The 144,179-nt window shown below is 32.8% G+C and overlaps 12 protein-coding genes and 1 long non-coding RNA gene across 22 annotated transcripts in view; 9 read left to right on the top strand and 4 right to left on the bottom strand.

Annotated features, from left to right (window-relative positions):
- The window catches only part of LOC135842897 (uncharacterized), a 26,639-nt gene extending 25,418 nt beyond the window's left edge, over positions 1-1,221 (top strand). Inside the window, exon 2 of the long non-coding RNA XR_010558209.1 lies at positions 1-1,221. This exon is cut by the window's left edge and continues 23,917 nt beyond it. This is a non-coding gene — a long non-coding RNA (uncharacterized LOC135842897).
- Positions 1,222-5,338: 4,117 nt separating this feature from the next.
- On the top strand, positions 5,339-7,482 carry LOC135845211 (damage-control phosphatase ARMT1-like). The gene is made up of 7 exons (XM_065363676.1): positions 5,339-5,403; positions 5,600-5,705; positions 5,810-6,060; positions 6,192-6,354; positions 6,434-6,599; positions 6,716-6,949; positions 7,071-7,482. Exons 1-7 carry the CDS (start codon positions 5,339-5,341, stop codon positions 7,424-7,426), a joined length of 1,341 nt encoding a protein of 446 aa, XP_065219748.1. The 3' UTR covers positions 7,427-7,482.
- A 2,293-nt stretch (positions 7,483-9,775) lies between these two features.
- On the top strand, positions 9,776-12,498 carry LOC135845368 (damage-control phosphatase ARMT1-like). Its single transcript, XM_065363870.1, has 7 exons — positions 9,776-10,096; positions 10,558-10,660; positions 10,742-10,989; positions 11,074-11,236; positions 11,445-11,610; positions 11,701-11,934; positions 12,036-12,498. The coding sequence occupies exons 1-7, from the start codon at positions 9,960-9,962 to the stop codon at positions 12,389-12,391; spliced, it is 1,407 nt and encodes a 468-aa protein (XP_065219942.1). The 5' UTR covers positions 9,776-9,959; the 3' UTR covers positions 12,392-12,498.
- Positions 12,499-12,564: 66 nt separating this feature from the next.
- Positions 12,565-14,729, bottom strand: LOC135845369 (uncharacterized). The gene is made up of 3 exons (XM_065363871.1): positions 14,498-14,729; positions 14,161-14,280; positions 12,565-14,085 (listed from the first exon to the last, which is right to left on the bottom strand). Exons 2-3 carry the CDS (start codon positions 14,198-14,200, stop codon positions 12,938-12,940), a joined length of 1,188 nt encoding a protein of 395 aa, XP_065219943.1. The 5' UTR covers positions 14,201-14,280; positions 14,498-14,729; the 3' UTR covers positions 12,565-12,937.
- Positions 14,730-14,870: 141 nt separating this feature from the next.
- On the top strand, positions 14,871-17,915 carry LOC135845370 (galectin-4-like). Its single transcript, XM_065363872.1, has 6 exons — positions 14,871-15,392; positions 15,472-15,560; positions 15,632-15,860; positions 15,932-16,150; positions 16,223-16,311; positions 16,562-17,915. The coding sequence occupies exons 1-6, from the start codon at positions 15,345-15,347 to the stop codon at positions 16,905-16,907; spliced, it is 1,020 nt and encodes a 339-aa protein (XP_065219944.1). The 5' UTR covers positions 14,871-15,344; the 3' UTR covers positions 16,908-17,915.
- A 13,770-nt stretch (positions 17,916-31,685) lies between these two features.
- GlyP (glycogen phosphorylase) lies at positions 31,686-37,827 on the bottom strand. The gene is made up of 15 exons (XM_065361727.1): positions 37,429-37,827; positions 35,572-35,856; positions 35,363-35,494; positions 35,177-35,288; positions 34,538-34,683; positions 34,282-34,455; positions 34,063-34,209; positions 33,792-33,955; positions 33,602-33,716; positions 33,335-33,517; positions 33,139-33,264; positions 32,836-33,057; positions 32,486-32,748; positions 32,332-32,398; positions 31,686-32,259 (listed from the first exon to the last, which is right to left on the bottom strand). Exons 1-15 carry the CDS (start codon positions 37,660-37,662, stop codon positions 32,101-32,103), a joined length of 2,529 nt encoding a protein of 842 aa, XP_065217799.1. The 5' UTR covers positions 37,663-37,827; the 3' UTR covers positions 31,686-32,100.
- Positions 37,828-40,378: 2,551 nt separating this feature from the next.
- LOC135843749 (reticulon-1-A-like) lies at positions 40,379-86,648 on the bottom strand. 4 transcript variants are annotated; one of them, XM_065361735.1, is made up of 6 exons: positions 85,306-86,644; positions 69,693-69,728; positions 53,572-53,779; positions 45,107-45,315; positions 42,193-42,298; positions 40,379-42,061 (listed from the first exon to the last, which is right to left on the bottom strand). In XM_065361735.1, exons 1-6 carry the CDS (start codon positions 86,291-86,293, stop codon positions 42,004-42,006), a joined length of 1,605 nt encoding a protein of 534 aa, XP_065217807.1. In that variant the 5' UTR covers positions 86,294-86,644; the 3' UTR covers positions 40,379-42,003. The 4 variants fall into 4 exon arrangements, with proteins under 4 accessions (XP_065217807.1, XP_065217808.1, XP_065217809.1 ...); XM_065361736.1 differs by lacking the exon at positions 69,693-69,728 and having other exon boundaries at positions 85,306-86,643; XM_065361737.1 differs by lacking the exon at positions 40,379-42,061 and having other exon boundaries at positions 42,189-42,298; positions 85,306-86,648.
- On the top strand, positions 70,131-91,132 carry LOC135843748 (serine palmitoyltransferase 2-like). Of its 7 annotated transcripts, none has more exons than XM_065361730.1 (13): positions 70,131-70,345; positions 87,372-87,461; positions 87,582-87,629; positions 88,546-88,755; positions 88,844-88,998; positions 89,074-89,219; positions 89,336-89,554; positions 89,640-89,803; positions 89,887-90,048; positions 90,165-90,291; positions 90,361-90,496; positions 90,574-90,703; positions 90,776-91,132. In XM_065361730.1, the coding sequence occupies exons 2-13, from the start codon at positions 87,375-87,377 to the stop codon at positions 90,887-90,889; spliced, it is 1,698 nt and encodes a 565-aa protein (XP_065217802.1). In that variant the 5' UTR covers positions 70,131-70,345; positions 87,372-87,374; the 3' UTR covers positions 90,890-91,132. The 7 variants fall into 7 exon arrangements, 6 of the variants coding, with proteins under 6 accessions (XP_065217802.1, XP_065217803.1, XP_065217800.1 ...); XM_065361731.1 differs by lacking the exon at positions 70,131-70,345 and adding an exon at positions 75,226-75,248; XR_010558379.1 differs by lacking the exon at positions 70,131-70,345 and adding an exon at positions 79,705-79,846 and having other exon boundaries at positions 90,579-90,703.
- Positions 91,133-91,215: 83 nt separating this feature from the next.
- LOC135843750 (ATP synthase subunit g, mitochondrial-like) lies at positions 91,216-92,025 on the bottom strand. The gene is made up of 3 exons (XM_065361739.1): positions 91,865-92,025; positions 91,573-91,733; positions 91,216-91,502 (listed from the first exon to the last, which is right to left on the bottom strand). Exons 1-3 carry the CDS (start codon positions 91,896-91,898, stop codon positions 91,398-91,400), a joined length of 300 nt encoding a protein of 99 aa, XP_065217811.1. The 5' UTR covers positions 91,899-92,025; the 3' UTR covers positions 91,216-91,397.
- A 655-nt stretch (positions 92,026-92,680) lies between these two features.
- LOC135844704 (calponin homology domain-containing protein DDB_G0272472-like) lies at positions 92,681-95,150 on the top strand. The gene is made up of 3 exons (XM_065363019.1): positions 92,681-94,197; positions 94,296-94,450; positions 94,765-95,150. Exons 1-3 carry the CDS (start codon positions 92,767-92,769, stop codon positions 94,910-94,912), a joined length of 1,734 nt encoding a protein of 577 aa, XP_065219091.1. The 5' UTR covers positions 92,681-92,766; the 3' UTR covers positions 94,913-95,150.
- Positions 95,151-96,094: 944 nt separating this feature from the next.
- LOC135845633 (venom carboxylesterase-6-like) lies at positions 96,095-101,014 on the top strand. Its single transcript, XM_065364331.1, has 10 exons — positions 96,095-96,576; positions 96,662-96,805; positions 96,892-97,036; positions 97,101-97,286; positions 97,370-97,566; positions 98,352-98,508; positions 98,599-98,786; positions 99,157-99,301; positions 99,379-99,508; positions 99,579-101,014. Exons 1-10 carry the CDS (start codon positions 96,277-96,279, stop codon positions 99,835-99,837), a joined length of 1,851 nt encoding a protein of 616 aa, XP_065220403.1. The 5' UTR covers positions 96,095-96,276; the 3' UTR covers positions 99,838-101,014.
- A 5,346-nt stretch (positions 101,015-106,360) lies between these two features.
- On the top strand, positions 106,361-117,795 carry LOC135845634 (esterase E4-like). Its single transcript, XM_065364333.1, has 10 exons — positions 106,361-106,734; positions 106,818-106,958; positions 107,370-107,514; positions 107,591-107,776; positions 107,937-108,133; positions 108,275-108,434; positions 116,336-116,523; positions 116,755-116,899; positions 117,033-117,165; positions 117,326-117,795. The coding sequence occupies exons 1-10, from the start codon at positions 106,540-106,542 to the stop codon at positions 117,540-117,542; spliced, it is 1,707 nt and encodes a 568-aa protein (XP_065220405.1). The 5' UTR covers positions 106,361-106,539; the 3' UTR covers positions 117,543-117,795.
- Positions 117,796-122,775: 4,980 nt separating this feature from the next.
- On the top strand, positions 122,776-143,921 carry HisT (Histamine transporter). Its single transcript, XM_065364334.1, has 7 exons — positions 122,776-123,480; positions 132,814-133,038; positions 133,610-133,751; positions 133,860-134,065; positions 142,486-142,589; positions 142,776-142,886; positions 143,131-143,921. The coding sequence occupies exons 1-7, from the start codon at positions 123,184-123,186 to the stop codon at positions 143,396-143,398; spliced, it is 1,353 nt and encodes a 450-aa protein (XP_065220406.1). The 5' UTR covers positions 122,776-123,183; the 3' UTR covers positions 143,399-143,921.
- The last annotated feature ends 258 nt before the right edge of the window (positions 143,922-144,179 follow it).

Raw genomic sequence — 144,179 nt, 5'->3', positions numbered from 1 at the left:
AAAGTTCTATGGAAGAGCCTATCAAGTTTATGGTGATGTCAATTGATACTGAGCCAAAAGTATCCTTTTTCACACAGCTGATGACTGAATTAGTTAATACTTACATTGTTGCTGTTATATATTTAATTTTACTCCTTGAATATTATTTTATTCTGTTATAATTTTCTAAAACCTATTGTGATTGATTTTTTCATCAATTGTATACTTATTTGTAAGTACCTACCTAAATAGTTTTCCTGTAAGTACTTTTTTTCTGCTGCTATTGATTCGCCTATTAGTTCACTCTGTGGTTGTTGAGATAACCGTTATGGTTGCGAATGTGTTGCCTCAAGTCCTTATGAACTTATGCCATTTTATTTTCATTTTTCTATTGGCTGTTGGTGATTGTTCATCAAATTATTTGTCAGGTCTGTGACCCAAACTACTGTTAACTTGGATACATATCCATTTTCAAGGACTTGTAAATTTCGCCTATTCTTGTATGCTGGTGTTTTTAAAGGGCACACATTGAGATTAATTTTTTAATCTTGATTACACTTTTAACTGGTGTTTATCAAATGAGTGAGTAGATTTTGGTGAATGCATTTGCCTAAAATATAGCAGCTTTCCTGATTTCTATTCAGTCTACTTCCTATTCAAAAATAGTCGAGTCCTATTTCAATATCGTACCTAATGTATTGTTTTCAAATTATTCATTGACTCTCATATAATCTGAGTACCTATATTGAATTACTTTTTATGTTGAATTATTATTGCATATTTATGGATATTTTCATCTATTTCAACTGGAATCTTATAATTTTTCAGTAATAATTTTGGTAGAACTGATCTCAAAATGTATTCTTTTAATTTTCTTTCTTAACCTTTTCTAAATATCTTTTTGATTGTTGAAATTTTCTACCTTTTACCTACCTATATTTCACTTATATTTTTTCATCTTTCTTGAAATTTTTTCTATTTGTCACTTTTTTAATGCTTAGAGGATTTTAGTATGGGTTTGAGCCTCTATTCCGTATTATGTTGCTTTGTTTTTTATTCAGTTTTATTTTAATATATTTTTTTTATTAAGTTACTTTGCATTTTTATACTTTTCCTATAAATAATATCTACCTATTGTTGTATTTTTTTTCAACTTGTACGTGTTGTTTTTTTTTAACCTTTTTCTGTGATGTAAATTTTTGCGATGTATTTGGTTCGAATTAAACGATGTTAAAATATTGATTTGGTCCTGGTTTCATTCATGAAGAGAACATGGAGTAATTGGTAACAAGTTGACAAAGGTATGGGTTGATTTAATATTGGTATGGACATTTAAAAAAGGTGTTTCAAATGGGATCTTTGCAATGTACATAAAATATGGCAAATTATTGTAGTTTATATAACAATGGACATGTGTGAAGTTTTTGAATACCTATAACTAATCAAGGTAAATATAAATGAGTATTTTTGGCCATACAAAAATGACGTATCTTTTATGGTTATTTTCAAAGTGATATGTTTAAAACGATGTTGGTTTTTGATCACAAAATTAGGTACTCTCAAATTCTAACTAAATTGGGATTGGTTTATTTATGTTTTTTCATGTCGGGTACAAATTGAATTTATTTCGAGTAGGTTTGGGTTAAATTTTTCTCTACTTGATTTTATTGGTAATTTTTCCAACGAGTTGTTGAATAAAGTCGTATTTTTACGTAATAATGAAAATTGAAAAATGACACCTTCGATGTTTTGTGAGAAGTAATATGGTGTAATTTAAACAAGTACCTAGGTAAGTTCGATCGTATCTTCTTTTCATAGGTTCAAGACTAACCTACAGTTGTAGGAATGTGTAGGTAAGTGTTTTTGGATGTATTATTTTTTCAGAATATTTTTTGAAGCTTGTTTGAAACAAATTTTCAAGAATTAGAATTTTTCCTTCTGTTCAGTAAAAAGAAGAAAACGAAAGCTGCCTTCGATTAAAATATTTTAATTTATTAAAAAATCAGATTACATGATGAAAATATTAAAATAGGTAGGTACAATATGATTAATTGGCTGAAAAAAGATGAAGTAGGGTAAGTAAATTTAGAAAATAAAAAATAAAAACGACGGAAGAAATACTCATCTTTATCGAAACGAATAAATAAATAAAATAAAATTACAATAAGTAAGTTAAAAAATGAACCTAGTCCTACTGAATTTCTACATTTTAGTACATACGATATTTTTCTCAACTTGACCCAAAATCTTATGGTAACTTTACGTTCAATAATATTACTCAGCCACGCGTTTAAAGTTTTAGAGCAATCAATTTAAATCAAACATGGGATAAAATTTTCAACAACGAAGGATAGTCATTTCCTCGAGAATGTAGAACAACGATTAAAACAGCCCAATTTTCAGCAACTTCTGGGTACATGTGGACCGCTTTCATAGAACATCGTAAACTTTCTTCTCCTTTGCCGGCTAAAAGGATGACTCAGACTCATAATGGAGTAAATCTGAAAAAGTAATTTTCAATTAATCGAGAATATAAGCTTTCGAAATAAATGATAAGTAAGTGTACGGTTCTATAATATAGGTACCTACTCCGGAAATGTCGATCACTCCTAGACCCAGTGAGGCCGAAGATACACTCAATCCAATGTTATCTTTTTCGTATCATGTTGTTGACAATCGCCTTAAATTGGAAATAGAAACAAAAGTTTGAAACATAAATTGTGGAGTGTGAAAAATTGAACACTATTTTCACTAATCAGATTTTGAAACCAGTTCATTAATTTGCAGCAAGCCATCGAAAGTTACCTGGTTGCAAATTAATTAGCCATTTTCAAAATCCGATCAGCAAAAATGGTTCAATTTTTCACGCTCTACAACTTTTGTTTCAATTTTTAGGTGATTGTCAAAAACTGCGTGCTAAATGCGAACCAATGAACCGGTTTCAAAATGTGATTGAACAAAATTGTGAAATTTTTCACGCCCTATACAACTTTTGTTTCAAGCTTTTTTCTCGATCTTCAATTTTTAGGTAATTTTTGGAAAATGGTTGCAAATTAATGAACCGGTTTCAAAATCTGATCAGCGAAAATGGTTCAATTTTTCACACTCTACAACTTTTGTCTGAAGTTTTTTTCTCTATCTTTAATTTTTAGGTGATTGTCAAAAACTGGTTGCTAAATGCGAACCAATGAACCGGTGTCAAAATGTGATTGAACAAAATTGTATAATTTTTCACGCCCTACTACTTTTGTTTCAAGCTTTTTTCTCGATCTTCAATTTTTAGGTAATTTTTAGAAACTGGTTGCAAATTAATGAACTGGTTTCAAAATCTGATCAGCGAAAATGGTTCAATTTTTCACACTCTAGACTCTACAACTACTCTGTCTCAAGCTTTTTAGTTTTTTCACTACCTATCTTTAATTTTTAGGTGATTGTCAAAAACTGGTTGCTAAATGCGAACCAATGAACCGGTTTCAAAATGTGATTGAACAAAAATGTGTAATTTTTCACTCCCTACAACTTTTGTTTCAAGCTTTTTTCTCTATCTACAGTTTTTGGGTATTTTTTGTTAACTGGTTGCAAATTAATGAACCGGTTTCAAAAAATTCATATCACGTTTTTGTCGCCTTAGAGTGTAGAATACATTGCGCCAATAAAAACCAGTTTGAATTTTTTGACCAAACCGGTTTTTCAATTTGTGGACACCCTGTGCATGGGCCAGAAATTTTCAAGGTCGCTTTTGAAAGCCCTTCCTGTTTCCTACTCAACGCCGTTTCATTCATCTCGCTAGCTCTTGCCACTTAGAAAATAATAAAAGCCACCGAGCACTACATTTGTGTCATATTTTTCAACTTTTGCTGAATTTTTAAAGAAAATGGAAAAAAATCGAAATCTTAACAAATTGATTTACGAAAATTAAAATCGGAATGTGCCGCATTTTCGACTCCCCTGAATCGATTTAAACCTGTTTCAAACCAATTTGAGTACCTATTTCTGGAGCCTTCAGTTCATTTTTTCAAGTTGAAGTATTTCTACGAAATAAAATTTAAGAAAATGTAGTTGGAAAGCTAAAATTTTCTCTATACCTTAATTTCAACATTTAGAGTTGACTGGAACTGGTTTCAAGTCGTTTTGGAGCCTCCAGCGAGGCAGCGATACCTATTTTAAAAATTCCAGTTTTCCAAAAAGCTCCATGAAATTTGTCCAAATTGACTTTATTCGCAGGTATGATCGTGATTGGTGCTTCTTAGTAATTCTCTTGGTAGATTTCTCATATTGGAAGAGGACGAAATTCATCATTATGAACTTTTCGGATGGTAGCAAAATCATGGAGGGGGGGGGGGGTAATAAAACTACAAAATGTTGGTCAAAACCTAAAATATCATGTGACACATCGTTTCATACGTTTTTGAGAGCGCTGAATTCGAATATAAACTCATTTTTTTAATTCAACCCCTCCAACCCCCCCCTCGACTAAAATTTCCTGAAAATTGAAAAAAAAGTCGTGTTACACACGGTTTATTAGGTTTTCGAGAGGGCTGAATACGAATTTCAGCTTGTTTTTCTGATTCAGTCCTTCCAACATTTCCATAAGCCATCAAAATTACCTGAAAACTAAATATCATACGATTTTTAAAATTTTTAGTCAATTTTCGAGACCAATGAGAACGTTGGGAGAGCCGAATCGAAAAAAATAAATTCATATTCGTGTTCAGTATTCCCCAAAAAAAAACTAATAAATCATAATCTTAGATGATTTTTTCAATTCTCAGGTTTGTAGAGTATGTAAATGCAGGATTTTGGAGGGATCGAATCATTTTGCAAAAATTCCTTCACAATAAGTACATAGGTAGTTGTAAAAATAATAAAAATTTATGCATCCTGATCCTGAATTCATTTTCAAATTACATAGAACTCCAAAATTTGTATTGCAAGAATTCAAAAGGAGCTAATAAGTGCCATTTTCAAAAAAATTGAGTTAAAGGTGCCATGGTATACTTCCATTCTAGGTCTTCACATTTCCAACCTATCAAATTCCCCAATAGCTACTTCTTAATAGTTCAAAATTCCTTCTAAAGATGCGTTGGTGCTAAATCCAAGCATCTAAACTTTTAAAATTAAAATTAATTGACCAGCAAATTTAGACTTCTAAGAAAAAAATTATTTTTGTTTTGATCGTTGAGATTTTTTTAAAATATACGCTGTCCTTGTTTCGAAATTCTTTCAGTAAAAGTTCGGTTTTTCAATTCGAGTTTCAGTTCTTAAATTAATTCAAGATCGAATTTGTTCAGGACATGGCCTATATAGTTCCAAGTTGAACATTATTTTTTTGGTCAATGTCCAACTTTGATGTTTGAAAATGTTTAAACACGTAGTAAATTCATATCCAGAAATTAACACACCGTTATCAGCAAAATACTCAAAGTAAGTTTTATTTACAATAATAATTTTTCAAAGTAATTATGACTTTCTAAATAAGATAGGTACCATACAAAAAATCATTCCAAGTTATTTGTTTTTTCTGCTAACAAATTCGTGTTAAATTTTGTAATCATTTTCCCATTAAAATCAAATTTGTACCTGTAAATTACAAATGAAAAAATATATTTTTTTAAAATAGATGTTCTGCATATCCTACGTTCAAAGAAAGACTGCCTGATATCCTGCTAAGTGTCATAGATGATCTAAAAAATGAAAAACTCATAATTGAATCAAAACATGGAAAAGTGAGTGAAATTTTTCATGCAAATATTCGAAATTTTCCAAAGCATTTTTTCTCCATGTAGGTATATCTACTTTTGAATCACCTACTTAATCGATTCTATTTTAGGAAGCAGTTGAAGAAATCGACACAATCGTTAAGAAACTCGAAACGCTTAGAAATGGAGTATTGAAGGATCTTCCATTTGATGAAATTAACACTAAGGAAACATTTTGCGAAGAAGCAGCCATCACCTATAACAAAGAAATACAGCGAAGACGAGTTGAAAATGCAGGAAATTATCCGTCGTGGTTCCAAACAGAATTTCTTTTCGCCGAATGCTATTGTTATTTTAAATTGAATGAAATTTTCCATCCGAGGTAGGTAATGAATGAATACCTATTATCCGAACTCTTTTCGAATTTCAAATACCAACATTATGAAACTGTTTTTAATTTTTTTACTTAATTTCGTTGTTACCTAATTTGAAATCACTATTCATTATCTACAGCCCATATTTGAACGATTATGATTACTTTTCAAAAGCGAAAAATGAGTCTCTCGTAGTTTCCAAAGCGCATGTATTACAATTGGCTGAATTCATGTGCGAAAATCGTATTAAGGGAGCGAATACTGAAGAAGAGAGGAAACAAACTTTTATTGTTTTATTAAAAGTAGGTACCTGTGTTAAATTTCTGATGTCAAGACCAGAATAAGTCTACTTAAGCAATTACTTTCAATATTTTATTTTAGTGTTGTCTTTGGGGTAATAAAGCTGACTTGTCGTTATCAGGTGGTAAAGCAGTAGCTGCTAATCACTCTGTTGGTTCTGAAATGGAAGCAATGGATCCGAATATAATAGTTGATGATAAAGAAGACGTTTATCAAGTATTAAATCACAATGAAGATCTAATTATTGGTATTTAACTTATAATAAGCCTTTATTTTTACCATCGGTTTTATACTCTCATGTTATTACAGTTGTTACGTATATAAAGTACCCATCTGTTGAACATGTGTATTTTATTTTTACAGATTTCGTCTTGGATAACGCTGGGTTCGAATTAATCAACGATTTGTGTTTCGCTGATTTCTTGGTGCACGCTGGGTTCGTAAAAAAAATAATCTTCCACGCTAAACTGATCCCTTGGTTCGTATCCGACGTCACTCCTCTCGATTTGGATTCAACCTTTGAAATATTACAAAATCAACTGAAATCAGAATGCACCGTCTCGCTTGTGAATAAATGGTCAAATTACCTGAAAAATGGTAATCAATCATTATACTTTTGTGCATCGATACCATTCTATACTTTAATGTACATTTATGTATTTAAGTAGGTAGGTATTTTCAATTTCTTCATTGTCTGATTTTTAAAATATCTTCCAAGGTCAATGGATACTCAAAACAGAAACATTTTGGATTTTGTCATACGATTATAGTAAAATGTCGACCGTAAACCCAGCACTATACGCAGAACTCGCCCAAAACCAATTAACCATTTTCAAAGGTGACCTAAACTATCGAAAATTATGCGGTGATATTTACTGGGAACCTACGACTAGTTTTAAAACTGCGTTAAGAGGGTTCGATCCTACGAACGTACTGGCATTACGTACTGTGAAAGCTGATTGTGTGACCGGATTAAGGGAAGGTCTTTTCGAAGAATTAACTCGAAAAAATCCCAATAAATGGACAACTACTGGGGAATATGCTGTTATTCAACTTTCGAAAAAAAGTTGCTGAAATGTTGTTTATATCGAATCGTTTATACCTATTTATATACATTTTGAATTGTTTAAGTCACCTTTTGTATTCTAATTAAATGTTTTTAGAATTTTTCAGAAATTAGTTATTGTTTTGTACTCAAGGGAATATTCAAGACAATTAAATTAAACCTAAGCACGGATTTGCTGATACGTTGAATAGTTTATTTCGAAAAAATACGGATTGAAAAAATTAGGATTTTTAATGAAAAAATCCAACATTCCTTCAAACTTCAATTCTTTTGATACCTACAGGGGGTGCCCAAAAGTCAGTTTACGCCATCAAAAATCACATATAATTCAAGAACTAAGACTCCTAAAGAAAAACTAATGACATTGATCTGATAGGAAATTTTATCCTCTACAATTTTCTTCAATGTCATTTTTTTCTAGGATGCACCGTTCGCCGGGAAAATCAACTTTTATGTCAAAAAACGTGAATTCAAAAAAAAAATGAAAAAAATTTAAAATTAATTCAGCAGTTAATTTCAGCTATTTTTAACATGATACCCTTAATTTGGTGAAATATAAATGATTTTTTCAAAAAAAACACGTCCAAATTTTTTTTACAAAAACGCCAAACCCTTGGGGGGGGGGGTGCTACCAAAATCAAATTTTGCAAAATGAAAACAAAATTGAGTGATATGTCAAAATGTAGGTTTTTTGGGTCGAGAAACACGAATCTGAGGTCCTTTTTTCCCTTAAACCCCTTGGGGAGGTGCTACCAAAATCAAATTTTGTAAAAATGAAAAAAATCGAGTGATATGTCAGAATATAGATTTTTTGGGCAGAGAAACACGAATCTGAGGTCTTTTTTTCCCTCACACCCCTCGAGGGCTGTTGGGAGGAGGTGCTACCATTCTTGAGATATCTCGTCTCAAACGGGACTACATTTTAACTAAATTAACGCGAAGTAAGTGTAAGTGAATAAGGCATAAGTTCTTTTATTCAACTCGCTACAAAACTGCGCGATTGCGTGAAAACGTGTGTTTGAGTGTGTAGAATTTGGGTGTGGTTAGTTACTTTGCGACTAGGCGCGATTTTTCTAGTTATGATATAAAATAACCGACGATATCGGGTCGAATGATTGAAAAACTGACAAATAACCCCCCCCCCCCAACCAAAAAAACCCTGGATTTTGATACATTACTCGAATTTTTGTGATTTTTTCAAAATTTTATTTCAGTAGCACCTCCCCGCTGAGTGAAAAAAGGACTTCAAATTCGTGTTTCTCGAACCAAAAACCTACATTTTGACGTATCACTCAATTTTTTTATTTTTACAAAATTTGATTTCGGTAGCACCTTCCCAACGGCCCCGAGGGGTCTGAAGGAAAAAAGGACCTCAGATTCGTGTTTCATCTCGACCCCAAAAAACCTACATTTTAACATATCACTCGATTTTTCTTCATTTTTACAAAATTTGATTTTGGTAGCACCTCCTCAATGGCCCCCGAGGGGTCTGAGGGAAAAAAAGACCTCAGATTCGTGTTTTCTCGACCCAAAAAAACCTACATTTTGACATATCACTCAATTTTTTTCATTTTTACAAAATTTGATTTTGGTAGCACCTCCCCAAAGCCCCTCAAGGACCCTCAAGAGTACTGAGGACAGAAAGTACTCAGATTCGTGTTTCTTGATCCAAAAAACCTATATTTCAACATTTCACTCAATTTTGTTTCATTTTTACAATATTTGATTTTGGTAGCACCTCCTCAATAGCCCCCGAGGGTTCTGAGGGAAAAAAGGACCTCAGATTTGTGTTTCTCGACCCAAAAAACCTACATTTTGACATATTACTCGTTTTTTTTTTTCATTTTTATAAAATTTGATTTTGGTAACATCCCCCCCCCCACCCCCAAGGGTCTAGCGTTTTTGTAAAAAAAAAAAAAAATTGACGTGTTTTTTTTGAAAAGATCATTTTATATTTCATCAAATTATGGGAATCGTGTTAAAAATAGCTGAAATAATTTTAGATTTTTTCCCCCGATTTTTTTCATTTTTTTTTTAATTCACGTTTTTTGACATAAAAGTTGATTCTCCCGGCGAATGGTGCATCCTAGAAAAAAATGACCATGAAGAAAATTGTAAAGGATAAAATTTCCTATCAGATCAATGTCATTAGTTTTTCTTTAAGAGGCTTAGTTCTTGAATTAAGTATAGTATAATATGCGACTTTTGATGGCGTAAACTGACTTTTGGGTACTCCTGTATTACCTACCACCTCTTTATTCAACCTCGCCCCGTTCCAACATGCAACGAAATATACACGTGGATTTCGTCATAAGTGACCTTGAAATTTCGCTCACTTTCGTACATGTTGACCGACATTCGGCGAAATTCGTTGTCTATATTTGTACTTGAGCTACTGATAAGACACATAAAAAAGTGAATTTGAAATTTGAATAACCTTTAAAGTCAGCGTTTCCTTGTTTTGAAATTATTTTAGTAAAAGTTGAGCTTTACAAACTCGAGTTTCAATTTTCAAAAATTCAAACTTGATTTTAAAGTCGTATGATCGTTTTATGGCTTCAAGTTGTGTGGTTTATTTTTTTTATCACTAATGTTGAAGTTGAATGTTCCAAGATGTTTGAACACGTTGTGAATTCGTTTCCAGAAATTAATAAACCGCTATCAGCAAAATACTTGCAGTAAGTTTCTATTATCGACCTTCTGTGCTTGTATTTGTAATGTTTATCATAGAATAAGTAAACTCTCTATGAAATAATGAAATTGAACGATGAAAAAAATTCCAATAAAGTGGGATAAAATGTATCTACAAAAATTTATTCCACGGTCGCATTATCACGCGCAATCGCATCGGTATTCGGCATCTGTTAGTACAGTTAACAGGCTCCCCAGTCCCCACCCCACTATCCAACGAATTCCCTAAATAACGATACTCCGCAAGGTAGGTATGGCAAACATGTGTATTGAAAATATGCCAAATGAAAAGTGAAAAGAAAAATGAATGAGAGAAAATCGTGCACGAAAGATCCCCCCGAACGCCGTCGTTACAACGACAAACCTTGGAATTTTATTTATCATTCAGCGCTTAAATTTTGTAAATACCAATACCTATCTTCGAAATTAAATACTTTTATTTTCACAGATGTTCAGCCTATCTTACAATAAAAGAAAGGGTACCTGGTATCCTGCAAGGAGCCATTGACGATCTCAGAAACGATGAAGAAATAAAATCAAAATACGGAGAGGTAAGTGAAAATATTCGAGCAGATATTTTCAAGTTTCGCTGATATAATTATTTTAAAACAACTAAACCATCTACTTTATAGGACGTCGTTAAAGAAATCGAAACAATCGTCAAGCAAGTCGAAACACTAAAAAATGGTATGTCGAACGATCATCCATTCGTTGAATTAACCACCAGCGGTAGTTTATCCGAAGAAGCAGCCATATTCAACAAAGGAATACAGAAAAGACAACTTGAAAATTCTGGAAATCCTGCATCTTGGTTCCAAGCAGAATGGCTTTTCGCAGAATGTTACTGTTATTTTAAATTGAACGAAATTTTCCGCACGAGGTAACAAATACGAGGACCTGTGGTGCACTTTTTCGAGTTCTATTTTTATTATTTGTTTTTAAATTAAGATTATTTTCCATACAGCGAGTATTTGAACGAATACGATTACTTTTCGAAGGTGAAAAATGAGTCACTTTTAGCTTCCAAAGCGCCTATACTCCAACTGGCTAAATTCATCAATGAAAATCGAATCAAGTGGGCGAGTACTGAAGAGGAGAAGAAACAAACTTTCATTTTCTTATTGAAGGTAGGTCTAGGCGTTATTGATTTGAGCATGGAGAGATCTACGTGTAATTTCCGATCACCCTGTGCGTATTAATTCGAAAACACACATTTAAAAATATTTGTTACATGTTATATGAGTAAAAATGACTGACGTTAGAATTAAAATACTCGAGCAAATAGATACTTTGCTTATTAGAAACTTGATATTTAATTGATTGGATATTTTCCAGTGTTCGCTGTGGGGTAATAAAGCTGACCTGTCGTTGTCCGGTGGTAAAACAGTTGCAAGTGATCACACTGTTGGCTCTGAAATGTCCACATTGGATCAGAATATAATAGCTAATGATTTAGAAGAAGTTTACGAGCTGTTAAATAACAACGAGGATCAAATTATTGGTACAAATGTGTTCTTATTAATATTTTATGCTCGATAATATCGTTATAAAGTACTAATTTAATACGCCATTACCTACTTTATTTTCACAGATATTGTTCTGGATAATGCTGGATTCGAATTATTCAATGATTTATGTTTCGCTGATTTCCTAGTTCAGGCGGGGTTCGCCAAAAAAGTCATCTTCCATGGTAAACCGATGCCATGGTTCGTATCTGATGTTACTCCTCTCGATTTCAGTTCTATCTTCGAAATATTACAAAATCAGTTCAAATCAGAACAAATCGACAAGCTTGTAAATGAATGGCTGAATTACTTGAAAAATGGTATAATCATTATTCGTCGATAATATTCTTCATACCTAAATATTTGTTTATTTATATTCAAATCCGTATTTTTTGTTTTTTTTTTTTTTTTCAATTTTTAGCCCAATGGATATTCAAAGCAGAAACATTTTGGATCTTGCCGTACGATTTTAGTAAAATGTCCACCGTAAATCCAAAACTATACGAAGAACTTTCCCAAAACAAATTGATCATTTTTAAAGGTGACCTGAACTACAGAAAATTAGTCGGTGATATTTACTGGGAACCTACGACTAGTTTCAAAACCGCATTAAGAGAGTTTGATCCTACTAACGTGGTAGCATTACGAACTGTGAAAGCTGATTGTGTGGCCGGACTTAGGGAAGGTCTTTTTGAAGAAATGACTCAGAAAAATCCTAACTGGTTGATTAAGCCTACCGGAGAGTACGCTCTTCTACAACTTTCGAAGAAAAAGTGATAAAATTTAGTTCATCTCAAGTGATGTGATTATTATTTCATTGCATTCTGAATGGGTTTATAAGTCACTTTAGTTTCTAATAAAACGTTTTTAGAATTTCTCAGTAATTATTGTAGATTGTTTTTAAACTCGAATTTCGAAGTGATTCCCTACTGATTATAATGAAACGACGATTCTATTTCAATAATTTATTCACCAAACAACAATATTCTCGAGTAAAATACAAATTTACATGCAATATTCGACTTTGGAAACATCTCTTAAAAACAGATATTAATGCCTAGCACTTCGTTTTATATCCATAAAAACAAAACTTTTATCCGTATAGTTGAAATAATTATTCCAAAAAAGAGAAATGTACAATAAACGTACATTTCTAAAATGAAGATTCGATATTTACACGGAGGAAAATAACGAGTTAGGAGAAAAATCGGTAACAACGAACAGATTCGTTAGAAGAAAAAAAAACTATACATTTTGAACAACGCACTTTTGAAATACCTAAGTAATAATCAAGTTTTCAACCTTTAACGAACATAAGAGATTCTATGCATCGTCGATTCTAATATCATCAATTCTATCAGTCTGAAGTTGTTTCATAAATTTATCGAGTGTTTTATCGGAAGGCAAGCAATAATGATCGTTCAATATACTATACTCGGTTGGATTCTTTCTCAGTAAACCCAGAGCAAAAAGTTTATCTCGATCCGACCATCTGAACCGGCTACAGTATTTAACAGAACTTCTCATCTGACTAAGGAAAAAATCCACAGCTTCTTGTTCCAAATATTTCGTTAAAATAGATTCAACTATACCTTCTTCGGTCGATAGATTCGGAACAATACTCGAATCATTTAGAGGGTCTAATTCTCGTATAGCATTCGCGCGATAACGAAACGATTCATCGTCTAAGTCATTTTCGAGCTTTTGTCTTTTCACTGCCTGGAGTGCTTGTTTCGTATTCGATTTCCTTTTACCTTCATCTTTTACGAGTTTAACGGCGATCAGTTTCGAGTTTTTTTCTTGCTCTTCGGCGGCACGAATTTTACACAAATACGGTAACAGGTATTCGGAAGTTACCACGTACACCGAGTTCATCGACGAATCCCAATTCTTAACGCGGACGTATTTGATTAAAAATATAGCCGGACTGTCGCATATGATCTCGATATCATCTACTTCTCTATAAACACAGGTTTTAATCATGTGTATGATTTCTTTGACTAAACTAACAATGTCTACCGATTTCATCGAACTTATTTTACGCGATTGGTCATCCAAGTCTCGATTCGTAGCGATTATATAAAAATTCGGTACAACTGTGCCGTTCTTTTCAACTTTTAATTTACGTCGTAAGTTGACCGATTTCACAACGTTCAACAGCTGTAAAGTTAAGTCTTTTTTGGCCGGATCCACTAACGAAAATCTATCGATGATATCGTGATCGGTGAAAGAAAACAGTCGCACTGGTCTAGCCGGTTTACGAACGATTTTTCTTAACGGCTTATAATCCGTTAATTTCTGTATGTCGATTGACGTACATGAATCTGAGTACGACATAGATTTCTCTTCTACTTTTATTTCTTCGTCTCTGGGTTTCGAAGATGACGAACATCTCGCTGCGTTGGCAGGCTCGTCGTCATCTATATCAGATAATATGACTTCTTCGCATTCGATTACGTCGAAATCGTCATCTATACAACACATAATCTATTATTAGTTCACGAATACATTTAAAATTTGATATGATGCAGCTTGAGCTGAATTACCTTCTTCGATGATGATATCGCTTTTCTTCGAGTTGCTCATTTTGTCTGGGATAATTCACCATCCAATGATAATTAAGATCACAGGTACTCTAAATAGGTCATGGAACGCTTTACGTCCCCCTACGAAAACATGAATAAATGATCATATAAATAATCGTGAAATCGTAATGTCGAATGGAATTAGAATTCAAAAGAGAAGTGATTTGGTCAAGAAAATTGGAAACCATGGATTTTGATATGGAAATGATCAGTTGGTTAGGGAATAGATTTTGGAAAATGTTGGAGTATTTGAATCACTGTGAGGCAACTGGTAAGTAAGTTGGACATCACTACGTACCTTCTCAATATGAATTATTCTTACACAAAATCTCGACTTCGTCTTTTCTCCAAAATTTCAAATTTTCAATATTTTTTGACTGAAAAATTCAAAATAAACAAAATTTTTTTATTCCGTAATCACCAAAATTGCAACGTTGTCACGAAATTTCAAAAGAACTGTGCAAATCCAACGTTGCCAGATGTTCATTTTTTAATGTTCACTTTGAAACACGTTATTTTAAAAAATTGATTTTTAACAACATTTTTGAATCCTACGCAAAATTTTTTCAATTTCTGAATTATTTTAGACGTTTTTTTAAAATAAAATTCCTTATTGAAAGTTAAAATGCTCAAACAGATACAATTTTCAACTCTTTCAATTTCTTCGGCCAAATCTCGTTTTGAAGCATGTCGTTTCTAGAAAAAAATCTTATCTCAGTTTTTTTTATCTTATCACTTCCTCCCTTTAACCCTTTCTTTCCATAAACTTTCCATCAAGTAAAACCATTAACGTAAACAGATTTCAATACTAATTAAAAACGTAGTAACTCGACAGTCGACACCTTCTACGTATTTTACTTCAATTAGTTCCTTCGTACATCCATTCATATTCAATGATGTGTGCCATGTTTTTGTTTTTTTATTCTCGTCTCGAGTCGCTAACTGCATTCCTATGATCTCACCTCTCATATTCATATCCTTGTTTACCTCCAAATACACTTTCTCTCTGCATTTATTATTCGTAATTCAACGTTAATGTTGTTCTTAATTAGCGAACATTTAAATAATTTGTAACGTCGTAGAAACATTTATTAATTTGCAACGAAGGAAAATGAGATAATTTTGACGATATTTCATTCAATGAAATGGAAGAAGAAGAAGCACTTTTGGGAGCTGAATCTGTCGATTCGACTGTAAGTACTGAGAAAAATTTTCTCTTCCAATTTGCTCTCCGTATATTTATTCTTATCGAATATTTTCAATTATTTTTAGGCCTTACCTTTTTATATGAGTCTACGCGATCCTCTAACCGTTGGAAATGCTATCATAGTGAAAGGCCAAGTATTGGAAAATGCTACTACGTAAGTAGAACTATTTAATTATCTGTTCACTTCCTGCGATTCGAATTCATTTGCAATATATTTATTCGCAGATTTGCCGTCAATTTTTGCTCCACAATCTCTTGTTGCTTATTCCGCTACAATAGTGGTAAAGATATTGCATTTAGCCTACGTCCCTATTTCGATAGACGATGCGTAGTCAGAAACTCGACCCATAAATTAAAATGGCAAACCGAAGAAGTGGCCGGAAATCGAGATTTTCCTCTATCTCGTAAAGACGATTTCTGTATCGAAATATTCATCGCTGCTAAGGAATTTTTTGTAAGTATTATATCACGTAGAAGATCTACGAAATTCATTTCCAGCAAAATTGAGAGATTTATTTTTTTCAGGTGGCCATTAATGGGCTTCATTTTTGTACGTTTTTATTGAGGACTGCTTTGAGCTCGATTAATTCTATCGAAGTTCAAGGAGACATAAAAATAGACGGGGTATCTATCAATTCTAGTCAAGAAGTTTATCCTTCACAGTCAATCACCCAAGTACAGACTGCTCCGAATGCTTTTCATGTTGTTAATTTTGATAGCAATTCTTTCAACTGTCGTGATTCAGTGAGTATCTTGTTTTGATATCGAAACAGGAATAATAATTTGACCTAATTAACGTACGAAATATTATTGCAGAAATTACCGTTGATATTCGCTCTATCGAAAACACTTCAGAGTGGTAATATCATCAAGATCGAAGGCAGAGTTAAAATGTTACCTTATTCGTAAGTAAACCCAAAAAATTATTGTTTATTTTACTTTTTAAAACTACTCATTTACGAATACGATTGGCAGCAGAATTATGAGCGATAAAATTATTTTTCCCAATATTAGTTACGTAATAAATTCTTCGCTACTAAGATGACCTCCAAGTTTATTTGTTTTTTCCTACGATTAACGTCGCATTTCCGACTCGTCGAACTCGTATTGAATACAAAAACGAAATTTTTCTCACATACATCGTGTTTGTTTCAGGTTTCTAATTAATTTACAAAATAGCGAATCGAGATTACCACATCCGAACATCCAACTTCATGTAAACGGTCGTTACAATTATTCTCAGAAAAAATCGACCAAAAATTTATTAGTATTGAATAGTTGGATAAACGAAGCATGGGGTACTGAAAAAACATTGACCAGCGGTTCCCTTCCGATGCCTGGAAATGATTTTGTAATCACTATAAACTGTAAAGAAGATCATTTTAAAGTACATACGCACGAGTATATGGCTTTAGATTTTCCATATCGTTCTCCTTTGCAGGATGTTAAATTTATTCATATTCAAGGCGATATTTTTGTACATTCTGTGACGTTTTCGTAGTGTTTTACGAATAGTTTTTTTTCCCCCTTCAAAAACGCTTCAAATGCTAGAAGTATTTTGCGCTTTTAAACTATGCTTTTATTTCTCATTCATTAGGCTTAGATATCTACCTTCGCTAGGTTGTGCATTTTTGTTCGAGTCGTTTTTCCAAAAGTCAAAAGATCGGGAACAATGATACAATTTCAACTGCCTGTAATATTAAATCGTGATACCTTATATTCTTAAATGGATTCGCTTAATGTATCTGATATCGATTTGCATTTTTTTTATACCGGTGAATTTTCTCTATATTTACTTCGCGTATCGTATTGACGAAAAGTTTACCTTTTGATTTTTTACAATTTTTTAATATGGATTTTTTTGTCGTTATAAATCTGTTTGTGTCTTGAAGAAACTCAGGTATATGTGTCACTGAAATAGTTAAACGAACCGTATTACTTTACGTTCGAGTTTTACGGTTTTATTATTTCTTTTCTTGTTACGAATTTTAGCTTGTTACCATGTTTACTATGTTCCTAAGTAATTAAGAAACTTTTTTAATGCATCGTAATTATTTATTCTTCTACATCACATTCTTCAATTTTATTGTTTTTCATTCTATCGTAAAATTCCGTCCTAAAGATGGGTATTTTTGAGTAATATATTATTGTACGAATGTTTGGACCTTTTTACGGATAAATTGACTTGTCGTTTTCGTTCATTTTTTTCTGTCTGCTTTTCTTGTATTGTAAAATAGTATGTTTGAATACATTTTGTTTGTAATTTATGTTTATTTATATATGCGTCAGATCTGCAGAATTCCATTAATTATTTAGGATAATTTTAGTATCTGTTCGTTTATTCGTTGTTATTATATTGTATTATGTACGAACACCTCTGAACTCTGTGATGTCATTGCAGTAATACGAGTATATCTATTGCACAACGACATAATATTTGATACGTAGTTCATAAATTTTCACGTTATACTTTATCATCATCGAAATAAAATTATAAATATTTTGTTAATTTTTTGCATAAACTACGATGATTTTTATATTAATTATTGATAGTGATTTACGAGTAGTAGTACATCAGAAGTGCTATTTTGGTTTAAGTAATATCAAATTTTGGAGGTGTTTGACACTTGATTAATACGATTATTAATATTGAGAAATCTAAAATGATCTTTATATCAAAAAATTGAAACGAATTTATATAAATAATTCAAGTTTTTTTGGGGGCTAGATAAATCTCAAAAGTTGAGCTAACACTAACCTGGTCATCTGTAACTGCAAAACTCTGGTACATTTCATCAATTTAAAAAATTGATATTCAAGTAACACAATTTTTAAAGTTGAAAAGGAACGAAATCAAAATCTTGATGTTGAAAACCCGATAATACGTACACCTAAGATATACCTGCGAACAACAAAGAACAAACTTACTTACTCAGATCTCGCTCTCAGAAATTCATAAAAAATTCATAAGTGTCATAAGCACGTCTCTCGCATGATTATTTAAGGGTGCACGTATCTGACTTTACATATTGGTTCTTCTTTTATTTCGTTTCTCTACTCGTCTATTTTATTTTATTTTCTATAATTTTTCGCTAATGATGGAAATTAAAAATACTTGACACTTATGAACTTTTTTCTAAAATTAAAAAATTTAATGTTGAAGAAATGAGCGACGAAAACCACTGTTTTGATGCATCCAAAATTTCCTACTTTTGGCAGCAATATCTTGAGATCTTGATGATATGGGCTCCGCCTTGTGAAGAAATTAGTGATGAAAATCACTATTTTGAGGGGAAATGGGGATTGTGAAGAAATCATTTAGTGGTGAAAACCACTGTTTTAATAGAACCGGAATTTCTTCATCTCAATGGCAACAATATCTTGAGATCTTGATGATATGGGCTCCGCCTTGTGAAGAAATTAGTGATGAAAATCACTATTTTAAGGGGAAATGGGGATTGTGAAGAAATCATTTAGTGGTGAAAACCACTGTTTTAATAGAACCGGAATTTCTTCATCTCGATGGCAGCAATATCTTGAGATCTTGATGATATGGGCTCCGCCTTGTGAAGAAATTAGTGATGAAAATCACTATTTCAAGGGGGAATGGGGATTGTGAAGAAATCATTTAGTGGTGAAAACCACTGTTTTAATAGAACCGAAATTTCTTCATCTCGATGGTAGCTTTCTTATGATCTTGATGATACGGTTTTCTTTTCTTCGTGAACAAAGTATAGTGATGAGATGTACGATTTCAATGGTGAATTGTGAAGAAACTATTAGTGGCTGTTTAATGCACATTATCTATTGTTGAAGAAATTGTTAGTAGTGAGAACTACTATTTTGATACCATGAAAACTTCAATTTCTGGCAGCTTTCGTTCTCGACGATATGTATTCTCCGATGCTGAAGTTGAAAAACCAACGATATCTACTCACTCCGAAATGACTACCTGAAAATAATATCAAAACACGCATAAAATTAAACAAAAATGTCGCTCTCAGAATCCATGAGTGTCACAAACACACTTATTCATGATTTTCATCATCAGCGAATAAAGAAAGGAAAGAAGAGAAAAGAGAGAAGAAGAAGAGAAAATAGAAAAGAAAATAGAAAATATAGAAGATGAAAAATCAAACAATTACATACACATAACCATAAACCAAAAGCGAGAGACATGTATAAGACGCAGTCTAAACATAAAAACAAACACACACACACACACACACACACACACACACACACACACACACCAAAAACAAGCAAAAAAATATTATAATACATGCGAATAACTACAGTTTTGGCACATCCAAAACTTTCACCTAGTAAAGTGATTAAAATCACTGTTTTGAGCATGCGTGTGAAGAAATAGGGGAGCGTTGGCAAATTCGCGCATATTTGCACGTGCCAACACTATATTATTATAGCGGTGAAAACCGCTGTTTCGACGAATCAACGTTTCTTCATCTTGATGGTAGATTTCTTGTGCTCTTGATGATATGGTCTTCTTTTCTTCATACACAAATGGCAATGGGCAGCAATATCTTGAGATCTTGATAAGGTAGGTATGGACTTCTCTTTGAGAAGTAAAGTGATAAAAATCACTGTTTGAGGGGAAATAGGGGAAATGTGAAGAAACATAAAGGGGAGCGTTGGCAAAATTCGCGCATATTTGCACGTGCCAACGCTATATTATAGCGGTGAAAACCGCTGTTTCGAAGAACCAACATTTCTTCATCTTGATGGCAGATTTCTTGTGGTCTTGATGATATACGGTATTCTTTTCTTCATACACAAAATGACAATGGGCAGCAATATCTTGAGATCTTGATAAGCTATGGACTTCTCTTTGAGAAGTAAAGTGATTAAAATCACTGTTTGAGGGGAAATAGGGGAAATGAGAAGAAACATAAAGGGGAGCGTTGGCAAAATTCGCGCATATTTGCACGTGCCAACACTATATTATAGCGGTGAAAACCGCTGTTTCGACGAACCATGAACTAACATTTCTTCATCTTGATGGCAGCTTTCTCGTGCTCTTGATGATATGATCTTCCCTCTTCGCGATGAATCAGTGGTTCTGGACGTTCTCGTAGAAACCAGTTGGAAAATTTCTGGCAGTTTTCTTTCTCGACGATGGCATTCTCCTCTTCGTGTCTTCATCAAAGATATGAGTAAGTGCCGCAACTACGTTCTTCCAGTTCCATATATCTCGGATGGATATCATAAAAAACATAGTTTAGATACATATTATAGTTTACATAAATCCCTATTCCCTGTTAAAACGTTGTTTCCTCCAATGAACCCTGCAATTTTTGCTAGTTTCCTAGTTTTTGACCTTCAGCACTCTTTACAAACTTGATCTTACAATTCCGAGCAAAAGTACAACTATTTCTCACTGATATAATAATATACAAATCTACGTATAGGTATAGGTACATCCTTTCTCAAACTTCATTCCCATTTTTCTGAAAGTTCATCAGTTCATCAATTTCGTGAATCTGATTCAAATTAGAACATTTTTAAGAAGACAGCAAACGAAAAAGCCTAGACACCTTGTATGGAATCAGCCGATGGCCCGCCTTACATATACCGAACTGTGCCGAAACCAGCGAAGAGGCAATTCCAGCTACCTTCCAAAATTGTCGCCAATTTTTCACAGACTCACTTGATCGAAAAACTACAAACTTCTACCAATTTTGAATGGATAATTCAATTTTCACCCTTTCAATTTTTACGAATTTCAAACGGAAAATTTGATTCCCTCTGTCCCCGTTAAAAATAGCTTCTGAATTTTGCTATAAAATTGCTCGATAAGCATTATGTCCCAGGAACATGCAATCGTCGACCTCAAAACTCCGAAATTGTGCCCAAATAACAGAATTAGGAACTTGCTAGGTACCTACTATTTTCTAATCACGTAATTAAATTTCAATAATAATAATAATCGCTTTGTCGTGTCTGATGGATATCAATATAGGTAGCTCTGAATTTCGATTTAAACAAAGGTATTGATATAATCAAGAAAAAATAAACAGGGGCGGTTGAACGAACAAAATAGAAGAAACAGACCGTTTTTGTTTTTTATTTTTGATGAACAAATACCAAAAGAGAACGAATCATTTCAAATTTAATAGTTCTAAAATAAAACAGAACAGAACAGATCCAATAAATAAATTCAGAAATTCAGAACAGAACATACCTAATGATAAAATTAATTTTTCAAATTGTTTATTATTCTGTTCGCAGTTTTGAAAAAATGTACATGATTTGGACTTTTCTTAGGAGAGGATGAGACTTTAAGCATTTCCTTTTACGTCTACGTCGCCTAGTCCGGTGTTCCAAGGCACGCAAGTCAGTCGGACGAACCATACCTTCGGCAAGCAGAGGACACCGAGCTGACGAACAGAGCAGCCGAACCTATTCGGCGGACCCGACAAGGCCATGAAAGTAAAAACCGCCATGGACAACTGCCGGTCCCACAGATGGAATCTGATCGCAAAACTTAGGAGGAAAAAAGTCTGCCCACTTGAATGAGGCGAATTTGACTTTTTCCTCGCCTAAATTCTGCTCAGTTCCCACTGCAGGGCCGACAGACAGCCCGCTCAAACGGACCTAACTTCCGGAACAGACCAGCCGGAGCATGACGAGCCGAGTATATGGCATGGTCGTACAGGTCGCAGTACGTGGAGGACCATCACAGAGGGTATCCGGTAGACGGGAGAGACAAACAGAGACAGAGGAAGAAAGTGACATTGACTTTTGAGGAGGTACTGGGGAAAAAATATGAATTAGGTACCTATCTATTAAAATTGTATCAAAAGACTTTCAGATTATTCATCGTACTTTTTTAAAATTTGAAGAGGGTTCATCAAAATCAAATCGTATTCTACTTAAACTAGGCGTGAGTGTGCTATTGGTAAAAAATAACCGAAATATATTGACAATGACTATACTCGTAGTTTTTTTTCTCGAAAGAATTACTAACTAGTTACATGTTTGTAGGTAAAATTGAGCTGCCTGCATGGCATTAATTTTAACCAGCAAATTGTCAAATAAAAAATATCCCTCACATTGTTTTGACGAAAAATAAATATAATAGATAATGCACAGAACACAACATAATCAAATTTCTGTTCAACCACCCCTAAAATACATAAATGTAGTTCAGCTGATTTTCCACAAAAAAAAAAAAAAAAAAAAAAAAACGAACGAACTTTGTCATCGATTACCAAACATTTCCACCGATAAATCAAAAATAATAAATGGAGAGAAATCATAGCTACCATTCGCGATCAAAATAAGAATAATGCTATTAGGTACTATTTACTCACACGTCTTTGAAGCATACTCGATCCATAGGTAAGAGGTAGGTAGGTACGTTTATCGGAAAACACGAAAACACGATCCTCATAATAACAACAATGAACTTTGGAATATCCACAGCGACCAGGTAATACACAATGTACTCGTAGCATCGGCACCTAAAAACAGTACCCGAATTAGAATAATTTGAAAAATGACATATGTATTACGTAAAATTACTTTACACGAAAATTCCAAGATTATCACGTTAAAATGAATATAAGTATGTAGGTCTAAATTAAGCCGAAATGCAGGCTAGATAAATTCGATCAATTACCCATTTAAAATACTAAAGAATAATTCGTTTCATAAACGTAGATAGGTACCTCAGAAAAATATATTCATGGCGCATAGACCGGAGTACGTCCAATTTATATTCATTTAGATAGATATTCACTTCTGCATTTCGGTTAAGCGAACATCAGGTAGTAGTGGTCGAAATTGCTTGAACAATCTGTGAAATGTACCAAACGCAAACATAAATAAATAGGCAACAAATATGTATCAAAATGAAAATTGTACGACTATGAATAAAAGCATTAGGTAAGTAACAGGTATCCATCGTTCCAGCGAACATTAAAAATACCTACACAAAATTTATAGTTTCACTTTTCAATAAATTAACCATCAAAAAATTAACAAAACCAAAAGTTATGAAAGCCACAAAAAGTCCAGACCCTGAAAGAACCCGCGGGCCTTAGCCAAGGAAGCTGTAAGTACCTGAACTTAGTGAAAAGAGTGTACTTCGACCATAACGAACATACTTATACGATCAAAGCTTCTCAGACTTTGCCATGAAATTGCTTGTTAAATGTATTATGTCCAAAGTAATATAATATACCTATTCGATCGTCATAACCTCAAAACTCCGAAATTTTTCCCAAGTAACAGAATTAGGTTAGGTAACACTTCTTTTAGATTACACAATTTTTTTAAAAATAGGCAGCCCTGAATTTAAATTTAAAGATGAAATACATTGACAAAAAATTGATAATTAGGAATTTGTTTTGAACCGATCGATCGCCAAAATTCACTGACAAATTATCGTAATAAAAGTATAAGCTGAATAATAATATGTAAATTAACAACTGAGGAAAGTTGAGCTACCTGTACGAAGTTCAATCGTGATTGTGGATTTGTGGACTGGAACCATATGATTTGATCTTCGTTCATAACCGAGCGTCGGTAGCCGAAATCCGTTGAAATCAATCAAATTCAAAAGCGTCGAGTCTAAAAACAAAATAATCATTAATCACCACGAATAGCAAGATGAAAATATGCGCACGTAGCCTAATGGTCATCACAGAAAATAAATTCGAAATTCGAATAGGTATATACAGTATGTAGTCAAAATCACTAGTCAGAACAAAGAAATCTGTCGAACGAACGATATCCAGATGAAATTAAAATCACAAACAATGAGAAAATTTGAGCTATACCTACAGTGATGAAGTTATTTATTCATATCCAATCCAATACGAGTAAGAATAATTCAGTTCAGTCGCTGAGAATACCTTGTCGATTTCGAATAGATACAAAATTATACCATTGTTAATAAAACTACAACATACCTCCGTAAAATATGTATCTGCTACTGCTTTCAGTCGTACGCAAGCGATCAGTTGATCTTCATTTTCCAACTTGATTCTTCTGCATCGGTTAAGGAAACATCTTCATATACCAACGTTGGTAGCCAAAAACCGTTAAAAGATCAATCAGCGGCACCGATTCTAAACACAAACAGAACAATAATTACCACACGAGTCGCGAATGAAAATCCCTATGCTTACAAGTTACGAACATCGATGAAATCTACCTAGCTTAGAAAAAATAACTATAGCCTAAGTCGAGTAAGTCATCGAAACATTCACATTAAATTCACTCGTTAAACCGAAAAAAGAAAATCTCCCCATCAAAATGTGCGAACAGGAAAACAAACCATTGAAAAATTACGAAAATTAAATATTTCAACAGATGGCTGCCGGAAATGAAAACTCGACATCTTGTCCAGACTGCTTGACGCCAGAACTAGACAATTCATACGTACAATAATGTAACTGTGTTGGTCAGTAGTACTTACATCAGGAAAATGCATAAAAAAAACGGATAGAGAAACATTTATGACCTTCAACAAATACGTTAATTCACCAGTCACGAAGTATAACGGTTTTTTTCACAGTTGCACCCCAAACACTGACTAACCTACTAAACTATGTTAGCAGAGAAAAAGCAAATAACGTTTTTACATCTTTATTGGTCAACTGACTTTATAAAACTAAACCATCATCTCGTCACTAACCTCTAACCTATACCTATTACCTACCTAGACTATATTCTTAGAAACTAAAATGGCAACCAACTGCCGGATGTTATACTGATACGATAATAATATCTATCATGCTATGATTGCTGACTCAACAACACCTCCCCAATCATAGCATAGTAGCCTAATTAAAAATAAAATAAAACTTGAGTATTAAAATACCCATAGAAAACTTTATACCTATCGTTTACAAAAACGGATAGGTACCTACTTCATATTTATTCTAAACCTAATCCATTACAATGCATTTTGAAAAATACACTACACAAGGGTTTCGTAAAAATATCTGCTATCTGTTTCTTAGTATCAATATGTTCAATACATACAGTTCCATCTAAGATAAACTGTTTAACAAAATGATATTTTACATCAATGTGCTTACATCGTTTACTACTAGCATTTTTACTCATGTAGATAGCACCCATGTTATCTTCAAACAAAACGATCTTTTTATCCATCTCTATTCCCATCTCTGTCAGCAAATTTTTCAGATAGATTAAATCACTCATAGCCATTGCCATAGCCACATACTCCGCTTCTGTCGTTGATAATGTGACTAACGCCTGTTTCCTAGTAGCCCATAAAACTGTGTTGTTAAAAACTCTCATACAGTAACCTGAAGTTGATTTACGATCTGATACATCGCGAGCAAAATCGGCATCTACATAGCCAGATAAAATTCTTTCTGTCTCGTCACTTCTTTTATATACCAACGACACATCTTTAGTGCCCTTCAAATACCTCAAAACACTCGTCAAATATTTCCAATGATTATCAGTAGGCATTTCCTGCACTCTGCTTAATAAATTTAGAGCTACACTCAAATCAGGCCTAGAAAACAACATAGCATACATAAGAGCACCTAACAACTCGCGAAAAGGATGTTTTGTTCTCAAACTCTCATCAAAATTTGGCACAATAATCGCACCCTTATCCATTGGCACCTCCTTAGGTGTAGCCTGAGTCATTCCAAAACGTTTCAAAACTCTATCAATATAAGCTGTCTGATTGATTTTAAGTACACCTTTTTCCCTATCATAATCAATGCTCATACCTAAAAACTGACCTAAAGAGCTACAATTCGACATCTCAAATTTTTCTCTCAACAAGGAAGTAACCTCTTTTAAAGCACTCACCTTATTAGAAACGACAATAATATCATCTACGTATATCAAAACGTAAATAATCACACCTCCGCACCTCTTCACATACACGCACCTATCACTCTCCAACCTAGTAAATCCAAGCTTTTTCATCTCCTCATGAAACCTTTCATTCCAGCATTTTGAAGACTCTTTTAACCCATAAATCGATTTTATCAACTTACACACCCTATTAGTACCATCACTCATCCCCTCTGGTTGCTCCATATAAATAGGCTTTTCCAAATAACCATGCAAGAAAGCACTTTTCACATCCATCTGTACAGCATGATATTTCTTATGATTTGCAACACTCAACATAGTTCTAATCGTTGATCCTCTCGCCACTGGAGAAAAAGTCTCAGTAAAATCCACCTCACCTTGAGCACAACCTTTTGCCACCAAACGAGCTTTATACCTTTTAACATTTCCTTTTACATCAAGTTTCTTGTCAAATACCCACTTATTTGGAATCACTTTTACATCCTTAGGCCTATCTACAAGTTCCCATGTACCATTCTTTTCTAAACTTTTCAATTCTTCATTCATTGCCTCTTTCCATTTTTCACAATCATCGTCTGTTTCAACTTCCTTCACATTATTAGGTATCTCGTCAGCACAAGTCAATGCCGCATACACTTGGTAATCTTTAAAACGAGCAGGCATGCTGGTATTTCTCTTAGGTTTCGTTTCAGCTAGAGTCGGCTCTCTTTCTTCTTCAACATGCTTATTTTCATTATCGATTACATCATCAATTTCTAGCTCTTCGTCACTGCTATCGTTTTCCAATACATAAGGTATATTTTTAGATTCGTTTTTATCAGCTGCTACATCCTTGATATTTTCTGACTCATTAAACATCACATGCCTACCTAATATAACCTTCTTGTCACGAATGCTCCATAACCTATAAGCATTTTCCGAGTAGCCTATAAAAATACACTTTTTACTGGTATCATCGAATTTTTCTCTCTCATGCTTGTTAATAAAATTATAAGCCACACAACCAAACATCTTAATTCTTTCAAAATCTGGTTTGTATCCAAACATCAACTCTATAGGCGTTTTTCCATGTATTGTTGGGCTCCTGTTCATAATATACACACCACTCCTCACAGCTTCTCCCCAAAATGATTTTGACAATTTTGATTCACACAGCAAAGCCCTACCTCTCTCAATTATCAACCTATTATAACGTTCTGCCTTTCCATTTTGCTGAGGACAAAAACCTGCAGTAAATTGCTGCCTAATACCATTCTCGAAACAATACTTTTTAAATTTATTTGACATAAACTCGCCTCCCCTATCTGATCTCAAAATTGCTATTTTTACACCACTAAACAGAGCAGTCATTCGTTTATGGAATCCTATAAAAATATCACACGCCTCACTCTTCTCTTTCAACAAATAAACTTCAGTATAATTAGTATAATCATCAATTAAAGTCATAAAATAATTGTACCCATCATAGGTAGCTGGTGTTATTTTACCACACAAATCAGTATGAATAATTTGAAGGGGGCGAGTGGCCTTCGGAGATGTACCTACAAAAGGGTTTTTCGTTTGCTTACTCAAAACACAATTTTCACAAAAATCTCTACAAAAAATCTCCGATTTAATTTTTCCAGTATTCTTCAACATACCTTTTTCAAATAATTCCTTCAAGGAATCAAAATTCAAATGAGCAAATTTCTTATGAATATCAATAGCAACAGCATCAGTAACATTAGCCTGAATAATATCTGGTAAATAAGTTTCAAAAATAAGTTCATACATACGACCCTTCCTTTCAGCAGTACAATAAATTTTATCAAATTTTTTAATAAGAGCCCTTTTGTTTGCAAACACAATAGTAAACCCATTATCCTCCAATCTTGACACAGATAATAAATTAATACGTAAACCAGGCACATATAAAACCTCATTAATATTACATGGTATATCATTATGCAATTTTATTCTAACTGTACCATACTTTGAAGCTGATAGCTGTTGTTTATCTTTTGCAACGTTGATATTAATCGGACTTTGAAGAACTGTCATTGACGAAAAATACTTGTCATCATTCACCATGTGCTCGGAACATCCAGAATCAAGATAGAATTTTATTTTGTTGCTTGATGACGAACTTGTTAAAGCCATAGGTTCCTCCACCTCCGTATTTGAATAAAACAAGACTTCCTCTCTTTTATTTTGGCTTTGATTTTGACTGGAACCACCTGCATTTGAATTTCTGTCCAGGAAATAACACTCTGATTTCAGGTGACCAAATTTTTTACAATTGAAACACTGCTTATCTGATTTGCATTCAGCTTTGAAATGGCCAAATTTCCCACACTTATGGCACTGGACACTTTGATTCTGACCTCTTCCACGAAAATTTGATCTTCCTCTCGAATTGAAATTATTCTGATTTCTGGGAAAATTATTCGAATTTTCAGCACCATTGGGAAAATTTGAATTTTCTGCACCATTGGAAAAATTACGATTTTGAAAATTATTTGATCCACGAACACCATGAAAAGAACGACCTCGACCTCGATTCTGACCTCGACCTTGATTGGACTGAGAATTGGTTAGAAAAACTGCACTATTTTCTCCGTTTTCTTCCTTTCCAGCATTTTTCTTCTCATTAAAATTTTTCAATTTACGAACGACATAATCATAAGTCATTTTACCAGTTTCACTTGCTCCTTCCAACGACTCAATGTAGTTTTCATATTTATCAGGCAACGACATAAATAGGTAGCAGATTTTATCATCTTCTTTAATTTCTTCTGAACCGGTTTGCATTGTTCGAATTAAATTTTCAAATTTCACCAAATGAGTTTTTAAATTTTCATCTGGTTTCATTTTCATATTCAGCACTTGTTTCTTCAAGTAATATTTTCCAAACATACCCTTTTCTAGATACATTCCATCCAATTTTTCTATGATTTCTTTTGACGTTTTGGTACCTTGTATGATGCTCAACTGGTCATTACTCAACAACTGGATTATTATTGCTCTGGCTGTCTTTTCACATTTATCCCATGCTTTTTTCTTTTCTTCATCAGTTGGACATTTTTCCGTTAAAACATGTTCTACACTTTTGGCCTCCAAAATCGAATTCAATCTGAATTTCCAGGCATGGTAGTCCTTTCCTCTGAACACGACTTCATTATTTAAATTGAAAAAATTATCTTCTTTCGTCATTTTTCAAAAATTTACTTTTCAAAAAAAACGAACTAAAACACGAACTTTTCAATACTCAACTTTTTACAAATTACTATTTTTTTTTACTTTACTTCGCGACACGTCTGCCTGGGCCCATAACCCTGTTAGCAGAGAAAAAGCAAATAACGTTTTTACATCTTTATTGGTCAACTGACTTTATAAAACTAAACCATCATCTCGTCACTAACCTCTAACCTATACCTATTACCTACCTAGACTATATTCTTAGAAACTAAAATGGCAACCAACTGCCGGATGTTATACTGATACGATAATAATATCTATCATGCTATGATTGCTGACTCAACAAACTAGACAATTCCTACGCACAATATATTACCGTAGGTCGGAAAATGCATAAACACAAAACCGGAAATACAACCATTCATTCATAACCTTGAAGTTTCAACGGTCGTTGACACACGACACACGATTCACTAAATAATGAAAAAATACGTAAGAATTTACAAAGAACACCACTCGGCAGATGAATTTACACTTACCGGCATAATTTCAAAGAAAAAACAAGCACAAATTAATTAAAAAAATACGCAAATTCACCATTCGCGAAATATAACGGTTTTCAACTAGTTGCACCCCAAACACTGACTAACGGACTACCACACTACCACACGCATACGCTTACACGTCGCGAACTTACAAACAAAATGGCTGCGCCACAGGGTGATGCATAAGGATCAGCAATTTTAACGTACGCGAGATCGTTTTAAAACCAAAACGAAGAATACGAAATGAAATTTTATTTTTAAAATACGTGATCTTAGATGGTAGTTTAAATTCAATTAATAAAAATACGAAATAGCGTTAAATTAGTTGTCTACTTACGTGTAAAACGAAGGAACTATGTTTTCAGTTGAAAACGCAACCGGTACCAGGACGAAAATAAGAACAATGGTTCGATCTATTTCACCAATTACTCAACTTTATCGCGAAAGAAAAACGAAAATGGGTTTATGGAAATAAAACGAAAAATAATTTCACGAATAATCATAAAGAAATCATTAAACTAAGTATTTTTCTTCAAGCACAGTTCTGTTCGTTACGAGGGAAAAATTAAAACTCTCCAACTTTCGCCTCGACTGGAAGTTGGATGAGTTCATTCAACGTTCAACGTTGCGCTTTTTCGGAAAACTCAAAGCAATGTTGCCAAGGATTGAAATGTGATAGTGACATTATTCTTGAATGAAACTGAATTTAGGCATATTTATGAGAATTTCTGAATTAGAATAATTATGAATATGTACTCTATAATTTCGTTTTAAAAAAATTTAAAATTATATTTAAGGAACACTTTAGATCTAAATAAATGAAATTAATATCACGGTAGATAGATTTAGATACATCATACGTAACTGAATGTGAAATTGAAAGATCAATGAGTTCGTAATTGAGGTAATCTTAAAAATGAGAACAAATTCGTACCGGTCGTCCTCATCGTTTCTTTTCTAACATTTACCTATCAATAAAGTACCTATGAAAATATCAGAAGATTTTCGATGTGAATGATTAATTTGTAACTTTCGGCATTTTTGATTTTGAACAAGACTGCATCTTAAGCGTAAAGAATTCCATCTTTCATTCTTTCCTAGTAGTGTATTTGCAAAGGATGATAGACGAACACATTTGCTCAACAAGCATTCGCAAGTCGTGTATTTTAATTAAATGAGGTTCACTATAGCGTTACTCAGCGAATAGAATTTGCAAAAAATAAAATACAGTAGGTAATCTTACGAACGACTAATGTCCACTGAGCTAATCAACTCGATCGAATATAATCTCAACATACTTACGTGACAACAAAATACGAATATATTTAAAAGATTTTATCAAAGAAAAGATACCTATATCTACATTTGACATCAGCACGGTGTCGGTACATATGGGAACTCCAAGACCAAGACCATTGCATGAAACTAAGTGTTGGAAGAATAAATGCTTTCATACCTATCTGCTTCCATATATTTACATGTTTCAAAGCAGATAAACATACTGTAGAAGCTGATGATAAAAAGCTCAAACTCAGCTAACCCAATCCAACATTCGAATTCCAATTTCCGAATGTTCTGTCGAAATTTATCATTATTTGATTTTGATTCTGGGGCAAATTAAAATGTACGAAAATGAAAACATCGTCTTCACGTATAGCCAACAAAAATATCCGGGGAGATGAATAGTATACAGGTAACAGCTAGTAAAAAGAATAAATTTCAGATTCAAAACCATACAGCGATGAATTTATTACGTTTAACAACACTGATTTTTCTATAAATTAAAATTCTACATTCAGTACAAATTATTTTTATTAAAATTGTAAACAAATCTGGTAACTGTTTGTGGCAGAATAATGGCGAATATTTTCGATAATAAAAATTAGTGCTTACATTTTAACATTACAAGATACAAAATGGAATAAATTACACTAAAATCAATATCGATCGATTAATATAACGATGAGTGAAGAATTGATACAAAAGACGTGTGATGCATAAAATGTATAGTGTTGATAAAATCGACGCGAAATTATTCGAAAATGTTAAAACGACATTATATAAATTATAAAAATATGGCACGTTAGTACGTTAAGCCTAAGCATAATTTGAAAGTATTTTGAGCAAATTAAATACACGTTAATTTTTATTAGAAGTTTCATGAGGAGCTGGTAATTTCTCCCAAGTTGGTTCAACGCCCCAAATTTCTCGAGCGTATTCGGCGATAGTACGATCTGATGAGAATTTACCGGACGATGCGATGTTCATGATGGCCATTTCGGTCCATTTTTCTTGATTCTATAAAATTATACACGAATTATTTGAATTGAATACCTATACGCGATTCGAAAGCAATAATGTTTCACTTACGAGATATGTTGCATTAACTTCATCTTGCTTTTTGATATAATCGTCATAATCAGCCAAGGTATAGAACCTGAAAAAGAACATAGGTATTTGTGTTAAATATGATAGTATTAGTACCTAACAACTGAATTTCGCTGCAGTGAAAATAAATACGTACCTATCCCATTTCATTAATACATCGGCAATGTCTTTAAATTCATCAGGATTAGCTCGGCTGAAAAATCCATTTTGAATTTGATCAATACACAGTTGCAATTCGGGATTGGCTTTGTAATATTTTCTCGCATCGTAACCGTCTTTCTTGAGCTGTTCGACTTCGTCGACGGTCATACCGAAAATGAAGATATTCTCACGACCCATTTCTTCGGCCATTTCAACATTAGCACCGTCCAATGTACCGATAGTTAAAGCACCGTTCAACTTTAACATATTACATATTATATTTCATTATGACGAGTAATCTTTACGAAGATATAGAATACAATTTAGTAATAATTTGATAATTACCATGAACTTCATATTACCAGTACCAGAAGCTTCGGTACCAGCAGTAGAGATTTGCTCGCTGAGATCAGCTGCGGGTATTATTTTTTCAGCCAATGTTACGCGATAATTTTCCAAAAATATTAGTTTCAATTTATCGCCAACATCGGGATCGTTGTTGACAATGTTGCCGACATAGTTGATCAATTTTATGATCTTCTTAGCCATGTAATACCCTGGTGCAGCCTAGTAAAATACGAATAAATCAGCATAATACCCCAAATCACAACATATAAATTAGAAGCAATCAAGTAGGTTTTTTTTTACCTTTCCTCCAATTAATACTGTTCTAGGAACGAACTTTCCTTTAGGATTAGATTTAATTCTGTTGTACAGAGTTATAACATGTAAACAATTGAGCAACTGACGTTTATATTCGTGAATTCTTTTTACCTAAAATAAAAATTAAATTAAGTAGGTCTGAATATGAATGAGTACTTGGATGAAACACTAAAATACTAACTTGGATATCAAACAGAGACGTCGGATTTACTTTGATACCGTAGTCCTCTTCTAATAATTTAGTAAGCTTGTATTTATTTTCTTGTTTAACTTTCTGAATTTCTCGTTGGAACATCGGATCTTTAGCGAATGGTTTCAATTGTTGCAATTCGTCTAAATGAGTGATCCAGCCTTCGCCGATTTTCTAATTTAAAAAAAAATACAACCGATAAGAATTCGTGAAGGAGAATGCTTCTAATAATCGATGTACCTAGGTAATGAAACTTACATCAGCTACAACATCGGATAAAGCTGGATTACACAACAGTAACCATCTTCTAGGGGTGATTCCATTCGTCTTGTTTTGGAATTTTTCCGGTGTCATTTCGTAGAAATCTTTGAATCTGAAATCGAAATAATCATTACGGGTAAAATGATAAGAATTGGAAATTTTTCAATACGAATTTCACGTTTCGTACATATCATTTTTGATGATCTCAGAGTGTATGAAAGCGACTCCGTTAACAGCATGAGAACCAACAATCGATAGATGAGCCATGTTTATTCGTTTCTCTCCATCTTCTTCGATCAATGACATTCGTCCCATACGAGCCAAATCATCGGGGTATTTCTTCAATACATTCTATCAAAACCAAATCGATGAAAATTGGCGTTTATTAATTTCGAATAGATCATTTTTCATCGAGATGGCGACTAATTTTTGCTCAACAGAGTTTTTATGATACGTACTTGCAAATGATTATGATTAATTTGATAAATAATCTCCAAGTGTCTCGGTAAAATATGTTCGAACATCGACACTGGCCATCTTTCCAAAGCCTCCGGTAAAACAGTGTGATTGGTATAGGCACAAATTTTGGTGGTAATGTCCCATGCCTGAAATTAATCGCAAAATTCAAGTTTCGAACGCATACAGCGAAATTTCAAAGCACACCGGTGGATTTTTACCTTATCCCAATCTAATCCTTCTTCATCAACCAACAGCCTCATTAATTCAGGTATGGCTAACGCAGGATGAGTATCGTTCAACTGCATAGAAACTTTATCCGGAAGCATATCCAATGATTTCCTTTGTTCGGGAGCATTAGGAGCAGCAGATGCTTTATAACGACGAATAATATCCTATATAAATTAAATATAAGTCGTATTGAAACCTATAACCAGGCATACAGTCACGTTTTTCAGAGATTATAATTCAAATTACTTGTAACGTGGCCGAGCACATGAAGTATTCTTGTTTCAATCTGAGTTCTTTGCCCCCGAAATTGTTATCATTCGGGTACAATACACGAGAAATATTCTCAGCTAGATTCCGATCCAGTACAGCTTGAATGTAGTCGCCATCGTTGACTGTAAAAATAAATTCGAATGTAGTTCAAATAAATTGAATTAAAAATAGGTACATCTGTACAAGGGTTTATTATAACCATTTACTCACAATCAAAAAATCATTCCTGTACGAAGCATGTAAAAATAAATTGCCCATTTTTAATCATTTATCGTAAATACGACAATGTTTAATTATACTTAATCATTTCTGAATTCCTTTTTATCGTAAAGTTATAATAAAATTCGGATCAAATGATACATCTAATTATTTATGTACCTCTACCTATCTATTCAAATTTATAAATTTAAAAATAACGCGCGATTCAACGAAAGATTGATTTTTTTGGGAACCAATGTCAATTTTTGTATATATTTTTTTTTAACTGGGAAAATTGAATGAATCAAGTTTTTAGAATTTGATAAAACTTCCCCACGTGTTCCTGCTGCAACTGAATAAAACTCCAATTTGCGATAAGTATAAATTAATTCAATCGTCAACTCTAAAAATACTTACAAAATTTCAAGTTGAATTCAACAGGTGATTTCGCAGACCACAATCTCAATGTATTAACTACATTGTTACCATATCCAGGAATAGGACTATCGTAAGGCATAGCGTAAACGACCTAGTAAATCAAATTGCAATGAGAATTATTCATTTTATCTTTTAACAAGTAGCTAAGTACTCTTCATTACGTACCTGAGTATCGACCCATTTACGACCTTTAGAGATTTCAACGACACGACCAAAGAAATGTACAGGTATCATATACTCTGGTCTAGCTTTCTCCCAAGGATTACCAAACCTTAACCAATCATCTGGTTCTTCGGTCTGCAGAAAAAAAGAGGAGAAATTAGAACCTCAAAGTTCCAGTCTGACAGGTTGGTGTACCCAATATGCAAATATACCTGTTCTCCATTTCGTATTTTTTGGGCGAATATGCCATATTCGTAGCGTATACCGTACCCATAAGCAGCCAGACCCAACGTAGCCATAGAATCTAAAAAGCATGCAGCCAATCTACCCAAACCACCGTTACCTAGGCCGGCATCTTCTTCGATTTCTTGTAAATCTTCAATATCCAAACCCAACTGGTACATGGCTTCGTCGCAGGAATTTTGGATACCCAAATTGATCATGGTGTTTTGTAATGTTCGGCCCATGTAGTATTCCAATGATAGATAGTATACTCTCTGTAATTAGAATGAAAAAATTCGGTTATGTAACAGCCCGAATTAACCTTTATCTTCGATTTTTTTTTTCGCTGATAAATTGCTAAATTTAATTCGTCTTGGATTTTAATCATTGCTATAAGGTTACGGATGTTTAAACAATAAGTGTATCGGCATTAATCGTTGAAACACGATTAGATAAACGATTTTTATTATTCAATCGATTAAATAATTATGTAAGGTGTATGGCAACGTGATTTTCAGGTAGACGTTGAATTAGGTAACGTGATGTGGAATATACTTTTGGGAAAATTTTTCTGTTTAATTTTCTACTGTGAGGTAAACAACGTGATTAAATTTATGTACGAATAGCTTGAAAAATTTTGAAGGTTTGTTAGGAAATGCCACTCAAAAAATTTCAATTTTTTCCAATGAATTTCTTAGGTAACTAACCAGTCAATCAACAGTATCAATTATGTGATGTAGGAGTAGGATATTGTGGGGAAAATTTTTTCGTTTGTTTTTCTCAAGTAAAGTACATAATTAAAAAAAGGTACCAAGTGTGCAAATAGCTTGGAAAATTTGAAGATTTTTTTATGGAAATATACCACTCGAAAAATTCAATTTTTTTTCAATATAATTAAATATGTAGTTCTTGGGTAAATCGATCGAAGTAGATCGAAGACATTTTTTTCAATAAACGACTTCTTATCAGGCAATTATTGGATAAGTATACCTATTTGTCTATTTACATTTTATTTTTCGTAAGAGATTCAGAAATATACTCAAATCATTTAAATACAAATCATCGAAGCACATAATTTTCAAGTGTGAATATGTATTTGCTGAGGAGAGATCCAAAAAAGGAATTAAATTGATCCAACGTTGCATAGAATAGCATTGAACACCTCACAAGTAAGTCTATTTTTCAAGTTCTTACTTTAATTTTCGATACAAAATAACAATATGATCATGATCAGAAATGGAAAAATTTCCATTCCTCATGTCTTGTCTGAAGTTCTGAGAACAAGATGGTTTCGATTTTCAGTTTTATTTTCCACTTCAGAAATTAAAATTGATCGTGATTTCGTTCCTCAAAATGATTTTGACCTCTCGTTTGAGCTTCGATCAGCTTCGAATATTTTGACGATCATTCAGTTCAAATCAAAACTACAACCAAACGTACGATCAAAAAGTCAGTCCAAAAACACTCCCATCCTTCACCGTAACCGTAACACTTGATCACTGGCAACTATCCAGAAAAACACAATAACAAGTAACAAGTACACGAACATCAAACAATAGTTTGTAATTTCAACAATCATCTTTATAATCTGCTTCATCGTGAAAATAATCCCAGCGAATATTTTCATCCTAAAATCCATCTGTTAGCAGTTTCATCGAAACAGACGTAATTTACGATTAAGCCGGCTTTTTCATAAAGGAAGGTCAAACACGAGATAAATTATACTATACTGGCAATGGCACAATCGTTTCAAAACATATGACACTGTATTTTCAAATTTTCAACTCGTAAAATGTATAGTTCAGGTGCTTTGTTCGTGTATCTACGTAGAAAAATAGTAAACTCACCTTTGGGTCTTTTTCGTAGTAATATTGCTGTGTTCGAATCCATCTCGACACCAGATTATCCCTGACAGCGTAAGCCAAAGCGAAGTAATAATCCCTAGGTGTAGCGATATTTCTATCTTTTACCAAAGTAAAATGCAAATGTCGATTGAAATACTTCTTCAGAGTGGATACATTTTCAACATCAGCTATACCACGAACACTGATCTGTTTCCTTTTTTCTGCATCGCTACTCATTTTGAAAAAAATATCACGTTACACAGACACGAATAAGTACAACTCGCACTCGAGTAATTCGACGAACGAATGGAATATTCAAAGCATATTTTACAATACCGCGTTAAATAGTAGGTAAATTAAGATAACGCTGCGGAGAGTAGATAAAAATAAAATGTTCGGTTATCAAGATGTTTTCATTTTTGAAGGGCGAATATTCTCATTGGTAAAGGTCAATAACTTGAAACCGAGAGAGGTGAGGTAAGAGGAAGTGAGACTGGTACTTGTTTTCATCTGTACCACTAGGATCTCTTGTTAAAATGCAAACTGCATCTTCCATCTCGTTATTTTTCGAGATAAATGTTTCGAGAAATATCAAGAAGAAAGGAAGAATAAAATGAGCTTCGATTGCTACTTTCTGGAACTTTTCTTTACCTGTTCTAACTTGCTGAATATTACACGTGTAAAACAGATCGAAGTTCATACTTTATGTATTTCTAATTCTAATAATCTTGCCTGCTATGCTAGTGCTAGCATGAATCATTAGGTTATGGTTCAAGTGTAATTTCTCACATCTGATTATAGAATTTTTTTCCCTATAGCTATGGCAAATAATGAAGAAATTAAGGAGTCACATCTTCGTTGTAATATTTCGAATAAACTTCACGAATCACATACACGATAAAATTTCTATTCTTGGCAATTGTTTAACGAGCGAATGCAAATATCATTCAAATTTACTGTCTAAATTACTTCAAATAAGCTTCAAGTGTATGTACATTGTACTTCAATTAAATTGATACACCGAGTCGTTTTCGTTGGTCATTGATGCAATTTTCATTTCAAATTTTAACAGCGTTGACAATTTTTTTTAAAGTAGTTGTAGATCGAATTTTGTCACTGTTTTTTTCTAAAAATTGAACGAACAAAACAGATTGAAACAGCTGTTGTCTCAACTTCAACGCGATGGGATGAAAATCCATCGACTGAATTAATTTAATTCTCATCTTTGAGATGAAAATTGAAAGAATTTTCCAAAAAAATTTCATTGAAAAAAAGAAGGGTTTTTACATCACATAAAATGGATCTATTCAGCAACACGTTGATCTTACATTGATTTTTATACTCAGTACTTTTAGGTACCCAGTATAAGGCAGAAAACAAAATTGAAAAAGAAAAATTATTGTATTGGGTAAAATCATCCGTTGATTTCGAATATCGCATTAGTTTTTGTACGTTCATATGTAGAAACCTACAAAAAAAAAGTCAAAAAAACATCCATTTTTGCACCATTTAAAGACCTTTTGATGCAGTAAAACCAATTCAAAAACGCTAAAACGACAACGTTTCGCACGTCAGATGAGTGTTTAGTTGTACACTAGAAGTTAAGACCAGTTAGATTTCTGGCATAAATTTGCTGTTGCCCAGCCCAGAGTTATCTGATAAAATTTTTGAAAATTTTGGTAGAGAGGATTATTTTTTTAAAACTGAATTTATGGATAAAAAAATAGAAAAAAGTTTAGTTTATAAACATATTATTTCAAAAGTACAAATAATGTACTTTGCTATTATACCGTAAAATTTTTCTGCCAAAGAGTACCTCATAAAATTGAAAATATATTAAACGAAAATAACCTAGAAAAATTCGGGAAAACATTTTCTCAAACTTGATCAAATATTTTAGAGCGGAGGAGTCGTCTCTGCCTCTGGATTCTAGAAATTTAGAAGGACTTCTTGAATTAAAAGCTATTGTCAACATTATTATTTCGTGCTCATCTTCATATTGCAAAACAAAATCTCAACCAAAAGCCCAAACTCTTTGATACTTTTGCATCGCTACAGAAATTCCCTTTTTTAAATATTTTTCCAATTTTTTCTGGGTTATTTTCGTTGAAGATATTTTCAAAAGTTATGTACTTTTGGCAGAATTTTTAAAAATAAAATCAATTTTAAAAAACAGTTTGTGACAGGGACTGAAAGCTTCAAAATGTAACTTAACTTTCAGCTTCTAACTTCCGAAAGAAAAAACTGAAACTTTTGGCTTTAGCTTTCAGCTTTAGCAATTGATTCGGCTAGCTTTTGGCTAGCTTTCGGTTTTTCTAAAAATCAGCTAAATTTGAAATTTTGAATGAAAAATAACTAAGCACCGTATTCATAGATGGTAAATTTGTTACTTATGGATCACTTGTCTAAAATGGTGAATTTTGATTCAATTTTTCCCATAGACGAATGAAAACTTCATATTTTCAGAGTGATAAATCGATACTTTGAAGCCAATTCCTCAACTAAAAAAATTTCAAAAAATTCAATCAAAACTATAAAAAAAAGCTTGGTAAAAAGCCGTATGAAATGAAACTTCTAGCTGGCTTTTGACTTTTTCAAAATGAAACTTGGCTAGCTTTCAACTTTCAAAATTCGGTGACAAATATGAAACTTTCGGCTTTTTTCGGCTTTTGGCTTTCAGCTTTTGGCTAGCTTTCAGTCCCTGGTTTGTGAACGTCATGCAATTTTATAAACCCTTCATTTACAATATTTTTTGTGGAGAAATTGTGGTTCTAATTTTCAAATAATTTATCCTTAAAATCCCCTGTGGCTGATTTTCGATTACTCCCCATTTCAGGAGTTCCAAAAATATCACTATTTTACATCAAAATGCAATAAAACACCAGAAAACTTCGAAGGTGATTTTCAGAAGGGAGTAAAAAAAAGAGCACTTCAATTTAATGAAACCACCTCACTGTGTATAATACTTTAATAAATACCAACGTCGAAATAATTATATAAAATGGCGGGTATAATTATGCAATAAAACTGATAAAATATAAAACGAGAATTAAAAGTAACACACAAAGATAAAATAAAACTTGAACGAGTTTAGCACAAAATATAGGTAATATAAATGCTAACACAGGTAAAAGCAAGTATTTCACTGAATTCTAGTCAGTCGCAGTTAAGACGATACCAAAACACTGAACAAAACTGAACGACTTAACTGCATGGTAATTGCATATTTTCCATTCTGGCTCTCTACTGAGAGGCATGCCTCATGGATGTACGTAACAAAGGGCACAGTAACCATACTTTTTACAGTTCAGCGAAAGAAATCACAAAGGTAACAACATAACGTTCATAGATGAAGAGCATATGCAATAATTGATATCGAGTAAAATTTACTTAAAATTCAATCAGTTCTTAGTACGTCTCGTACAGCAATGAGACATACCTCTCAATAGACAGTAGAATAAAAAATTTACCTTGACCATGCAGCAGTCAAATCGTTCACTTTTGTCCAATGTGTTTGGTATCATCTTAACCGGGACAGACTACAGTAACAATTTCAACAACCTACGTATCAATATAAACACGACTCTTACTTCGATATAATTAAAAATCCCACTACGAAGAACAGTTTCTTTTCAAATATATTACATTTCAAGTATCGAAAAGCGAGTAATATCTCGTGTTTTTGCTTCACTCCGCCTCTGGCTCGTGCCCCAAAATGGATATTGCTCGCTTTTCGATACTTATAAACTATTTCTAATCACACGTGCTTCGGCAACTCGCTCCCTGAGCCATAATACTACACTTTCGGCTGACGTGTGATGGAAAAAAATTAGAAATATTACAACCAAAAACATGAAAGTTTACATAAAAGCTGTTCGTTTAAAATCTATAATGAAGAATTAATCCCGCCATATGCAGAGCCAGAAACGTAAAAAGAGAGAGAGGAAGAATTTGTGAGCATTTCTAAACAGATACTCGCGCGCACTCAGAGGAAACAAAATCAAAGGTGAAAAAAAAAATGAAAGTAAATCCTACTCGAGAATATTAAAACCTAAACAAAAAGAAGAAAAAAACTTGCAAATCATACAGAGCTGCGAATGAATAAATTTCTCTCGTACGAAATAAAAACATTAAAAATACAAAAATCACATGCTTTAAAACGGGAGTATTAAAAGCTTTTGCTTAAAAATTATCGTGTAACATAAAAACGAACTCTAACAGGAGACCTTTCTTTCATTTTTTTAAAATTTAAACCAAAGAAAAATAATAAATACCAAGTATAAAATAAATATAAAAATTTAAAAGAGTAACTAATCTGTAACTTTAAAAGTGTAAATTAACTTAGAATCTTAAGACGTAGTAAAATTTTGTAGAATAATCATAAAATGTAAAAAAAAATAATACGCTCACTGGTCCAGATGTGAAGCGTATACAACTTGTTTCGTTTTTTTAAAATAGGTAATTAAAATTAATAAAACAGAGATGTAACACTAAAAGCGAAAATTTTTGAGGAAAGTAAAACAACACGAGGCGACGATTCGATTGTTTTTTTCTCATCCATTCGTATCGTCTCTTGATTTATTCCTTCTTCTCGGGTAATTTTTTACGCAGTAAAGCCGGTAATACGTCTTTAATTCTGAAACAATATAATGCAGCATTGATTAATGGACTAGAACTGATTTAATTTTGAAATCAGCGATAGCATAGGTAACGAATCAAAAAATAAATAAATTAACAAAATGAAATTCCACATTTTATATCACTTACTTGTTGGTTAATTCTTCTAATTTCGCGTGAACTAGAGCGAGATTCTGATCGATTTGTACTTTGTTGTTTTCATATACTTTTGGCAATGTGAACAGCGAAACGAAAGCTGTAAAATAATTCAAGAAAATATTAATAAACAATTCGTTCGTAATGCAAACGAGTCGTAACTTATTATTTATTTGAAAACACATTATCATCAACTGCATCGTACATACACGAGAGCTATATTTGTTTTCAGTACTTCGATATCTCGTATCTTTTCAACTTTATGTGTTTCAGGAAACTGAATACTCGAGTATAGATTTTAGATTAATAGCGGAATAGAAAAATAATTCTCGAACAATTTTTTTCAAGTGTTCACTTCATACGATGAGTTTAGAAAAATGATTTTTAAACTACAGAATTTTTTATCATGTTTAACGTTCAATTTGATTTGATTTTTTAAAAAAATTTATGTTGTTGACCATTATTTTTGTTCATTTTTTTTTTCAATTTCACATTCGAATTCAAAACACACAGACAGTAACAAAAAGAGAAAAATATTAAAAAATTAAAAACGAAGAAAATAAATCGAAAAATCTCCCAAAAATTTGCAAAACATGAGAAAATTATTGCAAATTGAGAAAAACTGTCGAAAAATAATAATTGAAAAATACTGACAAATAAAAGCAAGTTAGCAAAATTGACTCAAAAATTATTTTAAAGATCAAAAATAGGTATAGTGCATTCAAGTTTTTCGAAAAAAAATTTCAAATTCTCACAGTAAAAAAAATGATAAAATAAAATTTTAAAAAATTACAAATTTTGGACAAAAATGATTGAAAATTGAGAGAAAATTTATAAAACGTATCGAAAAGTACACCAAAAAACCAAAAAAATGCCGTAAAATCAGCAAAATAGGCACAAAATGTTTTGATAAATAAGTGAGAAATTTTTGAAGTACATAATATAAAAATTATAAAAACTGCATACAATTTTTGAAAAAAAAAATTCATAAAACGTATCAAAAACAGCTTTAAAAAATCAATAAAAATTTTCAAAAGTGACAAAATACACGGAAAATTATCGAAAACGGCGAAAAAAACATTAAAATACCTAACATAAAAATTGCAAAAACTACACCAAACTTTTTTTTTTTTTTTTTTTTTTTTTTTTTTTTGGGGTGTTTATAATTACAAGATTATTACACCCGTAAGGGGGGGGGGGTGGTTAGATTTGGTTTGTGAGGTTAATGTTTTTTATTAGGGAGATGAATTTTTGTATTTCTGGGGGTTCGTCAGGGATAGTAGGTGGGTTTTCTTTTATCTGTAGTGTAAGTCTGTTTTGTTTTAGTTGGGGACAGTTGACTTGAAAAAATGCATCAAATTATCATAAAATCTGTTCAAAAACATCAACATTTTTTAAAATAATGCGAAAATTTCTTTAAAATGATAAAACAAAGGGAAAATTTGCATTAAATTCACTGAAAACAAAGTAAAAATTCGTTAAAATATTGCAAAATTTGCAAAAAAAAAAAAAATGAAAAAATAACGACATTTTCTAAAAACAACAGCAAATTAATATTTTTCAAAATACTTCAAAAATTGCTTCAAATTTTTCAGAAAATCAATACCTATCTAAAATTGACACAAAAATTGATCAAAATTCAAGAACACCCAAATTTCTGGGATTTTTTCAAGCTTGTGACATTTTTACTAAAAAATTGAACAAAAATTGATTAATTTCAACAAAAATATTGAAAATTTATGCTAAAATTTCAGAAAAATGAACAACATAAGTCCCTAAAATGTCTCAAATACATACGTCTAATAATGCATTTCAGCCCAAATTATAAAAAATAAAAAAATTTGAAGCTTTTTCTATTGAAAAAATTTTGTAGGTTGATCAGATCTTCATCCAAATTGACACAAAAATTATTAAGTGAACATGACAAAAAGATGCTATTTTCTCAACATACCAATATTTCAAAAATTACACAAAATATTAGAAACAAGTGCTTGGGAATTTAATGGAAAATCAGTAAAATTGGCACAAAAATCGTTCAAGATCAAGAAAGACTGATACTCGTAAAGTAATAAAATATTACCATTAAAATTTGCATTTTTTAAAGACCTTGACTTTTTGTTTATGAAAAGATTCAAAAATAAATAGAATTTTGACTATGATTTTGAAAATATGCTGACAGGAAAATGAATGGACACAATATGCATGTACCTAATAAATGCTTCAAATACAGTAAGGTACGTCAACTACTCACTTCGCTTAAATTATAAAAAATTGAAATGTCACTAATTCTATTCAAAAATTTTAAAAAAGTACTTACTTAATTATTTTGAAAGATTTTTTTATTGATTTTTTTTTAAAATTTTGCAGGTCACTTTTTTAAATAAAATAACTCACTATATTGAAGCTAGGAAAATTGTAAAATTGCTATTAAAAAAGTTGAGCCATCCAATAAATTTTACTAATTCATTTTCCATTTTTTTTTTTAATGCAAGAAAAATTAAAGTATGACAAGGAAACATTATTCAGAAAGTTTCAACAGCCAACCTAGCATTTTAGAAAGGAATTTTTTCAGATTTTTTTCATTACTTATGCGTATTGCAAATTTCACAAATTTTACATGTATTTGTAAACATGGAATTTATTATCCCTACAAAAGACTGTAAAATAGATGTAAAATAGAGCAACTGCAATTCGACCATCGTCAGTTCGACGAAAAAAAATCTATTTTGAAAAATAAACCTAATCGAATGCCCACATATTCCACGTACACATATAGCTCTCGTTTTATAGCAGCACATTGTCGCATGCACCGTAGTACATAAACACTTCAATTTAATAAGTTTCTCTTATTGAATACGAGTATAGCCTCTGGTCTGTCAGCCCACAGGCAATCAGTAGTCCAACTTACCAATAATAACCAGCGTTAATCCATTGAACCAAGATCCTACGTAAGTCAATACCCACAACACGACTGCGAATCTAACCGACTCCATCCAATTTTCGATCAAAAACAAACGTCTTAATTCGCTGACATACGCGTTGATATGTATTAACACCGTATCCACCAATTCGTGCACTTTTTCTTGAGGCAGTTTCAGGTCCCATTCTAAGAATACGCTGTAAAAAAAAAAAATAAGTATACAATTAGTGACAATGATACTTTTGAAGGAAAAAAAACACATACATCTAACCGATGAAATAATACGTAGTTAGCATATGGCAGATACCGGCTACTATAGGTAAGTAAGTACTACAAGTAGTAGGTGGATAGGTAACTCTAAGTACAACAAGTCACTTCTCATTATGATCTTATCCCATGTAACGCCCTCGTTTATATGCTGGAGATCTCTCTCGTATGCATTAAATTTAACCTACCTACTCTCTAGTGACCGGCAAATACTAGGTACACACGCCAAAAAGTGCTTCGTTCTATTGTAACCAGTCACATGGATAAATGCCAATTGCTCCGCTAGACGGATTTTTTCACGACTTTCTCTTTCTCTCTCACTCACTCAGCCGCTCGTGAGTATGTTTCACTCGCACTCACCTCAATTAAAAAACGCTCCGCAAAAGAAAATATAAGAAAAAAAATCAAGTCGACAAACTCTTTCATTAATACCTACACATAAATGTCGTCGTACTTTTTGCAACATTGTGTGCAGGTAATTTTCTTCGTCTTGTTCGATCACACCCAAAAAAAATTAAATTACCTTCCGCGAATGGCTATACGTAGAAGACTTTATACCGGAAGAAGACCACCGTCGCTAATTGTTCGCTGAATTGAAATTGAAAAAATACAGGGACGGCTATAAGAAATGTGCTCGAGACGACGTTATGACCCATTTTATTTTAATCTCGCGTCTTCTCTCGTTCTCGACGAATTCGCGAGAAGCATTTTTGGTGGTGACGTTATTGCATACACACAAAATAAGTATATATATAATACACACGTACAGACAGTGTACACTATGAAGTACGAGTACATAGTAGTGTTGGGAATAATCGATTATTTTGAAAATCGATGATTTCGATTACGATTATTTTTCCAATCGATTAATCGACAAAAATTTACAAAAATAATCGATTATTAATCGATTAATCGATTAATTTTTTAAGTAGCGCATAGTAGAGATAAAGGAAAATTTTCCACAAAAAGTATCTGGAAATTTATGAAGGAAATGTCTGGTCTCTTAAAAATGATAAATTTCCATGGGAATTTATGAAAAAAAGGTGTTGTAAATTGTCAATTGTGAGAAAATCATAAAAAAAGTTTGAATTTTTTCGAAGTATTCTAGAAAAACATAAGATTTAACCTCAAAATACATAGGTAGTATGAATCAATTTTTACGTTTTTTTCAATATACTTTTTTTTACAAGTGCCAAAGTATTGAGAATCATTGTAAAATTTTGCAGAAAAACTCGTAAAAATAAGAAAAATCCGATTAATCGATTATTTCTGAAATAATCGATTAATCTGACGATTTTTCAAATAATCGGATAATCGATTATCATCGATTATTTTTGCCGATTAATCGTTCATTTCGATTAATCGATTAATAATCGCGCAACACTAGTACATAGACAAGTGTATAGTGTATCTGTATACGTTGCAATGTGCATGTATTAGTTGACACGACACGATTCCTCATCCTCCCTTTGCCTTTTTTGTTGTTGTATCATTACAAAGACTTTATTCTATGTTCTGTTGCAAAGTCACATCATCACAATGTGCTGCTGCCAGCGTGGTCGTGACATTTCATTATTTCTATTTTTTTTTCTTCTCCTTCAAAGATGATATTGAAGAAACGGATAAATTTTAACCTGCCTTCCTGTTTTCCTTCTTTGAAAGAGCTAAAAAGCATCCTAGCATTGCGTACTCGAGAATGGAATAAACATGATTTTTTGAAATACGAATTTAATTACATATTGGAAAAAAATTTGAAACATTTTGAGTATACAGCAAAATACACAATTTCGATGAACCTTTTACATCCTACGAATACCTACCCGCATAAAGGTGTTATTAGAAATCGCAACAAGCCCCTCCCACACCAGTCCATCTGTTCCTCAATTCTTACTCGTAGAATTAGAATCAAACTGTTGAAGAAGAAAAAAGGGGTTCGAGTGTCATAAGAAAATTAGAGATCGAAATCATGTCAAAAGAAGACAAAATAACACTTTTGGGTATGAAAAAATCGAATTGGAATAAAAAACACGTATCTTTGTAAGTATGTATGTTGATTACTCCCATGAAAGATTTTTAGCAAATTTATTTTTCAAATGTCAACTTTTCCATACCCAAAAGTGTTACTTACAGTGAAAGGCACTTAATGTTATCACGTTTTGCCAGAAAAAGTGCTAAAAATGGGTTGAAACTTCAAAAAATTAGAAAAAAATATTTAAAAATGTGATGTCAATCAGAAAAAACTTCTGAAATTTCAGAAAAATTAAATGAAGTGTGAAAAAATGTTAGAAACATTTTAAAATTACATAAAAACACGAAAAACCCATTAAAATCAGTTAAAAATAACCATTTGTATTTTAATTGGTTGTTATGAAAGGTGGTTTTAAAAGGACTCAAAAATAATAGTTTTTGGTTATGGTTTCTGAATTGGTTTTTCAATCACAGTTTTTCAGGTTCTGGTTTTAAAATGGTAAATGGTTTCAATTTTTTTTTTTTTTAATATGGTGTGGATGTGGTTTTGGTTTTGTAATAATACTTTTTTTTTGTGGTAGTGGTGGTTTTTGACATGAAAAACCATTTCAAATGTTCAAATGGTTCTGGTGGTTAGGTAGGGTGGTTTTGATATCAAAAAAATTTTGAATTTTTAAATAAATTTACCGAAAAACAAATGAAGAGTGATATTCCAAAACTCGCTTTGTCCATTTTTATCAAAGTTGGGTTTTCAGTGGTACCTGGTAGATGAAGTATTAACTCACATTCCTACATCATCAACCTACCAAAATGAGGTGTTCAACTCACCTAAATAGCCAATTCACTAAAAATTAAAAAAAAAAATAATGTTCCAAAACGCGCTTTGTCCATTTTTATTGAAATTTTTTTCAGCAGTATTTAGTGGATGAAATGTATACCTACACTCCTACATCATAAATCCGCCCAAATAAAGTGCTAAACTCGCCTAAAAAGCCAATTTACCCGTTTAAAGGGAAACTGTTTTTCCTCTCTCCTGAAAAGTTGTGAAAATGGACAAAGCGAGTTTTGGAATATCACTCTTCAAATTAAGGTACGAGTAATGTCTGATTTGAGACCAAAAAACAGAAAATTTCCATCACTGTTATGGAAAAATTGAAAAAAATCGCAGAAACCAAAAGAACCATTTCATGAATTGGATGTTATTGGTTATGGTTACATTTGAAATTCTGAAATTGTTCTTGTGGTTTTCTCCAAAGAACACAACTGTTTGGTGGTTTTGGTTTTTTCAATCCAATTTTTTCCAACATATTAGTTTTTTGTTGATGTTGTGTTTGAAATGTACAAAAAGAAGTTGAAATGGATGTGGTAGTGGTTAAAACCAATTGAAAAGCAATGGTTATGGTGGTTTTAAGCGCTGTTTTAAACGTCATTATTTTGGTAACTTTTTTTGTCGAATAATGGTCGGTTTTGTCACAGCGGGTCACATATGTAATTAGATATAAAAGATCGGGACCGAACGATTTTAATATTAATACTATCAAGCGATTGATAACATTAACGGTGATAATAATAAGCAACGTTCGCTGTATTTTGTGGGAGGATAAAGGAATTTCAATCAACAGGGAATGTCCAAGTCTAAGCCACTTACACTTTGCAGAGGATGCGGTGCTTTTTGCAAATAACATGAGAGAATTGGAACAAATGATTAAAATATTGAGCGAAATAGCAAAAAAGACTGGGCAAAAATTAAATTAGGTATTAAAAAAAAAAAGATACCAAAAAAGAAATAAAAATCAAATCATATCGTCTTAGGACCGTACAAAAAAAGAGAACACCAACTTGAAAGCAGGGCTTGCAAACCGGAAAGATATCACTCTTGGTTTTGGTTTCAGTTTTTTAAAAAAGTAAAGGTTTTGGTATCGGTTTTGGTTGCGGTTTTTAAAAATATCGATCTTCACTTTCAGTTTTGAGTTTTGGTTAAGTGTTTTGAATTTCAAAGGAATCAGTTTCCGGTTTTGGTTTCTTCCTTTTTTTCTCAATTTTTTAGAGGGATTAGAGGGAAAAGGCCAAGAAGGTGATCACTTTTTCAAATACTTTGTGTATGTATGTGTCTACACTGAAAGATAAACAGTAATCGTTACATTAAAACACGGTAATTTTGGTATAGGAATGAAACGCATTGATCAGTACATACATATGTATTTAGAGAAGTAACTATTACACAGAAGTGCAGTAACCATTACATCTTTTTTATTCAACAATATTTAAAAAGTGGGGTTAGGGGTATATCAATTTCAAGTTTCTCCGCACATCTCAATAATCCTCACTGCAACAAATTTTTCAAGACCTTATTTACCTACGAAAATTTTCCGACCTAACTGGGATTCGAACCTGCGACCTTTCGTTCCTAACTACCCGCACTTAACAACATGGCCGCAAGTAGAATATTTGATTCAGGCCCTAGAAGTATTTATATATTTTTCACTGTTTGGGAATAAAGGATTTCATTGCAGTATGGCGATGTACTCAGTACATCGTTTACTGTACTGTATTCAGTAAAGCTTCCTTTATAGTGGCCGTGGAATTTTTCTACAGAAAAGACAAATGTGTAGATTCAAATGGAAGCATTTATACTGGCAGTGGGATTTTATCAAATTTCTATGGAAAAGTCAAAATTTTTCAACTTTTCCATAGAAAAGTGATGAATGAGATGAAGATTGAAAACTTTTTATTAAAGAGAATAATCATCAGAATTTATAAGAAATGTTATTATTTTACAAGTTTAGAGGTTCAAAAGTGCTTAAAATTGAGTTTGAAAAAATTCCACGATTTTCTGTAGAAATTTTCTATTGCCAGCTTATCGCCACTATAAAGGAAGCTTAAATCACTACAAGGTTCTCAGTCATGTTTAAGGAATGTAATCATTGCTTACTACATGATGTAATTATTACCCACCAAATGATGTTTTGAATACCATGTCTGCAGGACTGAGTCCCCAAAGAAATGTAATGAGAACATAGAAATGAATTTTAAAAAGTGATGCAATAAATCCATCCTGGCGATGTACTCATTCCATTATTTGATGCATTCTCTGATTTAAACTATGTAATCATTACATCAAAATGAGGTAATTTGAAAATTACTGTACTGTGCAGTAACCATTGCATCAATTTTGGGACTGAATAACGCGTTTGGAAAATAATTTCAGTGTAGAAAGTGGAACTTTGGCAGTGCCAAATTTGTCAACTTTTTTGGTTTTCACCTATAAGTATCAGTTTTTATTTCACTTTTACCAAAAATGCAGTATTAATTAGGCTAAATACCTGGAAAATTCCAAAACCAATTCAGTTTTCAATTGGTTAAGGTTTCAGTTTTGGACTTTGAATTTGAGAAATAATGCTCCCAGTTTTGGTTTCAATTTGCAAGCCCTGCTTGGAAGAAGTACATACAAAGCACTCAAAAATTTGTTAACTGAATTTGAGAAATAATGCTCCCGGTTTTGGTTTCGGTTTTGTTGAGGGAAAACAACACTCCTGGTTTCGGTTTTGGTTTTGAGTAATTTTAATCGGTTTTTTGGGGGTTTCAGTTTCGGTTTTGGTTTGCAAGCAATGCTTGGAAGAAGTACATACTGGGCACTCAAAAATATTTTCAACGGACCTTCAGAAGAACCACCACCAAGTCAGAATTTCCCGCTTTAGCTTATGGATCCCAAATATGGACTGTTAACAAGAAAAATTATGAACAAAATTGAAACAATCCAAAACTCATTAGAAAGGTCCATGTTAAATTTTAGAAAAGCTGACAAAACATGAACTAAAACAATGAAGAAAAAACTGAAAAATAACTTAAACTTGAACATTGGGTCAGAAGAAACAAATGCAAGTGGGCAAAGAATTGTAAGCAGGGTGTCGGACAGCAGGTGGAACACATAAAATGACCTTTTGGTTTCTAGGGCACAAATTAAGAAAAAGAGGAAGGCAGATAGCTAGGTGGATGGACAACCTTGATGAAATTTTTGAATCATCACATTGCAGTGTCAGAAGCAGCATCAGTGCACCACAAATCAAACTTTGGGAGCTGAGAAATGCTCTTTAAAAGAGTTGGAAATCACAAAACTGTAAGAGAGGACCATTTTACAAGTTTGTCGGACCAGACTGAAAAATCCAGACCAATGACTGCGACCAGGCCCGAAAATGCCCACAAGACCAATTGGACCAGACTGGACCTGACCCCTCTGAAACAATTTTACATCAATATTAACCAAACAGATGATCCTCTTCAGAAAAAATACCAGGAAACAGACCCAGACCCAAACCCAAACCCAAACCAAAAACCTTTCTAAAAAATCTGACCAATGACCACGGTTTGGACCCCAGTTACATCCAATTTTTCAAATTTTTAATGCTAGTTTAGATGCCTATTTTGATAAAATTTTCATTATGATTCAATTTCTTTTGAAGTTTTAATAATCTGAAATTAAAAATCCCATTTTTCAACTCATCTAATGTGTTGGAAGTTTTTTTTTTCTTCTGAAAAATGAAGACCGTTTTTCGGACCTGGGCTGACCCAACTATGAACACAAAAAAAAATTGAACCGAATGACCTGACCGGACCGTTTGAAAGCTCCAAACAAAGACCTTGATTTTGGAGCGACTGCAAAACCTGAGTGGTCTTACAAGCCTGCCATTAGACCCAATCAAAAATAGCACGCCTCAGTATGAGAAAAAGATTTTGAAGATGATGAATAAAATATACAGAAACATTGTGAGTTTGTACTAATATCCAAGAAGAAAAACTCACAGAAATTCTCCGAATATAGAAACATCGCATTAATGAGTCATGCACTTAAACTGTTACTAGCAACAGGGTTGTTACCTACCCCAGAAATGATATGGATATCAGTTTCAGGTTCTTGAACAATAATTTCAATTTTAAGTTGAACAGTTTTGGGTCAGCTTCAATGTAAAGTGACATAAAAGTTTCAGTGATTTTAATGCCTTTTTCTGAAAGCTTTCAGTTTCAAGTTTTAGTTTACATCTTTTCAACAAGATTTTAACATCTCTTTTTTTAATGGATTTTTGGAGCTTTTATTGAAAATTTCATCATTTTTTTAGTCAATTTAAATCACGACCTCGTCAATCCTACTCTTTGATTTTTTCGAATTAGATCAGATCAAAAATTCTGATCTAAATTGCATACTGTAAATAATGGAAGGTAATTTGTCAAAGCCAAATCAGCTGATATAAATTTTCAACGTTTGTTACCATCATTTGAACATTTTGATCAAAAAAAATTGCTATCTAGCGATAAAAAATTCAAATCCGATCAATCGGGATCATCATTACACCCTTAGTTTTAGTACGTTTTCAATAGGTACTTTTTCCAAAAGCAAGTATCAATCCTTCAATTCAAAATGAAAGTTTACAAATCAGAGAATAATTCCCTCACCCCCCCCTCGCCATTAATTTTGTTTAAATGTCTTTTGACTCATCCTAAAAATTTTAGAAACTAGTTCAAAACATTTTTCTATCAATTTGCACTTCTTGTGGCAAAAAACAAGACTTCTGTTCGTGGAAACATTTGGGAAATGAGATGCCCGAAAAATTGAAAAGCTCTGTAAGCTGAACGAAAGACTCTTCCACAAAAATATAAAAATGATAAGTATTACTTAAAGGTGTAGGAAATTGAATTTTTAATCGTCTTCTAAGCATTATTTTTTAGCTAGGAGGTTTAATTTTCGAGATATTGATACAAAAATTTGAAATGAGATGTCTGAAGCTTAGAAGTGATGGGAGGCTGAACGACAATATTAGAGCTGAAGTTGTATAGAGAATTAAATATCCAATTGACCACATGTCATTAGTTTTTTCCTGGAGGCATTTCAAAAATGAGATGGCTAAAAAAATTGAAAATTTTACCACTATGTTTAGGAAAACACTAGCTTTTTCGCATTTAAAAAAGCCCATAATAATATAAATCTTCTAAAAAATCTTGAAATGATCATTTCCCTAGCATACCTATTTTGAAAGCAAGGCAATGCCAAAGATGAATAATACTCCAAAAAATTGACTCGAACAAATAAAATACACACTTTGAATGAGTAATCATGTCCAAATATCTCGTATCTCATTCATCAAAGTCTTAGAGTATACCTCACAAAAAAGCGCATTTTTTTGAAAAAGGCTCGAAATAAAATGAATTAGCACTCATCAAATTACCTGTAAGGATGACCTTGATCGGTTTTTTGCACAGCTTGAAGAACATGTTTGTAAATACGGAATCCCATAGCTAATACTAAAATCGTGAGACCGGTATTGGCAACAACGCTGATCAATGAATAATACGCCATTGATAACAACAGCACTAGTCCGGAAACGAATACGATGGCGGACAGCTTTGGATCTCTCCAATAGATAAAAGCCTCCACTGGAAAAAACACCAAAAAAAAAAGTTTAACATTAGTATCAATTAAGCAATTAATGAAAGTTAACGATCATATTAAGCAAACTATGAAACTTTATCGTACACATTACCTAACGTCATGCTTGATATAAAAATTCACTTAATAAAAAATAATAAAAAAGCAGTATTTTTGAAAAATTCTCTAAATCTCGCTACTCAATAGACGATAAGAAATGCGGAAATTTTTTTACCCGCGGCCGCACACGCACAATTAATTTGTAAATGTTACGCGCAAGCGCCATAGTAAAAGAAGAAGCTAAAACACGAGAAAAAATTTGGCCAGAAATCAAAATCCGCTCACTTAAGATGCCGGCTCGACTGTCGCATTCGCCGTCAAGACAAAATACCTATTTCGTGTTGTAATCGGGCAAAATATGAAATTCTGCAGCGTGTCTTGTGCATCAGGGTGGGTGCTGTTGGTAAATATTTCATTCGGGAGTAAATTTTGCAAACCAATGGAAAATATGTAAACCAGAATATGATTCGAGTATAAAATGAAGTGAAAAATTTTTTTCCACGAGTTTTTTTTTTATCAACGATCAAAATTCAGCACCGATCTTCTCCCCCTACCATTCTGAGTTTCAAGACTTGATCTTGAAGTGAAAATTATTACTCGTAAATTACATTTAAAAACCAGCCACAGGTATTTTTTGAAAATCTTCGCAGTATAGATCTAGGTATAACTTTGGGAACCATTGAATAAAGCACTTCGAAATTTTCACGATTGATTCCCCAATTTTTTTCTTAGGTTTTGGTCAAATTAACGTATAACGTTCATTTCCAGTACGATGACTCCACTTTACAGGGATTTGCAAAAATCTCCCCTCCACGGCTTCTACACTTTCAAAGAACTAGAAACGAAATAAGTAGTATGCAAATACCTATTGGCGAGAAGAAGTACATATAATTCACCGATATCTACTCGTATTTTCCCCCAACGAGTTCCCTTTTCACCCAATACCGACACGATATTGAGCTCCAATTACATATACTTTACTTTTTCAATCGATAGTGTCACATTATCAGCTCGTATTTGTAAAATAACGACGACGACGACGTTTACCTACCCACTAATTAATCAACTTCATGTGCATAAGTAAACTCTCAGTCACAGTCGAATAAATTTTATCGCACTTATAATAACCGCGTTTTCAAAGTACACACATGATGACAATGCAAGATATTTCAAAAAAAAAACAACAACACTCAAACAAAGAAACCATTATGCAATTTTTCTCACTCACTTGTACGTACGTATACTTTGAAGGAACAGACCAGACATATTGAAAATTGATACCATCGCGCAATTGATATTTTTCCACCATAATTGCAAATCACAAACGACTGCTATAAAATGAAACGTAGACACACACACAGTAAAATAAGACGAACTCTCATGCAAATTTCGTACGACCTTGTTATATTTGCTCGTTTAAAGTAATCGTACAAATGGGCAGATTTTGAACGTCTATTACAACCTACAGTAATTTGATTACCCGAAACTAGATAAAAAAATTTAATCCATTGAGGAGAGAGGAAAGGAACACGAGAAACCTGCAGATACTAGATAATTTCTTTATATGTATAAATACAGCGGCGAACTGATAAAGACAGATTTTTGAAAAAATGGTGCATAATCGAACAAGTGAAGTGGAATTTCCAAAATACCGCTGGAGGATCCAGAAAGACTGGAAATTCCCTCTAATCAATCTGCGAGAGTGAAAAAAATATACGGTATGCTTACACAAAATTTCAGCTTTTCAACTCAAAATTACAAGAAATATCATTGGTTTTTGATTTTTTTTTTGGCGCGAATTTTATTTTTTTAAATTCTCAAAAATCAAAAAAATGATCTTGAGCAACTGCAATTTTAGCACGAGGAATTTTTTTTGCACGCTCTTAATTTCGATCTACCTTTGTTTGAACCAAAAATCGAAATTGAAAAAATACAGAATCAAGAGAAAACATCAACAAAACAGACACATTATTTTTCATTTTATTTATGTAGTTCAATTTTAGGGAATTTTCAAACTTGAAATGTTTTTTGAGTGAAACATTTGGCGCTATATCTTGACTTTTTTGGACTTTTTGACGTGTTCATTTCTTCAATTTCAAAAAAAAAAAAAAAAAGAAATCGTAAAAAATTGAGAAAAATCTATTTTATTGGATGCTTTTTGCAAAATAAAAATCATCAACAGCGATTCTTCACCCTCGATTTACCTGTGACACTAATTCAAATTTTCTTTTGTTGAAAAACAGGAATATATTTTATCAAGATAGCGATATTTACTTTAAAAAAAAAAAAACAACACTTACAAATTGGAAGCTACACAAAACGGGTGAGGAGGGGGTGTATTTTTGAAATTTGATGGAACATTGCAAAAAATCTTGGCTTTTTCGGCAACAGCTCAAAGTTCAAAACTTAATTCAATTTCAAATTTTGACAGTTTAAAACATTATTAACAATTTCAAAGTTTCACAATTTTTTTGAATTTTTTACATAATTTTAAAGTTTTGTTTTCAGTATTTTTTTTTGGTTTAGTGGTTCCATGATGTCTTTAGTATTTCATACACGCTTGGACTAGGAATCGGAAAAGCACAAAATTAATTTTGGCCAACTTTAGGAGTTCTCAAAATAATGATTCGTTTATTTAAAATACGATAATTTTATAATCACCTCTTCAAAAAAAAAAAAAAAAAAGATGGTGCAATGTTTATTGGAATTGAACAATACGTAGATATCAAAAAAATCACCCAAACTAGAAAAAATAAAAAAAATTTCAACGTTCTTTGTAAGGAGGATGGGGAGGAATTAGCTTCCGCCCCTTTCAAAATATATGAAACCCCCCCTCCACTTTATTACATAATTTAGAGGATTATACAAATGACACCTATTTTTTTTTTCATAATTACACATCTGATGAAAGAGCTCACTTAAAATACATAATATGATTGAAAAACTAAAAATGCATATTTTCCAAGAAGATACGTTTCTTAGAAAATACGCATTTAATTTCCACAAATGATCACTCATTGATTAAGATTAATCACGGTTTAACATACAGGGTGCCCAGAAATGTTGACCCCTAAAAAAATTTTCTGCTAAATGTTTAGGTTGATCACACTGAATGATAATGATAGCACATGATTGGTTGTTAGACTAAGGTGATAACTAGGGCTGAGAAAAATATTTTATATCGTATTTTTTTTTGTATGTAGTATACTATAGATAAGATATATCCAACATATAGTTTTACGTTTCATAAAATTTCGAGTCGATTGAGCCCCATTTGTTAGAGAATATTTTGGTAGGTATATTTTAGGCATAAATGCATATTTTAGCATATTTTGGGTTTTTTAGGGAATGGCAATATTCAGAAATTTTCTCAGTTTTTGGAGAATATTTTTTAAAAAACTCACAAAGCAGGCAAAATTTTAAAACTCAAAAAAAAAATGTAAAACGCAAAAAAAAACATTTTTCAATTAAAAAATTAAAATTTGAAAAATGAAAAATTTGTTTTCTAAAAAATCAAAAATTATGCTAATTTTGATGGAAATGATAGAATTTCTTATTCATTTATCTAAAATATCACATAATATCAACAAAATGAAAGAGGGAATGAAATTCTCTTTCAAATGATACCCATATTGTAAGGGATTTTTTTTGCATATTTCGGGTTTTTAGGGAATATTTTGACATAATATTTTACGTTTTTTTGGAAATATTTATAGGGAATATTTTAGAGTAAGTGGTAGTAAAATGGACCACCTAAGCCTTTTTTGAGATTACTCTTCACCAAATTGACCATTTTTGGTCATCGAGGGCTTAAATGATAGATACATATGTCTAGTTTAATAATATTTAATAAAACTACCACACAATTTATAAAAAGGAGTAGAATTATTACGCGTGACAAGGCGAAATATTGAAAAAAACTATGACACATGTCGATTTTATTCACGCTATATTTTGAATATTATCAATTAACCGTACGTTTCGGCACTCTCGTTGCCTTCTTCAGCGGTAGAAACAAGACTGAAAGTATAACACAATTACGCAAGTACAGAACATAGATGAAACGCAGTACATATAGATAAAATAGATGAATGAGACTAGAAAAGACAGGAAAATTCCACACCACCTTAACCTATAACCAGACGATAAATTTCGTTAAAATTAGACAAATCAGTCCTGAAATTGATCGCATTTTTGGCCTGATTGATAAAAATACATTCGAGAATTCGTCTTTTTAGGGTGTTTTTTTCAAAAGCCAAAATTTTAGTATTGTCAAAATCAAAATTATGCCCTGTCATTTTCGAATGTTCGCACAGAGCAGTAAGAAACGTACGGTTAATTGATAATATTCAAAATATAGCGTGAATAAAATCGACATGTGTCATAGTTTTTTTCAACACAATTTATATACAGGTGGAGCAATTTTCATTTTGGCGAAGGTATCAAAAAAGGGGGTCTGACTTTGTGGGGTAGTAAAATGGACCACAGCAAAAAACACCTTAAAAAACGCATGAAAACACTTAAATGGTAGAACAATAGAGCACCTTAGCTTTTTTTATTTTTGTGATTACTTTTCACCAAATTGACCATTTTTGGTCATCGAGGGCTTAAATGATAGGTAAATATGTCTAGTTTAAGAAGATTGAATCAAATTACTTCGCAATTGCCTAAATCAAATCAAAAAATTGGAATTGTTGTTGTGGTCCATTTTACTACCTCACAAAGTATGACAGATACAAATACATTACAGATGAATTTCATTATGAAAGCTCGAGCCAAAAAAATATGTCTAATAGATGAAAATAAAGCTGAAAGTATTTACTACTCAACTCAAGTTATCGTTCAGCAAGAAATAAATTACAAAAAATACAATCTGCATTCCAATCAAAATGTTTAATTTTTTATTGAAAATGAGAAATTCACACATTTTAAACAAACTGCCTTATCACTTCAAAAGTCGGAAATAATGAGTGATGGTCACCTAAAATGAAGTATCAGGTACAAATAACACCAGTTTCTGTCATTTCTCACCAGGTTGCGCAACTGGATATCACTGAAACTACTGGTGGTCCATTTTACTACCACTTACTCTAGCATTTTTTTGAAAATAAATATCTCGCTCTAGTGATAACATTGCACCAATCATAAATGCATCTATTTCACGTTGCCAACCTATACATATATTTTTAATAAAAAACTTTCTTTGGGATTCACGATATTTCTGGGCACCTTGTACCTGGAAGTTCGAAAAAATTCGGCTAAAACTATTGGAAAACAAAAATTTCCAAAAACATGGAAATCAATTTGGACATCTAAAAATTCAGTTGTGGATTATTCTCGACCTAGGTACTTGACGATTTTTTTCAGCATTTGGCCCGATTTCTAGACTTGACATCTCGAATGAGTTCTTTGACTAGAATATCGAGGAAAACATTCAAAAAAAATCAAAAATTTCCTGATCCCAGCGAGATTTTTGAAATTATTATACAACAGTGTTTTTTGGAAGGGTAAAGGATGAAATAGGAAGCTAAAAATTTCACCACCATGTTTCCAGATCTTGAACGAATCAATTTCTACTTGGTAATTTAAAAATTCGAGGACGTGGACTTTTCAATCCCCTTATCAGGATTACTCTTTCATAACTTTGAACATGAAAAAATGAAGGTCAAGTTGGAAGAAGGGGCAGTACCGAAACTTGAAAGATCTGAAATTGCTCTTAAAGAACTGAATCAGGCAAAATTCAAGTGTTACGAGTTCGATTTTCACCATCTACTCTACTCATCCATCTAGAGCACCTGTTTGCGTGAAGTCTACATTTCCTAGCATTTGACCATTATTCCAACATCCCTATAACCTGCTTTCTTGCGTTGTATACATCCTTCGTCCGTCACCGCAACCCTCCTTTTATCACCAACCACCTTCTTTTGTTTTCTCCCTCCTTCGACGTGCTGTCTGTTTATAATAGAGTATTTCTTCGATGGCATTAGTTCAAATGCACATCTTCCGATCTTCGAGTCTTTGACATTGGCAATGGCAACCACCACTTTGTGAAAAATGTGTTCCCCACATTGCAATAAACACACGAGTTCACGGAAAGAATAAGTCCAAAGCCTGAAAAAATTAAACGTTTCAAGAACACGAAGTTTTTGAACAGTGGATAATTCCTAAATGAACACTTCACTACACATCGAGAAATATTTGATGTTGGCGTTTCTCTCTCCTCGTTTACTTTCAAAATTTCGTAATTAGAGAACAAATTAATCAATTGGGACGTTTTTCGAGAGAAATTCATTCAATTTTTTTTTTTGGTTAAAGAAATCTCATATTTCTAATGGAGACCATCCTCAGCAATATCATCAGAGAACGTGTTCACGATCAATCAATTGTCGTATCCCAAACACAATGTTCAATATTATTCAATACTCGTCATCCCCTCTTCACCCCTCAATTCACCAGTAAACATCGTTAATTAATACCGATAAATGAGTTATTTTAATTTCCTAGTACATACGATACAGTTGGATACATGCGAATGATAAACACGACATGGTTGCGTCTCTCGGTCTCCTTATCACTACTTTCGCACAGAACACGTGCGATAGCAGTTTTTCTCATCACGTCAGCAGTAGATTTCTTCCAACATAAAATTGCACTCAATGCTAAAAACTTTTTTCTTTTCACAACCAGAAACTATTATAGGTAGAGAGCTAGAATTTCAAAGCTTTAATAAATCTACGACACTTCCCAACAACTGCAACGTATAACCCTTTCCAAGTTGGGCATTCATTATTTTAGCAACACCCTATATTGTAGTCGTTCCTCGTTCGTATTGATTCGAGTAAAGTTTACAAAATATTAGAATTTCTGACGCGTACACACACCGCAAACTGTTGCATGAAAGGTTTCATTATCACGTTCCGTGAAAATGCTTCAAAACAAAAACACCAACATAGCTTAGCAATAAAATTATGCTCGACAACAATACCAGCAACAAATCGTACAGCCAGATCAGAGAGGAAACGTATAATTTGAATATTTATTACGAGCTCGTCACCATTTTTTCCTGCAATTTCCCCAAAAAATAAATACTCCATCTTGCCACAACAACGTGTTTCCTATTATAGTACTAAATCTGAACAAATGAATCGCTATTTTCCACTCATCTCTCCGCTTGAGGCGTAGAGCCGGAGGTGAAGTGAGGTTCCCCTACGCCAAACATCTACCAAGTGAACTAGATAATTTGCAGGTGCTTCGTAGATCGTATAGCCCGCCTAGCCGAACGTTTAAATTGCATTCAAATTAAACTAATAATTACACAGTGTTGCTCGCTACCATTAGCTGTACAGAAAGTGCGAAAACGTGGTTCACTTTCACTATTTTGAGAAGGTATAGGTACCATACGTAGGTGTCTTGATTTTGTACGAGAGCCTCATAGTTAGCCAAAATCTCAAACAGATTGATGTATACGAGTACATTTCAGATCTGATACTAATAACTCTTCAAACTTTGACCTTTCAATCAACATTTAGCCTAATCACAGAATCGTTCTTCCTTCCTTATCAGTCACTAAATAAAACTTATCGTCATCGGCCAAACACTTGTAAGTACATATACAGATAACTGTAAGATAGGCGCCAAAATACATACCAGGTCCTCTCTCTGGTAAAGGATAATTGGTCGATGAAGATCTACTGTATGGTTTGGTATTACGACGAGGTGCCATCTTAAATACGTACACTAGTTTATTTATCACAGACGATTACGAAAAATAACGATATTATTAAAAAACCGAAAACAAAGATATCCTAAAACTAATGGAAAAAGATAGAAAGTAAACCATCTAACGTAAGCAACTATAAAATATACACTACGAGTACATTTGTACAACTAACTAAGCCACGAATGAAAGAAATGTGCACTCGCTCTCAACCCGTTCCAACCGAACACATCAGTTCGGTTAACTTGTTCCAGCAAAGCATTACGTTGCGCCGTCGACGCAGGCAAGAGATACACACAATTCGCCGAGTGCTTTCAAATCAATGAAGACGTACACAGTTTACTATTTGAACAATTTTTCATACATTATATGTACAGTACACGTTGGCTCGACACGAAAGCAAGGCAGAAATGATTCAAATTTCAAATTATCGAACGTTTCTCTTTTTTTTTTTTTAGTGGATGATAAATTTCAAGCATATGTACACCCATCAAATTCCAAACACTCGAAAAAAAATGTGTTTTATCGCTGGGTATTTTTTTATTTTGTCAGATTATCAGTTCTAAGTCGAGTATAGGCAAACAGATGTTAGAATTGGGTGATCAAAAACGCACATGAAGTGAAGACAATGAAGAGGTAGAACCAAGGTTTCAAATTTGGTTCATATTGTTTTTTTTAATTATTTTTTTTCAAAGCAATTCGTTTTTTTCTGAGAGAAATTCTAGAATTTTTCTGATGCTATCAAAATGCAAAAAAAAATGATAGAAATACAAGCAGTCTTTGTCAAAAATAAAATGTGTCACTCATTGCTAAAATAGAGTACGATTTTTGAGAACCATTGAATTTTACAAGGCCAAATTGAAAGGTTTCTTCAATTGGCTAAGGAACTGACTGAGTTAAACGATTACAATGAAATTTTGTTCTTCGTTTGTACACGAAGGATGATTTATCCCCTTCCTTACCTTCCTCATTGTTTTTTTTTAGTAGGAGAGGTGAAGAAGCGATGGTAAGGGGGCTAAATTGGTTCGAATATTCATTTTAATTACGAATCTCGATTATTGTCTCTACCTGTAGATTCTTCTATTTTGAATACAGGCCATTTTATTACCAAATTTTTTATGTTCGTCTACAAAAATTATGCCAAAAATTAACGTTGAAAATTCAAAAAAGATAAAAACAGTTCAAAATTTAAAAAATAAATTTTGTCATCGATTTTTTTTCATGATTACTAGTGCCTTCAATTTCTGAGATACTAGATGACTTTAGCAAAGAGCATTTTTCGTTTGTCTTTAAAAATTGTACTCATCAAGTTTCAAATTTGAAGTCTTTTTACGTATTTTGAAATATTAATCGCTTAAATTTCAATTAAGGTAAATTTTAAAAAATCCAACATAGGGTATAGTGGCCTTTTGAGCACAGTTGCCATACAAAAAGGTTCGTTCTGATGGGAGGGGAGGGAGGGGGCCATTCACAAACTCTTCTCTTACTCACCCCTAAATAATTTACCAAAGTAATTTTTTCATTTTTTTTCCAACTGAAAGAGATAACAACACTTACTCCAAAAAAGTTTTTTTTGTACAAAAAAATTCTAAAAAATCGCATTTTTTTACAAAAATTGGCTGAAAATTCAATTTTTTTTACCAAAAATTATCAAATAAAGCTGTTTTTAAAGCTAAAATTGTCAAAATCTCGTTTTTTGACCAAAAGTTAACAAAAGTTGTCTTCTTTATTGTGTTAAATTCTCAAAACTTTAAAAAAAATTGGATTTTTGTAATTTAAAAAAAAGTTAATTTCTATAATTTTTTAAAAAATTCAATTTTTGTAATTTCAAAAAAAATTCAATTTTTTGTAATTTTTAAAAAAAATCAAATTTTGTAATTTTTAAAAAAAATCAAATTTTGTAATTTTTTTAAAAAATTGGATTTTTGTACATTAAAAATTTGATTTTAATATTTTTTTAAAAAAATTGAAAATTATGTAGGTATTAAATTTTTAATTTTTTGTTCTTCGAAAAACAATACATATTTTTACTAATATTTGACGATTTTCTGATTTTTGGGAAGATGAATAAATGGAAGGTGTCAAGAGTGCAAGGGGGAGCTTTAATTTTCAAACAGTAAAGATATTTTTTTCCTTTCAATAAAAGTTAATCTAGGAAAATTAAAATTTTCAGTTTTTTTCGTTTCAACAAAAGTACTGCCAGTGCCCAGAAAAATTTAAAAGCTTCACAAAACATCGAATGCAAGGAAAAATTCCACTCACTGCAAATGCAACGAACCACCACTCTACCTGAACTTTCGACACTAAAACGGAACTTTATCGACAGGCCATGGCACCTATTGCACCGCTACCTTCACCCATAAGTTTTCTATTTTGTAACATGGACAATTATCTAGTCTCCCTCAGTATACATGTAGTAGGTATAACACACGCGAGAAGTCCACCAAAAGTTGAATAAAACGCCTATTGAATGAAACACCCCTTCGAGTTTTAACAATATTACCATAAATTTCACGCAATTCGAATTACATACGAGCTACATTTATAATAGCAATAAAACTTACACGTTACCCCTAATATACCATTTTATACGAGTACATACAGGAGTAATGAATCGACAAGTTTTTCAAATTTTCACTTTTCACGCAATGTGACGAGGTTCGAACTTGGTGGAACTTGAATCAAATTTATTAGAGAGAGAGAGTGGAATAAAAAAATTAAATTCATCAACACTTTGATTGATAAAATCATACAATTTGTTTTCGAGTTCTAGCTACTTGTGTGTTTTTAAAATTTTTTTCATGGATTAGATATCTAAGCTTTCGAAGAACAAACCTACCTACTTGGGAGCAAAATGCAACAGCCAGATCAGGAGCGATAAAGAGACTCAGAGAACCCATACGCGTGTTCAACGAGGGTAAAGTGCATGTACGAAATGCATCAAAGTAAACTTGCTCCATAAATAAAAAAAGTAAAATAAAAACACAAGGTAAAGGTAAACGATGCTATTAATTATTCACGAGAACACTGGCGCCGTATTTTTGCATCTAGCTTAGCTTTGAATACCTTTTTACCTCTTTTCAAAGAACCTACTGCTGTTTTTATTCGTTCTTTGACAATATTTCAGTTTCACCACACAAAGTCCATTATAATGAAACCTTATTTTACTTGTATTAAGGTATTAGCATAGCAGCATCCACCAGAACTATATTATAAAGTCAACTAACACTCGTAGTTTTTCAAAACTCCAACCAAAGTCCAAACTTCAAACTTCAAACTACTTGACGAATTCTACGAAAAATAAATAAAAACAAAAACTCATTCATCGTGATTCACCGATAAGAATATTTTGGATGACGATGGTACAGCAGCGTACAGATTACGATTCGCATACTCTCATCTTTCATTACATTCAATACCAATCATCTGAAGGTTGGTTTTACAAGATTACATTACGTTTGTTTACATCCGCTCCAACGATCCAGTTACTGGTCTAGAGTTGATGCACGTACGTAAATAACCGATCAATAGCATTATTATTGTTTATACTTCATTTTATATAATCAACTTTGTAATTTAATTCCGCACAAATGAAGGTAAATGTATCGATATATCTGAGAAATAATCCCCCAGTAAGACACTGGTACTCGGTAGGATGATACTAACACCTTACGACTAACGTTTCCTCCACACTCCTTAGTCCTTATCGTAACACCGAAGACAAAGACGAGTTCATAACACAACAATGTCGAATCAATTACGTTCTGAGTTATTACAAAGATAACGCTACTCAGATAACATTAATCTGTATAAAAATTAGTCAACACCACCCAGATAACCCTCATGACTCGGTTTTCGATACAAATTAAACGTTACTTTACTTACATTCGGCTCTGGTTAACATGATGATGAGAGTACGAAGTAAATTTTCACACCGAAATATACGTTATCATACACAAATTGCAGCGACCACGATCACTCGAGACGACGAAAAATTCATACACGAAACGCGAACTCGTCCTAGAGAGATATTCTGATAAGCGCGTTATCACTGCAACCACACGGTTCGAGAAAAAACTGCAAACTGTAAGAATGAATATCAATGTAAGAAAACTTTGGCCAATTTCCACCGACCGCGAATGCGAAATTCTAATAATACGGACATGTAATCAGGCCTTGTACCGGCTACACAGCTTAAAATTAAGCTCTATCGCTAAATTTCGCGAGAGTAGTATCCTCTAGACTCGAAGATTTCACACACAAATATACCAACAAAATCCCAAAATAATTTACGCAGTAAAATGCACACAGAGAGACCGAGATAATTTCATCCCCACCAGTTCAACCAGCGCTACAAAACAAACACAATGAACATAACGTTTCGTAGTAGTCGCACTTCCACCAACCAGGAGATCGATACAGCCCTTTGAAAAGGGACACTTCAGTTCGGATGTGTTCGGATGTATTCGTTACTAGAGCAATGGGTTCGGGTGTGAATGTGAGTACATTTCTGACCGATATTTTCCTTTTTCCAACATCGACGAGGAAAATTATTACGTAATTTTTTCTGCTCGTCCCTCGTACTGTACTGTGGAAAACTCATTGTCATTTCAAGTTCCTTGTTGTTGTTGTTGTTGGTTGAAAAACTGTACGCATACGCGATCTATGTACACATGAGAGAAAAAAGTACAATTTTATCGTTTGCTCGAGTATGAAATAGAAGTCGCTAAAAGACCCATTTGTAGTTCTTTCTTATCTACATTCATTATTCTGTTTAATTTTGAACGAATTATTCCCCTTCATTGTATGGTTCTGCTACGGGTTGTAGGACAGCAACGAGCACACATTCAACAGCTTGGAAAAATTATTTGATCGATGAAAAACACACCCTCATTTATAAAACATAATGCTAACTACAAACAAGGCATTGAATGTTGTGTGAAATCAATGGAACAAGCAGTGATACTCGATGAAATTAAATGAAATGGTTAAATAAGCCCTATTTTTCACTCCTCTGGTTTCGAAAAAGTTATGAATTTCTCAATGATTATAATTAGAGAACTAACGAAATGAATAATAAAGAACGAGCAATCTCCCCTCCCATGTCTTTGAAGAAAGCTCAACTTTAATATCAGTCAATTAATTCAAAAGTTGAGAAAATAGTCACATAAATGCTACGTAATTACAACTTTTTTAGCCCACATTTTTCAAAATTTGTCAATTTGTCATCATTTAGGTACCGCCAATTTTTCCTAAATCAAAACTCGAGATACCAAAGTTGATGGACTGTAATGAATGAACTATTGATGAAAATGAGCCCTAACGACTTCAACGAAAAAATAAACTGAAACATGAGGATATTTTGCTCTTCTCTGATACTTTGAAAATAGAAACGATATTATGGTTCCTATTTCAAATTAAAAATAATGAGAACTTTTTGACACACGTGAAGCTCATCTCGTTTTAAAAATTCAACTTCCCAAGGATTTTCTTCATTTCTTGTGAAGGAAAATGCTTTAGAAATCATGAACGTGCATGCTTCTGACCACGGTAAGGGAGGGGGAGAAAATAATCTGTCTGAAAACATTTGAATAGGTATTTTTTTGTGTCGGTGGTGAATTGAAATCAACTTCTAATACTTTTTGAAAAGTAGAAAGGAACTAGGAGGAGGTGTTAAAAAAAACTTTTCGTTAAAATTCTAGGAAAAAAAACTTAATTTTGGCTAAAAAATCGATATTTTTGGTGATTAAAAAACAAACAAAAGATCAAGTCTTCATCATAATTAATTCAAGACGAGACGAGACGAGTTCAGTATAATCAATCTGAACACATTTCTAAAGTAAAAATCCCTCAAAAAATGTGTATTAATTTACAGTTTTCTTTCATTATTTATTTTATTTTATTTTTGTCGAACCTCATGTTTCTGTTACCTAAGAATTGATTTTTTATGATGAAAATATCGAACGAACTTTCAAAAATCGATTCAAGATGAACTTGATAATTTTTATCAAAATACCTAAGTACTTCAAAAATGAATCACATCATCAGGATGAAATTAGGTGCTCTTTAATTTTGTCCATCTCAGATTTTTTTTTCATACTTAGTAAAGTATTCTTAATTTCTGGAGAAAATTATTATTTTTTTAAAAAAAAACATTATACTTAAACACCCTAAAAAACAATTTTTGAAATGAACTCACCAAAAAACACAGTTTTCTAAATAAAAACTAAAGGTCATACGAAAAAAAAATGGAAAAGGAGGAGAGTTGCGATAAGGCCATTTTTTGGCCCCAGCTAGTTATCGACTCAACCACTCTTAAAATGTTGTAATAAATGTTCCAATTCCGAATCCGTGGTTAGTTAACCCCAAATGACCATTTTTTGGGCTCCAGGGATTCCCAAAGTTGTGAATGAAAGAAGAATTTCAGGAACCACTGTGTATAAATTTCAAATGTTTTTTAGCGTAAAATATCTGTTTGATCCTGATAAATGTTATGCGAGGAGGTTTTTTATTTTCGACCCTCGGGGGTAGAAATGGGGGGGGGGGGTCATTTTTTTTAAAAAATTTGGAACCATCCAAAATTTGAGCTATTTTGGGTCAAATTCTGACATTTTTATTATGTTGAAATCGTGAAAACGTGATTTTAATGTCTTTTCGAAGAGTTAAATCTCAGAATTTGACCCAAAATAGCTAAATTTTGAAAGTTACTGGAAAAATCATTCGAAAAATTATCGAGCACTTGCTAGTGTGTTTTAAATGCAAATTCTTCAATTTATTTGAAAAATATCCATAAACGCCTTTATTAGGGGTGCCTAAAATGGGGGGGGGGCTCAAAAAAAAAAGGTTCAAAATTACGAATATACAAGAAGGAGCTTAATTCGACTTTTTCATCTAGAGTATTGAATATATACCTCAAAACGTTACGTTTGGCCCAGATCGCAGGTTTCTAGTTTCCCAGGGGTTCCCAAAATATCGAAATTACAAATAATTGGAAAATTGAATTTTGAGTAACAGGGAAAATTTTTATTGAACTCAAAGGAGGTCTTTGAGATACTAATAAACTGTAAAAAGCTTTTTAGCGAGGTTCGAAGGGGTAGGATCAAAATGATAGTTCCAAAATTTTCAAAAAATTGAACCCCCCCAATTTCTGCCCCCGAGGGTCGAAAATAAAAAAACCTCCTCGCAAAACATTTATCAGGATCAAACAGATATTTTACGCTAAACAAAATTTTGAAATTTATACTCAGTGGTTCCTAAAATTATTCTTTCATTCACAACTTTGGGAACCCCTGGAGCCCAAAAAATGGTCATTTCGGGTTAACTAACCACGGATTCATATTTGGGACATTTATTACAACATTTTAAGAGTGGTTAAGTCGATAACTAGCTGGGGCCAAAAAATGGCCTTATCCCAACTCCTCCTTTATTTTGCAAGATCAATCCTAAAATGGATCGTTGAATTTTTTCAAAAAAAAAAAAAACGAAACTTCCAACTTGAAAAAAAATAAAACAAATGAACAAAAATTATACGATTTTTTTGGAATTTTTCTAAACTTGGAAAATGAATTAGGTAGGTATATACATACATAGAAGTAAATAGATGTAAAAAAATGTAAACTTTTTCAATTTTCAAAAAACAAAAAAAAAAAAAACGTTGAAATCTCAAAAATAATTATAAACCGGCATTATTCCAAAAATGTTTATCCATAAACATTTTGCTTCTTTGGAACTTGTACTAAAAAAAAGCTTTAATTTCAAATCGAAAACCTACGTCATTCATCGAACTAAATTACTCATTTTTTTTTTAAATCTAGAAAAATATGAAACTTTAAAAAAGGATGTTGAGGTATTTCATGGGAATAATCGCATACCTAAGTGTATCATTACCTACGCAAGCAAAAATGATAAAAAAAATCAAACAAAACAACTAATAAGTATGTTGTATACTCAGACTCACACACATATTCTATGAATATTTCTACCAGACCTAAGTACTTGTATATGTAAATCATCAATTTATTTTATGAGTCATGCATCATGCAAAAAATATATGTACTACGAGGGAAGCTAAAGGAAGCCATAGGCTGGGACGTGTACTAGACAATCATGCATTTCTACAGCAAGCCTGCAGATTTAATTTTTACCTGTAGGGTTTAAACGTTCAGGCTTAAACCAAATATCTGAAACAACACAACCATACACAATTAGTAACATGTACGGCGAATAAAAACTATAGGAAGTACCTATACGTAGTATTTCTATCTATCTCATCTCATCATTTATTCCAATAATGTTTTGCACGTGACAAATTGACGTTGACGATGAATCATTTTATCATAAAAATAATACATACATATAAACTATTTACGAAATATGTGAGTATATATTTGTACGAAAGCTCATCATATTATGGTAGGTGGTACTTGAAACTTGAGAACCTTATAGTAAAATTAACAGGAAAAGCTGAATCACCTGTTAAATGATCGTACTATACATAGTGTGGTATGGAGATGTTTGGGATAGGTACGTAACTGCTGGGGAAATTTTTCAATATGCAGTGTGTTACTCAGATATGCACATACCCAGTACTTATATACGTATGTACATCCTCAAGTATTGTGAGTAATATACTAAAATGCCAATTACAGTGAATTTTTTCTGTTTTTTGTCCTTTAAATCGTACAATATGAAACCATTTTTACGTTTCGGTAACATTTATCAACTAAATCACTTGCTTGAAGAATTGATGATCAAAAAAGTTCAATGAAGTAGGAAAAAATTATCGTGAACTTCTGATGTAAGTACCTACCTACCTACCTACCTACCTACCAATACTTAACACATTAATTAGATAGTACCGGTATTTGTATTAGTGTCTGTAGAAAATATGGTGGTAAAATTTGAGATTTTCTCTCAGATTTTCATGACGAATCCCATAATTTTAATTGAATTTCAATTTTCATCACTGAATAGAATAAGATGAACTGTCACGAATCACTTTACACATTCTTACATTTAAATTTTTCCAAATGAAACCTTGCAACGAATTTTTACTACGTAGTTTGTAATATCGCATCATGTACCTATTTAATGGTCAAAGTACCACTTTTGACGAAAAAAATGTTGAATTACACATTAAAATTGCAATAATCTCAACAAAATTCCGGATACAGTTCTCCCCAAAAGTGCATCATTCACATTTTCAAGGCAATTTTTTAAAAAAAAGGAAATATTATAAGTAGGTAACAAACTTACGCGGTGCCACGAGGTCACAAAATTTGCAAATTTTAATCGCATCATTCTTTTCTTCATTTACTTGAACAGACATATTTATGGCAAAGTCGACGAAATTCACGCAATAATGGTATTTATTTACTGTTACTAGTGCACTTCACTTAGGTCACAAAATAAACGCATTCCACAACGCCACAACTCTATACTTCAATCGTTCAAATTAACCCATAAAAGCTATATTGTTTTTATCATTGAAATGTACACCTATGCGTACGAAATGATCGAAGTATGTAATGTACTATATATATAATGAAGCAGATAACATTAGATAAGCGAATTGTACTGTATACAGAATAAGACCCTAGTAGGTAAACGTTGCCAAATATTTATTAAAGCATTATGCACTTGTAGCAATAGATGCAATTCACTATGTTTTAAGTACATAGGTAGACATAAACGTTAACGGTAAATTTTTCACTATCGAATTTGAATCAAAAATTTGTATCCAAATAAATACAGTATGACACAAAAGTAGTGCTCGGTAGCTTTTATTTCCAAGTGGAAAGAGCTAGTGAGATAAATGAAGCGGCGTTGAGGTTGAGTAGGGAAAAATAAAAGAGCTTTCGAAAGCGACCTTGAAAATTTCAGGCCCATGCACAGGGTGTCCACAATTGAAAAACCGGTTTGGTCAAAAAATTCAAACTGGTTTTTATTGGCGCAATGTATTCTACACTTTAAGGCAACAAAAACATGATATGAATTTTATGAAACCGGTTCATTAATTTGCAACCAGTTAACAAAAAATACCCAAAAATTGTAGATAGAGAAAAAAGCTTGAAACAAAAATTGTAGAGCGTGAAAAATTACACAATTCTGTCTAACCACATTTTGAAACCGGTTCATTGGTTCGCATTTAGCAACCAGTTTTCATTAATTCGCAGCAAGCCATCGAAAGTTACCTGGTTGCAAATTAATTAGCCATTTTCAAATCCGATCAACAAAAATGGGTCAATTTTTCACGCTCTACAACTTCTGTTTCTAGTTTTTTTCTCTATCTTCAATTTTTAGGTGATTGTCAAAAACTGGTTGCTAAATGCGAATCAATTAACCGGTTTCGAAATGCGATTGAACAGAATTGTGTAATTTTTCACGCCCCACAACTTTTGTTTCAAGCTTTTTTTTCGATTTCCGATTTTTAGGTGATTTTTGATAACTGGTTGCAAATTAATGAACCGGTTTCATAAAATTCATATCACGTTTTTGTCGCCTTAAAGTGTAGAATACATTGCGCCAATAAAAACCAGTTTGAATTTTTTGACCAAACCGGTTTTTCAATTTGTGGACACCCTGTGCATGAGCCTGAAATTTCCAAGGTCGCTTTTGAAAGCTCTTATTTTTTCCCTACTCAACTCCGCTTCATTTATTTCACTAGCTCTTTCCACTTAGAAATGAAAGCCAACGAGCACTACTTTTGTGTCATACTGTACATACCATACCTACAGGGTGCCCAGAAATATCGAGCACCCCAAGAAAGTTTTTTACAAAAATACTTTGGTTGGTCACAGTGAATGATAATAATAATAGCACATGATTGCTTGTTGGACTGGAGAGATAACATTCCACCAATCATATGCATCTATTTCACGTTGCCAACCTATATTTTTAATGAAAAACTTTCTTAGGGGTGCTCGATATTTCTGGGCACCCTGTACCTAGTACCTACCTTATCGTTTAAATGAAATTTGCAAATTTGGGAAGGGACAGAAATAAGTCACCCATTATACTTAGTCCAAGAGATATACCACTGCGATTGGGCCGAAATAACTGAAAGCTGGGGATGGTCTCAAAAGTTATTATACATACCCCTATTTTGAAAACACTTGGTCTGCCGATCCGCAGCTGCTGCTTTAAAGCTCAGTGAAAGCTCGAAAGTTCAAAATTTTTCTGAACTTTCAGCTGAGAAAACTGATGGCTAAAATTGGTGCCTACTTATAGCATTTTTCGCGCTGAATCCGAATATATCGGTCTGCCGACCCATAAGTGCTGCCAAAGCCCCGCCAGACTGGTTCAAAAGGGGAGCAATTTTGAAAAATGTCATGTTTTTGGGCTAAATTCTCAAAAAGAGCTACAAAATCAAGTTAAAAATTATTTTCAAGCAGTTTAACAGAATGCTCTATTGCTAAGATGATTTTTAGGCACCAAAATTTTTCAAAATTTTTATTTTTGGGGGTGGGGTGTGAGGGGAGTATTAATGAATTCAGCAAATATGGCTTTGTGATACATCAAAATGTATGTTTTTTGACCGTATTGTCCTCCAATGTGAAAAATATTACCACAATTGAATTCTAAGGCCCAAAAAACATATATTTTGATACATCACAAGACCACATTTGCTGAATTCATCAATACTCCCCTCACGCCCCACCCCCCAAAAAATGAAAATTTTGAAAAATTTTGGTGCCTAAAAATCATTTTAGCCATAGCGCATTCCATTAAGCTGCTTGAAAATAATTTTAAACCCAATTTAGTAGATTTTTTTGAGAATTCAGCCCAAAAACATGAAATTTGTCAAAATTGCTCCCCTTTTGAACCAGTCTGGCGGGGTTTTGGCGGCACTTATGGGTCGGCAGACCGATATATTCGGATTAAGCGCGAAAAATGCTATAAGTAGGCACCAATTTTAGCCATCAGTTTTTCTCAGCTGAAAGTTCAGAAAAATTTTGAACTTTCGAGCTTTCACTGAGCTTTAAAGCAGCAGCTGCGGATCGGCAGACCAAGTGTTTTCAAAATAGGGGTATGTATACTAACTTTTGAGACCATCCCCAGCTTTCAGTTATTTCGGCCCAATGACAGTGGTATAGCTCTTGGACTATTAGATTGATTTTTTTTTCACATACAATGCAAGTTTTTTAAAGATGAAATTTGTAACAAATTAAGGTAAATATTTTGAAATGTGTAGAAAACATCAATTCTTAAATACAGGGTGTCCAAAGTTTAAATACAATTTTCCAAAGCAGCTGGAAAAAATTCTAATTTAAATAATGGTCCATTTTTAAAATTTGAATGACTATACTTGTCTGCGAACAAATGATTAATTCACCTTGTGGGGGGAGGGGGGGGGTGTCAGACGTTGATTTTGACGGGGGAAAAAATGCACCACTGATGAGATCTCAAAATGCAGAAATGTTATTCAAACTGAAAAATTTTCTAGATTTGAAGAGTGATCATTTCAATTTTTTTTCATTTTTTATTTATTTATTTTCAGAAAGATATGACCTCAACATTAGGTACCTACGTAAAAAAGTGCAATCCCCTCCGCTTTCAACGAAAATTCGAAAGAGGAGGTTCAAAAATTAGGAATACTTCGATTTTTGGGGCAATGGCTCACTTTCTATAGAACCAATACGGTTTAAATTTTGGATTTGAGATTAAAACGTGATTTAGAAGAGAAAAAAAAATCAAAATTTTGGAATCCTCATTTTTGGCACCTCCTTCCCAAATTTGAATTTCTCAAAAATTATATTTATAGGTGCAAGTATTTACTGAAAGAGTGAAAGCTTCCTATTAAAGGAAAAAAAACTTTTCAACTACAACAGGCTAAAAACGAAAACTGGCGAAATTTTTTTTAGCTAGTAGGTAATAGCTTTGACATAACCCTTACCTAACTCAATTAACCACAATTTTACTGGTAGTGCTTCATTTTACGCAACGTTGTCGTCAGCCCAAACAAACCATAAAAGAAATAGCCATTAAACCACTGCCTCGTAGCATATAAAAGCTATAAAAAAATAAAAAAACCATACGCGACACCTATAAAACAATTATTCCACATTAAAGTCTATTTCTGGATGTGTATAATACTCTCTTCCTTTTTGACATATCAACCTGTACATCTTTCCTACGTTCTTATACCCAAACAACGTATAGGCCTCCAGTATTCCTAAACAACAAACAAACCTACATCCTGCAGCAGATCATATCATATACGAAACACGACCTATGCTCATCTCAGATACATTTGCCATTTCCAATTCCACGCTTAATTAAACCAGCCCGCAGCTTCCCAAAATATTCGCATTAGACAATATGGCAACATCGCCAATACTTACAAAGTATTTCTCTTCCAGACACCTCCACCCCACCACCCGTCGAGCACGTTCTCTTCAAATGGCCGCAGGTTTTTTTTGAATTCTTCTTGAAATCGACCCATTGTATTCGTATTTAATGAGGGTTAAAATTTCAATACATACCTACATATACGTTCAGTATTCCCTCGATGCAGACTTTTCACTTTGAAAACTCAAATACGTATATTCGCACATTAATCGTGTATAATGTGACGAAAAAGCACGTTTTTGACTCTTTTACTATTACTCGTACCTCGAGCTCGTGAAATGTGAAACCGCGTAGGTACTAGGTAGTCGGTGGTGTGAATTTTGTCTTTGATTTCGCATTTTTACTTCGTGGTAAGTACTAAGTAGGTATGCATTTCTTATTGTAGACGAGTGATTGATTAATTGAGTCAAAAGGAGGACAAAATGATAGGTTGTGAAATTTGTAAACAACCCTTATAATAACGGTGCATGTAGATTAACTGAGGGAAGGTCGCGAATAAAAATTTTACTTTTTAATTGTTTCAAAAAAAACGTAGGTATACAAACGTGTTGTTTACAATACCTACCTACGTTTTTATTTTGTTTGCATCACTCTTCGGCTTCTCTATTCTATACATACACGTATTTTTCAATTACGACATCGTCGCAAGGATGTCTTTAACGAGGTAATTTATCACTTTTGTATATTAGGTAGTCGTATTTATTGCGAATCGTTTCCATTTTTGAGTATTGTACTTTTACCGATCGATATCGAGGAAGTACGAGTAGTAACCCCAAGTTAATAGGGCTTTTGAACCAACAATGTACTAGCTAGTTTATACCTACACATTACTTGTTTTTTTTTCCTGGGACATGGTAATTGGAATTATTGACAATTTCATTTGATTTAAAGCAGTATTTTGGAAAAAGGGAGATGAAGATGGATTTGAAACCGAACAAAAATTCCGAGTAAAAAAAAACTGACCAATTCTATGTTATTTTTATATAGGTAGTAGATTGTTCGAAATGCAATACATGTTGAAACTTATGAATAAATCCTTCGAAATCCTAAAAAAATGGCATTAAAATATCAAAAAAGAAAATACAAAATACAAAATACAAAATACAAAATGCTGTAAAAATTGCTGTTTTAAAAAATCCTAAAATAACTGTACCTTAATTTCGGACACCAGTTTTTAAAACAAACTCAATCGATAAAAACAAAACAAAATAGAGACGTGAACACTGAACAAATTATCTACGTAAAACAAAAATGTGTTCCAAGTTGCATTTTTTTCTGATTTCTTTTTTATCAGTCGAAAATACTGCCCAAAATTATAATGCTGCGATACAATCATTAATACTCACCTATTTGACGTTTCAATTTTTTTTTTTCTTAAAAATTTTTGTAAAAATTCATTACCTGCTTTTTCGATGTTTTAAGTAGTTTTAAAGACATTTAAACGAATTTTTGTTCATTTTCAGTTTTTTACGACTTTTTTCGAACTGTCAAGACTGAATTTTTAACGATCTTCGCCGTTTGTTTGAACTTTTTTATTAATGTTTTACTTACACTACTATTTTTTCACAATTTCAATCATTTTTCCTTCATTTTCAACAATTTTATAATTTATTTAAAACAATTTCCACAAATTTCACAACCTAGATAACTGTAATTTTATTCCACTTTTGTTATTTTTTTTACTTTTCAAAGTTTTTAAAATGATTTTCATTTTTAAAAAATAACAATTTTTAATGTGATAAAAAATGTCAAAAATGGCAATTTTGTATAAAAATGGCAATTTTGAATGGAAATGATAATTTCTGATGAAAAATGACGAAAATGTTATTTTTTAATAAAATTTGCAATCTTTGATAGAAATAACAATTTTTGATAAAATTGGCAATTTAACCTAATAAAAAACATCAACCTCACAAACCAAATCTAACCCCCCCCCCCCTTACGGGTGTAATAATCTTGTAATTACAAATACCCAAAAAAAAAAGAAAAGAATTAAAATTACAATTAAATTAACTACATATTATTTATAAAGAATTACTAAAACAGTAAAAATATGTAGTTTGAAACACCCGTTAAAAAAATTCAATTGCTACAAAAATCGTAAAAACTGATGAAAATTTCTTTTTTTTCATTTTTTTATTATATTGTTTAAACAGTTAGGTAATAAATAAAAAATAGCAATTCCTGATGAAAAATGATAAAAATGATAATTTTTGGTGAAAATAGCACCTTTGGATAGAAATGACAGTTTTTGATGAAATAATTACAGGGTGTCCACTCATTTCTGGAAATGATTTTCCCTGACTTTTTCAGGTTTTCCAGGCCAATTTTTCCATTTTTCCAGACCATTTTTTAAATTTTCTATACACTTTAATTAAAGATGAATTTGGGGGGGGGGGGGTGGGGGGAGAATTTTATTTCATAAGCTTCTCTTCGAACTGAATACCACTTCGGATATAAAAAAACCTCAAAACTTCGATTATAAACTTTTTAGGTAAATTAAAAATAGCGAAACGAGGGCTAGAACATTTGAAAATTTTCCATTTCGAGAAGCCTAAAAACGAAGTTTTTTTAATGCAGAGTTTATTTTTTGGTTTCTTAAATTTTAATATTGGAATGATGTTTTTTTGAAAGAAGTTATTTTTGAAAAAGAAAAGAGAACAGGCTCGAGCGAAAGCTTCTAAAAATTTTCATTTCAAGAGGCATAAAAACGAGGTTTTTTCATGTGGAGACAAGTAGTTTTTTTTGGATTTTAAAATTTTAGAATTTGAATGATACTTTTTTCGAAGGAAATTGATTTTGACAAAGAAAACAGAACAGGCCCAAGCGAGGGCGAAAAATCTTGTAAATTTGTATTTTGAGATGCATAAAAACGATTGTTTTTTTGTGAGGAGTTCATTTTTTGGTTTTAAAACTTGATTTTTATTATCTAGAAATGTTCATTTTGCTGTGAAAAAAAAAGAAAACAAGCCTGAGCAATGCGAGGGCAAAAGTTTTAGAAAATTTGTCTTTCGAGAAGTAAAAAATAATATTTTTCTTTCATCGCAGGTCCTTATCCAAAATTTGCAATTGACTGCTTTTTCAAAATTCCAGGGATTTTGCGTGAAAATTACAAAATTCCCTGACTTTTCCAGACTGACCAAATTCTCTGACTTTTCCAGGTTTTCCACGCTTGTGGACACCCTGTTTGGCAATTTTGGATAAAAAGTACAATTTTAGTATTCGTAAAGATTTCTAAACAGTTTAATTGCCTGAAATACTTTTTAAAAAAAACTGTAAGTGTATCAAAAATCATTAAAAACTGATAAATATTTTTCGAAAAAAATCTCAAGAGAGTAGGTACCTAACAAAAATATACCTAGTTTCTGGAATTTTATATAGGAGTTTTTAGAAACTGATAAATTTTTGAGAGAAATTGAGGAGTTCTATAGAAAAGGGGCCTTAGTCCTTTTTTTTGTTTTTTTTTCATTTTTTTACAATTTTGAATGTATTAAAAATTTTTTTTTATTAATTTCACCATATTCAGTGATGTTGAAAATATGTTCTTCTATGAAAATAAAACGAATTGGAAAATGTTAGCTTGTAGAAAAATTTTCCAAGTCCATTTGAACTTGTAAAAATCAGTGAAAAAAATTGACGAATATTCAACACGACTGAAGACGATTGTTTTTTTCAGAATTTAATGAACAAATTACAATTTTTTGATCTATCCTACTTTTTGTTCAAATGATCCATTATTCCGTATCATCACTTGGGACCTTTCTAACGGTCAATACAATTTGAAAAATATTATGCAAATATATTTGAGTAAAGATGCAAATGTCTTTGCCTCATCAATTGGCTTTAGTGATCTCAGATTTCAATTATCTACTCATATGGCTGTACTCCTCAAATCGTAATTTTGAAAAAATATCAATACTGTAGTCTGTAATTCACTTACGCCATTTTTTCCAATCTTTCATCATCTGAATTGACTTCATGGCAACCAAATTTTAAAATATTTCAAGGAGGATTTTTTCCTAACGTTTCCCTGCAAATCATCATAATTAATTATTTACAGTCTGGATCTCTCTAGTCGAAAATTTTCTAACGAAAAATGGCGACGATAATCTGTTTCATTCCATTCCTCGTCCCTCTGCTGGTCTCTCGCGACTCTCGTTTCATCGTTTCATTAAATTATTGACCGCCGTAATAAAAATTAATTAACCCGCATATATTCCACGTCACCGTATCGGTCAAAAAGGTTGCGTGAAATTGAAATCGATAGGAAAATTTTTCACGTTGGTGAACCTTGTTGTTACAACAACGTCTGCCTATTTTGTTCGCTACAATTTTACACCTTCCCAGAAAATTCTCAATTAATCACGAATCACGATTATCCGGTTGCACCGCATCGTATCGATCAAAAAAAAAAAACGAAAGTAAGAGTAAGAGCGGCGCGATGCTATCGTAAAATATATGCACCCGAGTACATTGTACATCTAGAGGTAATTTACATTCGACATGGGCGATAATTAGAACAATACAGGGGTACCAAAGAACACAAACGTACGTCATTCTATTTCGGTAATCGATTTAGTCGTCTATTTGAAGTATAAATCGCCTTTTCGAGTTCATAATTCTCACGATAAAAGAGGAGATAGGGATTCACTCGCGCGACGAACATGTGTCTAAAAAACAAACCTAGTAATCACGTATAGGTAGACGTAGCAGCAGCATATGGATTTTATAAAACACACATATGTACATTGGTAGGTACATTTGAAACCCCCTGGGATTGGTCACTGGTCACAAAAAAATTCGTCGTTTGAATAATTCAGTACCTACGTTGAGGATCTAAGGCCAAGGATAATCCTCTGAGATTTACCTATCGTCTATCACTTACATACAATGTTATGTAAAATGAATCTAGTTTAGAAAACCCCCTCGAAATAGGAGCACGTCGATGGTAAGTAATTTTTTACATTCGTTCATCTTTTGGTTTATCTACATACGTAAGTTTTGGGTTGTTTTTATATGGTTCGGCTTCATTCAATGCGAGTGTAATATAGTAATTTTCGAGACCAGTGAACCTGTATTTTTTTAATAAACAATGGTGTAGTTATTGTGATACCTAACCGATGGGAAATTAATCGTCGATACGAATTCGAATTATAAAATTATCATAATATAGGTAAACCCACGAGAAATCATTATACTGTAATGTCGATTACTACCCAGGTAGTTATTTCAAAACAGTTTTTATTCCATTTTAGGAGAATACTCGTTCGTTTAAATTCCCATTTGCGAGTAGGTTTTGATGGGAAATGCGACGTTATCACGACATTTCTTAAATTATCGATAAAACTTTCATAAAGTTTGTTGCAAAATTTTTTACTTACATGTACTTTAATGCATAGGTAAAGGTATGTAGGTACCTTGGTTGCGTGAGGAAGGTTACTTAATTTTTTACTCCTTCCCTATCTTCACGATTGATTTTAGATTTCAATTAGTATGTACTCGGATTTTTTTTTTTTTTACTTTTTAAGATGTCTACTCGATAACTCATATGGTCATGTTTGACGACCATGACGTCAATCAATGATGCATAAAATATTATTTCGTTCACGCCATTAAACTTCTTATGGCAAACAGATGAGAAATAGTTACTTCGATCGGTCAGTTTATTCTGAAATTCAAAAGTGATCTCATACTTTATGATTAAGCGATCAAAAAATTTCTCGGTTGAGGTTCAATTTCAAAAATTTTTCACTGGAATTTTAGCTGTATCGATACCTATTTCAAAATTCACGAACGGTTTCGAGACATCAAGAACAGTAAAAGGGACACATTTCTAATTTCAATTTTCAAACGTTGCTATTTTTCTTCAAAGTTTTGAATCAGAAAATCAAAAAACAGAGTTCTTTCTGAAAAACGTCTAATCAAGTTTGATATAGTTTTTACAAAAGCCATCTGAGGAAATTTCTCACTTTTGGTCATTTTTATTTTCAAATTTCTTTTAAAAAACCTTGACGAATTTATAGTTGAATAATTAAAATGCAAAAATTTTCCTTGGGTTAAAAAATTAATTGACTTTCACTTATTTTTGATCAGTGCTGGCCCATCTGATATTGAACTTTCATTTGAAATTTTTCGAAGAAACGAAAATTAAATCTTACTTATGACTTGATAAGTAATAATTTTTTAGATTCAATAATTTACAACAAAAAATCAATCTTGAATTTTTCCCAATTTTTATTTTCAAATTTTTTTTTCCATTCAAGTTTCATGATTTTTCTAAAATTTCATCAAATGAATTCCTTAAAATCATAAATTTGGTGGAACTGACGTGTAATTTTTTCCATACCCCCTCCATCGCATTCCAGTACCACCGAGAGTCAATGTGAGCCCAGGGTAAAAAATCAGGCCCTCTGGAAAATTTTTCACACTTTTCTCCCTCTCTGAAGCAAGTAGGTACCTAACCTACATTTTTTTTTCAAAAATTGAAGTCGAAAATGAGTTGTTAACGAAAACAGCATTTTTTCATAAGTTTTCTCCCATGAAGATGTCCCTTTGCCCCTTCCCCTAATTGATAGTTTCGTGTTCAAAAAAAAGTTCATCGGAGAAGTTGCTTCTAGAAAATAAAAAAGAAGTGTTCTCAGTTTTTTTTGAGAAAGTTTTTCACAAGAATCGACTTTTTAAAAAAAAGAATAAAAGCAAAGTTTATTGACTCTTGTTCCATGAAGTTTTAATTTTTTTGAATTCAAAAATAAAAGTTGCATTTTCTTTTTAAAATGAAGTTTGAATTTTCTCTGCGTTTTCTTTTCAAAATGAAGTTTGGATTTTCTCTCCAAATTTATATAGTTTGCATACTCTCTTCAAAAACGAAATAAAAAATTCACTTTTTCTTCTAAAAACCAAGTTCAGAAACTTTTTTTTAAAAAAACGTAGGCCCTCTGGACAACATGGGTCCGTGGCAAACTGCTCCACAATTGCTTCCCTAAATTAATTCCCAAAAAATATTATTAAAAAAAGTTCTCACCGCAATTTTTCAAATTCTACTTGTAAAATGAAAGCTGTCGCATTTTTTAAATTTACTCGTATTATAAAAAATTAAACTTTCACTTTCACTTCAAAAATTCAATTTTGAGTTTTTAAATTTAAATTATTACAAATTTTTGAATTTTCTGAATATTTTCTTTAAAACTTCTTTAAACCAATTTTCTTCAAATTTATAACCCAACTTGAGATATGAATATTTCAACTTTGGGCGTTCCACAGCAAATTACCAATCCGTGAAAATTATTATCCCCTCCTCCTCCTCCTTTGGATTAGAAACGACCCATGGTTATTTTACCAAACAAACGATGAGAATTCGGAAAACAGACTGACTTTTCGCAAAATAAAAATCTTTTACGAACGAATTGATTGATCCACTTTTTTTAAAACACTCATTCGCGAACGAATTGATTCGTATAAGTGACTCGTTCGCAAACGATTCGATTCGTACAAGTGACTCGTTCGCGAACGAATCGATTTATATAAGAGACTCGTTCGCGAACGAATCGATTCGTATAGGTGACTCGTTTGCGAACGAATTGACTCGTATAGGTGACTCGTTCACGAACGAATCGATTCGTATAGGTGACTCGCTCTTGAACGAATCGATTCATATAAGTGATTCGTTCGCGAACGAATCGATTCAGTTACTCAATTTTTGGTGAATCATTCACGAACGAATTGAAATTTAAAATATTTTTTCTGAATCATCCACGAACAAATTGAGATTTGTTTGTGAATCATTCGGGAACGAATTGATTCGTATTAGTGACTCATTCGCGAACGAAATGATTCATAAATTGAAGAATTGATCGATTCGTTGGCGAATGGTTCTTTCAAAAAATCGATCAATCCGTTTATGAATGATTCACCAAAAATTGAGGGTCGTATTAGTACTTTGTAGGAATCGAGCAGGCCTAGTGAGATTTCAAGTTTCATCGAAATCGGTTCAGCCATTTACTAGGTAATGAGTTTTAAGAAATGTTGAAAAAAAATTTTGTCGCTCGATAAATTTGAAAGCTTTGAACTTTTGGAACTTGATGATGATGGCGAAATGTCCACCAAGTAGCGTAGTTGTGAAATTTCAAATTTGATCAAAAACAAAATTGAAGGACGAAACATCATTTTTTGGTTTGATGAAGTGAAGTTGAATAAAATAAGTGACATAACGAATAAGACTCAAAGTTCCAAATGAGTCACTAATTTCAACACTTTTACGACGATGCAGTTCTTTACGCTTGAAGACAGATTTTTTAAATAATAATAGGTATTAATATTTTTTTCAAAAACACTGGATTTGGTTCACATCCCCTCTTCTCCCCCCAAAAAAGTCAATGTTGAATTTTTTAAATCATTAAAATAATTTTCAACTGTCTACGTAGAAAATTATCATTTTTCAGCTAGAAATGGCAGCCTCTTCATTTGCCAATTTTTATTTAGAAGATTCCGGAAAACAAAAATAGGATAGGAGTTGCCCCTTCGAGTATAAGCAGTAGGCAAATTTTCGTTCAGATCGACGACTAGTAGTGTAGCTTGCGAGTACCTCTTCCCTTCCCTTCCCTTCCCTTCCCTTCCCTTCCTTTCCTTTCCATTATCACCAGAATTTCTTCGAAAAACGTAGGATTGTCTCCTTTTTTTTTGTTTTTGTTGAGGCAGTCCGTAATTGGATAAGAGTGGAATTTTGAAAAACTAAAGTTAAAACTACTGTTACTGGAAGATATTCTTCGTTTGGCTATTTTTCCGGACTTTCACACATGAATGCAGTAATTTTAGCATACAGATCATTATAGTTCGATGGAGCCATAATCCATCAAACATATCGTAGTCAAATTTAGACTACCAATATCGTCATAGCAGAGCAGCAATTTATGTTGCATCCTACTCGTACGTACATGTAATATTCTAAACAGTACTTAAGACTTCAAGTACGAGAACATTTTTAATATACGCAGATATTTTTATGAATATTCATAAAGAAAAATGCAAAGAGGAAAAAAACATGTATCTAACGGCGGTAATTCGGCATCTGGTGTTTATAAATACACAGCACGTTAGTACGTAACAATTTTCGTAAATTATTGCATGATTTCAAGAAAATTGTTGAATTATCGACGACGATGTACTACACAATACCTATACACATTCGCATCCGTACGATGATACGAACATAGCGAAATGTAATTTGAACAAGTGCGCATTATCGTACATGTGCAATAATACACTTGGACGATTTACGATAACGTTCCCCTAATAAATGGATTTAACAATTGCATCGCATCTAACGACGAGATAGAAGCGATACTATATAAAACACGTTGAAGACAATGCAACATCAAACCACCAGAAATTCCTTCATTTTCGAAGGAATAAGAGAAAAAAAACCCGAGAGGCGAAATTACATAAAAGGGCAATACACTGTGCGAAGACGTGTTTCGAAATCTGAACGAAAAATCAATACCGCGACGTTGCCAAAATTTTGAATTTTCCTGACCTCTTACTGCGTCTAAATTTTCCAATTTTTTCAATCATTAGTTTCTTCACAACATGGATTCTATTTTTATACGAATATGTTCTCTCATAAATAAGATTCTCTAGCCTAGCTTACGTTATCACGTTTCGACCATTTTCATACCATACGATTAGGTTAACTGTACTTTCGAGATGGGCTACAAAGAGTATAACGAGAGAAAACTCATTCAACTGGAAAGGTTACAGACGTTCGAATGTAGAGAAAAACAACTCGAGGCGTCGTCGGTCTCTCTTTTATAGTTACTATGGCACGGATTACGCTGAAAAAAAAATTTCAGCGTGAAAAATTTGTATGCAATTTGGCAACAATGCTTTAACCTACAATAGCGCAATGACACATCGTTCATAAATGCTTCAGCATCGACGCAAAATTCAAATACAGGTGTCATGTCTCTTCGTACAGGACTGCGTCGGATAGGATTACTCCACTTTGAGTAATAATATCCCCCTGCGCTCCAATTCACCCTGGCTAGATGGAAGCTACCAGACATCCTACTACAATGATGATGCAATGTTGCATGCACATAGCACATAGAGTACCACGATTCTTTGTTCAATTCGTTACAATGATACAGGTTTATTACGATGTGATGTACCGAGGAATATGACTATAGGTCCTAGCTATGTACGTGTACCTGTCGAAGTGTCGATACCCAACAGAAAAATATGGATAGGTAGGTACATAACGAGTACTGTTGCGATTGCTTACGACTTCCTCGTTTTCAAGGACACACTTTATATACGAATCCTCAAGATTAGAATCTTCGTCTACTACTAAAATAAACTATAAAGATACCTATTTTTAGGTACATAAATCAAGTTTTTGATTCTTAAACTCACCCAATCCATATTTGGAAAATAACTCCTTAGGTCCAATTTCCGGCTTATCTTGGAAATATTCGACTTTGGTTTTCTTCGTTTCAACGTTAGTAGGTTTTTCAGGAACTTTTTCAACTGGTTTCGTATCTATTGGTTTTTCTTCCACCGGTTTCGTGATCGTTGGTTTGACATCAATCGGTTTCGAATCAATCGGTTTAACATCTACAGGTTTGACACTATCGGTTTTTACATCAATCGGTTTCAAATCTTCGGCATCTAATTCAAGAAAATCTGGAGAACCACTTCGAGGTGAATCGTCGATAATTTCTTTGAGTTTATCGCCAATTTCTTTATCACTTTTCGAAGGGATCGCACTTTCGGTAGGAAGAGTTTCTTTGAATTCGGTCACAGGTTCGATTATATCGTCTGGTAATTGATACGTGGAACGTGTCAGCGAGCTAGCAAATTCATCGTGATGATCTCGATTAGCAATAATAGGTTCGTTCAAAGGATCAAATTCTAACAACGATGAGGAATCATTTTTAGTACTATTTTCTTTGCCAGCAGGTATCTTGAATACTTCGACGTCGTCGTTCACTACGAAATTAGCCAGATCGTTTAATTTATCTGTACCGCAAAAGGAGGTTTCATTTTTAGGAACACCGTACGACGAGGAGTAATCTGGTAAAAATTCGTGTAATTCCGAACTTTTCGGCGGACTAGGTAGGTTGTTCAGATCATCGTTGGATGACTGCAGCTTACTAGGTTCGTGGAATTCCTTTTCCTTGGTGAAAAATTCCGACTGGTGTTCGTTTTCCGGCGTCATATTTTCGTGATAGGAATCGAGCAGGCCATTGCTGGGCGACTTTTGCAAGTTTAGAAAATCGTCTACGTCGTAACTTTTGGCCATACCGTGGTCTACTTCATTGGCGAGTTTATGTTCGATCGATTCGAGCTTGTCGAAAGCTGGCGGTTTGCTCGTATCTACGGATGTATTAACCGGCTCCATTGTTCGAATAAATAAATTAAATAATTACCGGCGAACTGACACTAATAAACTAACCGAAAACCACGTAACACAAAGCGGACGGTGTAATTCACGATCATGCACCACAAACGAGTATAAATTTGTTTCTGTTTCTTACGGTCGGTGAGTGAGGATGATTCAAACTCCGAGTTTAATCACACTAGCGGTAGGGTTTTTCATGTATCTAACAGCTGATTGTTGTGTCGGCGTATTTACATTGCACTGCACCTTTTTGCCTCGTTACACGACTTCACTAGCACACTTTGCGACCTGCTGTTCGATATTACAATGATGATACCACTTTCAAGTTGATAACTGAACACCGAGCGTTAAGGTGTGCATTTTTCTCCATGTAACATTTTCCTATTCGTTGAATGAGTTCATTTTCTTGGAGAGATTTTGAATTCGCGGGCATGCGTATTTTTTTCGATGCTAGAATAACCACGTTGCCAAGTCGAACGACTGTGACGAAAACGAAATAGGTATTTGTCGTTGGAGAATCATTTTTTTCTATTTATTTCATCATCAATGAGTCATAAATTTATTCATCGGTAGGTTTAGCAATTACTAGTACTAGATGAAATTTTTAATTAGAATTCGCTTCAGAGCGAAAATCACTTCGAAAAATTCCGAAACCGAATTGCATTTTATGACACAAATGTACCTAGACCTGCCTGGCAACGAGGTTCTTTTGTGCATTCACGAGCATGTCAAAACGTGTATTTTTTTATCCCGGGGAATCTCATTAGATATGCTCTCGAGTCTCGATGCTCTCTTTCACTTAGGTATGCATTAATACCGTTCCCAGTTCAAATGTTTTACTATAAAAGGACAATCACTAATCATAAGTTTTGTGGAATAAAATCTCACTAAGTCGAATCATAGTTACCTAGTTGAACTCTACCTGAGCTGTAACGTGTGCCTGTGTTATACTTTTTTCAAGTGATTCGATTGAATAATATTGACTTTAGATGATAAACTGATGAATAGGTATATTTAAGTATAAGTGGACTTTCTATCTTTGACGTGGATTTCATTATAGTTTTGTCTTCATTCGCAGAAAATGATCACAATAAGCAAGAAACCAGTTAAGAATGTATACGAAGAAGATGAGAAGAAAACAAAATCGAGGAATGGTTTTTATTTTTTGGTACGTACCCTACCTATTATTATTATCATCATTTTCAATAAGTTACACCTATTGATAATTGATAAAAATATTGCAACTTTATTGTCATCGATTAAAATTTTACTCAATGTTTTTTTGTAGTACATACGAACCCATAGAAGTTTTGCATTACTACTTACAAAGCTTTATGTAAGTATTGTATTTGTCTACCTCAATGTTTGTAGCTATTATAGGTATTGGTACAAAATTGCACTTTAAATAGTCCAGCATGAGCATAGATATGACGTATGGAGCAGTCCTTTTCCTTCGTCCATTCCCTAAAACTATTTTTTTTTTTAAAAAAGGTGCATTTTAAAGAACTTTTTAAAGCAAATTTGCCAAAAAAAAAAAAAAAATAGGAAGGTATAACGTAGGCAAATTTTTAAAAAATTAAGGGAAAAGTTAATGTTCAATTATTTTTAAAAAAATATTTACAATTTAAAATCAACTCAAAAATGAATACAGTACTCACTTAGGTACCTATTAAAAAGAAAAATACTCGCACCTACCAATTTTAGATGAAGTTTTTGAAAAATTTGAGTATAAGTTGCTCTGGAAAGTTGAATTTTTGTATAAATTTCATGTTTTAAAAATCTGCTGAAGGCTTCTGAACTGCTTGAAAATGTTCGAAACAGTTTTAAATTAATTTGGCAGGTTGAAAACAGGGTAAATCGCAAATTTCAGTTTTCTGTATCGGTTTGGAAAAACTTTGATTTTTTTTCCTTATTTTTGCCCAAATTTGATTTTCAAAAATTTGTTAAAAATAAAAAAAATGCACTTTTGTAATGGGTTTTCGCATGCTAGCTTTTTCGAAAAATTGTTGTGCGAATTATGTGATTTCGGTTGATTTGCCAGTCAAAATGACTGATATTTCGTTAGGTACTAAAGCCAACTTTTTTTCAAACTTTGCTTTAAAATGTTCCTTAACGTCCTCTCTATAAGAAAAAAGTTGTCTCAGAGGATTGGCAGGGGCGTGCAATTGCTCCCTTCGTCATATGCCGGACTATAAGAAATTTGTTTTTAAATTATTTATTTGTTTATTGATTTATTTATTTATTTATTTCAGCGATTCTTTCTGAATGAACCTTCAGTCAAGAACAACAACAACATCAACAACAATATCAACAACAACACATACCAAATAAATGAATCGTTCGAAAAAATTCCATTCTACGTTGCCATTCTGGCTTACATAGGATTTTATGTGCTCCTATTTCTGGGCTACTTGAATCAATTTTTATTCCCTCCAGTGGTAGCCAAAGAAAAGAATCGTGAAGTGAGTAAGGAATTACTAAAAATCATTTCATCGTCAATTTTTAACTATTATACTCAATTAATAAAAATATTGATTGCTGCTCCATTAGGGTTATCCGGCTTTATTCGATAAATTTGAAACTTTTTACTGGAATTATGTATTTAGACGAATAAGAGACGGATGGGAAAGACCCATATGTGGTGTGGCTGGAGCTGAAGTCATGTTGAAAGATCGAGTTACCCATGACAAAGGATGGACCTTTCAGTATGTATAAAAAATTAACAAAATTAAATTTATGAAATACGAATTGAGAAATTGATAGCTTTCGTTCACTTATAGATTTACTGGAACTGAAACGAAATACTTGAATTTAGGTTCCTATAATTACTTGGGATTTGCTCAAGCTGATGGTATTTGTTCGAAACATAGTGTAGAAACAATTGAAAAATATGGCTGTGCCACTGGCAGTACTCGTAAAGAAGTAGGTATGTGTAGATCTACATTCATATATAATTTCATACGAACAATATTCATCTATATTTTTACCGCACCTACTATGGTATTCGTATATTTAATTTGATACAATTTTTTTCTTGTACAGGAACAGTTACCCTTCATCGAGAATTAGAAGAATTGACAGCTCGATTTTTAGGAGTTGAAGATGCAATAATTTTTGGAATGGGTTTCGCGACAAATGCATTAAACCTAGCCAGTATAATGTCGCCCGACTGTTTGGTTATGAGTGATGAGAAAAATCACGCGTCTTTAATTTTAGGCCTGAAATTATCCGGTGCCACTGTTCGAATTTATAAACATAATGGTACGTAAAATTTAGAAGAAAAAAAAATTATAAAAATAACAAAATAAGATCATCTAATTACATACGTAAATAATTTTGTTTCAAGATATGAAAAGTTTAGAAAATAATTTAGTCGATGGTTTAAGAAAAGGCCAACCAGGTACCAAAAAACCGTGGAGAAAATTGTTCATCGTCACAGAAGGAATTTTCAGCATGGAGGGTTCCATCGTAAAATTACCACCACTTTTAGCTATAAAACAAAAATACAAGGTGTTTATCATATTTTGTATTATTATTCGTATAAAAACGTAGGTATTATTTATTCTTTTGCTCACTTCTCCTTTAATTTACAGGCATACGTATATCTCGACGAAGCTCACAGTATCGGTGCATTAGGATCTCGTGGACGAGGAGTAATCGATTACTACGGATGTGATCCCAAACAAGTCGATATACTGATGGGTACATTTACAAAATCTTTCGGATCAGCTGGCGGATATATCGCTGGTTCAAAGGTGAGAGTTTACAGAATCGGATTTTCGATACGTCTTGTTTACGTATTATTTAAATACTCGACTGTCATGTTGCACAGTTTGTTTAACACTAATGGATTGGAATCCGCTGATTGCAGTCGTTGATTGACCATTTAAGAATTCACGGAGATGCTGAATATTATGCTTCTTCGATGCCACCTCCGGTCGGTCAACAAATTTATTCCTCTATGAAAATTATTATGGGAGAAGATGGAACAAACGATGGTAAATTCATTCGAATTTATTGTAAAAGATATTACTACATTGGTAATTTAAACTGTGGTATTTTATCAGGCCAAAAAAGAATTAAACGTTTAGCCAGAAATACGCAATATTTTCGTAGACGTTTACAACAAATGGGATGCATTGTATACGGCAATGATGACTCTCCAGTGGTCCCAATGCTTGTATACATGTACTCAAAAGTAACGTAAGTATCATAACTATTTCTTATATCGAAGTTTTTCGGTGCAAAATCAATACCTGCGAATGTTTTCACTTTCATAGAGCAGTAGTCAGATTATACGCGGACTATAATATTGCCACTGTAGGTGTTGGGTTCCCTGCAACTGCGCTGATGGAATGTAGAATAAGATTTTGCCTTTCAGCTGGACATACTCTGAAGCAACTCAGAAGAGTAGGTTTACTTTTTCATATGGACCGAAAACGTAAGAATTCGAACATGTAATTAATTTTTTTTCGTCCGAAGGTACTGGATATTACCGAAACAATCGCCGATGAAGTTGGATTTCGATATTCGAGAAGAATACCGTTACGTGATATTGGAGTATTTGAATCAGATGATGATGAAGACGCGAGATAATTATATATTTTCAGACATTTGCCAGATGAATTCGAACAATGTATACGATTTGTACCAAAGTAGTATTTGTAATGCACTGATTTTAAAGATCAAAGTTGTAATGGAAATAATAGAATGTAATTTCAATGTAATACCTTCGATATGAATCGTGCCCCTGAATGTTTAAATTTTTAGCCAGTTATTCATTTTTTGAGAATGTTTAATTATTGACTGATTTTTCACGTAATAAATGATCGATTTTTTTGTACCAATTATTACAAAAGATTAGATCTTTCACGAGATAATTTTCATCATGAATTTAAAACAGGAAAATGATCGAAACGGAATTACATTTTAAGCAACGACATTTATTCAAACATATTATTTTAAATTATAAACAACATAATATTCTTACACGGACGTTATCATCGATCTAATGGAAAAAATTCTTGCCGGTACATAGGTGTATATGAATCCCTTACACGTTTACTAAACGAAATAATAAAAAAAGAACCGAACCGTTAACTATTTACAATTTAAGAGGGTATCCGACAAGTTGACGTCTTCCAATTATTTCTCCAACGAAAAACCACCCAGCGATTTCTGCAGCCACTAATGTATTTAACCAAGCTTCCTGAAAGTGTAATAAATATGTAAGTGAAGGCAACTACTCATCTGAATACAGTGAGTGACATAATAATTACCTTTACTGTCAAATTCTTGTATCCTCCTGATTTGAATTGGCAAAGTACATGTTTGATTGCAGGAGCGACTTCCTTCAATTCTGATACCTTGGGTGGTCCCAATTCAGCTTTAGCGTACTTCAATATAGTTGGTATGCTATCTCTCATACGTCCAGCAGTATCTGTAATCAAAGATTGATATAGTTTTACAAACGAAAACGAATAATTATGTATGAACTTGAGAGAAAATGAACGATAGAGGTATTATCTGTTCGCTGGTGTTTTTTGTAACTATAAAGAATGGGTAACTTACCAACTGCGAATTTGATAATATGTGCTTTTGCCATATTGAAAGCGGTTAGTTATAATATACAGGAATAAGAACTTTAATTTATAAACGTCGAACAATTTAACCTTTCAAAGTTCCAAAGTTTTGACTTCAACTTTCAATGCAAAGCTCGAAACTAAATTTTTTTTAGGTGTTTCTTTTCTTGTGCGCTTTGAATCGAATTTTACTCGCTAGTATCAATTTGATAACGTCAAAAGTGTGCATGAACAAAGGTGTCTTATGTGTTACATATTACACTTCACATAAGATACCTTTGTACGTGCCGAGTCACTCTTTTCGAAGCTCTACAACAACGCTTCCTAGCGTTATATAATGTAAACTACTTTCCGATTCAAAAATATTTTTGTTTTTTTTAGAAAGGACAGGACTGAAATGAGAATTGAGATTTTGATTTTGAGAACGTCTGTTTCAAAATTGTGAATATAAAATTCGTTTCGTCAACGGGTTTAGAAACTTTTATAAAAAAGCTGCCACAATGAGGACCCCCAATTAATTTGGAAACTGAAATAATTCGAATATTCATCACAAAAATAACATCTTTTTCTTTCTTTTCTTTTCCATCGAAGAAAAGAATTGGAAAACCAAGAAACTTGATGTCTGAATTGATTTTTTGCTTTCAAATTTTTGAATTAGGTATCAAAAGTTTTATAAAATGATAATTCAGTGATTCTCAAACACTTCGAGAAATTGTTAAGAACTTCAACTGATCGAAATAACGAGTGCAGTGTGCATTTTAGAAATGAAATAACATAACATGTCACAATGTTACCATAGCAACCTAATTCTTCATACACTGCATTTTTATAATCAAATTGCATCTAAATCATTGCAGTTACACTATTCCACGAATATTGACCGCGGATCAAATGAACTCTTTGGAATTTTTAAACAACAAAAAAGTATGGAGACCGCATTTCAGCAGCTCGCCTCCGATCATCGACGTCGTGACTCAATGCCGTCAAAAAGCTCACCCAAAGGAAGAATATTCGTTAAAAGTCAGCAATATCGAAATGCAAGACGAACCTAACTTCGCATACGCCGAAAATTTCTCCAAAATTTCCACCACTTGTGAAAAAACGAACGTTCATTTCATCGAATGGACAAAGCAACAACGCAGCCACGAAAATGGTAAGAATAAAAACGAAGATTACGTGAATATCAGCACTTATAGCCAACACGTCAAAAATGAAATCACTTTCAAACAAAATTTCCCAAAACAAGTCATCACCGTTAAAAAAGAAAAGAAAATCGCACGCAAAGTGTACTTGAAATGGTCCAAATACAGCTCTACTAATCAAACAGACAAAAATGACATAAAACTCGATTTATGCGAATTAAATAGGAAACACTTTTTGCAAAAAAAATATTGGGACTTATGGAGAAAACAGTTGCTTCTCAGAAGAAAAAGCTCCAGCCTCAAAGTACACACGAGCGTAAAAATGAATCCTAAACCTAAAAAAATCATGAATCGAGGAAATTCCGAAGATAACCTAATTTGTTCATCTAAGCCTCAAAAACCAGTCATTTCAAAACGTAACAGCGAGCACGATATATTGAAACAGAACAAAACGAGCAAATCCATCGTCGAAATGCAAAAACAGAAAATTCAAGAACAAGAAAATATCATCAAAGAGTTGCAATTAGCTCGTATAAAACTCGAAACGGAAAAAGTCAATTACGAAAGACAGTCTTTGTTAAACGATACGTACGAAAAGGCCGATCAAAAATTGAAAAGTAAAGCCAAATTCCTATCAATGTGTAATTTACCTACTAAAATTGACTCGAGCAAGTACAAAAATTCGTGGGAATTCGTCACTAAAATGGAACTACGTGCTGAAGAAAGGAAGAAAAGATGGGAAATAATCAAAGAACGAAAACAAAAACTCGAAGAAGAAAGATTGGAAAAGTTGAAAATCGAAGAAGAACGTAGAAAACGAATAGAAGAAGAAGAAAAAAAGAGAAAAATTTTGCAATTAAAATTGGAAAAACAACGACAAGAAGAGATGAGAAAGAAACAGGAAGAGGAACGTTTATATTTTCACGCTTTGAACTTGAAAGCCAAGGAACATTACAATAGTCGACTATGTCAGGCTACTCTCGATGCATTCAAACATATTTTAGAAACAAAAAATTTCATGATGAAGGAAGCCGAACGATATCACAAAGAGAAAATTTTACTGTACTATTTCACCATTTGGAAATTATTCTATAGAATTCGAGTACAAAGGAAGGAAGATAAAGCTCAAATGTGCTTGGAAAATCGTCTTCTTCGAAAAGGTTTCGAATGTTTGAAACTGGTAGGTACCTATTAAATTTGAAAATATTACATTAATTAATTAGCTACTACAATATGGAACTGTAATGAAAATTTAATGAAAAAATTTCCAATTCACAGACTCGCAAGCAATACATAAGTAATCTTCAAGTTGCTATTGATTTCAATGATTTTAATATTCAGAAAGATTATTTCTATCAATGGCGCGTATTTGTACACAAACAAAAGCACGAAACTTTGAAGAAAGAAGAATGGGCTACGAACTTTTACCACGAGTAAGTCTCCAATTATACCTACCAAATATTCAATCTTGATGTAATTTTTTTTTGTAGAATTGTGATGCCAGTTTCTGTGAAATCCTCCCCTCCCCTCCCCTCCCCAGCTAAACTTACCTATTTATTACCGACGATTGAAATAATGACCACAAATGAGTATCATTTGCAGTACTTTTCTGGAATATTTAATTAAATTCATCGTACCTACGCGATTTTTCACTAAAATAAAATATGCAAAGAAAATATTTTATTTCAAGTTTTAAATTAAATTGAGCTGAGTTGGCAAAATAATTTCCACCTATTTCTTCCTGCAGGAAATTGTTACAACGCTGTTTGCAATGCTGGTTGAAATTACCTCAGATTATCTTTCAAGAGAGGAACAAAGAACAAAGAATACGTCAGTGGTATAATAAAGTGCAAGAAATATTACCGGATTTTCAGTCTTCCTCGGAGTGTTTATAAAAACAAATTATGAACTACAAAAAAAAAAAAAAAGTCGTCGTGCATTTATTTAAATTTTTCTATTCTTATTCGTAACGAAAAGACTTGATTTTGTGGACAATCACTTTTTAAATAAAAATTTATTGCTCAAGGAAATGTGAATTTTATGTGAAAATATTATCTTTTTTGTATGAAAAATTATCTCTTTATAAAATATATCAAACTTACTTGCGCTTGAGATGGTTTTTATTTTGAATTAAATCTTTATCAAGGGTGTAGTGAAGCATGATTATAAACTTGACAAAGGAGTTTCTTCTCTTTGAAAAAATAATGTGAAGATTTTGATCAGTAAACCACTCTACTGAAGTCTGCCAAGTAGGTAAGGTATTAATTTGACCTTATTTTCAAAATATACACGGAGGATATGTTTCATTATCACTTTATCAGTAGTGTTTTTCCTTCGACTCTGGAAAAATAGACCTCAAATTCAAAGTGGTGACCCTTGAAGATAGAAAAAACTCAATTTATAAATTCAAAATTGACAATCTTATCAACAAAATAAGAAGAATGTTAAATAATCGAGATATAATTATGAAAAAAAAAACTTCAAGTTTAGAATTGAAATGAAAAAATTCATTAATCCAAAATTAACGAATCTTAGTTGGATAATAATTTCAAAAAAACCGAAAACGAATGAAAAAAATTCAACATTCAAGATTTAACACGAGCTGACAAAAATAAGCTCTGGTTCCGAAAAATACACTTCCAAGTACGTATGTTTGCCTAATCTTCGAAACTCAAGGATCAAAAGTATGTTCAGTTTTTCCTTGATTTCTTGTACACATCAAAATTTAAAATACCTAAGGCTAAGGATGGTATCAAACTCAGGAAAAAAATATTGGATGATTTGGGCATGAAGATCATTCCCTGGTCCAGTTTTAAAAGTACCCATCATTGCTCCTACAATTTTAATTAGCAGCTTCATAAACCAGGTACCTACGTACACTGACGTAGGTACAATTCTGATTGCTGCATTACTAAGCTATTATTACATACAATTCATTAACTTGAACACCGTTTACAAAAGTATATTTAACACATATTCGTATTACACGCTAGTTTGATAAAAAGAAATATAAACTAGCCAAACATTCTAAACATTGTTCATTGTTGTTTGCTTATTTGCAAATTTTGTCAAGAAATTGTTTCCAAAGTATGTTTTTTTTTTTTTTTTTTTTTTTTGGTAATGTAATCAGGAAGAAAGATAAGAACGTGCAAAATAGGCACCTTCATCGTATTACGTTCGTTTGTAGTATCGTTTATAGCACGATAAGTTTGTACGATACGATGAAGGTAAAACTTTGGACGTTTTTTTATAGAGAAAAATGAAGGATAAAACTTTTCGTACGGTATCGTTTTATTTTCTTTGCAAAGTGACCGAGCATATGTACGTACCTACATATGTGAGTTTAATTGTAATAAGAAGCGAAATGCTCGAAGCGAGATGTTCAATTTACACTTTATGGTTACTGCTGTGTCTTTACGTCGTACAAGGTACGACCATTGTTAGCACAGAAAATGGAAAATTATCAGGTGTTAAATTACTATCTCGTAATGGCACACCTTATTTGGCTTATTTTGGAATTCCTTACGCGAAACCACCTACTGGAGACTTGAGATTTCAAGTAATAATGAGATTTTATTTTCCTAAAGTTTCACAAAGTCGTTTGCTCTTACTACTTAGTTCATAATGTTGTTTTTTTTACACAGCCTCCTCAAGATCCCGATTCATGGGATGGTATCAGAAACGAAATATTACCCAAGCAGAAATGCCTGCAGTATGACAGATTCTATATTAGTCAAGGAATTGGTGGGTCAGAAGATTGTTTGTATTTAAATGTTTTCACGCCAATTGTAAAACTTTTCAATTTCCATTCTAGTTGTCGATTAGACGAATTGAAAAATAATTTATAAATTATACAGAAAATATATTTAATTAGGTAAACGTCGATTTGAATTTACCTGTGATGGTGTGTATTCATGGGGGAGCATTTTTTCGTGGAGATAGCGCAGATTGTTTTCCTCATTACTTCATGGACGAAGAAATCGTCGTCGTGACGTTCAATTATCGACTAGGTATTTTAGGTAAGTGCAAATAAAAGTTTCGTTTCGAATTATTTTGTCCTTTACTTAATATACTTCGCCGCAGGCTTCTTGAGCACAGCAGACGAAGTGTTGCCAGGAAACTACGGTATAAAAGATCAGGTGGCCGTTCTACGTTGGGTCAAAAAAAACATCAAAAATTTTGGCGGAGATGCCAATCGAGTAACGATTTTTGGACAAAGTGCCGGTGGCGCAAGCGTACACCTTCATATGTATTCTCCTCTGAGCAAAGGTGAATTTCAAACAAGCTAAAAAAAATTCTGTATACCTATCACACTTCTTTAGAATTGAATCCATAGATATATTTTGTCGTAGGTTTATTTCACAGAGCCATTAGTCAAAGTGGTTCGGCGACCGTTCCGTGGGCAGTTGCACCTGCAGCTATGGCCAGAAACAAAACGTTTACTCTGGCTCAGTTGACCGGATGCCCGTTAACTTGTGTACAAGATTTGGTCCTGTGTTTGAAGAAATTACCAGGCGAGGATTTAGTCCAAATGTTTCCCAAGTTCTTCGTGAGTTCATTTACTAACACATAAAGGGTGTGTGTGTAGAAAGATACAGTTTTACTGATCTTCATTCAGAGGCAATTTAAACAACACTAGTGCGAGTATGTCTGCAGACCTTGAGATCTGAAGGAGATAGAATTATCCAATGTAGAACGTTATGTTTCTCTCGGGTAATGTAATTTGCAATTTTTTCGATATTACGCGAGTGTTGCATGTAAAGTAGGACTTGACATTTCACTCTGTGCTGGTTTTTTTCCCCCTTACACAAGGGGTGCGAAAATACGAAAAGGGTTAATATCTAGGTACTTGTGTGCATCGACTGTAGTTCGCTGTGACGTCACAATTTAGTCGTAAATTTTCTTCATGGGTATGTACTATACGTAGACGTACGGTACTTTGCGAAGCTCCGCACGAATCGTTGTTGCCCACTCGTGTCCCTGTAAAAAGTGTCAAGGTATTTCAAGTTGGTGAAGAGCAGGAGGAGTAAAATGATTTCAAGGTGCTCGGCTTAACGATAAGAAAATTTCAAATTTAGATATCCAACTTACACGATATTCCTCGACGAAAGTTGTCTAGAAACTTTTCAAAGCTTTTTTTTTCTCGTAGATATCTTTATTTTGTTTTGAGATAGGTAGGTATAAAAGTCGAAAACTAAAATCCACGTTGAATTGTGGCGAGTTTTTTCCCCATTTTTAGAGATAAAAAGAGAGCAGATGAATGCACAGCCTGCTATAATGCTGAAAGCGGTGAACTGACAAACTATTAAATTTATTTATTTTTTAAAAATAAAGATGTGGCATTACGTACCCTTGGTGAGCTTTTCTGTCGTCGTTGAACCCGAACTAGAGGGAGCATTTTTAACGAAAAAACCTGAATTTGGTGAAGAATTGCACCAAGTGCCATGGATAACTGGAATCACATCCGGAGAAGGAGCATTCGCTGTAGCTGGTTAAAATTTGATTTAATATCCGTGATTATTTAATATAAAAATTCGTGAAATGTTACTTACCTATGTTCCATTAACGCTTTCATTTGCAGAATTTCTCTCTAATGGCGGAGGTGGAATAAAGGAGTTTAATGTAGATTACGTTAGACTGATGCCATCAATTTTTTTCTTCGATTATAACGTAGAAAAAGATTTTCAACATGATTTATCTCAGATTATTAAAGAAGAGTATTTTCAAAATCTAGAAATCAACAGAGATAATGTGATCAAATTACGTAATGTAAGTAAATTAAAAAAAAAAAAAAAAAAAAAAAAGTAAAAAACTGAAAGTCTCTGGAGTTGAAAAAAATTTAATCATATTTTTGGGAGTTGGGATATGATAAAAATTTCTTCAATTTGTCATCTTCGACATTCTGAACTAAATGAGAGAGCGAGTTCAGGTGCTCTGGGACTGTCGGTGGCTTCTGAATTCATAGTTTTAGAAATTTCCTTTCAAAATGGCTTAAATAAAATCTTGGTCACTCAAATTTTTCTTCAATAATCAAATAAAAAATATAAAAAATTAAAAACGAAAAATATACCCAGATTTGAACAAACAAAAAAGGCAATAGATTAATTAATGAAAGTTTTATTCATAATTTATTTCACAGATGATTACAGATGGTGCATTTGCTCACGATGTCATAAAATCCGCTTTAAAGTACAAAGGGAAGCGTTATTTTTACCTATACGATCATTTGAACGATAGATCTTTTACTGAAATTTGGGGCTTAAGCAGCACGATGAAGTTTTTAGGTATACCTACGTATAAATAAATTGAACTTACTTTATCTATTTTTGCTTCTTTTTTTAACTCTCTGAATGATCACAAGGTGTCTCACATGGTGACGACTTGATTAGTTTTTTCCCGCAATTATGGATGATTCCTCCAACACTAAATGGAAAAGATTTGATGCTATCGATAAAACTGATCAAATACTGGGCTACATTTGCACGTACAGGGTAAGAAGACTCCTCCTATAGGTATCAAATTAGATCCAGGTTATTCATTTTATTAAAGATTTATTTTCAGAAACCCCAACGACGATCGAATACTACAAAGTAATTGGAACGAATTAACCGGGCACAACGTAGAAAATTTAAATCACCTGTACATCGGTGAAAGTGAAAACATAATGAAAAATTCGTTACTACACGAAAAGTATTCATTTTGGGAAAAATTACCTTTAAATAATACCGCAGATAAATACAACACACAGTCATCTTTTGAACAACCCTTGACAGAAGATACAAATTCGGAATTTTCTCAACAGCAGCATAATGAGCTTTAGAATTTTACTCATAAATTGTTATATACTCGCTTTATTATTACTATACAACTACTAAGTAGGTACCTCCCTCTAAGAAGATGGCAACATTAAAATTACGAAGTCGCGTCATATTCTTTATGCGAATTTTTTTCGAGTTTTTGCCTTTTATTATAGTTCGCGAACAAAATATGTATTCTTATCACAGCTTTGTTGTCGCTGAATGTGGAACTTTTTTTTTGTCGAACGAGATGCAAATTTTTATTGTTTATTGAAGTAATATTCGGTAGACAAGATGGCGTGTTTATACTATGAATAAACTACCTAAACGTTAGGCGCATTATATTGTGATGTTCGTGGTACCTATTTTATTTTTTTCATTTTTTACGTGCAACAACATACCAAATAGTTGATGAGACGTGGTGGAGGCAATTTGCGGTGCAATTGATAAAATGGAAAATTTTCTTTGATCATGAAAAATTGAAGTTAAGCTGACGTAAGCAATGCATATTATAATAAAAATAAACGTCAGAGGTACCGGAAAATTTGCTTTTAAATCAAAATACCCGAGTAAATACGAGGGTTGTTCACGAATTCGTGCACGAAACGCTCTATCTCGGAAACTATTATACTTACGGCGATGATTTTTGCTCAAGGAGGTTCTCCGATGTCTTACGTATCTTTTAGTGTATATTTCAATACTGTACCTTGCTGCACATGGTTTTTATAGCGTTCCGCGATGAGCTCTGAAAGTAGTTCGGCTCGGTTTTGGAACAATTCAAACAACGTAGCATCATGCAATGAGCACTCCACTGCAAGACTACTACGTACTATTACGTTGCGTATGTACTCAATTTATAGTAAAAAGCCTCAGGAACACAATGGTGTGCTTAGTTTTTCTGTAGGACACAGGGAAAACACTTTTAGAGGAATTTGAATGGGCGAAGGAAATTTTTCACTTCATGCTGGATGGACTGGTGCACTTCTCGCTCCAGTGGCAAGACTAATTCTTGTATAGAGCCGCGTGCATGCTTATTTTGTAGTCTGAAGTCTCAGAAACACGATGGTGTACTTATTTTTTTTGTACAGCATGTTGTAAAAATGTTGGACAGATGCAAAGTGACTGAGGCGTTTTTTCAGTGAAAATTCAGCCTCATGAAGCTGCACCACGATCACTTTTAGTTCATTAAGAAAATTTTAACGCGTCAAACAAAAGAATTGAATACACCACCGTGTTCCTGGGACTTCAGGCTACAAAATGAGCGCTCACGCAGCTCGATACAAGAATTAGTCTTGCTACTAGACCGCAATATACTGCAACTCTACCCACCCCGAGCCGAACTATTTTCAGAGGTCATCGCGGAACGCTATAAAAACCATGTGCAGCAAGGTACAGTATTGAAATATACACTAAAAGATACATAAGACATCGGAGAACCTCCTCGAGCAAAAATCATCGCCGTAAGTATAATAGTTTCCGAGATAGAGCGTTTCGTGCACGAATTCGTGAACAACCCTCGTAGATACATATACGACGAATATGAATAAGTAATATGAGATGGTAAGTATAATATGGTCGCGTGGAAACAAAAGCCCACATTTTTCACTTTAATTTTACTAATGTACTTTCTTATGTAAGGTATACCTACCTTATTATTTCGTGAACTACGAGTATATTTTACAATGATTTCTTTGTGTTTTTACGAATTTTTCTGGTTTGATTTTATCTTTATTAATACGACCATAAGCGAGACGATTTTTCAAGAGTTCATTTGAAAAAAATAAAAATAAAAGAAAATAGCCAAGCAGTTGATGGTGTAATTTTAGAGTGCCATCAAATTAAGCTAAGTTGGTTGGAAATAATAGAAAAAAGATGAAACCTTCCTTTAGTAGGTACCTTTCCCGTATCTTAACAATTTTTCAGTAACATTTCAGTTTTCACTCATATTTTTTATATATTTGTATTCCTTATGACTTCAGTATTTTTGACTAACGTTGAGCTTAAAGAAAATAGAACACATTAAACAATAGAAAGGACACCAAAAAGTGATGAGATTTCACTACAATTAATCAGAAGTAAAGCAAAAATTACATAAAACATTATTAAAGCTCGTTAAAGTGGCATGAAAATGATTGAAAATTCCTGAAAAAATCGATGAAAGATCAGTACCTCGTAATTTAATAAAAGATAATTAGGTAAACCACTTTTTAAACAGGCAATTTTTCTACCACCTAGAGCTGTTTTTCAAAAAATTCCAAAATACATATATCATTATGCATACCTATTTGAAAACTCGCCTTAAGGTTTATAATTCGCCATAAATCTAACGATGTTTTTATAAATTGCCACACACGAATGCTTGATATTTATTCAAATACATACAAAAATATATCAACCAAACCAAACCACCTTATGAGTTGGGACTTCCCATCTAGCTGACGTTGTTACTTGCTTTTTTAGAAACTTCCTCTAATGAAAATGTATATTCGAGAAACCATCTTAGAGGTCAAGATTCTGCATACAGACAATGTTGTTTTACAATATACACCTGAAAATAAATATATATTTGTATCTAAATAAAACCACCTTATGAGTACATATTTTCCATCCAGCTAACGCTGTTTCTTCAGAACTATCTCGAATGAAAATGTACAAATTCGAATACATTTGAAGAACCACCTTGAAGGTTAAAATTCTGCATATAGGCAACGTTATTTTACATATTTTACAAAAAGCATTTAGAATAAATCTAAGTATTGATAAAAACCACCTTATGAGTTATGATTCTTCCTTTAGGTAACGTTATTTATCAAAACCCCCTTCCGTATGTGCTAAAAAACCATTTTGAGCGTTCTCAATGTTCTCATATATCTCCGAGAAGGAGCCCAATTTGCAAACATTTTTGCACTGAATGGGGGGGGGGGGGCGAATTTCATATTTTTGTACTTGGTGATTTTTTAAAATGCAAATTTAAAATTTGCCTCCTTTTATTCATGAAAAAGTCCTAAACGTGAATAAAAAGACTGCCTAAATGTAAAAATGTCTGAAAATAGCAAAAAAAAAAAAAATTATATCGAAACAAAAACCATAAAAAATTGATAAAATTCCATCGAAACAAAACACAATTTTGCAAAAATTATAAAAAGTATCAAAACGAAAAAACTATACTTACTTGAAAACGCCTTAAGGTGTAGGATTCACCATAAAGCTATCGATGTTTTTATAAATTGCCTCGCATGAATGCTTAGGTAGGCTACTTATTGAAATAAGAAAATATTACAACCAAACCACCTTATGAGTTGGCACTTTCCATCTGGCTAACGTTGTTTTTTAAAAAAGAAATTTCTTCAAATGAAAATGTATGCATACTTGATGAACCACCTTAGAGATCGAGATTCTGCGTATAGCCAATGTTGTTTTACAATACACACCTAAAAATAAATATCTATTTGTACCTAAACAAAACCACCTTATGAGTACTTATTTTCTGACTAGCTAACGTTGTTTCTTCAAAACTTCCTCAAATGAAAATGTACGAATACGAATACATTTTGGAGAACCACCTTAGAAGTTACGATTCTGCACACAGGCAACGCTATTTTACATATTTGATATTTTACAAAAATCATTTAGAATAAATTTAAGTATTGATAAAAACCACCTTATGCGTTATGATTCTCCCTTTAGGTAACGTTATTTAACAAAACCCTTCCGTGTGTGCTAAAAAAAAAAACACGTTGAGCGTTCTGATATCTCCGAGAAAGTAGCCCAATTTGCAACTTTTATTGCACTGAATGGGGAAAAATTGAAAAACCAATCAAAACTGCACCAGCAAGTTGGATTTCAGGGACTGAATTTCATATTTCTGTACTTTGGTGATTTTTTAAAACGCAAATTTAAAATTTGTCTCCTTTTATCCATGAAAAAGTCAAAATGTCAAGAAATTGACGAAGAAAGTGTCATCAAATTAAGTTAAGTAGGTTGGAATGATAGAAAAAAGATAGTACCTTCGTTTTGGTATCTTTCCCATAACTGAATAATTTTTCAGTAATATTTCGTTCGTACGAGACTACGAGTATTTTTTATACATTCCTTATGAGTTCAGTATTTTTGACTAATGTGGAGCTTAAAGAAAATAAAACACATTAAAATAGAAAAAACAAAAAACATCAAAAAATTTTTGAACTGCTGTATGATATCGAATGAAATAAGTTGGTAGGTACATATATGTATTTTGTTGAAATGTTGTAAATAATAGGTACAGTGATGATTTGATGAACAGTTGAAAATCGCTTAAAGTTGATGAAACATCACGAAACTTGAATAAAAAGACTGCCAAAACGCAAAAATGTCTGAAAATAGCGAGAAAAAAAATCATATCGAAACAAAAATCACGAAAAATTGATAAAATTTCATCAAAATAAAATACAATTTTGCGAAAAATTACAAAAAGGCAGGCCACTTATTCAAATAAGAAAATATATCAACCAAACCACTTTATGAGTTGGGACTTTCCATCTGGCTAACGTTGTTCTTTTAGAAACTTCCTCTAATGAAAATGTAAAATGTACTGTATATTCGATAAACCACCTTAGAGGTCAAGATTCTGCGTACAGCCAAAGTTGTTTTACAATAGACATCTAAAAATAGATATCTATTTGTACCTAAACGAAACCACCTTATGAGTACTTATTTTTCATCTAGCTAACGTTGTTTCTTCAAAACATCCTCAAATGAAAATGTACGAATACAAATGTCAAATACATTCAAAAAACCACCTTAGAGGTTACGACGCTGCACACATATGGAACGTTGTTTTACAAAAATCATTCAGAATATAATCAAAAAACCAGTCAAAAATGCACCACTATCCACCAAGTTGGATTTCAGGTGCTGAATTTCATATTTTTGTACTTTGGTGATTTTAAACTACCTATACCTAAAAACGCCTTGAGGTGTACAATTCATCAAAAAGGTAACGATGTTTTTATAAATTGCATTGCATGAATGCTTAGGAAGGCTACTTATTCAAATAGGAAAATATATCAACCAAACCACCTTATAAGTTGGCACTTTCCATCTGGCTAACGTTGGTTTTTTTTAGAAACTTCCTCTGATGAAAATGTATATTTGAGAAACCACCTTAGAGGTCAAGATTTTGCGTACAGCCAAATTGACAACTAAAAAATGTATATTTGAGAAACCACGTTAGAGGTCAAGATTTTGGGTACAGCCAATGTTGTTTTACGATTGACACCTAAAAATAAATATCCGTTTGTACATAAGCAAAACCGCCTTATGAGTAATTATTTTTCATCTAGCTAACGTTGTTTTTTTTTAGGAACTTCCTCTAATGAAAATGTATATTTGAGAAACCACCTTAGAAGTTGAAGGCCAAGCTCAAGATTTTGGGTACAACCAATGTTGTTTTACAATAGACACCTAAAAATAGATATCTATTTTGTACCTAAACAAAACCACCTTATGAGTACTCATTTTCCATCTAGCTAACGTTGATTTTTTTAAGAAACTTCCTCTAATGAAAATGTATATTTGAGAAACCACCTTAGAGGTCAAGATTTTGCGTATAGCCAATGTTGTTTTACAATACACACCTAAAGATGAATATCTATTTGTACCTAAACAAAACAACCTTATGAGTACATATTTTCCATCTAGCTAACGTTGTTTCTTCAAAACATCCTCAAATGAAAATGTACGAATACTAATGTCGAATACATTCGAAAAACCACCTTAGAGGTTACAATTCTGCATACATGCAACGTTGTCTTACAAAAATAATTTAGAATAAATTTAAGTTGAAATAAAATCCACTTTATGCGTTATGATTCTTCCTTTAGGTAACGTTATTTATCAAAACCTCTTCCGCATGCGCTAAAAAACCATTTTGAGGGTTTTGATAACTCTGACAATGAGAAAGTAGCCTAATTTTCAAACATCTTTGCACTGAATGGAGAAAAACCGAAAAACCACTCAAAAATGCACCACCAAGTTGAATTTCAAGGGCTTAATTTCATATTTTGTACTTTGGTGATTTTTTTAAAACGGAAATTCAAAATATTGCCTCTTTTTATCCATGAAAAATTCGAAATATCAAGAAATTGACGAAGAAATCTGAAATTTTTGATCTCTTGATTTGGCAGCATTTTTGAGCGTTTTTTTTTGGAGTCTCCAGCGAATTTTCGGAATTTCCAATTTTTTGAAAAATTTTTACATGAAAATGAGTCAAATTTAAATTTAAAAATTTACCAAAATCGAAAAAAAAGAAATTTTCATTTTTTGCTTTCAATTTTACCAACAAATTCGTGCATTGTGAGTACAAATTTCCTCACGTATTTTTTAGCAGAAAAATAGGTATAAGGTAGTCATATAAACACACGTTTTTATTCAATTTTTTCGTCACTGATGTCATTTTTATTCGACTACCAACGCTTTACCACAGCGGTGTACCTGCCTTGTCTCGAAAAAATGTTCGCCCGATAATGACCACGCGATACACTACTCATATTTTTTTGTTAATTTCACAAATTATATACGAGCTGGTATTTCAACCTCGACGTGATAAGAATAGGAACCTATATTTGCAAGCTGTCGATGTCGATATTTCCACGATTTAAAAGTTTGAAACTTTTTGTAGGTAACTTAGCTCGTAAGGTAGCTTAATTTTTTTTGTGTGTTCGAAAATTATCCTTTTTCATGGTAAAATGATTTCTTCGCGTTTCACAATTCTATTATTTATTAATTTATTAACTTTCGTATCGGCGGTAGAAGAAATTTTACTCAATACTGCTCAAGGAAAAATTCAAGGAGGAAGATATGCAACCAAAAATAATGTGTTTTATTACGCTTTTACGAATATACCTTACGCAAAACCACCAATAGGAGAGCTTCGATTCGAGGTTTGATTCTATTATATGTATTATACCTAAATGAAAATTTTATTCTATCAGATTTACCTACCTATTTTATTGTTTTATTTTAGCCTCCGGAAGAAGCACCCGCTTGGAAAGGTGTGAGAATGTCTACATTTCCTTCAGTTTGTTATCAATCTGCGATTTCTTACGGGGTTTCCCAATATTTTGGAACTGAAGATTGCTTGCATTTGAATGTGTATACTCCTAATGTAAGTAATGTCTGTGCTCAAAGAGTCTCCTAGGGCTTCCTTTCGTCTCCTTATTTTTTTAGTAGAAGAATCTTGTAAGTTGACCTTTATTATTTAGAATAGAATTTTCCTTTGGTCGATCAGACAAATGAAGGTAGACGAAAGCTTTCTAACTGGGCGACGAGTTAAACAAAACATCATTGCAAAACTTTTTCAGACCCTCCTCCCCCTTCTTCTCAAATCTTTTTCAAGTCTATCGACTACAGAATGAATTGTATAGGTACCTATTTTAAAAATTTGGCATGATTATTTCTCCAAGATGGAGCAGCAGCAGAAGGCTTACTGATAATATTTTTGAACGCTTTATTGTACTCCTCTGGTTATTACGTACTTAAATATCCTTGACCTGTAATTTTTTAAAATTTTTTGTAGCCAAATGAAAGAGCTAAATTACCCGTGCTCGTTTGTATTCACGGTGGCGAATTCCAACGAGGTAGTAGTTACGAATGCCCTCCTAATAATTTTGTAGAACAAGAATTAGTATTTGTTTCGTTCAATTACAGATTAGGAGCTTTAGGTAAGCTTCCAACTTGAACTTTATTAACAATAAATTATTTCGTTTAATCTTAGATCTGCTGCGCGATCATTTGCAGGATTTTTAAGCACCGGAGATGAAATCCTTTCGGGTAATAATGGATTAAAAGATCAAGTAATGGCTCTAAAATGGGTTAAAAAATATATTTTATCTTACGGCGGAGATCCGAATAAAATCACCATATTGGGACAAAATTCCGGCGCTGTTTCGGTTCATTTGCACATGTTCTCTGAACAAAGCAAAGGTACGTATTGTGGGCAACTGAGACAGACGCGTTAATATTTTATCAAAACTTTAAGCCTCGCCTATTAGCTAAATAATGAGGGTACCTAGGAAAAGGTACCTATATAAAAGGGTAATTCGATTAGTATCTAAGTGAAATTCGAGTTTGGCGAATTTTTCAGGTCTATTCCAATCAGCCATCAGTCAAAGTGGCACAGCTCTAGTACCATGGGCTATTTTACCGCCAGATGTGGCTAAAAATAGAACGAACACCCTAATCAATTTGATTAAATGTCCGAATTCTTCGAACGTTGAACGTATTCGGTGCCTTAAAACAAAACCAGCGAAAATTTTAGTCGAAAATCAATCAGCGTTTCACGTAAGTTGAATAATTTAAAGGAAAACTACGAGGTAGACTTTAGCGAATAGCGTGGTCAAGTTACATAATTTAAACTGATAAGTGATAACCACCTATATGTAGGTGTTGATAAGACAAAACTTAAACTTGGGAATTTTTCAGGTATGGAATCACGAACCATCCATTGTATTTTTCCCAACTGTGGAATTGAGCGGCGTAAAAAATGCATTTCTAGTCAAAAATCCATGGATAGATGAAGAAGTAAATACGGTACCCTGGATTTTAGGGTATAATTCTGGAGAGGGTATTCTAAAGGCTGCAAGTAAGAACTATTAAGAAGGTCGTTTGGTGTGTTTAAATTATGATCGTATTGTGTAATAGGCTATAAGGTACCTATTGGTTGAAATTCGCCTTTATTTCATTTTCATATCTATTGTATGTGTCTAATCCGAGGTGTAAGTACTAAGTAGGTTTCCAATTTTGAGATTAGAAAAGGGACAATGTTATTCAGAAATTTATGGTAGATATTAAAGGTACATTCCTGCGAGGATAAATGTAGCAGAAGAGATGTATGTAGCTATTCTAGGTACCGATAGACCTACCCTTTTATAAGGTAGGTACCCACCTATGTATGCATTTCGTTCTCGCATAGCGAGATAAAGTTTTACAAAGCGGGTCAAATTCGCGTATGATGCAGATACTTTTACTCGAGTAGGTACCCAGTTACCTATGGAAATTGAAAAATTTTGGAATACATCGAGTGTTCTGATAATGTTTCCTGGTAATTTACCTAGTGTGTGGTGAGAAAGTAACTTGAACTTACATGCGTAAATTAGTTTGCCTTCCACAGAATTAAATTACCTACGTTGCTTTTTGCGACTTTGCGAGTGAAATTTGATTAAACTATTATTCAACAAAATATATCAAAAGTTCTACGAAGAATACGGCGTAATTACCTACGTATTTTGCTCGTCAAGTTGAAAATTGAGTTGAAGGAGTTGCAGCTCTTGAAAAATATTCTATCCATTATCCATTATACCTACTTACCTATACATTATAAAAGAAGACGTGTGTTTTTTGCCAAGTGGATACGCTTTCCTGATGACGAATTGCCCATTGACATATGATGTACCCTTGGCAAGAGCTCAAAGAAATCAAAAAGTTGCTTCCTAAGCTCGGGAAAGTTGTCCAAAGTTTTATTGATTTTGACCAATCAGAACGTGGCATTTCGAAAAATAAAAGAAAGCTGGTTTTGCCAAGCTGATGGGTTTCGTATAATTTCGACCAATCAGAACGCTGAATTTCGGAATTAAAGACAACGTGTTTATTTGCCTAGCCGGAGGCTTCCTAATGATAATGAAGTTGAAAAAAAAGGGACGCGGTAAAAGTTGTCCCAAGTCCAAAGTATCATTGATTTTGACCAATCAAAACTCAGTATTTTGATTTTTGAAATATAAAAGAAAGCTGTTGGAAAGAGGCAGAGCTCAATGAGTACATGATTTGGCGCAACAAGATTCCAAATGCTTGCTTTCTAAGCTCTGGAAAGTCGTTCAACGATTTAATACGAGTATTTAATAATTTCGACCAATCAGGACGCAGCATTTTGTATTATAAAAGAAAGTCCTCGGAAACACTTCAAGAAGTGCATGATTTAACATGAAATAATCGAAAAGTTGCTTTCTAAGCTTGAAAAGGTTGATCACATCGTTTTAATCATTTCGACCAATCGAAACGTTGCATTCTGTAATATATAAAAGAAAGTGTTTTTTGCCAAACTCATAACTTCATAAGACTTTATAAAAGGTGGAGAAGTTGCGTCCTAAGCACTGGAGTGTTGGCCAAGATTTAATTACCTTCGACCAATCAGAACGCGGCATTTTCGAACATGAATAAAGTGTATTTTTTACCAAGGCAATAGACTTTGTAATGTGGTTTAAAAAATAATTCAAACATGTTAGCTCAGAAAAGTTATTCAAAGTTTCAATAATTTCGACCAATCAGAACGCGGCATTTTTAAACATAGAAAAAGTGAGATTCATTAATTTCGACCAATCAAAACGAGGTATTTGAAACATAAAAGAAAGTGTGTCTTTGCCAAGCCTCTATAGACTTGGTAATGTGACTGGAAAAAATTCCAAGTAGTACAAAGTTTTATTAATTTCGACCAATTAGAACGCAGCATTTTGAATTATAAAAGAAAGCCGAAAAACCTCAAGGAGGAAAGGAGTGCATGGTTTGACGTTGAAAAAAAAATCGAAAAATTGCTTTCGAAGCTTGAAAAGGTTGATTATAATTTTAATTATTTCGACCAATTGAAACGCAGTATTTTGTAATTTGAAAGACTGTATTTTTTGCCCAGTAGATAGTATAATAAAGTTGAATAAAAGTTCGAAAAGTAGTTTTTTTTTAAAAAGAAAAATGCTATGTTCTGATTGGTTGAAATTAATTATTGAGACTTTCGAGCTTCCAATTCAACTTTTTGAACGCATTCTATTTAAATTTCAAAATACCGCGTTCTGATTGGTTGAAATTTATTATTGAGGTTTTCAGCTTTTATTCAACCTTCTTTTTCGAAGACGATTCCCTAAAAATTTCAAAATGTGATGCGGTGTTCCGGTTTTTTCGAGATTTATTATTGTGCTTCTTGACAAATAAACGCATCCGGTTAAAATTTCAAAATGCAGTGATCTGATTGGTCAGGTTTGATTATTGAGCTCTTCCAGATTACGAAACAACTTCTTATAAGCATTCAATTCAATGAATACAAATGCATCCTAATAATTGAACATTAAATTTCACATTACTGTGATCTGATTGGCCGAAATTTATTATTGAAGTTTTTCAGCTTTTATTACAATATGTACATATAACTTTTTGAAGGCATTCCCTAAAAATCCGTAAATGCTGTGTTGTGATTGGTCGGAAATTCGGAATTGATAATTGAGTATTTCGAGCTTCAGATACAACCACGTTCTTTTTAATTTCAAAATGCAGTGTTTTGATTGGTCGAAAATGATTATTGCCCTAATGATACAATTTTTGGAACACTCCATCAAATTTTCAAAATGGTTGGTTCTGATTGGTCGAAATTGATTATTGATAACTTTGAGTTTCTGATACAACTTATTTATAAACGCATTCCATAAAAATTTCAAAATGCGATGCTATCATTGGTCGATATTGATAGTGTAGTTATTCCGCGCTTTAGATACAACTTTTTCAATTTTCAATGAACATGCCAACATGCGTCCATCCTACTTCAACTTTGAATTTGAAAATTTCACGTTCTGATTGGTCAATATTTATTATTGAGCTGTTTTAGTTCCTTTCGAAACATTTTGAACACATTTCATCAAAGAATAAAAATGCTGCGTTCCGATTGGTCGAAATTAAGTATTGAGCTTTTTGAGTTTCTGATACAACTTTATAAGTGCATTCCATTAAAATATCAAAATGCCATGTTCTGATGGGTCGTTGTTGATTAGTTTCCTTTTTCAGATTTTCATACAGCTACTTGCAATTTCAATTAACCGATGTCCATTTTTTTCCAACTTTGAATTTGAAAATGTAGTGTTTTGATTGGCCAAAAATAACTATTGAGCTGTTTTAGGTTATTTTACATTTTTTTGAACACTTTTCATCAAAGTTTCAAAATGCAGCGTTCTGGTTGGTCGATATTTATTAGTGTCTTTTTCCAGCTTTTGATACAACCTTTTAAATTTGAAATGAACTTGTTTTTTCAGAATACTGTGTTTTGATTCGTTGAAAATGATTACTGAACTGTTTGAGGCTTTTTTACAACTTAATTGAGCACATTTCGTCAAAGTTTCAAAATGTCGCGTTCTGGTTGGTGGGAAATAATTATGATTGAGCATTAACGCATTCCATAAAAATTTCAGAAATGCCACGTTTTTATTGGTCAATATTTATTGATACAACTTTTAGAATTTTTAATGAACACGCGTCCATCCTACAGTACTTGAATAAATTTAATTTCAAAATGCTGCGTTTAAATTGGTCGAAGTTGATTGTTCAGCATTTCGAGCTATCGATATAATTTTTCGAATGCAGTTTGTCAAAATTTCAAAACGGTGTACTGTGATTGGTCGAAATTGATTATAGAGATTTTCGTGTTTCCAATTTAAGTTAACTATTGAAATTTCAATGAACATGCGACCAACGTATTTGAACTCTAAATTTCAAAATTCTGCATTCGGATTGGTCGATATTGGGTATCAAACCGTTTGGGTGTTTGAGCTTCCGATACAATTCATTTTGAACATACTTCATCGAAATTTCTAAATGCCAAGTTCTGATTGGTCGACACTAATTATTAATTCTGTTTGAGGTTCTTTTACAACTTTTTGAACACATTTCGTTAAAGTTTCAAAATGCCGCGCGCTGATTGGTCTAAATTGATTATTGAGCTTTTTGAATTTTTTCAAAGCGGTTTTCAATCCTGGTAGATGGATTAAGACAAAAAAAACTTGAAAATCAGAACGCACCGGAAAGTTCCCCAAAGTATCATTAATTTCCAGTTTTCACCAGTCAGAACTCAGTAGATATTTTAAAAAATTCTAATACAAACTTGCTTTCTTGACCCATCACAACGCGTGAGAAACTTTTCCCATGTATTAATAATTTCGTCCAATCGGAACGCAGCATTTTTGAAATCTAAAATAAAGATGTAGGAATTACCTTATAGCTATGCGAGTAGATGGTTTAGCGCCAAGCGGGATAAAGAATATCAAATTTCGAAAAGTTGCTTGCCTAGTTGGGGAAGGTTTGTTCAAAGTGTTCTTGATTTTCACCGATCAGATTGCGGCATTTTGAAACATAAAAGAAAGCCATTTTAGCCGTTGGAAATGAGTTCAACGAGTAAGTAGATTGTTTGGAGCGAAAAAAAATTCGTAATTCGAGATAGGTACCTAGTTGATCATTTCGACAAAAAATCAGAACGCAGCATTTCGGAATATGGGACTGAGTATTTTTTGCCTAGCTGAGTAGCCGATAGGCTTCCTAATGAAGTTGAAAAAAGGTGGACGCGAAAAAGTTATCCGAACTTTAAAGCATCATAAATTCTGACCAATCAGAATTAAGTATTTTGATTTTTTAAATAAATAACAGAAATCTGTTGGTACATGGTTTGATGCAAAAAATTCTAACGCTTGCTTCCCAACCTCTGGAAAGTCGTCCAACTCCAAAGATTTAATAATTAATAATTTCAACCAATCTGGACGAAGCATTTTGAATTGTAAAAGAAGTTCTTGAAAAACCCTCAGGAAGTGCATGGTTCAACAAGAAAAAAATCGAAAAGTTGCTTTCTAAGCTTGATAAGGTTGATTAGGTATATATGTAGTTTTAATTATCTCGACCAATCGAAACGCTGCATTTTGTAATATGAAAAGTATATTATATTACTTAATTTAAAAGAGTATTTTTTCGCCAAGCGGTTGGCCTAATAATGAAGTGGAGAAAAACGGTAAGGTAAGTACCTAGTTTCTTTTTAAGAAATGCTGTGTTCTGATTGGTCGAAATTGACTAATGAGCGGTTTGAGCTTTTGATACAATATTTTGAACATTAAATGAGCATGTGTGCACTCGATTTCAACTTTGAAATTAAATTCCTATGTTCTGATAGGTCAAATTGATTATTGAGTTTTTCGAGGTTCAATAAATTCAACTTTCTGAATGCATTCTGTTTAAATATCAAAATACCGCGTTCTGATTGGTCGAAATTTATTATTGAGACGGTTTTCAGCTTCAATTACAACTTTTTGAAGTCATTCCCTAAAAATTTCGAAATGCTGTGTTTTGATTGGTCGAATGTGATTATTAAGCTATTTGACCACCGTTACATAACTCTTATTTAACGCATTCAGTCAAAATTCCAAAAGGCCGTGATCCAATCCAATTGGTCGTAATTGTTTATTATGAGCATTTTGAGATTCCAATACAACATTTTAATACATTCAATGAACAGTTGAACACGTATGTGCATCCTATGTACATTTGAATTTAAATATCAAAATTCTGCGTCTGGATTGGTTAAATTTGATAATTGAGCTTATTGACTATCTGTTACGACGTTTTTGATGCATTCTGTTTAAATGTCAAAATACCGCGTTCTGATTGGTCGAAATTTATTATTGAGGTTTTCAGCTTTTATTTGAAGTTTTTTTTTGACGACATTCCCTAAAAAATTTGAAAATGTGGTGTTCGGGTTTTTTCAAGATTTGCTATTGCGCTTTTTGAGTACATTCGAATCAAATATTGAAATGCGGCGTCCTGATTGGTCGAAATTGATTATTGAAAATTTTGAGCTTCTATTACAACTTTTTGAAGGCATTCCGTGAAAATTCGTAAATGCTGTGTTTTGATTAGTCGAAATTTATTATTATGAGCTTCACCAGCTTCCGATACAAATTCTGTTTAAATTTCAAAATAGGTACCGCGTTCTGATTGGTCAATATTAGTTAGTGTTTTTTGATCAGCTTCTGATACAATTTTTTGAATTTTCAATGAACAGGCGTCCATCCTACTTGGTACTTGAACTTTAAATTTCAAAATGCTGTGTTTTGATTTGATTGGTCAAAAATTATTATTGTCACCAAGTGCACAATTTTCGGAAGCATTCCATTTAATTTTCAAAATGCTTTGTTCTGATTGGTTAAAATTGTCTATTGAGCTTTTTGAATGTCTCATCTAAACGCATGCCATTAATATTTCAAAATGTCACATCCTGATTAGTCATTATTAAATTGCGCTTTTTTCAGCTTTTGACACTTTTTGAGATTTGAATGAGCAGGCGTCCATCGTACTTGAACTTTAAATTTCAATGTTTCGTCGGAAATGATTATAGCACCATGTTTAAGTTTTTTTTTACCACTTTTTGAACACATTTTGTTCAAGTTTCCAAATGCCGCGTTCTGGTTGGTCGAAACAACACCACACCACATTTTGAAACTTCGATCGACGAAATGTGTTCAAAAAGTTTGTAAAAGAATCTCAAACAGCCAAATAATCATTTCCGACCAATCAAAACACAGCATTTTGAAATTTGAAGTTCAAGTAGGATGGACGCTCGTTCATTGAAAATTGAAAAAATTGGATCAGAAGCTGCAAAAAGAATACTAGTTAATATCGACCAATCAGAACGCGGGATTTCGAAATTTAAACAGAACGTGTTCAAGAAGTTGTATCAGACGCTTAATTGAAAGGCTCAATAACCAATTTCGACCAATCAGAACGGGGGATTTTGAAACTTTGATCAAATGTGTTCAAAATAACGAAATGTCTTCAAAAAATTGTAAAAAAAAACCTCAAACAGCTGAATAATAATTTTCGACCAATCAAAACACAGCATTTTGGAATTTAAAGTTCAAGTAGGATGAACGCATGTTTATTTAAAATTCAAGAAATTGTATCAGAAGCTAAAAAAGGACGCTAATTAATATCAACCAATCAGAACGGGATATTTTGACATATAAAAGAAAATGTGTTTTTTGACAGGTTGTGGCTGGTACGCATAGTAATGAGGTTGAAAAAGAAATTTGAAAAGTTATTTCCAAAGTTCCAGAATTTTGTTCAAAGTTTTATTGCTTTTGATCAATCACAACGCGCGAAAATCTTTTCCTATGTAGATAAATTTAATCATTAATTTCATCCAATCAGAACGCAGCATTTTTGACATCTAAAATAAATCTGTAGGAAATAGCTGCAGAGTGAGTTCATAGATGGTTTAGCGCCTAGCGTGGTAAAGAAATTGGAATTTCGAAAAGTTACTTCCCAAGTTGGAGAAGGTTATCCAAAGTTTTATTGATTTTCACCAATCAGAATTCAGATTGCGAACATTTTGAAACGTAATAGAAAGCTGTCGGAAATGAGCTCAATGAATAGATTGTTTAAAGAGAAATTAAATTTGAAATGTTACATTCTAAGCGCAGGATAGTTGATCATTTCGACCAATCAGAACGCAGCATTTTGAAGTAGGTATAAAAGATAGTCCTTTGCCATGTCTAAATTAGTTTTATAAATTTCGATCAATCAGAACGCGGCATTTTGAAATGTTAAAGAAAGATGCTCCTTCAGATTTTAGGGACGACCTCGACAACAAAACTTACACTTAAGCATTTCTCGAAAGTGACGATATTTATAGGTTATGTAATTCATCATCTTAGCAATCAATGAATCTTATGAATTGATAAACCTTTTTTTCAACAGATTTTTTTGAAGCAGACAAATCTTCGACATCTAGTCTAAATGAAAACTTCAATCAAGTTTTACCAATCTCATTGCTGTACGACTTGACAGCGACGAAAGAAGAAATATCCAAGATTACTGCTTCATTAAAAAATAAATACCTCGAAAATCAAGACATTAGTAACGAAAACATACGCCAGTTCATTAATGCAAGTACCTACCTACTATCTTTATCCATACCATTATTTACCAGCAAAAATTCACCCATATTGACTACATACAAGTACATATAGGTATCAACATGACGTAACTTCGGGAAAAAAATTTTAAAAAATGACTATAAATTAAAAATTTTATGTAATGCGTAAAATATGTAATACGTAGTAAGAACCTATGGTGTACCTTTTGAAAATTAATATTCATTGTTCATGTTTATGCAGTTATTGGGAGATGGACTAGTGAAATATGGCACAATAAAAGCTGCCAAGCGTTACAAAGACGATAAATTCTTTTACATATTCGATCATCAAATAAAGGACTCCTTCAGTAAAATTTTTCACGCTGCGAGCGGTCTAAGTGATATAAGTACGTTGACTTCGAGTCTCGAGATTGTAATCGTTTATTATTTCATTGCAACAAATACTTAATAGATAAGTGTAATTACGCATAATTCAGATAACACGTACCGTACCTAACACAATAAAAATCTAATCGACAGAATTACCCTCTCATGGTGACGAATTCATTACATTGTTCACTATATTGTGGTCTGATCCTGCGAAATTGACCGCCAACGACGAATTGGTAGCGAAGAGGATGCTGGGATATTGGATTAATTTTATTAAAACAAGGTACGTGGTACGTGGTTCTATTTCAATAGATATAAGGTAATAATTATATCTTCTCTCCAGTCGTTTAATTAACATGCATGAATAATTTAACGAACAGTTTACGTTTAGAACTTGTCGCGAAATAAAAACTAATTTGTGTAAATGCTTTTAATTTATTCAGAAATCCAAACAAGGAAGGAAATAGTATCATTTGGGAACCGATGACGAAACATGAATTCAAATACCTAAATATAACCAGCGAACGAGATGAAATGAATACAGACGTAGATTTCATAGAAGATACCTACAAGCTATGGGATAATCTGCAACTGAAATCTCGTGAATGGGAAATTGAAGTAATCCAATCGAAGAATAAAGTTCAAATAGATGAGTTATAAGTGCAACTTTGCATATAGGGGGGGAAGGAAAACGTGGCATTGAATTTCAGCCAACGGTAAGTATTTTCCAATAATACTTATCCTACCTATTTGAACTTGACCTTATTTTAAGGGAACATACAAAAACCCAATTGCACCAAATACCTATCCTTCCCTTTTTTTCTAGGAAAAAAAAACGAAAATCGATTGATTTATAAATATAGTTTAACGTTGTAATGTAATATTCGAGTCGTATAACTTTATACCTAGCTACCTACGAAATTGCAAAAAAAAGAATACTGTACGTATAGCTATAATTACCTTTTCCTTATAGCTTTTTTTTTTATTCGTATAAAAATAAAAAGCATGTAATTATATCGGTGCAAAGGTTATACCTTTACCTATCCAACAATGAAATCACCTTGCAATAAGCCGGCAATCGAGAATCGAGGAAAAAATTCCCTAATTTTATTCTTTTTTTCGCCTCGTTTCAGGTACACACTGTAATTGAACTTTCAGGTACCTACTTAGTTTATATTGATAAGGAACATCAATATTGAAATACTCCGGACTACACATAATGTTAGTTGTTGTAGTTCGTAGCGAATTATTTGTACTTTCGTGTGATTTATTTGCGAATAAAATTCGGTAGTTGAAAAAAAAATCGTTCGTTTGTTTCGAAAAAGTTACCTATATTCGAAGGATGATTATTGTTGAAAAATATTATGGAGACAAGAACCGAGTTATCGAACACGAGTAAGTATTGAATTAAAAGCTTTTATTTCGAACCCAAACACAAGGTTTAATTTTTATAATACGAGATAATATGATAGTTCTTAATTGAATCTTTTGTTTAGTAAAATAAACAATGAGATCATAGTTCACATCCCCAAAACAACACGTGAGAAGCTAAAACACACAATAGGTATACCAACGTACCACCAAAATGACATTTTACACTTCGATTTTTTTTTTTTTTTTTTTTTTTTGAAACCACACTGTATTATGAAAGAAATCCCTTATTTCATTAATGTGAAAACCCTTTTAGAAATTACGAAATTAAAAACACCTCTTTTAAAAGTTGCTTTCGAAATGAAAATAATCCATATATTACAAAACATTCACGAGTTTTACGACGATGTTTCACGAATATACCTACTAAAGAAAAGAAAACATTGCTTTCAATCTCCTTCCTGGTTTATTAATCAGTATTCATTTTCACGGTTCGTTTAAGTAAATAAATTTCTAATACGTAATCAAATATAGGTAGCTTCAGTAATTAAAGGACGATAATCTATTTTAATTTACAATATCAAATGTATATCCATCGTTTTCTATTATACGGATTGTAGTATGAGTAGGTAAATTATATTTTCAATAAGCAGATAGGTAATTTGGGAATACCTTCCAAAACTGCATGTTTTCACGAGTGGGTGCGTCTGGGTCTGGGTTCGGGCACCACATTTCGCTGTAGGTATTCCTATTCGCGACAATAAATGAACGAAAAGAGCTGATCAATACTAAATTTCGTATGATTCTGCGTGTACAATACGCAGGCGAAGTTTTATCGCGAACATCCCCAAAATATAACGGTTCCCTTTTATATACCAACACCCACACAAGTTGAAAATGCGAATATCTACTTCTACAACTTCTGCCACTAGGTATAAATATTTTGTCAGGTTATGACTTCTGTGTGAATATTTCACGTCTCTCGCGAATCGTGATAACGAAGTACACGTACATCTCGTTGCACGTTTTTGTACACTTTGAGTAAAGTAAAGCTCTTCAAGCTCGAAAACGTCTCTCGTATAAATATAAAATGAAGTTTTTCTTTTTTATCAATGAAACTGTGAAAAGTGAAAGTAAACATAAAGGTCATCAAGAGTCAAACGCGTGCCAAATCTAGGTGAGTACGTTTCAAAAACTACCAAGATAATACATACGTGTAGGTAGAATGCGTGTTAATGAAAATTTGAGTTGGTTTGTCTTCTTATTGCGTAAAGCGTTTTGTTTCGAAGGGTGTTTTGGTTTTGTTTTGAATTTTTTTGTTGAAATACGTTGCGTTGATAATATTTTGGTATTTAAAAAAAAAAAAAAAAAAAAAAAAACAAGAACAGAACTTTTTTGGAAAAATTTGTTTGTTTTGATAAATTTTGTTTAAAAATAAGATTTATTTTATGTGTTTATTTACTCTTTAACCAATTTAATTTTAAAGATGAGCTAAAGCTGAACCATCAATCAATTAGGTATAAATTTTAAAAGTTTCATGTTGAACAACTGTATTTGAAAGCATGAAAAATTACGCCAGACTAACGCCAGACAAATACTCATTTTTTAAAAATATATATAATTTTCACTTTAGAAATGTAAAGAAAGTCTCTAAGATAATCAAAAAAAGTATAAATTAAGATAGTACAACATATCATTGAATTTTAATATGAGCGTCATCCCGAAATTTCGAAAAAAAATACATAATGTAGTATTATGAACTTTCTTCATGATCATGTTTTGTTTGAAAAGAAGTTGCAACTGTTCAAAAAATTGCTTGGTAACAAGTAATTTGTTTTTATTACTATTATTTTATTTTATTTTATTTTATTTTATTTTTGAGTAATATAGACTTAGGTACCTATCTTCTTACCTGATTCTTGAATCAAATTTTTCTAAGCGAAAAGGCGAAACTAGAAACAAAGTAATTTTTTGTGATTTACTTCTTTTTTGAAATCAACTGGGGGAGTGAAAATTGAATTGAAACTCAAAAATTGTTTTTCGTTAGTCATAAAATATAATTAAATGAAAAAAAAGAACCATGCAGCTAGAATGAAATTTCAGAAAAGTAAGTTGATTTTTAAAAAAAAATTAGGTATACTTTTTTTGGACTCGTCGATATTCAATTCATTGCAAAAATTCTTGAGTTTGGTATATATATTTTTTTGTTGCAAACAAAATCAGTTTTTAAAAATTACCTACTTATTAAAATTCAGAAAAATTGGAAATTTCGATTAATTTTTTGTATTTTTAAGCATAAGGTTTCAAAATGTTCAAACATTTTGAAACCTTATGCTTTAAAATACAAAAAATTTGATTAAGTACTGGAGAACCATCCAAACCTCCTCTCTCCAAGAAAATTTAGCTGTCTTCAGCTGTCTAAATTAAATATTAAATGAAAAATGACTGTTTTTTTTTGTGAATTCTTGAAAACTTTGAAAAAAAAAGTCAATCTTCTAGAATCTAACGATTCCTTGCTAAAATCGACAAAGAACAACTTTCTAACCTTATTTCATCATGCTGATTTTGATCTTGAACTTGATAAGAAGCTTTTCTGAAATCTGTTTTTGCTTGTAATAAAATTTCCTTGTTCTGTGTTTTTTTTTTATTTATTTTTTTTTTAATTTCATCATCAAAATTACATAAAAATTTTAGTATGCCTATCGTTTAAAACAGTTGAAATAAAAACCACCTACCTACTTCTTTCCCCCAAATAAATATCAATAAATTTACGTTTTCAGTACTTACTTTCTTTTTTTCTAAAAATTCACTACTGAACATTTTTTTTGTCATGAGAATATTACCTCTTTTAATGAATCAATTTCAAAATAAATTTCAACTCAAACCTGAACGGAATTTCAAAAATTTTGTCAAGAAATGTCTTAAGAACTTAAAAAAATTAATACCACGCCGGAGCTGAGGTTTCAGAATGATTGAAAATACATAATTAAATATTGCTCTAATAAAGATCGAAATTTTATACAAAAAATCCATTTTTCCAATTTCATAGGAAAAATGAGCTAGGATTTCTGACAATTTTAGGTATATTTTTTTACGCTGTATAAAAGAGTTTTGAATTTTCAAAATTTGCCTGCAAATTGAAAAGTTTACTTGGACACAATGTTGGAAAAAAACTTAAAAAAAAAAAAAAGACAGAACAAACAGTTTTTTTTTGTTTAAGACTTTTAAAAAAAACATGGTTTTAAACTGCTGAATTCTCATGTGTTTTAAACGTGTTTTGAACATGTTTAAACTGTGTTTTAAACACGTTTTTGACACAAATTCATTTGTTTTGGATTCAGTTTTTCAAATATGTGTACGTTATCCTAGAAAATCATAGTTGAAAAAAACTTGATTAAAACAAAAAAAAAACTTGTTTAAAATTTAAAAAAAAAACATTTTAAACACTGTTTGTTTTTTTCTCGACGTTTAAAACAGTGTTTTAAACGTTTTAAACGTTTTAAACATATGGTACCGTTTCAAACTGACAACACTGCTTGGACAGCTGAATCTGATTTTGAGGGAGAGGAAAGACAGGGGCGAGCGATCTTTTAAAAATTTAACTACTGCGCATTTTGAATACGTATGTTTTTGAAGGCCTCCATCTGACAATTTACCTAGTATTTCTCGTGACCTAGCTGGTCCGAAATATCAACTAGATCAGAATTTATGCGTGTATAGTATAGATGATTTTACTTTCTACAAATATTTTGACCTTAAGAGAGAAAGGGGGTAACTTTCAATCTCTCCGAATCCAAAAATCCAAAGTAAATCAATTGAAAGGATTGGTAACATTATTAAATTTTCAAATCAAAGGTCAAAGTTTAGTTTCAGTTTGTATAGGTAGCTTGATTTCTCAACAACAGCAGGACTTTGATTGTATTTTCGAAGAATGTTTCAGTCTTTCCAAATTAGTTTCAAATCCTAATGTTGTGATTTGAATTTCATCCAATGTTCGTAAAATTACGTTCATGTAGGTTGTCCAAAAAATGTAGATAACTTCAAATAGGTACTCAAAACACGATTCTGCTCAGATGATGAAGATGAAAATCATTTCAGAGTTCAGATGATGTTTCAATCAAGGCAAAATTGTACCTACCTCTTATTATGAGCTCATTACAGTTTCAAATTGTAGATTTTTTATGGTTATGAACCAGACACCCATGCTTCCTGGTTCCTAGGTATCTTGAGCTACAGTATAAATTGGTCAATACTCGAATTTTTTATCGAATTTAATCACACATCTCTAAAATTGATCGGTATACACTTCGTCTAATTGAATCGAGAGTGTAACTATAGGACCAAAAAACGATTTGAATCAAAAGCGATTAACTACAATATGACTAATGACTATCGTAATTATTACTAACAATTATGCGACCGCAAACAAGTGGAAACAAGTTGACACGTCATTTTTGTCGCGTGATCATTATTAACGATGTGCGCATGTGCGGCGCCCGGTCTTGCCATCAGTTAACAAATCTTGGAAGGAGATAGGTCGTACATGTGAATGTGATGTACGCCGCGAAACTCGTGTAGAAACCCTGCTTTAACTCGAAAGCGTGTCTGTATAATAATTCTGTACACGGCGAGCTCGACATCGCGGTTTATTATAGTATTAAATTTTATTACTATTGTTTTATCACGTGAAACGTGTCTTTGCAGAATTCTGTGGCCGAAAATTTCCGTCAATTGTGCGTCGTTGGTCGTCGGTGCTCGACTACTGCTGCCGCAGTGAATTCCAATTCATCATATCAACATCAACGTAGCTTTCCGGTGTTTTCGTCTTGAGTCATCCAACGAGATGTAAAAAGTTCAACCCAGACAGATAACTCTTATCTTCGCCTAGTTTCTAACACATATCTACCTGAGCAGCCTACGCAAATTTGTGATGTCCTTACCTGGAAATTACGCTGATTTGGAAAAATCCGAAGAAATCACACCGGCAGACGTAATCGAAAATCAAAAATCAGAATGCAAACTTTACAGAAGAAGATGGTTCCTTTTAATTCTATTCGTCGTGTATTCGATGTCAAATGCTATGCAATGGATTCAGTATTCCATAATTGCAAACGTTGTTACCAAATATTATCACGTCGATTCGTTCGCAGTCGACTGGACATCGATGATTTACATGATAACGTACATTCCGTTGATATTTCCAGCTTCCTGGTTGCTCGATAAACTGGTAATTTCTTCGAAATTATTATTCAAAGTTATTTAGTTAGGTATATTTTAAAGTAATACGAGCTTTTAAAACCGAACTCATCCGGCTAAATTCAAATCTAATCATTATCACGAGTAATACTGGTAATTACCGTTCCATTTACGCTGCGCAGCCAAACGGTTTTTTTATTTTTTTATTTTTTTTATGCTAATTTTTTGCATATTCAGCTCATCACAGAAGCCAGTTACATTTTCGTTTTATCTTTTTCAAATCGTAAATCAAATTTCCCCTTTATTGGCCGTACGTTCACTCTTCGAAGTTCGAACAAAAATCATTCCATTAGGAGGAGTAAACGTATAACATGCAATAGGTACCTACGTGAAAAATGCAAACAGCTGGTATAATATGTATTTACCCTTTGTCCTTTTATGAACAACCCATTCGAAATATTCCACCCTATCTCGAGGGATTACCACGTTGAACTTCTTCGTTATATGATAAAAATACTCGTAATTACATCGAATATAATACCTGACATTTGTTAATTCACGACATATTAAAATGCAAATCTAAATACAAGGTGAGGTTTTTACTTTACTTTACTCGTAACACCTGGCACGCTATACCTGCATATGAAGCTATAGGGTAGGTCTAAGTATATTTAGCTTCCATGACGTAATAATCATATGCGTTCTAAATGTTTCGAGAAAATTGCTTAAATTTATTATCTATTTAATATACAAATACGAAACTCCTTCGGTTACATAATTCAAGCGGACGAATAGCTTTGAAAAAATTGCTAAAAAAAAAAGAGAAGAAAGAATTCCAAATATTTGCATCTCGCCTCTTTCTCTCTCGAGTCAATGACTTTTTGTTGAAATGCATTCCAGCGATGTTTGCGATATTTTACTTTGAGAATCACAACATTGAAATTCGCGCATTCTTTGTTTAGTTGATTTAGAAATATGATCACGGTTTTAGAAAAATTGCGATAAATAAATATTCGATCGTTTCTGGTAACAATAAAATATATTCGCGAATACGAGCAGCTTGTTTAAAAACACAGCGTTGTAATTTATTACTCACCAATTGTACCAATTAATATGGTAAACAATAATTGGACTATTGTCATGTTCGATTTGCTTAAAATTTTTTACACTTGCAATATTGATTATTTGTATTACACATTGGCAAGAGTCTTGGTACCGTTACTCGAATACTATACCTAGTCATTCATAATGCTATAAAAATGAGCATTACTTACTTACTTATTCGTGTTCGTGAAATTTCAAAGTAAACTACCTTGCCGCCTACCTGTGCTCTGTACAGTCATTGATTTTATGGGAAATACCTACCTGCAACCACTCATTTTGAAATTTATATCTGATGAATACGTTTTCAAATAGGTAATAACCTAATAAGTGACGTCAAATGACGTTCTCGATTTCAAGGGAGGTATCTTATAATTATATGGTGAGTTAATTAGATGAATAATCGGTGTAAAAAATTTAGTTCTTTACCAATTCTGTCATTTAGATGGAATATCGAACTTGGCATTGGTTTTTATTCAACTTCAACGTGTAGTTAATTTCAAATAAACAGACTAGACAAATATATGTACAAGCTACAATGTCGAATAATTTCTTCCTTCGCATCAAGGAAAGGAACGATCGATATGAACAAAAAAAGAACAACAAAACACACGATTTGATGTTGGTGTAGGGAGTAAATTTACATTGGTGATATTACGTGTTAACATTTGGAAAAAAATTCTTTCGTTTTCTGATTTCCTATAAGAATTTCGATATTATTGGGTTAATAATAAATTCAATTAAAACGTGCGTAATGGAAATGGAAAGTATTTATTTTTATCTTGGTGTGTAGCTGTGTAGGTACCTACCTATGTTTAAAGAGGGAAGCTTTGAATGGAATGAAAATTTGATAAAGAGTGTTCCTCGTGAGCTGATATTAAATTTATTATGTACTTGGTACATATCGATACGAGAAGTATATATCCATGTGATTAGATAGATATTATAGGTTTACAATATTATAAGTACGAGTGTTTCGTTTGCAAAACTAAAACACTCGAAAGTGAAGTATCATCGACCATCGTAAGAAATCGTTATAATTTGGTTCTATTATAACTCGTTATTGTCATTGTTAGGTAAACGAATTATCAAGTTTTCGTGCATTTAATTAGTAGGGTGAAATTATCCCTTCATTATTTACTGATATAATTACAATAAAAATTTACTCGTGTTTTTTCGAGAGGTGGACTAATGAGCGAATGTCCATAAATCGAGTACTGAGCAGTGCAATTTGTTCCTATTTAGTAATGGATGAGATGATATAAATGAGCTCATTTTTTCGTATTTTTTTCCACTATTCAATGTAATTGGATTTGAAGTTTGAACAACGTCAAAGCAGTGTGAAAAATTATATTTGTACATGTTCTGCAAAAAAAAAATGTAAATGAAGCTCATCTTTTATTTTTTTTCAATTTACCTACCTCCTCGTAATTTTTAAAAATTAAGTATGGAATTATAGATATTTTTTTCATTTCTGATGATACCCAGGTTCCTAGAACTTCAACATGAATTCGAATTAAATTAATTAAATAAAAATTTTAGTAAGTGTATTGAAAAAAAAACTGGACATCGTGATTGGCAAAAACCATGGAGATCTATTCGAGAACTAACGTGTCCAAATTAGTAGGCTCCCACTGGGTTTTTAGATTTCGTTTTTTTCCGTTTTTTTTTTTTTTTTTGAAAAGAGTAAGATGGGGGAGTGGTTTTAGAAAAGATACAGCCATTCGTGCGAATCTCAAAAATGTTTCTGCGAATGTGTTTTGAAAAAAAATGCCCATGTTCTTCCAAATTTTTGAAAACTGAAATTTTGTTTAATTCCAAGTTGAATTCTGTTTTTGGTGAATGGAGGAGTGGAAGCAATGATTTACTGAAATTTTGAAGTACCCCAGAAAATTCATTTGTCCCTTGTGCCTTCAATCTTGAAGATAGGCCACTTTGTTAGAGAGCCTTTTTGCTGGTTTTGAAAATTTCTATTTTTTAGAAATGTTAATCTTTCAATAGAATTCTCGTAATAATACATAATTTAATTTCCCAATGAAGAATGGCCAATGCTCATCTTATGCTCATCTATGTCAATCAATGCTGACAGTATGAAAACAATAGTATATTACACAACGAGGGCCGAAAAAGTGATTTTTGACGAGGGTGAGGTTTGTGACCCGAACGAAGTGAGGGGAACAACTCACACGAGTTCAAAATCAATTTTCTCCGAGTTTAGTGAAGTAATTTTTCCTGAACGAGGGTGGAAAGTACTTATTTTTACATCCGAGCGATCCTCGCGAGGTTGGAAAAGTAGTACGTTTCAGCCCTAGATAGGAAAATTAAATTTGCTAAAAAAAAAAGAAAGTAGAAAATTTTTTTCAAAAATTGAAAACTCCAAATTTTTATTTCTTTGTAAAAAAAAAAAACAAACGCAAGAAGAAAATTAATTTTTAAAATACCTATACAAAATGATTAAATTTTTATTGCTTGAACATGAAAAACAAAACAAAAAACATCAACGAAAAAAATTACATTTTTGCTAAAGCAAGGCTATCGGTAACGGAGGCAATTTAATTTTTAAAAAAAATATAATTTCAGATAAAATAGTCAAATTTTGATTTAAAAAAAAAAAAAACGAGAAATGCGAAAACTGAAAGATGCATTTCTTTTAAATTCAGCACATTGACTTGACAAAGGTCTCAATTAAACGACTGATTTCGATATATTTTATGAAAATTCAGAGCATAGAATGATCAATTTTTCGTCAAGTACTTCAAATAAATTTCTACTGTCGATTTTATGCTCGCGTTATAGGCAAATTCATCGCAGAGGCACTTAATTGGAAATTTTTTAATCCTTATAAATATAAAATGATGTAGGTAGGTACTCAACATTTTACCAAGAAGTACTTACTTGAATAGCTAATAACAGAGGATCGATTTTGAAATGACATTCTAACGTTTAAAAACTTCGAAAATCGATTAGGTACATATCTCGCCAGCAACAATGTTGACAATTTTTGAGAGCATTTCGATCGATTAATTCAGCATTTTTTTTTTGTTAGCATCGATATTAAACTATTCTACAGTTACGAGTGAAAATATGGAAAGTTACATAGGTAAATTTTCACTAGGTAGGTACTCTTATTCATTGTGTTTTTTTTTGAAGTGGTTCTGAAAAAAACTTTAACGATTCCTAATGATTAAAATTCATAAAATTGAAAGAACTGATTTCTTTTTGAAAAAATGATTCATCGTTTTTTTCGAACGTTTTTTGGAAAAACCATACTTACCTAAGTATCTGATTTATTTTCACATAAATGTGACGTTTCATTCAAAGAAGGCTCGTCTTTGAGTTTTGGGAAAAATTGAGATCCCAATGATGCTTTATTCAAACAATTACATTTGTTGGAAAGGTGGAATGTGGATCATCCAAGTTGACAACACAGACAAGAAGAGAGGGTTTCTAAAAAAGACGTACTTAATCAAAAATTCGTACATATTTTAAATGAAATTTTTAAAAATATAAGCACCCTTATTTCGTAGAAATAAATATGATAATTATGACTCGAGGCAAGGAAGCACGAAAATTTATGTAGGATCTACTAAAACCACGTTTGAAATGGAAATTTTTTACTTTAATATCTAGTAATACGTTTTATGTAGATGCTGTAAGGGCCAATTATAATATACCTTGATATAATAAAGCATTCGTTATTTTAATACTTTGATAAGAAAAAATTTTTAAAACGTTGATTTTATTTTAGGAACCCCTTGATCAAGAAAAAAGAACCTTAAGCAATTTTATTTAGTTTTTTATCCTACCCCTTCGAGATACATATACATAGTAACGTAAAATATAAGACTGCTTAATCATTGGTACATACATAATTTAACGACCAAAAAGTTTTCCAATTATGAAAAATTGATGTACTTAGTGGAACTAGAAGAAGGAAAGCAGTTTAATCAACTCATCAAAAATATTGTACTTACTCGTGTCATTATCAGGAGGGCAGTCCTGATAGTCTTTTAAAGGTTTGTTTTAAATTATTCCCTCGCCGCCCTTTGTCCTTGGAATGTTTTTCAAAGAGTTTACTTATTCCCTGTAAAAAATATTTTTGTGATTCATCCCTCTGAAAGGAATTTGATTTTACAATAGGTAGGTAGGTGTACCTGAGCAATTTATTTCATTATCTAAATTTCTTGGAAACAATTTTCTAAGCCAATATATTTTTTTAATGCGAAAAGGAACAGAGCTTAGTAGACAAATTAGAAAATATAATGCGTGGAAAGTTTAGGGCAGATGATTGTATCTCTGCCTACGTACACAACTTTTTGGAATAAAAAAATAACATGTCGTATCGTGAGTTGTTTTTGAAAAATCAGCCTGATTCATATCTGGAAAATGACTCTCTTGATTCAATAAATGTTTTCGAATTCCACCAGTCAGACTTTTCCTGGGCTCAAACGCGGGTTCATAAAAAAATCATGGAATTATTACCTATATACAGTCGTTCGGATCTTTCACGTCATTTTTCCGTCGCGTCAGTTCAACAAAAAGTGATAAATTATTAAAACTTCATCAATCGTTAATTTCTATTTCGAAGTTGTTTTACTTATTTAGCCCATATTGAAAACTCGATATTTTCCTTTATACCCTTTATTAAACACTCTCGAGATAGGTGAAACTAAAATGATGAAGGATAATTTATTTTAATGGTAGAATTTAAAATTAATACAAGAAGATACTTACCTAACTTACAAATGAACCATCTTCCAACTAAAATGTCAGTATTTAATGAATAAAACTAACTATAACTTCTGTAACTACTATAACGGCGAATTGAAAACGAGTTGGGAATAATAAATTGAAAATTATAAACGTCGTTAGCAACAGAACTGGGGAATAGGGAATCTCATTACTTTTTGTTAATGTAGCTGAAATGTAAAAATAAAGAAAAAAAAGATTTAAAATTGGATTTTATTTGTGAAAATCGAAAAAAAACAATATGCTTTTCCCTATAGAATATACTTGCATTGTTTTTTTTTAGATGGAACAATTGACTTTTTAATTTTCTTTCATTTTCAATACGCGTTTGCACGTCTCATTATTTATCAAAAATAAAGAATTGATAAAGTCTGCTCAATGCTCATCGGTGTAGGGCGTGTGGCCATGGATTTTTTGTGGTGGGAGAGGGGGAGGAGGAGGTCGCCAAAATACTCGTAGACTTATAGGTAAAAAAAAAGGCTAAAATCTGAGATCATATTTTGAACATTCTTCATATTAAGCGATTACTTTTTGAAAATGAGGGCGGAAATTGCTCCTCGAGCAACGTTTTTTGTTTTTTTTTCATAGGTATATTTAATGATATACTTTAAATTGTCTTTCCAGAGGGGTGAGGTGTCAAATCCAAAAAAATGATCGGATATTCGAACCTGCCTTCGACAACCTATTTTCAACTTTCATTTTGGATACCTATGCTTAAAGGTTCGTGATAGGGAGAGAGGGAGGAAGGGAGATTTCAGAATTGTGAGTTGAATAAAAAAAACAAGCAGACATTTGAACTTGCCTGGTGTCTTCAAATCAGTAAGCAACAATCAATGTGTGATTTCTTTTTCAATTTTTTTTTTTTTTTTTTAAAATAATTTTTACCAAAATTGAGAATTTTTGCACTCTAGAAAAAAATTGAATACAAATAAGAGTAGTACATAAATTGTGTCTTCTGTGTGATTTTTTACAATTTTCAAATCATTACTTTCAACTTTTGCATGTTTATCACAAAAAAAATGGACTTTCGTACCTATTAAAAGTTTGAGATTGAGCTTTTCCTTTTTTTTTTTTTTTTTTTTTTTTTTTTTTTTTTAAATAAAGTGTACCTAATACGTGGAAGTTTGTTTCAACGATACAATATTGCAACACTTGAAATGAAGAGCTCAATTCCAAAATGTGCTTTGTCCCAGATTTTTGTTTTTGGCAAATCAAAAACAAAATTTGTGAACACACAAAGATGCTTTAATGTCAATTTTCAATATCAGACAGTGTAGTGTAAAGTATTTCGAATATTTTCCCTGCAATTTTTTTTTTTTTAAATGACACCTATTTGTTCAATCTGTGTACGAAGTCGCCAAAAATGGGACTAAGCACGTTTTGGCACTGCATACAGATTATTTTCCAAAATTATCACGATGAAATGTGGTATTTAGCACGTTTTGGACTGGTAAAATGTTTTGTTAGGTAACAGACTACTGCACTCAGTTGGACTTGGCACATTTTGGAGTGGTAGGTTGGTTCAATAGTGTTGAATAAGGCTTTTGACGTATTGCGGGTTGCATATCGGTTTGCCTGAACTTTATCGGTTTGGTGGGCATGCTTATCAGTGAGTATCAAAATTTCATATTTTGAGCAATTTTCACAAGGTGTTTTTGAAATTTATAGTTTTTATTTAGTTTTTTCTTCAATTTTAAACACTGTTGAATCCTGTGATGGAAAAAGATCCGCTCTTTGTCGAGGTTCAAAGACGTTTTGTCAACTTCTTTAAAACTCGACGAAGAGAGGATCTTTTTCCATTACAGGATTTAACAGTGTTTAAAATTGAAGAAAAAACTAAATAAAAGCTATACATTTCAAAAACACCTTGTGAAAATTGCTCAAAATATGAAATTTTGATACTCACTGATAAGAATGCCCACCAAACCGATAAAGTTCAGGCAAACCGATATGCAACCCGCAATACGTCAAAAGCCTTATAAAACGAATTTTACATGAAATTCTGCATTCAATGTACTGGATAGCGCGTTTAAAAACGAATTTTCGGCTATCTGACGTCCTACCTAACTGCGTAACAGTCCCATCTAACGGAATTCACTGAAAACGCATTTTTGAAAAAATTGGACAAAGCACATTTTGGAATTGAGCTCTTCAAATATATAAGATGGGCCTTACTGAAAAAATACAAAATAAATTGTTGACACTAAAACATTGCTTGGAAATTTACAAAATTAAATTGACCTCCACCTCCGCGCACTTGTAAGTTGTAGTTTAAAAACATTTCCATATTTTATCATTACATAAATTCAACGTCCTCATTTAAAATAATTGCTGAACAAATTTGGAACCTTTTTTTCGAAGAACAGACGTGTCTTTTCATTATTTTTATTATTATTATTATTATTATTATTATTGATCTCGAGCCCCCAAAACACATCCATACTATTCTATCTTAATATTAAAAGACATGAAAATGAAAAATGAGCCATAAAAAAGCTACGTAGGTAATATTTTCAAATACGAGTAGGTTGATACGTGTACCTCTCTCTACCTATCCATTCATCTAGTATTGAAGAACACGAGCATTTCACTTTTGAAGAGAAAAAAGAAGCGAAAAAAAACCACCATGTGAAGGTTAAAATTGATGAAGAGCTTTTTTCTCCGACGAGATGATAAAACCCCTTTAGGCTGACATTATGACTTTTTATTTGCGCGCCTTTTTCTTATATTATAGTTACAGTATCTACTGTAACATTACACGTTTAGTAGAAAAATGAATTGACGCTCTTCATTTGAAAGAAGAATGTTCGTATATAGCGAGAATTCCTTTAATTAATGTTCTTTGGCGCGCATTCTCGTTAACTTTTCACAACGCAGAATTCCCATCTTTGTGCGAGTAAAATTTTGCATAAAATTGCTCCGAACCGTGGTACATTTTTTTTTTATTATCGTCGCGCCGTCGTTTTGTTTTACACATTAAAAGGGAATACCCAGCACCAAAGAACTGAATCTGCTGCTTTGTACACTTTATAGTATAAATATATATCGTTCGTGTATCTGTATACCTAACCTAGGCTATAATTATACGTATCTTTGACTCTGGTCGTCGAGAGTGAGTATAGAATTTTTTCATTGAAAAATGAACCAATTTATACTACAGCTGGTAATAAAATTGGTCATTGAGACATTCTACGACTCTATACGGTATATACTATGGTATGATATGAGCCTACTTAGTATATCTATCGAACGTTAAAACACATTCGATTTTTTTTTTCTTCAAAACCGATTAAGAAATCGAATCGGCCGTTACTAGTCGGATGAGTTTGGCCTAGAAGACCTTCAGATTAATTGCAATCATCTGAAAACGATAAGAAGAAGGTCAATGTAATAATGATTGTCGAAGGAACAAGAACCAAAGCATGGCGTTTTTTGTTTCTTTCCGTACGAAGATTTTGTACTTACACGTATTATTGACCTGTGTTTTAATTACCTACCTATACTAATTTCACAGGGGATCAGAATAGCCGTATTACTGGGAGCTATTGGAACCTGTGCCGGTGCTTGGATAAAAGTATTCTCAATCGCTCCCGATAGATTTTGGGTTACGTTTATTGGTCAAACGGTGGTAGCAGTTTCGCAAACTTTCGTGCTTAGTTTACCAGCCAGAGTGGCCGCTGTTTGGTTCGGTCAAAATGAAGTCTCTTCGGCGTGCTCAGTCGGCGTATTTGGTAATCAGGTAAGCTATACAAGCATAGCCAAGCTATACTATGAAACAGCTTTGATGACTTTTTATAAAAAACTTCCGTATTTAATCAATTTCGCTCGATGCGACGGCACGTTTCGAGCGTTCTTTATCTAAATTAGTTTTCCTGTATGTTTCAATCTCTCTCGAATGAATAAAAGCCAATTACCGATGCACTCCACGTTTAATACATATATACGGTACTATATAAGCGCGCCATAGCCATAATATTATACACGAATCACGATAATACATCAACACCAAAAGGACGATTTCATTTAAGCAGGATATACAACTTTTAAAACAAACGAATTTTTATTCGAAATTACACGTGGGACTGTGACAAAAACTTCCTGTGCTTTCTCGTCTCGCGGTATATATCTTCTTAATTGGGTTTTTTTCAAACCGGGGAACGTTATTACACAAGGACGACGATGGTGAAAAATTTACGCATCAGGAAAAATACTCGAATATGAAAATCGCGTATATTATAATCATTGTAGTACCTATCTATCGGCGAATACGTGCATTATGCTAATTGAATTTTCCATCTTGTGTTTTACAGCTCGGTGTAGCCGTTGGTTTTGTTGTGCCACCGATGCTGGTGCCGAATAGCGAAGATGTACGAGATGTTGAGAATGGCCTCAAACTAATGTATTATTCGGTCGCCGTTATAACGACGGTTATTTTATTTTTAGTTATTTTATGTAAGTTTCGCATCCAGCTCATTTTACTAATAATAGGTACAATATCTTCGTTAGTTAAACAAAACGTTTATTTTTATAAAATACCTGTATTCTTACTCGATGTTGCAGTCTTTGAAGATAAACCAGATTTACCTCCTAGTCCTGCACAAGCTGCTCAAAAAAGTGGCTCAGATTCCAACGATTTTATCACCTCAGTCAGGCGTTTGGTAACGAATAAAGGATACGTTCTGTTATTAGTGTCGTATGGAATTAACGTAGGAGTGTTTTATGCCATTTCTACCCTATTGAATCAAGTCATTCTTATTTATTATCCTGTAAGTATATCCTGACAGGAATAGATGTATTTTATTGTACGATCGTGCTCCTATACTAACTACCTATATATACTTAACTACAACTGGTATAAGTTCAGTCTATAGCTTTAAATTGAACTTGACGAAGAGATATGTTGAGCCTACTTCATTTTTAAAAGAAAAGAAGAATCGTTCGTTCGATCTTCTTTTAATTTAAATGGTGGGTGTTTCGAGGTGGGAGTAATTCCTTCCAGCTGATAAGTATGCAACCCTTGTGGAATTTATGTAGATATGTTTACTTACCTGCAGATCGCTGTATTTTAGACACATTTGAGTTGAGAACTTTAAAAATACCTTTTTCGAATTCGATGCCTGTTTTTAAAATTTTTTTTCACTTTTATTGAAAATTTCATCAAAATTCAAAATTCCTATGGAATCTATAGTTGGACCTTCTGATCATTTTCGAAAAGATAGATCTCTGAGATCGAAATCGAATATCGGTAGCTCGAATATATCGATTTTCAAAAGATCTATTTTTGAAGATAAGAACCGAGAACGTAAGTTTGGTTACTTTTTTCAAACAGAACCAAAGAAGAATTAATTAAAGAGATCAATTTTTTCTTATGGTCGAAATCGAAGGTGAAATAATCGATAAATTGGAAAAATCGATTTTCAAATTGATTACTTTTTGTGTAAAAAACTAGAAATTTGTGGTCAATTTTTGAAAAATGAAAAAACATATTATTCAACTTTAATCGATCATGTGAGATCGAAAATCGATTTTTGGGGGATTCGATGTTCGATTTTTGATCGACAGTCTACTTTTGAGGCTAAAATTCATTTTTCAATTCGAACGTGATCAATCACATGGGATTCAAATTGCGAATAATTCGATTTTTTGAGCTCGAATAATCGATTTTAGGATTCGATTTAATCGATTCTTAGTTGATTTGAGAAGTCAATTTCTGAGGTTAAAATTGATTTTATTTTTCATTTCGAACATAATCGATCATGTGAGGTCGAAAATCGCAAATTAATCGATTTTTCTGTTTCGATTAATCGATTTTTGATTGAGACGTTTATTTTTCAAGGTTGAAATTGATTTTTCACTTTAAAAAATGATCAATCATATGAGATTTAAAATCGCGAATAAATCGATTTTTGGGCTCGAATAATCGATTTTAGGGTTCGATTAATCGATTTTTAGTTGATTTGAAAAGTCAATTCCTGAGGTTAAAATTGATTTTATTTTTCATTTCGAACATAATCGATCATGTGAGGTCGAAAATAGCAAATTAATCGATTTTCCTGTTTCGATTATTCGACTTTTGATTGAGACGTTTATTTTTCAAGGTTGAAAGTGATTTTTCACTTTAAAAAATGATCAATCATATGAGATTTAAAATCACGAACAGGTAAATCGATTTTTTTTTGGGCTCGTATAATCGATTTAGGGGTTCGATTAATCGATTCTCAGTTGATTTGAAAAGTAAATTCCTGAGGTTAAAATTGATTTTATTTTTCATTTCGAACATAATCGATCATGTGAGGTCAAAAATCGCAAATAAATCGATTTTCCATTTTAGTCCAGTCATTTTAGATGAAATGAGAGGATTTATTCGGACTAATTCCTACAAAAGGTTTTTTTGCGGGATACTGTAGTGGAAGGGGTCCTATTTCACATACTAAAAGTCCCACCCCGTACCCCGCGTGCGTCGCGTGCTAGAGCGTGAAAAGTGTCCCGCCGCGGCGTTTTTTGCGATTTTCTCGCGAGGGTTTGATTTTACGTCGAAAATGGCTTTATTTTTGTGTTCTACGTCAAATTTCCGATCTATTGATATATCAACTGCCCTTCTACCCCCAAGGGGGATGGGGCCAGAACCATTCAAATGAGAGGGGTTTTCTAATAAAAACAAAAAAGCTATCGGCGCATATGGGGGATGAAATGGTCCCGGAGAGTGTTCGAGTTGATACCAGCATGGAAGGTGGGTACCATCGAGAAACTTCCGCGTGAAAAATTTCAGATCCACGCCCCCTCCCCTTTTTGGGGAGCCCCCCTTTTCTGAAATTTCAATAACACTTTTCTCAGCCCCATTTCAACCGATTTTGAAAATTTTTCAGTATGTTATGTATATCCTTGGTAAGTATCCCCACAAAAATTTTCAACCCCCTCCCCTCATATTTACCCCTCAAAATGGCGTTTTTTTATATTTTTTATGCCTATTACTAACAATATTGCGAGGTAAAATTTTGGAAACACGTTTTTTGGATGTATTTTCGGCCCCCAAACATCATATACTGTTTTAGAAATTTTTGCTTTGGTGCGCCGTGGTGAAAAATTGGATGAATGTGTTTTAGGGGGGTAGGGGGTGAAATGGGAATTTTGAAAAAAATAACTATTAACGAGTAGGGTGTCGTTTTCATATGATTCGATACCGCTGAGAACGAATATGACTTCAGATTTTCTGCTACACTCACCTAGCCCCCTCCAGAGCCCCTCAGCCCCCCTCAATTTTCACTATTTTGGAAATAAAGTTATTTTGATGAAATTGGTGTCGTTTTCATATGATTCGATACCACCGAGCACGAATATGACTTCGAATTTTCTGCTACACTCTCCTAGCCCACTCCAGAGCCCCTCAGCCCCCTCAATTTTCATTATTTTGGAAATAAAGTCATTTTCATATTTTGATTATCTCGCGAAATATCGCGTTTTTCGACAAAGTTGTTATACAAAAAATGTTCTCATATAATTTCCTATAAGAATGGTTCTTATCATGTTTTTGAAAAAAACGCAATTTAATCTCCCAAAAATCGTAATTTTTATATGGCAGTTTCTATCGCGGTGCACATTCATTTTCTTATTCCATGGTACATAGCTGCACTCAACATGATGCATATTTGCGTTTTTATTTCGTCATTTTCATGTCTGGATGACGTTTTTCAAGGTCACACTCAATGGAGGGGATAAACATCACTTTCTAACTTGTATAACGGAGTGCAGGCGGTGTTCAGAAAACTAAAACTCGTCGCCGATGCCTAAAATTTTAAATATTGAGATTAATGTAACTTGGAATTTTTTTGATTTCATTATTATACACACTTATTCTACAGGTTTCATTTAATTGTAACATCCTTCTAGTGAGTGTGACCTTGAAAAACTTCACTCTGATGTAACTATTTTAAAGATAGTGAAAATTGAGGTCGGGCTGAGGGCTGTGGAGAGAGCTAAGTGAGTGCAGCAAAAAATGTGAAGCCATATTCGTGCTCAGATACATCGAATCATATGAAAACGACACCAAAATAACTTTATTTCCAAAATAGTGAAAATTGAGGGGGGCTGAGGGGCTCTGGAGGGGGCTAGGTGAGTGTAGCAGAAAATCTGAAGTCATATTCGTTCTCAGCGGTATCGAATCATATGAAAACGACACCCTACTCGTTAATAGTTATTTTTTTCAAAATTCCCATTTCACCCCCTACCCCCCTAAAACACATTCATCCAATTTTTCACCACGGCGCACCAAAGCAAAAATTTCTAAAACAGTATATGATGTTTGGGGGCCGAAAATACATCCAAAAAACGTGTTTCCAAAATTTTACCTCGCAATATTGATTGTTAATAGGCATAAAAAATATAAAAAAACGCCATTTTGAGGGGTAAATATGAGGGGAGGGGGTTGAAAATTTTTGTGGGGATACTTACCAAGGATATACATAACATACTGAAAAATTTTCAAAATCGGTTGAAATGGGGCTGAGAAAAGTGTTATTGAAATTTCAGAAAAGGGGGGCTCCCCAAAAAGGGGAGGGGGCGTGGATCTGAAATTTTTCACGCGGAAGTTTCTCGATGGTACCCACCTTCCATGCTGGTATCAACTCGAACACTCTCCGGGACCATTTCATCCCCCATATGCGCCGATAGCTTTTTTGTTTTTTTTAGAAAACCCCTCTCATTTGAATGGTTCTGGCCCCACCCCCCTTGGGGGTAGAAGGGCAGTTGATATATCAATAGATCGGAAATTTGACGTAGAACACAAAAATAAAGCCATTTTCGACGTAAAATCAAACCCTCGCGAGAAAATCGCAAAAAAAGCCGCGGCAGGACACTTTTCACGCTCTAGCACGCGACGCACGCGGGGTACGGGGTGGGACTTTTAGTATGTTAAATAGGACCCCTTCCACTACAGTATCCCGCAAAAAAACCTTTTGTAGGATTTAGTCCGAATAAAAAATTTAAAATGACTGTACTATTTCCGGATTTTGATTAATCGATTTTTGATTGATACGTTTATTTTTCAAGGTCGAATAATTGATTGTTCACTTCGAAAAATAATCAATCATGTGGGATCTAAAATCTCGAATGATTCGATTATTTGGGCTCGAATCGATTTTTGGGTTCGATTAATCGATTTTTGATTAAGACTTTTATTCTTCAAGGTTGAAACTGATTTTTCATTTCGAAAATGATTAATCATATGAGATTTAAAATCGTGAATAAATCGATTTTTGGGTTCGATTAATCGATTCATAATCGAGAAGTCCATTTTTGGGGTTGAAATCGATTTTTCATTTCGAAAATGATCGATCAAATGCAATTAAAAATCTGAAACGAATCGATTTTTGATCGAAAGTTCTGGATTCAGTGAAAAATTCTGACGCGGAAATTTGAAGAACTGAGCCCAAATTCCTATTGGATTTTTCGATTTCAACTTTATGTGGATTGCATAGCTTCAGACGGATTTTCCTGCCAGCGAGATAAGAGCTGATAAGAGCAAATTTGAAATGAGACAGAATTTGACTTTGACAGTTTTAAAACGTTTATTCAGTTTAATGATCAATTTTAACACTTTGAACTCATCAATAGACTATTCAAAAACTATCAAATTCTGTTTAATTTTCAAATTTTCTCTTGTCTCGATGACCAAAAATCAATCAATTGAACTCCAAAAAATCATTTTTGATCTCACATGATCGAGCATATTCAAAATATATTTGTTTGGCAAAAATTTTTAATTAAAAAAAAAAAAAAAACTTTTGAAATTCAACTTTATAATTTACTTAACGATTTTTCCCCTTTGATTTCGATCACAAAGAATACATACTCGATTTTTTCAAATTCGTCTTCATGTTTGTCTGAAAAAAAGTAACCAAAATAAAATGTGTGTTTTTTTCAGAAATCGATCTTGTGAAAATTGATATTTTTGATCGATTTTTTTGATTCTAAATTTTCGATCTTAAAGAATAATCGATCTTTTCAAAGATTACCATGAAAGACTACCTAATTTAATAATTATATTTTTTGCATTGGAATATCTGGATATAGATAAAAGTTACTCTTCAACTTTTTGGTTGTTTTTTTAAAAACTTGATGAATTTTCAGCTTATTTGCGTTAAAAATACTGACTTATCTTCACTGAAAAAAAAATTATTTCAAAGATTTTTCCATTGTTTAGAATTATCCTTTTTAAAATGTCTCATGTTTTATTTTTGAAATATTTTTTGGTCTCGATACCTTCCAAATGAAAGTGTAAGATGGACTAAAAATGAAAATAAAATGTTTCTCAATTTTTTGAAGCTTCTTACGGTTTACTTGGGCCCATGCTGTTCTGCGCCAGGAGGAGTATAGGAGGGAGTTGAAAATAGGAGTTTAGTCAAATTTCAAATTTGATAAGTGAAGGCGTTTTTCTACTTTGAAACACTTTGATAAATAAAAATTTACTCACCTGTAATTTTCATTACCTGAAGCTTTGTACTGAATTGATATTAAAATGAGTTCAATAAACTTGCAATTAATGAAACAGCTAAAAAAAGAAACGTTATCAAAGAAGGAGGGTCATTATGGGCATTTTCGTGCCCCTCGCTACTTCGAGACTTGAATGGCCTTTTCTTATAGGGGATGGTCCCTAGTATTAATATTAGGCGATATTTTCCCAGAAAAGCCCATAGGGGGGCTGTGGGGTGGCCCCAAAGTCGAAAATTTCAAAAATTTTTAGAACCACTGCTCGAAAATGTAAAAAATTAAAAGTAGCGAATATATGTTGCTTTAAGGGTAAGCAATGCAGCACGTAACGCTTTTTTCATTTTTGACCTTTTTGGGGGTTGTGGTGGGGGTATTTCTATTTTTGAAAATTTTGAAACCCCCTTTTTTTACCCTTCCCGTCGAGCCCCGCTAATGCCCTTTTCATGGTTTATTGCTACTAGTAGTAAGTTCAATTGATATCAGTTGCAACCCCCCCACTAACTTGGCTCATATCGAAAAATTTAATTTTTGACTTTTTTTTGAGGTCCATATTTTGGGAAACCATGAAAAGCTATCGAGGTCCGGTTTGCGGCAAATATGTTGAATTTTACTTCTTAATCGACTGGCATGCTTGAATTTTTATTTCAAGTCAATTTTTGACCTCATTGTTGCAGATCACTTTTGGGGGTGGCGAACTTTGAGAACCCCTGAAAAAAGTTCTAAAGTGAATTTTTTCAAACTTTGAGCTGAAATGGTCTTAAATACATGTGTTTAACCAAGATAATATGCGAATGCGATATTTTAATACAATTTAGTCATTTTGGGTGATTTTATCAAAAAAAGTAGTGTTTTAACAACAGGCATAGCTTTCCGGCAAAAGTTAAGCTACGTGTATTCGTGGTGTAGTCCAGTCATTAAAGACATTTTTGCAGGAAAAATTAATATTAAACCGATCTTTCGCAGATATTGTTCACAGAGGTCCCCTCAACAACCTACTAAAAATCCTGGCCCCTACGGGGTCCGGAACCCCCTCAAAGGGGGTGGTACCTCCCCCGAAATCAGTTTTTCGCCATTTTCTCCCCCGCAATGCATTTTAGCGAAAAATAAGTGGCTAGATAGCAGAATCTACGTCGAATTTCCGATGTAATGATGTATCAACTTCCCTTGTATGTTCAAGAGGGGCGAAACTGCAACCATTCAAATGAAGGGGTTCTCTGAAAAATACATAAAGGCTATAGGCGCCTAAGAGGGGTGAAATGGTCACCGAAATCGTTCGAGTTGATATTAGCATGGGAGGTAGGTACCATTGAGAAACTTCCGCGTGGAAAGTTTCAGATCCACACCCCCTCCCCTTTTTGGAGAGCCCCCCCTTTTCTGAAACTTCAATATTCAATAACACTTTTCTCAGCCCCATTCCAACCGATTTTGAAAATTTTTCAGTATGTTATGTATATCCTTATTAGGTATCCCCACAAAAAATTTTAACCCCCTCCCCTCATATTTACCATTCAAAATGGTGTAAAAATGTGTCATAGGGAGGGTTGGGGGTAAAATGGGAATTTTAGGGAAAATAACTAAGAATTAATGAGTAGGGTATAGTTTTCTTATGATTAGATACCGTTGAGCACGAATATGACGTCAGATTTTTTGCTACACTCATCTAGCCCTCTACAGAACACTTGGCCGCCTCAATTTTTATTTTTATTATTGTTAAAAAGCATAATATTAGTTGAAATACGCCATTTTGAAGGGTAAATATAAGGGGAGGGAGTTGAAAATTTTTGTGGGGATACCTAATAAGGATATACATAACATACTGAAAAATTTTCAAAATCGGTTGGAATGGGGCTGAGAGAAGTGTTATTGAAGTTTCAGAACTTTTGCCGGAAATGCTATGCCTGTTGTTAAAACACTACTTTTTTTGATAAAATCACCCAAAATGACTAAATTGTATTAAAATATCGCATTCGCATATTATCTTGGTTAAACACATGTATTTAAGACCATTTCAGCTCAAAGTTTGAAAAAATTCACTTTAGAACTTTTTTCAGGGGTTCTCAAAGTTCGCCACCCCCAAAAGTGATCTGCAACAATGAGGTCAAAAATTGACTTGAAATAAAAATTCAAGCATGCCAGTCGATTAAGAAGTAAAATTCAACATATTTGCCGCAAACCGGACCTCGATAGCTTTTCATGGTTTCCCAAAATATGGACCTCAAAAAAAAGTCAAAAATTAAATTTTTCGATATGAGCCAAGTTAGTGGGGGGGTTGCAACTGATATCAATTGAACTTACTACTAGTAGCAATAAACCATGAAAAGGGCATTAGCGGGGCTCGACGGGAAGGGTAAAAAAAGGGGGTTTCAAAATTTTCAAAAATAGAAATACCCCCACCACAACCCCCAAAAAGGTCAAAAATGAAAAAAGCGTTACGTGCTGCATTGCTTACCCTTAAAGCAACATATATTCGCTACTTTTAATTTTTTACATTTTCGAGCAGTGGTTCTAAAAATTTTTGAAATTTTCGACTTTGGGGCCACCCCACAGCCCCCCTATGGGCTTTTCTGGGAAAATATCGCCTAATATTAATACTAGGGACCATCCCCTATAAGAAAAGGCCATTCAAGTCTCGAAGTAGCGAGGGGCACGAAAATGCCCATAATGACCCTCCTTCTTTATAATTAAATTATTATTTTACCAGGGCAAAGAAGAAGATGCCGGACGTATTGGTCTAGTCATAGTTTTAGTGGGCATGCTGGGCTCTGTATTTTGTGGATATATTCTGGACAAAACTAGATTGTTCAAGTAAGTTTTTTCTTTATTAAAATCTAATATAGTAAAGCTTCGACGATAAAATTTCAATGTTTCAATGACAATCATATCGACGAGTTGTTGTTGCAAGCTGCGGAATCTGTCGTGATTTTTCATTTCATCTTATTATCGTCGGTATCGTTTGCGTCTTTTATTCACTATATTCGTTTTATTTTCCAGAGAAACTACTTTAACGGTTTACGCATTTTCTCTACTTGGAATGTTAGCTTATACTTTCACCCTGAACTGTGGCAACATCGTAATTGTTTACTTAACAGCGGCTTTGTTGGGGTAATTATTACGTTTTTATAATACAAATTTATTGAACCGAGTACTTAAATCATATCTATCTCTAGCACATACAATGTATTGCGCAGTATTGTAAAATATTTCGCAATTTAAAATCTAATCATGTTCCGATTCGCCGATATACCGAATGTTAACTTACGTGCAATACAAGTAGTCTGTTCGTTTAATTCTAAGGCAAACTACAACCTTTCTATTTCGAGATAAATGATTTTTCAATTTTTCGCAGCTTCTTTATGACTGGTTATCTGCCTGTTGGATTTGAACTGGCAGCCGAACTTACGTATCCCGAACCGGAGGGTACCTCAGCTGGATTGATCAACGCCGGAGCGCAAGTTTTCGGAATCACATTTACCATGATGTACGGCTGGTTGATATCCAAAGCTGGCGACTTTTGGGCGAATATATGTTTAATATTGATGCTTCTCTGCGGTACTACACTCACGGCGTTTATTCCTTCGGATTTAAGACGACAGTTAGCTAGTCAAAGCACCTGACAGTTATGTTTTGACAATAAGTATTAGACAACTTTCATTCATTTTAGATTTCCATTATTTTATAAAAATACCTATGTAACTACCTAAGCATATCGACAACAGTACCTAAATAAGTAATAATTGTAAAAGCAAGCAAGCAATTTTTAGTACCTAATGTCTCTCGACTCGATGGCTCATGGCTATGCAGTTTTTTTTCCTGTTTGTTTTGTGTGTGTAATACTCATTCCTATATACATGTTTTGTGTGCGTGTACGATGAGACCTCCCCCTATTGTGTGTTTATTCGTATTACATTTTTTGTTGTTGTTAAATTTTTTTATGCATCTTGTTATACATATCATTAATGTATAAGTTAGATTTTTTTTTAATTACATGAGTGAGCGATCAAGTATTTACATATCATACATCATAGACAATAACGAGGTATTCAATTCTATCGTTAAAACATTTAATATTTAAATTATTTGATTGTTGAATATTTATTTTATGAATATACAACTTTTCAAAATGTTATCAGTGTGAAATCTGGTGTTTTTTATTTCACCTACCTATTTGATGTAGCCTATGTGATAAAGAAATGCTGCAGGAATGATTTTTTTTAGTTCACTCAACTAGCTTTTGTACTCGTAGGTATCTCGTTATCAAATTTTTTTCTCGAGCTTGTGGATTGTTCAATTACATTTTATTCTAATTACTAATTATCGATCAATTGTAGGGAATTGTGAAGAAAATTGTAATAAACAGGTTTAAAATTTCATCAAATATTGCAATAATTGTGTGGA

This window comes from Planococcus citri, chromosome 4 (assembly GCF_950023065.1).
Source record: "Planococcus citri chromosome 4, ihPlaCitr1.1, whole genome shotgun sequence".
Classification (NCBI taxonomy): Eukaryota; Metazoa; Arthropoda; class Insecta; order Hemiptera; family Pseudococcidae; genus Planococcus; species Planococcus citri.
Note: the sequence above shows the minus strand (reverse complement) of the source record. Positions and strands in the feature narration are given on the sequence as shown.

Coding starts and splice junctions, on each gene's coding strand:
- LOC135845211 (XM_065363676.1), top strand. CDS start 5,339: ATGTTTAAACACGTAGTAAATTCATATCCAGAAATTAACACACCGTTA. Junction 5,706..5,809: donor TTGAATCAAAACATGGAAAA/GTGAGTGAAATT, acceptor ATTCTATTTTAG/GAAGCAGTTGAAGAAATCGA. Junction 6,600..6,715: donor CAATGAAGATCTAATTATTG/GTATTTAACTTA, acceptor TTATTTTTACAG/ATTTCGTCTTGGATAACGCT.
- LOC135845368 (XM_065363870.1), top strand. CDS start 9,960: ATGATCGTTTTATGGCTTCAAGTTGTGTGGTTTATTTTTTTTATCACT. Junction 10,661..10,741: donor TAAAATCAAAATACGGAGAG/GTAAGTGAAAAT, acceptor TCTACTTTATAG/GACGTCGTTAAAGAAATCGA. Junction 11,611..11,700: donor CAACGAGGATCAAATTATTG/GTACAAATGTGT, acceptor TTATTTTCACAG/ATATTGTTCTGGATAATGCT.
- LOC135845369 (XM_065363871.1), bottom strand. CDS start 14,200: ATGAGCAACTCGAAGAAAAGCGATATCATCATCGAAGAAG. Junction 14,086..14,160: donor CGATATCATCATCGAAGAAG/GTAATTCAGCTC, acceptor TGTGTTGTATAG/ATGACGATTTCGACGTAATC.
- LOC135845370 (XM_065363872.1), top strand. CDS start 15,345: ATGGAAGAAGAAGAAGCACTTTTGGGAGCTGAATCTGTCGATTCGACT. Junction 16,151..16,222: donor CTTTCAACTGTCGTGATTCA/GTGAGTATCTTG, acceptor ATATTATTGCAG/AAATTACCGTTGATATTCGC. Junction 16,312..16,561: donor GTTAAAATGTTACCTTATTC/GTAAGTAAACCC, acceptor TGTTTGTTTCAG/GTTTCTAATTAATTTACAAA.
- GlyP (XM_065361727.1), bottom strand. CDS start 37,662: ATGAGTAGCGATGCAGAAAAAAGGAAACAGATCAGTGTTCGTGGTATA. Junction 34,456..34,537: donor TGTGCTCGGCCACGTTACAA/GTAATTTGAATT, acceptor TAATTTATATAG/GATATTATTCGTCGTTATAA. Junction 32,399..32,485: donor GTATTAATGAAATGGGATAG/GTACGTATTTAT, acceptor GTTCTTTTTCAG/GTTCTATACCTTGGCTGATT.
- LOC135843748 (XM_065361728.1), top strand. Junction 90,049..90,164: donor GATATATCGCTGGTTCAAAG/GTGAGAGTTTAC, acceptor CGCTGATTGCAG/TCGTTGATTGACCATTTAAG. Junction 90,704..90,775: donor CTCTGAAGCAACTCAGAAGA/GTAGGTTTACTT, acceptor TTTCGTCCGAAG/GTACTGGATATTACCGAAAC.
- LOC135843749 (XM_065361735.1), bottom strand. CDS start 86,293: ATGGAGCCGGTTAATACATCCGTAGATACGAGCAAACCGCCAGCTTTC. Junction 45,316..53,571: donor GATCAAGGTCATCCTTACAG/GTAATTTGATGA, acceptor TTTTTTTTACAG/CGTATTCTTAGAATGGGACC. Junction 42,062..42,192: donor TTAGAAGAATTAACCAACAA/GTAAGTGATATA, acceptor ATATTGTTTCAG/AATTAAAGACGTATTACCGG.
- LOC135843750 (XM_065361739.1), bottom strand. CDS start 91,898: ATGGCAAAAGCACATATTATCAAATTCGCAGTTG. Junction 91,734..91,864: donor TATTATCAAATTCGCAGTTG/GTAAGTTACCCA, acceptor CTTTGATTACAG/ATACTGCTGGACGTATGAGA. Junction 91,503..91,572: donor ACAAGAATTTGACAGTAAAG/GTAATTATTATG, acceptor TTACACTTTCAG/GAAGCTTGGTTAAATACATT.
- LOC135844704 (XM_065363019.1), top strand. CDS start 92,767: ATGAACTCTTTGGAATTTTTAAACAACAAAAAAGTATGGAGACCGCAT. Junction 94,198..94,295: donor GTTTCGAATGTTTGAAACTG/GTAGGTACCTAT, acceptor TCCAATTCACAG/ACTCGCAAGCAATACATAAG. Junction 94,451..94,764: donor GCTACGAACTTTTACCACGA/GTAAGTCTCCAA, acceptor TTCTTCCTGCAG/GAAATTGTTACAACGCTGTT.
- LOC135845633 (XM_065364331.1), top strand. CDS start 96,277: ATGAAGGATAAAACTTTTCGTACGGTATCGTTTTATTTTCTTTGCAAA. Junction 96,577..96,661: donor CTGGAGACTTGAGATTTCAA/GTAATAATGAGA, acceptor TTTTTTACACAG/CCTCCTCAAGATCCCGATTC. Junction 98,509..98,598: donor AGGAGCATTCGCTGTAGCTG/GTTAAAATTTGA, acceptor TTTCATTTGCAG/AATTTCTCTCTAATGGCGGA.
- LOC135845634 (XM_065364333.1), top strand. CDS start 106,540: ATGATTTCTTCGCGTTTCACAATTCTATTATTTATTAATTTATTAACT. Junction 106,959..107,369: donor TGAATGTGTATACTCCTAAT/GTAAGTAATGTC, acceptor AATTTTTTGTAG/CCAAATGAAAGAGCTAAATT. Junction 117,166..117,325: donor ATTAATTTTATTAAAACAAG/GTACGTGGTACG, acceptor TAATTTATTCAG/AAATCCAAACAAGGAAGGAA.
- HisT (XM_065364334.1), top strand. CDS start 123,184: ATGTCCTTACCTGGAAATTACGCTGATTTGGAAAAATCCGAAGAAATC. Junction 133,039..133,609: donor TCGGCGTATTTGGTAATCAG/GTAAGCTATACA, acceptor TGTGTTTTACAG/CTCGGTGTAGCCGTTGGTTT. Junction 142,887..143,130: donor TTAACAGCGGCTTTGTTGGG/GTAATTATTACG, acceptor AATTTTTCGCAG/CTTCTTTATGACTGGTTATC.